The following is a 123,032-nucleotide window of genomic DNA, read 5'->3' on the forward strand; positions in this document are numbered from 1 at the left end:
TATATGTCAGCCGTTCATAGATTCACAACCGCCACAATATATATCATGTATTTTAATGTTTTAATGTTTTTTTTTATAATATATGTATATATGAACGTGAAATATAAATGTATACTATGCATATTTCAAATTCATATATAAATACACATTATAAATACAAAGTAGCTTTAGTTTTACATGTTGTGTTTGAGAACTTATCAACTGAACTGCATTATCTACAACAAACAACTCAAACTTTTTCTTTTTTGGATACACACACACACACACACACACCACACACACACACACAAAATAATATATAGTCCTTATTTGTGCCTTCTCCTGTGGTTTTGTCTTTGTCTGCATGGAGGGGATTGACACACTTCAAAGTAGAGCACAGTCATAGAAGGATGAGACTTAGAGTAAGAACAAAAGACACCTAAGGGGAAAGAGGACACACACACACACACACACACACACACGCACACACACACACACACACACACACTCACACACACACACTCACACACACACACGCACACGGCACATGCGCACAGACTTTTTCCAGAGTTCTGGAAGATCGTGTACGCTGATTTGTTCCGTCTGTTATGCTTCATGATGCATGGAGACAATACCTCATACACACACGCATGCACACACACGCACCGCACACACACACCACACACACACACACGTGCACCCTGTTTCATCTCACAGGCGCTCCGGAGCGGTACATTGGACACACTAAAGGGAGTTCTTGCCCTACACATCTTCAATAAGATTACACCAACTGAACCATGTTACAGTAACCTGCGTCTCTTCTCCAGCCTAAACAGATGACATAAACAGTCCTCAGCACATACATGAAAGCGTCTCATACAGTGTAAAGTAGGCCCGCAAATGCTTTAATGATGATATCTAGCTCTTTATTTTACTACATAGGGGAATACATTGATATTCAGGCATTTCTGCGTTTGCAGTCTGTAATGTATAATACAATACGGCTAAGTCTATAGAATAAACAAATGACACATTATCTAACTTTTTGTGGGTCTAATTCTGCCATTACAGTGCCATTTTTTCCCAGTAATGCCTTTAGAGCAAGGTAAAGATAGAATGTTGTCTAGCGTTAGAGGCTGAGAGTTCACACTGCAGGAGACTGTACTGTTGCTTCACTGTTAGGGGAGAAAACATAAAGTTGTATCCTTCTACCTAACAAGGCCATGCTGCGCGCTACATATGGCTGCCTGCTTAATATAGCTGTAATGATGCTGTTAACAACTTCTGCTTCCTTATCACATACTATCAACACTTTTTTATTGGCAAAGTTCACATTTCAGCACCTTCATGTTCCCTTAATGTGTGAATAAAATATGGGAATCAGATGGAAATGTGAGCATCTATATGTGTATGTGTTTTTTTCTGTGTGTGTGTGTGTGTGTGCGTGTGTGTGTGTGTGTGTGTGTGTGTGTGTGTGTGTGTGTATTTCACACACACACACACACGCACACACACACACACACCGCATTGCTCTAACGTCACTGTTGGAGCACCCTCCAGATGTCAGAGATCTGAGCCCATTAGAGAGTAAAGTGGACTGATGGATGATCTCATCCTGCTCCCCTATCCCAGCAAGCACAAACAAACCCAAACAACAGTGAGGACCAACCCAGGACTTCCACACGCAAAGCCCTCAATCTAATGACAGGGTTATTAGGTGAGCCGAGAGGCGGATCAAGACACCGCTCTGGCTCCTTAAGTCCTCCTTCAAGGTCTTCTGCTCTGGCTAAGACCATTTAAAATGTCTATAAATTCTCTGGAGCCATGCTAAAGTCTATCTTATCTTCCTTTAAGGAATAGCCCTATAGCCGCAGCGGATTTCCTCGCTTGATCCTGTAGAAAAGGTCTTATCCCTCGGTGCTGTCCTCCTAGAGCTGGAGGCAGTGTGGCAGGTTGGAGGGTTCAAAGAGGCTTAGATGTTCTGGTCCTGCCAAGTCATGCACAAGCCAAAGTAACCCTGCATGCTGTTGGTCTTTTTTTTTTTTTTTTTACCATAGGTCTGTGTAAAACAGTGCTTCTAATGGATTAAGGGATGGAAAAACAAAGAGAGAAAGATACATTGGCTACTACTGGGTTTGCATTCATTTCACGCCTATTCTGTACTTTTAACTGCATATGGGAAACATCCTGTTCATGAAATTTTGTGAGATTTAGAGGTCACAGGGCAAAAAAAACGAAAAGCAGGCATTGTTTCCGCTCCTCAAACCGCCGGTGACAATCCAGACGAGCCACATCAGTTCACTTTAGAAGCATTAATCCAGTAAGACAACTGAGACACTCTGCAGCTTTTCAAAGAGATGTTATTGTATGGGTTTAGGAAAACTAAACACATTATCTAATTTGGGCATTTACCTCATGTCCGGAAAGACATGGCCTGTTTCCTTTACTGTTCTTTTACCCAATAAGGAATATGTTGACGACAAGAGACTGAAAGTTAACGTTCAGATCATAACTTTAAGATCCTTCTTGTTGCACTGAAGGGTTTTTCTTCCCAGTCCTCATTGCACCAATTACACTAACAAAGAGATACTCACAAGCACTTACAAGGAGAACATATTGAGAGTATTTCAGTTATTTCATGGGATACCATTTAATCAAACTGCAGAAATGTGAATGTATGCCAAAAAAAAGTATCAAAAGAAGCTGTCTACTCCTGTAATTATAACCTTGTGACTCATTAGGGTCTTGCAGATTCCTTTTCAAAATATCCAGATGGTTCACAAGTTTATTAGAGAGGTTTGGGTATCTGATATGATACAACTTTATCACTGCATCTTCAGATCTAGTTTAGTTTGTTTATTTGCACATAAAAACAGATGTGAAGTGATTGTGGTGATAAAACACAGAGAGGAGCTGAGCACAGAGAGAAGATGCAGATAAAGAAAAATATCCACAGAGGTTTTTTTAAAAAAAATATTTCCCCTCAAAACAAGCAAAAGCAAAGGGTGCAACTGTTAAACTAACCAAAAGTTATGGTCTAAAGGATTGTTTTAGTGTTATTCACTTTTTGGCTCATTTTCGTTTTCGTACCTTGGTACCTAAACGGCACCACATTATGAGGTCATTTACCATTACACGGCTTTGTTTTTATCATTTGGAGCAAGGTGCTTTATTGAAAGATGTGATACTCGGTCAGATGAGCTCATATAGCTTAGGAAAACACAGCAAGTGCCATCCAGCCAACCTGATACTAGATATGAAGTCAGTTCCAGTGTGACTTCTGCCACACACTTTAGTTCAAATGTGACTTGTCTTGACTTGTCGCTGCCAGTGATTTCCAAGGAAGTCATATCCTGCAGAGGTTCAGCATGGCTTGACTCCCAATGGAGAATTACAACCTTGACATTATGGTCTTTCAGCAGGATATTTGGTGGAATGTCAATATGAATGGGATCCTGTGAATAGAATAGAATAGAATAGAATAGAATAGAATAGAATAGAATAGAATAGAATAGAATAGAATAGAATAGAATAGATGTTTATTGTCCTCAAACTGGAAATTTGTTTCTACAGCCAGTACAGGTGAAACACAGATACACTGAAAACACCAACACAAGAAACATACATTTACAGTATAACATACAACACATCAGGCATACAGTTAGAGGTAGTTGGAGGTGAGTCAGGAGTCTGAGTGTTTATTAAGGCATGTGATGGTAAGGGGCACAAAGTAGGGAGAGGTAATGTAGGCTGATTCATTCATTTTCTTTATCATCTTATTCCTATTCAGGACTGGAGCCTATCCCAGTGTGGGAAGCCAGTCCATCACAAGGCTAACACAGGTAGACAGGCAATCACTCACACTCACATTCACACCTATGGGCAATTTAGCTCAAATCAAGCGCAAACCACTGTGCTGTCACGCCACCCTAATGTGACTTTGAATTACATGTGTTAAGTAACAACATAAGCTATGAACTGAACAATGATCTAGTGCCAGGCACATAAAAATAACAGAGGTCAACACAACACTAAGTCACACTGTTTTATTATAAGGTATGCTAATAGCAACCTCAAAAGATATGGCAGAATGCTGTGTGACCATTCCCAAAAAAAGACATCCCACCAGCCGCCGAACACATGTTGACTAGGTGGTGTTCAAAAGGCTTTCAGTGAACATTCATCGGCAACAGTGGCAACTAGATACCCTGAAGTCCGAGGCTCGGAGACTGGGAGTCCCTCAGGGGGTATATCCTGGATGAAAACGTAGCCCATTATTCGAGCCGAGAACAGGTGCTTTCAACAAAGCAGCCTGCATCATTACGGCCCTGTGGGAGCTGAGGGAAAATATCAAGGTCCAGGAATTTACTATTTGGCCTTTTGAAAGCAGAGCAGATCAGATGCCTGGGTTGTGAGTCAAACTACTGAAGCCATTTATAGGATAAGATGGAAAAACAAGGGAAGGGTCCTCTAAATAAAAAAGGAATGGAAGAACATTTTCTTATCCAGCAGGCTGATTGGACACCACATGGAAAATTATGATTAGTTGGCTGCAATCAAAATGTTATTTTGATTCTGCCATGTATGACTGATTGCATTCATTAGTATAATTATCCCGTATCATTAGATTGCATAACTACTGTGCTGATTTTTTTTTTTTTACATCTTGTCAAAATGAAGCATTCTATAATCTAAACAAATAATATCTGTATAAAATATCGATGCAGTATTTTCACTTTCAATTGTAATGGACAAGCTTTCCAAATATCTAAATGTTCTCATCTGCGGTTTCTGACTTGGTTCTGCGGTTTCAGACGCGTAAAGCTGAAGAATGCTGCGCGTAGCTACACATTTCATAAACCGTTTACATCGGGTTCTGTCTCAATTATTTGATCTTCACACTCAGCCGGTATTTATTGTTCAGCGGAGAGACCATGCATGTCAGCAGCACTCTGAGGTCACAGGAAAGCAGCGCTGGGGCCAAGATAAATTTCTCACTGAAGCTCAGTCTGGGTGGAGGTCCTCTAAAGACACACAACGCTCCACACTTCTACCCGTTCTCCTGCCCCGTGCTTTTGTTTCAAACATTCCTGACGTGCTTCACCTCTCACACCTCTTTCATCCCGCTCGTCTCTCTGGATTAGAGGTCCTTACGAATCTCACTTTCCCCCGTCGGATATCTCGAGCATCTCTCTCTCTCTCTCTCTTTTGAACAAAATTTCCCTTGCGTATACTGTAAGAGCGGGGCGCAGGCCGTCGCTCCTCACCCATCCTCACCCTGGGTAACCTACAGACACTCCGCCTCCCACCTCCCATGGTGGCGATCTGGCCCTGCCCTCCGACGCCCCGCTCGCCTTTTAGCCTTCACCAAGGGCCTTGGCTCCTGTCAGACTCAAGCAGGGTTCCTTTGATCTGGGCTGAGATGACAAGGCTGTGTGGTCCCTCCGCCCCAGGCCTCCTCTGTCACCACAGGCACTGTATGACAAGGTCACCCAGGGGAGACCAGTGGGAACACACATGACCTCCAGTACTCCTACCTGTATGCGATATATAGAATATCTGAAGTACAGTAAACATGACTCCCATGTGTTGGAAGGCCATACTCACCAGAACGCCATGTCACTCACCATGACAGCTTTTTCCCTGTGGCTGTCCACCTCCTTAATGGAGGCTCCTGACATATTCTGTCTTTATATAGTCTGTTTTTCATCTTATTTCATGTTAACTTATGTTTTTAGCTCTGTTACAGTTCTTCTTCTCACACAATGCACTTTAAGTGACTTCTGTCTGTCTTGTTGTACAAATTCTAATGTGTTGTCATTTGTGAATAAAGTTTGATTCTGATTCTGATTCTGATGTATTCACCTTTATAATTGAAAAGTAACTAACTCAGGTCATGTTCCAGGCAAGACCCTGAAATAAATCAGAGACGGCTCAAACAAACATACGTAGTCCCACTAGAATGGTACAAAATCATTTATCACTTTCCCAGAAATATTTTTCATCATGTAGTTGTCAAATCTGTTGACTGTGTCCTCTTGCTGTGTCCTCTGTGGAAAGTCGGCTGAAGTGGAGTGAAGTTGCTCTCTAGGCAGGTTGTCTACCCCCCTGAGGAGGAGACAAGACAAACATGATAAGAGGCTGTGGTTAAAATTACAGACTGCAGGCAGCCCTTAATGGAGTTCAACTCAGGGTTGAGGGAAATAAGGTCAGTCAGTCAGCGAAGCTCCTGCACTGACGTTGATGCTGCCTGCATTCCTGAATGCCAATGTCAGCCGGAGTAGCGGCTGATTATTGCATGGAGTCAAAGCCCTTGAACAGAAAGCCTTTCATTTGACATGTTTGAAACATTGACAAACAGGCAAAGTGCACTGGTAGGATTTTATTGCATTTTAGGTTCAGGATAAACACTCGTTTTAAAGACTTACTGGTAAGGCACTGATCCCACATTAGCAAAGCATAAAGAAGTTGTATAAAGCCAACGCAAACAAGGTATTGATGATTATGAGCTCTCTCTGTAGGGCTAACCACGATCATTAGCATTGGATAAACACACCACTGCACTACAAAACTGTGTAGCGTATGCATATTTCACAAGGGCTGTGACAGTCCATTGCAATTTCAACCTCTTCCAGATTTACATAGCAGTAAGGGCGGGCAAAAAACACTACCATAAACCACACATTACCTTTGTTATACATAGTTTTCTAAGGTCATTATCAAGATTTTAAGTACTGTGCCAAATATGCACTGTACAAGTCTCAACTTAGGGATTCAGAGCTGTGTGAACATTTGATTTATGGATCTTTCAGTATGGCCAAGCCAGTCTTGACCTGAGTCTCTAAAGCTTAAGGTTAGAACAAGAGCTGTGGGATCCATCACTCTAATTCAGCATCCAGGCCTACTGCGAAGATATGGTATTTGTGTGCTCCATGTACATTTTCCTTTTCCCATGGTCTAAAAGCAATCAGCTGTAGTATCCTGCCTGTAAATCTCTCTATCGCCAATGGCTGCCAGCCCAGGGAGGAGTTGGCTTGTCACTCATGCTGCTCGCTTCACATCATAAATTCTGGACCATCTGAGCTTAATCTGTCTTTCGGAACCATGAAATGCCAAGGCTACCTCAAGGCCTCTGTTTCCACAAGTGTTTCTTGTGGTGCTCTCATATCTCATATGTGTGAGTGTGCGTGTGCGTGTGCGTGTGCGTGTGTGTGTGTGTGTGTGAGAGAGGGACTGAGTGAGTGATCTGCCGGGGCTGCCAGTGATGTTCCATCCACACCTGCAGCAATACTAAAATGAGACGTTAAGGAGTTAATAGCCCTGATCTGTCACATAACAATATCATTAACCTATGAGCAAAGAGCCATACCATGCAGAGAGCTAAAGATCTGGTTCATAGTGAATAATCAATGTTCCGTTAAATGTGGAGCAGATAACATGTTAAAATGAGACGTTAACATGTCAGATACGGTGCATTTACCAAAAGCTGCCCATCTATCATCATAATCCTATAATTTGCCGATATTGAATGGTGTCCTCTAACAAAACAAGCAACACAAAGGCACTGTAACATCTGCTGTGGTGCAAACCAAGACACAATGGCTGAGCATCTTCAGTAAAACATGTTGCTTTCTGCTAAAAACATCTGCTCTCTATCCATGCTCTCTCGCAAGCAAAACTCACTGTCTATATTGCATGTGTGCTTACAAACTTGCTTGCATGTGTATACACGTACTCTCAGAACACAAATATATGCGCACCAATACACAGCAGCTGCAGCTCACCACACCCTGGCAAGCAGTTAATGTGTTGGTATTCACGAAGAGGTGGCAGAGAGGAACAGCACATACAGTAGTTATGACTGACATTGGGGCAATGAGGAAACTCAATAGTTAACAAAAATGAGAAGCTATGACTGAATGTGTAGCCTACGTTGCAAGGACACCTTGAGGGTAATTCTGCTTCTTTTCCCTGTGCCCATGGAGATATTATATAATTTAAATGATAATTACCTCAGCAATTCAACAATGGCAGACCAGTTGTTCTGTAATTTGGAATTTCAGACTGTGGAATAGCCTTCCCCAAACTGTCAGATCGGCCGAATCAGTCGAAACTCGTCTTGAAACCTATTTTTATTCATTGACTTTTCACTGTGTCTGACAAGTTTTTTATGCTCCGTTGCTCTTATTTCATGCTTTTAACCATGCCCTTATTTCCCTTACATCTTAATATTGCTGTTGGCGCTCCATGCTCTGCCTCCTTTTCCTCCTGCTTTGTAATTCCCCTATTTTGTAAAGCACTTTGGTGCACACTGGCGTTGTGTTTTTAAAGTGCTAGATAAATAAAGTTGATGCAGGTACATCTCTTTTAATAGGGCACACCAAGAAGGACGAGGGTTTGATTCCTGGAGGCAGCCCTTTCTGTGTGGAGTTTGCACTAGTTTATTCACATGGGTTTCCTCCCATATTACATGCAAGTCAGGATGAGATGAGAGAGACTCTGAGGGTATGAATGTGATTGTTTATCTGTGTTAAGTCCTGTGATGAACTGGCAACCTGTCAAAGTGTTTCCCTGCTGTCTGGAATAGGCTTCAGCAACCTTCAAAATGATTGAGCGGTTAGAGAAAATGAGTGAAATAATCTTTTTCAATAATATTTTCAAAGCATTTTCAAAATAACAAAAAGGCCTGTTTTCACTTGTCTCTTCATCCCATCAACTTGTCCCCACCCATTATCATCTATTACGGCATGTCTGCAGCATGTAAAATTTAGGTGTTGAAAGGTGTCTTGTGAAAGATAACACCTTGATAACTAATATGAAAACACCATCTTTTCAAATTCTGTTAGACACCTGAAATGATGCTGTGGTGTTCAGCTTATAAATAGAATCCATGAGTTACTCCCTGAAGGCACAATATTCTACTCTTTGGCCCAGAGCATGGAGTATTTTTATTATAAATCTTTTATAAAATTGCTTAACTGTTTATTATATGTGATTTGTTGACATTAAATCATTGTAAATGTGACACTGAAGGTCTGACACACCAAGACTCTTTAGTGCTAAGCTTGTATCTCTCAACTGAAGGGCTACTCTGCTCTCCGCCAAACCTGCATTTAGTGTCTGAAAGGTGTTTGCGATAACCATCATTTTCTGTCACTGCATGCATGTTAAAACAGCCCCAGCAGTTCAGACCTGTAATATCTCTCCCTCTCAGATGTCACAGCGTTTTCATTAGGCCTGGCGCTGGGCTTGCTGGGGCTCATTATGGTCCCAGATAACCCTTCAAAGACACACCACAAAGTCTGGCCCCACCGCCCGGGCTTACCTGAAAGCCTGGAGTTAATGCCTACGGTGCGCTTTGGCTCTCCACACCCTGTCTTCAAGAGGCGAGAACTCCTTCAGCCACAGAAAATAAAACACCACAGTCAACTCTCTTCAAATAGCAACGTCAGAGATCAATAGTTTGGATCCAAAATGCTCTTTGGGTATGGAATATGACCTCCTCTGGACCTGGACCTGGCCAGAGGGCGTAGTATACTCATAGTCCTGCACACAGCTCCTTGATGAACATGTCACACTTTTCTTTAATGACAGACCAAAGGCTTGTGGCAGCCCACACCTCACACCCAGCCTGATTGATCTGGGTAATACGACGCTACGTGTCTGAAGATAAAACACCGGCACGGCGTACGGGGCGATCCCACCCGTCCTCCCTCTGCTGCGCATGCTGCTTTCAACCCGCGGTCATAACCTGCCATTAGATTCCACCTAACACCCTGCCCTTATTTGTTTTGCGCAAAGCTAACACTTCACACACTGGCGCTTTATTTCCAGCAAGACCTAACCCATCTAATGACAGAACGGACTGCATACAAAGGTCTTACAATTGCAACTGTTGCTGTGCGAGCGTGACTGTAACACCATGCCTCAGTGTAGGAGCTATGGGGCTTCTGTCTGAGCAGGTCACTGTCAAAGTCCAGCCCACATATCAGTAGCAGCAAGGGTCATCAGGCTGAGGGGTTGTGACCCCGAGAGAAGGCTTCATTAGGCTAACTGGGGATGTGCTGCTGGGAGCCAATTACTCCCCAGCTGCCCAGTAGAAGGGCATTATAATGAGAGGGAGACCACTCAGTCACTCCTCTCAGTGACAGGAACAGCAGGACACCAGATGAGGGATCATAGTCGTTCACTGTTCTTCTGTTTTATTGTTGTGCTGAGTACTGCTGTCATGAGGCGCCCACTGCAAACAGATTTCAAACTGAAACGAGGACAGGGAGCTCTTTAATGATGTTGGGGGGATTTAAATCCAGCTCAGTATCCCCTTGTAGGTTTGACTTTTTGTTTGCCCTTCCTGTTTCTCTACATGAGGGCATACTGTTCATTGTGGAGGGATTATGGGTGAGAGAGTTTCTGATGGGGCCGGCGGATGTGAAGACTCATCCAGGCTGATTTAACAGTGTCCAGAGACCCTCTAGAGCAGTACGTTTTGGGGGGCTGGGGTTGGGGTTGGAGTTGAGAAGACCCTTGGAGATGCTTTCACAAATGCTCTCTGCTGGAGAGGGGGCAGGGTGTCTGGACTGGGACCGGCCTGTTCGTCTGAGTGGGGACTAATGAAAACAAATGATCTGACAAGGTCAGGAGGTTGAGATCAAGGCTGAAGGATCCCCCGCCCCTCTCAATTTCTAACTTGGGAGATTAATGAGGCCGCAGTAGTACTGGGTCCAGAGAGCAGCCATTTCTCAGTATCATTTACTCCCTGAGGCCTGTGAACCCTATGGCAGTGGTGTGCAGCCCACCTGTTGGCCCATTAAAGTCTTATGATGCAGAGCCTGAGGGCATCACTCTTGACTGGGGTCTGTAACTGCACTGTCCTGTACTGCACAGTTAGGAACATACCATGCCATCAACTAGTGTATCCTAAAGCTTGTCTTGTGTCAGTTTTTTTTCCAACAGTCCATTATCGATCCACTAACTTCTTGCAATCTTGATTTTTAACAATGTTTCACCCAGACATGTGCGTGTAAATCTGAATAGGACATGTGTGACATCTTGCTAATTGCTGTAATGGAAACAGTGCAAAGATGCCGCTCTCATTAAGCTGATTTGGAAAAATTTTCGCACCAGATGTTTCTCCTTGTTAAAACTTGATTCAAGTAGTGCTCTCCATCTCATCACATGACCTAGCCACACGCATTTGGATTTCACATTTGCCTGAAATACTTGCATGAAATCAGCAGATGAGATACTCAGTGACAAAGTGAGATTTTTTTTATGTGACACGCCATCAACTGCGCGTCTGTACATTGACAGGAAAGTAGATGTCCCAAATGATCAACCCAGACCAGATGCTGAAGCTGAGGCTTCACTCAGTGGTGCTGAACAGTCAAGATGTTAAGCGGTACTTGAGGCAAGGGTGCTCCCTTCTGGACAGTTCACCTAACAGCAGCTCAGGCAGCAGGTTAATCACAATAAATTAAGAAATCTTTCACAACAGTAGAGAGCCCTTCATTTACTGTAAGTAAAGAAAAATTGTAAGAATTTAGCACTATCGTTAAAGCTGAAAAATGTATTTAAAAACTGTATTGTTCTGGTAAATTAACAATGAGCACAGCATCTTTAACCAAAGCATATTTATTTGTTTATATTGTTAACACGCTATCCTTTAATTTAAGAACATATAGGAATTAATACATGTCATGTATGCTCGTGCTCTTTAGCTGCATTGACACAGAGAGTTCACTAGATGGAGATGTAAGCTAAGCCGACTCTTTAACAATCAAGGCTGTCGTGGAGAGCCACTACCCACCTTTTTATTTACGGGATAGAGTACATCCACCTTTTCAGGCGGACATGATACAGGATAGGATATAAATGCATGGTAATAGTAAGTTGGATCAAATTGTTATTATTTATACAAAGACAGGGGCTTTTAGCGAAAATATGTTTTAAAAAATGCTTTTCTGAAAATATATATTTTTTTTTGTTTGTTTCTATTATTTAGGCTACATTATGATGGTCACTTAAACTGCTGGTCACACCTTTTTGTTTACCACAGCATCTGATGACAATGCAGCCGTGCCATGTTCTAGATCCAGACAATATGGGTTTTCCCCACACAGCAGGCTGTGTTTTGTCACGAGCAGGGGCTTTGACTTAAAGCAATATTAGTCTTATTTTACTGTCCGCCAGTCGCCCTGCCTGCCAAAGTCTACTAAAGTGTGCTCCATAAACCCTAATTAGAATGTAAACCAACCCTTACACGCCCGCCTGATCACGCGTAATAGCCATCTGGGAAAAGCCGGCTGGACTCTTTATTGTAGATCAGTTTTGATTTACTACATTTCCCACACTGCATTGCTGCGCAGCGGCTACTTGTCACTATGCTGTCGCTCTCTGCCCGAGTGCCCGTAGCGGTGAATTGGTCCAGCATCCCTGCGCAGGCTATGGGGCAAATGTAGATATAAAAAATACTTTGAAAATATGTAATCTGAGAACATGTTCTCGGTCTTGGCAAATCGCGATGAGGGAAGGAAAATATGACAGAGCGGATTTTTTGCTGCGCCTCTGTGGAGCACGGGCCGTTATTTTGAGAGAAATAATGCGGAATCTTCCCCCCACTAGGTGTTAACGCAGAAAATACAAGATGAAGAAGCAGTTCAATCGGATGCGACAGCTCGCCAACCAAACGGTGGGCAGGTAAGCGAACCTTTTCAGTGCGCTATTAACGCCGGGTTTTTCAAGTCAGAGGGAAGGAGAAAACCCCCTGGACTGGCCCCACTATAGGACTTGAATCATAGCCATGCAAATATGATTTCTGTTACATGTTATTAGGCTGTATGTACAAAATGGAAAATGATAAGTGCAATAAGGATAATGCAGATGAACAAAGAATAGCCTATATTCATAATGCATTGCCTTTAGGGCTGCTTTGCGTAATGTCCATTGGAATACCGCATAGGCAGCATGTAGGCGCATTGCCCTACAGTACAACCTGCCCACTGAAATACATAAAATATAGACCATCGCAGCACCACAGAGCATCACAAAGAGAGAAGCTTCAGCCAGATCTCACTGACGGCTTCTGAAATAAATGGGCACGATATTATGAAGTTATGTTCTGTTGAAATTTGCCTCCTGTCACCAAACCTGTCAAAGGTGCACATGATGCAGACGGATGCGGTGTGGGCTGCGACGTGAGGGAAAATGGAAAAAAAAAAAGGCGCAATGTTTTCATTACGCAGTACTGTCAGCTGTGAGGAGGGAAGCACCTCTTTAGGTGTGGGCTATCATATCTGTGCGTTCACGAAGCTCGTGTTCTGCATCTGGCACTTATCTAGCATGCACCTTTTTGTAATATGTAATTTGCTATTTAACCTCTTAAAGAGAGCAGTGAATAAGGTATGTTGTTGGCTTTTTCACATCCCTATCCTCACAGGTAACAAATATAAGCACCATGGTTTCTATGACTGTCCTGTACTTGTTCTGCACCACAGTGGCTCTGGAATCCCTTTGCACCTACAGGAATATATTGCTTTTGACCTTTTAACATTGGTGATATGTGTTTATCACTCTACCCCCACCCTGTTTGTTCACCTCACTGGGAGGCAGAGCAGCTTGTCAAGCGGCGCTGGACCAGAAGGCGCTCTTTGCTCAGCACCGGGGGATTAGGACAAGGTGGTGTGGGTCATTATTATTACAAGGCTGTGTGAGTGTCATGCACTCAGGAGGGGGGACACACCTTAGATTTGTTGCAGGCTTGGAGTCTGTCAGTTACCCCTGGCACAGGCAGCTTTTTCTAGCTTCAAGTCTTTTTATAGCCATTTCTGTGTGAATCATTTAGGGAGCGTGTGCGGGTGTGATTGTGGAAATGTGTGTGGGCGGGTTTGTGGGCATTTATATGAGCGGAGAGGGTAGGGCAGTTCTTCGGTTTGTGTGTGTGTGGGTGTGTGTATGTATAAATGCAGCATATACCGTATAAGCTTGTGTGTATACATTTCTACCGCCTAATTTGCATGCACTCCCCACATGTGGCAGATGCCGGTGCTGTGCGGTGCTATGTGAGTATAATATTCTCCTCACACTCTGCTGTTTACCAAGGCTGTCTATCCGGGAGCAGCAGCAGCAACCTGCTGAGGTGGTCTGTCTCTACCACGGTGCTATAATGAGCAACAACACGCTCCCTGGACAGTCCTGCCCCCCTGCTAATGACACCTACTGTGCAGGGCCAGGGCTGCCACTCTCAACCCCTTCCCTTTTATCAAAGTGGGGATTGAAGTTAACAGCCATGCAAGGTCCACTGCTATACAATTCTAGGGCTTTTGCTCAGGGGCAGGACACTGGAACAGAGGTTTGGGGCTCAGGTGTGACCCTCTGTTCTGGCCAGGTGACCTTGAGGAGTGTCACCTCTTGGCTGTGTCAAACTGGGAGAGATGGAGAAGAGGGCAAAGCCAAAGCCTTGCCACTCAACCTGCTAAACCACTCTTTTTTTTCCACAATTATTATTATTGTTATTGTTGTCTGGTAATAGGACAAACACATTGTGATCAGGTCGTCCGTAGCAACATTGCAAATAACACGAAATAGTTTGTAATAATAGATTCATTCATTGCTAATCATAGTCAAGCTTGCAATGTCTTGGAGGTGTTCCTTGCTTTTAAACAATTTCCGTTCTTCTTTTGAAATGTGAATGTAACACACACAGAGTATGACTATTATTTTCAATATTATTCACCTTTTGTTCAGTGTCCTAATTGGCACCTGCCTATGTTATGTTCATGGTACTAACACTGCCTGGGTCTGGAGTTCAATTCCCACTCGGGTCACCCATGCTAATATTACACCCAATCATGGTACTGTAAGGATAAAAGAGTCCATCACATGTGGGTTAGGATGTAACTAAGAAAATAAAAATCTGTATGCGTTTGTGCTCTCTAAAGGTCAGTATGCTACTTGTTGTTTTCTGTCATCTTGTTGTGCCTGTATTTGTAGACTCTGTCATCTTCTTCCCATTCATACTTTGGAGGAAGGGAAGAGGCGTCCTGCTGAGGCATGGGGGCCATGGGTGGGGCTCGGCTGGAACATGAAGGGTGACAGGAGGGGATGTGTCTGTGCCACAGAAGAGAAGAGTGTGTGTGTGTGTGTGTGTGTGTGTGTGCGTGGGTGTGTGTGTTTGCATGTGGCAGGATACTTTATGTGCATGCATGCTTAGATCCACATGTCTATGTTTGAGTGTTCACACGTGCGTTAGTGCAGGATCAGCAGGGGAGGCAGGACAAATGAGTGTGTGCACTGATTAATGAGCTAATTCAATGTAAGCATTCACACAACAAGGATTCCAGACACGTTACATTTCAACATGCTCTCTCATTTCTCAAAACACTGCAGCTCCCTCTCTGTGACAGCATCCCTATTTTAATAGATGTTGAACACATCCCATAGAGGATATTAGATCAACTGGCTTAGTGTGTTAAGGCAGGCTATGTGTCACTGTTCTAGTTGATTCTAATGGAGATGCCTTGGGTTTAAACTCCAGCTGCCTTTTCAGTTTCTCTCCACTGGTCGGACATGTGAAATGGATTTCAAGACAAGAACATCTTTGATTTGAATATACTCAATAAATCATCAAATCACAAATCAGTCAGAACATTGTCATTTCCGATTTCACTGTGATCATAGTTATGCTGCTTCTTGTTCTCATTGAACACCCTGTGTGAGGCTTTGGCTTTGTCATTCTGCTGGCTAGAGACTGGCCAGTCTTCAACGTGAAGCAGGGTTTGCTCTGTTGGTTGGAGCGTTTGACCTTTCTGAACCTCAGCAGTCTCTGAGGAGCCGTTAATCCTGCTGACTTCTGTCCGACTCCATGAATCCAGAACAAGTGGACTGCCATCTTGGAAACTGTCTGACTCCAATAATTGTGTGTGTGTGTGTTCAACCGTGCATGCACATTTGTGTGGGTTTATGTGGGTGGGTGGGTGATACATTTGTGCATGAGTGTGGGTGGGTGTGTGGGTGCATTTGTGTATTAGTGTGAGTGTAAGGCGATAACGAGTAAGGCATTATAATTGCCAGTGATTTGTCTATTTCTGTAATTGTTCTGGCTTGTGTTATCTTGTCTGTATGACCTGGTGTGTGTTTTTGGTGTGTGTGTGTGTGTGTGTCATAAGTGGGATGGGGATTGAAGGTCTTCCTTCAGTGGGGGTTGGTGATCAGGTGTGCTGTGTCAGCATCTCTCTGGCTCTATGAGGCTGCTGCTGCCTTGCTGAGTGGGATGCATGTCATGTGACCGCTGGCTCAACCAATCCCCTCTCTAGGCAAGACTTCATATTGGAGGATGTGAAGCCATGCATACTGTGCAGCTACAGAGGAACATGCTAAGGAACACTGAGTGAGACACAGTTGCAGCTCAGTGAATTAGGAGGAATTATACCTGATTACAATCTGTTTTACATTATACCCATAATTTTACAGGTTCAGAGTTAATGAAGGCTTCGGTCTTTAGTCTACCCTAATTTACAATGCACTTGAGTACTTCTGAGTATTTGACATACTGTATATATACAGTGAAGCCATGAGAAGATTAGTTTGGTTCAGCTAGCTCCCACCCTCCATCTCTCTTGACCTATTTCTCAATTCCCCACTCCCTGCCTGCCCTATCTAGGTCTAGGACAGCCTGGTAAAAGATTCCATGATACAAGCCCATAAAATTATGTCATGTCTTACGATAGGCAATATCATACATATGAAGGGAAGGAGGAAACAGAACTTAACTGAAGCATATTCCATTTTTATCTTGATTCATTTCTTCATACTTGTCAAGGGCATCACCCCGTCGATCCCTAACTCCCTGACAAACCCCCACCCACCACCCATCTCCACACACTGCACTAGTCACCAGAACTCTGCTCACCAATAATGCTAGTGTATGCTAACAGCTTTCTTCCTGCTTGTGCCTTTAGGACACGCTTCAGTTTGCTACTCCACAATGCAATTATCAGAGAATAGCAGCCATTTGCAGCCTGGCAGATGAGTAGTGGACTCTCTCTCTCTCTCTCTCTCTCTCTCTCTTCCTCCTGCCTCTGTGACGCACTCGATGAATGTGTTACAGCTGAGCTAGCATGCTGGCCCCTCATGGTTTTTCAGTCACAACAGGCAGGGATCCGCAGAGACAAATTCAACACAGACTGAGATGGGATGTTACAGAAGGAGAAAAAGGAACAAAGGGCCAACAACTATGACTGTTGTGTGTGTGTTTCTGATGTGAATTTGTGTGTATGTGTGTGTGAGAACTTTGTGCAAATATGTGTATGCATGTGTGTGTCTGTGCGTGTGTTTATGCACTGCAGTGTGTACAGTATCATGCACTATGAGTGAGTGTTGCCCTCTGCTATCATGCTGATAAAAGACTGGTCTGTATTTGGAGGAGTCACTCATAAAGTTTTGCCATAGCCTTCTTTCCTTCTCTTCTCTATCCCTCCGAGAGATTATGCATAAATCTATCCCCTAACACAGTAATCTTGTACAAACAAATGACTATAAACACAGTGAATCATTGTCCTTGCCAATGTTTTTACATTCAGCACAGCATTACACATGTAGACCTCTTGGCAAGGATGTGTGCCGCACTCTTGTGAACGGAGCATATGGCAGTCGACAGGTAACGTGAGATGTGGGAGGAAACACTGTTGCATCCCAATGCAGCATCTCCTCCCCTCCTCTCTAATCCTCCACCCCCTTGCTGCCTCCTCTGGCTTGGCAGGCAAGGACAGCACCATGGAGATCTCAGAGAGGGTGGCCTTCGCAACACCGATGATTCACTGCTCTTCTGGATTCACCTCTGTCCAGTTTCTTGCTCATCACATTGTTGAGCCGTGAGCGAAAGTGCACACTCTCTCCATCCTATTTATCAAGTCAATGCCCTTTCATGACGAGGGCTCCTAAAGGCCAATGTATACCTCTGTGTAAGGCACGCTGTAGGTCTTTGCCGTGCCAGCGTAGCCTGCAGAGACTACCAGCTGTTGCTTATGTGCACCTCTCCCAAATTGTAGCTGTGTATAGGATGCAAGAAGCAAGCAGCAAGAACTGTGATTGGCCCGCTTCATATTCCGTCCTACCTGTATCCAGTGGATGTCCGCCAATATTGAAGACAACATGGAGCAGATTGAAGGGAGACTAGCTGAGGAGGTTCGGAAATATGTTCATTTAACACCTCAACCCCGAATTATAAAGATTACCCGACGTCACTGAATTCGTGGTGAGAAATATTCCAGAACATGAGTTTCAGAGAACGTAAACACTACTACTTCTGTTGTTATTACTTCTGACAAAGCACAAAATCGGCTCTGACACAGCGTAGAATCGCCAACGCAGAACCATAAATGCTCACACACCTACACCAACGGCGTAGCAACGGCGGCACTTCGACACAGAAGTAGAAATTGGCCTTAATGTGTAGTTGTTAGCCAGTAGCCATCGGTAATCAATAACGAGTCACTACTTGTTATTGCTCAAATTGTGCGGTGCCATTCAGTGCTAGTATCTGTGTTGATAACCCTCCCATAACCCCATCAGTGCCTCTCAGAGACAACTTACTGCAGGGTAGAGTTTGTAATAAAGAGCCTTTGTCAAGAGGCCATTTTGGCCATCAAAAGAGGGATGATGTAATATCAGACAGAGGGGCTGTTGCTCCCTTTCCATGTCGCTGATTCCCCCAACAGAACAACCTCTTAAAGAGCCCCCGCTGTATTAGTGGTCCACTATGAACTCAGCACAAGTGTACTTGTGTACTTTTAAGATCACATACAAAAGAAACAAGATGGTCTGCTGTGACTGCCAGACATGGCTGGTTGTCAGTGAGGCTGCTCCATCTCAACTGACTCTCACTTTCATTTGCACTTTGATTTTCCCCTCGTCCCCATCGACCTATTGCATATTAAAGTAGGTTCGATCACAGCCACAGTATGCCATGGGTGTTGGTAAAGAGTTGACCCAGTCTGTTGCTCATGATCTCAGCTCCAATAGGAAGTGACCTCAGGGCCTGACGGAGCCACAGCTAATGAATCTGACGCAGTACAAGCTGCACACTCCGGGGCATGCAGGAACAATATATGGGGCTTAAAGAGAATAGCATTGTGAGAGGGTGGAAATAGCATATAGTTAATAAGCTACTAATAGATGCTATCACACACACAGAATAATAATTAGAGGAGGAGAGGTGTGGAGTTTTCCAAGTGCATTCCCTTCTTTGAATAACCCTACTAAAGTATTTCAGGTTACATAATATTATATATAATACATGCTCCTGTAAAATGTTATATGCAAAAAAAGGTGGTCATGGAAGTAATATGCGTCCTAAAGTGGTAGTAGTTACATACTTGATCTTCATATAAAGGAATTATTTACTCTAGAGTTTCGCTTAAGCAAAACATATTGGGAAACTAGTGTCACTGGTTTACTCACTGTACTGTACTGTGCGCTACTCAGTCTTCTCCATCCCAAGTGGTGTATGACCAAAGGCCTAAGCAATAAACAGGCTAGAGCAAGTGGCATTGTTGTTAGGAATAACTTTGTTCTCCGAAGGCGACATCCATGGGCGACTCCCTCTCAACTTGCCCACTTCCTTCCATTCAGGAATGGCAAAAGGCTCAAAACAGGAAGCACTAATCCACTACATAATAATTTCCTGTTTTGTTTACCTCTCTTCTCCTTTGCTTGCATATATACTGTATATATGTAAATAAAGTTTATTTTGCTATTTCATGGTAAAGGAAAGGATCCTCCATCTTGCTTTCTGTACAGCAGAGGCAGAATCCTTCATTTGGTTTGGTTGCCTAGAAACGCTCGTTTGGTATTGGCTGTTGTATCACACTTATTTGGGTTTGCCAGCCCACATGTTAGATATTGGAGCTTTTGGAAAATGGTGTAGACAAAGATTTTCGAGCTAACAAGAATTGATGAGTTGCGAACAATGATTTGGTTTTTCAGATTTGGTAGACAAAACTATTGTCTTCTATCTACTTGATGCTCCATACTAGATATGTCACATGCTTTAGCACAGAGGGCCTCTTGTGGAGATTATTCACCATAAATAAAGTTATTAGAGATAACTCACTGCTTGTGTTTCTAATGCAGTACTACTGAATGCTGCAGGCTCTCTCTCTCTCTCTCTCTCTCTCTCTCTCTCTCTCTCACACACACACACTCTCTCTCTCTCTCACTCTCTGGACGTGTGCATGTGTTTGTGTGTGCGTGCATGCTTCCGTGCGTGTGTGTGTACACTCCTCTCACAGTTATTCTTGCATACTTAACAAAGCTGTGACCTAGTTTGCTGGACAACTACAGTAAGTGGGTTTTTCTGTTTTAGTAACCTTGTATCGCTGCACTATGCCATCCCATCAGCCCTCAGCCTTGTCATTTGGGAGGAAACCATTTGGGCGTCTTGATATGTTTGCACTGCAAAGGTCTGGGGGGAAAAAAATGTGCTCGGTGGAGAAGTATTCAGAGAGCATCTCTAGCATGAAAACTGCTGTGTGTGTTTGTGTGTGTGACTGTGGCTCTCATGCCAGCGCTCCGGGCCCTTCAGTGGCCTGCTGAGGCCCAGAGCCACCATTCTGCTCCACTACCCTCCCCTATCAGCACAGGACCTAGCAGCTAGCACAGCTCTTCCAGGCCTCAGAGCGCCTTTGTTAGCCAGGCTAGCAGTGTGTGACTGGACCTGTGAGGAAACCAGAGCATGACCACTATCTTGTGGGTCAGACGAACCTCTGAGTTTGACGGCACAGACCTGTAGGCTGGAAGCGTCAGATCAGACAGTTGGCTGGGCACCAAGGCAATATGTTCAAGACTGGGGATGTTATTTTATTCACATTTGATTATGTCCGCATGCATTATTCATGCTTTCATAAACCATGCGCTGTGCTGGAGGGCTGAGCGCCCGGCTGTCCAGCATTAATATATCTTGAGATGGAAATATCTATTATATAAGACATACTAATATGGAATATACAGCTGAAATGGTCAGCTGGGTATTTGGTGAGTACGTTTCACTTGCACCTATATGGAATTACAATGACTTTGAATGTTCCCTGGGCAAATGTGCACAGTGAAATTGCATTTTTCTACGGCCAGCTGTAAAATACACAAGCCCAAATGTCCTCAGCAGAATCAGACCCTACTTCTTATCAGTGCTTTGTTAATGTTGCCACCAGAGGCAGCAAGGGACTTCTGGCAGTTGATCTGTCTGTGTAAATATTGCCTTAGCCAATTCATCTTCCTCCAATGTCTGCAGTCGTCCATGTTTGCATTGCACTGCTTTGTAGCTGCTGTTTTCACTGATGTATTACAGAAACAAGGACGTTTTTGAAATTAGTCTGCACGTGTTTGGCTAAAAGCTGATGATCAATTTGTTATTATTTTAAGCATTTTGACGGGTTTTGTGTGTGTATGTATGTGTGTGTGTGTGTGTGTGTGTGTGTGTGTGTGTCTAAGTGTATATTGAGTCATCAGCAGCCCCAGGTAAAGGAATGCCTGTGAAGTGGCAGATGGTTGGCATAAACCTGGCACAGTCTTGTTCCCCCACTGCGAGCACACCGCCCACATGGCTGCCAACTCTCCCACGTGTTTACTTTCCTCCCAGGACTGACTCTGCACACTGTTTGTTGAGAAGAATCTCACTCTTCACCTCCAAAACCTCTCCCAAACCAGCTCTACATCAGGACCTATAGGACGGAGCAGCTCCAGTGCTTCCTGTATTCCAGCCCATGCGATGCTATTTTGTTGCTCGCCTTGATAGGCCGACTATGCGTGATACTGATATCCTGAGAGGAAATACCGCTGTCTGAAAACAAACAAGCTCAAAGAGCAAGACGGCCTGCTGTCTTTGAACAGATCAAGGCAGATAGGCTGCAATCTCTTTGATGCTTATGTCAGACTGGCCTCATCAGTCGTGCTCAATGAGAGGGCTAGATTTCTATGTTTTAATCCGTCATTCCCATGTGTTAAAACATCACATGCAATTAGCAAAATGTGTTTATTTTACCCTTTGCGCCTGTTCTGGATTATGTACATTCTTATGTGAAAACAAGCCCTCCTTTGCAAGCCTGCAGGACACACACACACCCATGGACACAAAGAGAAAGAGAAAGAGAGATGGAGCAAGAGAGGAAGGTCCCCCTTAAATATAACATTCTAACATATGCAGCTGTCATCTTGTTGTGATGGTTTGATGGCTTAGCTTATCATCAGAGCCCTTGACACAGACAGCCAGGCCGGAGAGCCTGACAGCTCGTCTATCCGTCTCTGCCAAGCTTAGCTAACAGGCTCCCTTCTCCAAGTCCCTGTCACTGCTGGAGCTCCTGTCCCATCTGTGCTGCTGGGCCCCTGCTGGGGTCCCTCCGCTGCCAGGGTCTCCCAAGGGACCCTCAACCAGCCAATCAGAGGGCAGAGAGACAGTGACGAGCTCACAGCTGCATTGCAGACCTCCAGGCTACACACTCGGTGTGGAGTGCACAGTCCGGCCAACAAAGTCTTTTATATTACATACTGACAGAGTTTGCTTTTAGATGCTGCTGGAGCATTGAAGCAAAACTGTGCCAAACTTTACTGTGCTGTCTGCGTTATTTTTGTCCCCTTTTTGCCATGTGATCGGCAAACTGCAATCACACTTACAACATCATGCCAGAAATCTCTCTCGCTCTGGTATCACTCTCTCTTTGTCTCTCTTTCTCTCACATACACACACACAAATTTCCTGTCTTTTCTCTCCTAGCTCAGTCAGCAGAGCAGAGCAGTTTTCCAAAAGGCTGGCTGTGATTAGATCCATTGGTACATGGGTTGACCCAGTTCCCATGGCTCCATGCTCACATCTTGGCACTGAGACTGGAGATGCTAATAACTCTTTTCTGCCATTTTTGGAATGTTATTATCTTCAACACAGTGACATGGGAGACACTGGATAAAAAAGAGCCGCTATGCATTGTCTTGACAAAAGTGGTGTCGAGGTATCCTAAATGAAAATAGTGTTTTGGCCTTGTGCTGCTAATGTATTTTTGGTTGACTGATGAATAATAGAGCAGAATCTAGAGCAGGCCTATTCTAGCGCTACGATAAGCAAACCCATTCTCTTGGTCAACAGAGAGATGAAGTCCAATTTTGTTCTTAAATAAATGATACAAAATAGCTATTATGTTGATTGGCACGGGCCTGGTTTGAGCACAATTGCAGGAAGCGGCTGTGCAGACAGGGAGGGGAAGTGCGGAGAGAGAGTGTGTGTGTGTGTGTGTGTGTGTGTGTGTGTGTGTGTGGAGCTGCTGGGCAGTTGCTGGGGGTCCGCAGTTCTGGTTTTGACTCATTTTAAGAGGTCAGACTGTCTACCCAAGTGGTTCCTGCTCTGTCAGCCTGCAGGTCCTGGAATGCTGTTTTGAGAAGATGTGGGCGCTGTTCTCGTTTGTTGTAGGCCTCAGGAGCAGGTTTTCATTCAGCTGCACTATGCATTTTGGACGTCAACACAATTTGACAATCTAATATATGTGCTCTTAGGGGACACATTTTTTTTTCCTTGCAGCATTATAAATGGGATGCTAATCTGAACATGCTGTTTGACTGCTTGGTACTGTTCCTCTTTGAAAAAGGAGAGTCGTTAAGACTTTGCAAACCCTCTGAACTGAACTGAAAACGTATATTTATGATATCCATTGGTGTGCCCTTTTCCGAGCTTATGGCCCATTCACTATAATGGATGAGCGGTTTTATCTGCTTCATCACTGGTCGCCTGCTTGTGGCCTTTCCTCAGTCTTTCCTTCAGTCCCCCACCCTGCTGGACTCGGTGGGATGCGGTGCTTCTCTGTGGGAGCCGGTGCATTTCAGTCATGCCACTGGATTTTGTCAAGTGTTAGGGCAGTCCAGCTTGAAGCATCTGTGACTAGCTTGCAAACTGATTGATTTGTTTGTTTATTTATTGTCTTAGATCATGAGTCAGAGAAATGCATGCACAAGCACACAACACACACACACACACTCCAAAGGGACAGATGATTGGATGTTGCCCACCCATGATAGTTTGATGATATGCAAAAAATACAGTGAATGAGTCTTCTGCATTTAATGCAAAACAGCTGGGCCTTTATTTAACTATACAGCATGCAGCTGTTCAGTGGTATTGTGAAACTGTTTGGCAAAGACACGCCATTATGAAGTACTCTGAGATACATGTGAGACTTGAACAGAGAGAGCCTCAAATCACAGTGACAAAATGATAACATGAACATGTCATCATGTGCTCATAATCAAACAGCACAAATGTTTTGAGATGCTATTGCTCCAGATGTGTTCTCCAATGACCGTATTTCAGTTCCTTCCCATGGGTCTTTAAGGGAAAGGCCCTGAATACGAATACTTCTCATAACAAAAACAACCATATCATCAGAAAAATAGCAAAACCATTAGGATATGGATACTTGAGACCCCCTGGATTTTTCTGTCCATAGGGAGGAACATGTTTTCCAGTCTTGTGTGAGGATGAAAGCGATCTGTGTCGCTCATTGGCCAGTGTTCTTATCAGAACCAAGCAAGGCAGGGGGTGGAGGGACATGCTGCGTAGGCTAAGTGGCCTGAAAGAAGATATTTGACTTCAATCTCTGCCACTTAAGAAAAATGTTTTTCTTTTCTCGACCTTATCAGTGCTCAGAGCTGCACAAAGTGCCTCATAATTTGGCAGAACCATTACACCCAATTGAAACAGACATGTGCAATGTTGTCCATGTGCAGTTGTTTGTTTTAAATGCTAGCGTGAGCTCATTCATGTTGTCTATACCCTAAGTGTTTAATGTTTATCTTCACAGGGCAGAAAAAACAGAGGTGTTAAGCGAGGACCTTTTACAGGTGAGCTGTTTGTGTGTTTATGTGTGTGTGTGTGCACACGTGTGTTTGTGTGTGTGCATACAGAGGGGGCGATGGCACCACCTGTGAGCCAGGTGCTTGATTAAATCATACTCACTTAGCAGTTAGGGAGGTGCAACCCTGTCATTGTTCATGCTGTGTTATTTTAAGGGGTGTAAATAATGTGATTGCTGCATAATGTTTATAGCTACTCGTTGTGTACTAGAGTGTGTGTGTGTGTGTGTGTGTGTGCGTGTGCTGCACTAATGCATGTCATGTTTGTATCCTAGTAGAAGGTAAAATAAAAATCAATGGCCTCCTCTCATAGATAAAAAGTTTAAAAAAGCCTTTATTGTATTTGCTAATAATTTGAAAGCATCACACAGGATACATGATGCTGCAGGAGAGATGATGGTAGAATACAGTTTTGTGCATATGTGGGTCCTGCCGGTAAGCTTTCTGATGTGTGTGTGTGTGTGCGTGTGTGTGTGTGTGTTGTTCCAGGTGGAGAAGCGTCTGGATCTGGTCAAGCAGGTGACCCACAGCACTCACAAGAAGCTGACCGCCTGCCTGCAGGGTCAGCAGGGGGCTGACATGGAGAAGAGATCTGTCAAGTCTCCCTCTGTAAGACCTGCATCCGTCACACACTCCGACACTAACCGGCGATGTGGACTGATGTTATATGATTTGATGTGTGGAGCGGCAATACAATGTTATATGTGATGTTGTAATGCTGACGATGATGACATACAACACAGTCTGACACAGTAACGCTGCTCTACTAGATAGATATTGGACTAGATAGACTTTTATTGTCCCGGAAATTTGTCTTGGACACAATAGTGCCTGCTGTATAAAATACACTTAAAATACACATAAATACACATCATCCTTCCACAATTGCACTTGCCCATTTAAAATACACACACATACACACACTTCCCATCCATGAAACAAAAACATGCCTACTTCATACATACATACAATGCATACATACATGTCTATATACTGTATATACTATATACATTCACAGTACTAGTACTATTTCTAATTTCTAAAACTGTTTCTCTCTACTATCAGAAAAAACTACCACTCACTATCCTGGCCCAATGTATGGTAGAAGGGGCTGCAGTGTTAGGAGACGACTCCCTACTAGGGTAAGTCCCTATAGGTAAACACACACACACACACACACACACACACACACACAGTCATCTTTAATTATTGATTTGGTCATTGAATTCTTCTCTATCCTCATTACCCGTGCTGCATTTCAATTCTGTTTTATTGCCTGTGACTGTCTGTGGCCAAACAGGAAGATGCTGAAGCTGTGTGGGGAGACAGAGGAGAGGCTGGCCCAAGAGCTCATCCAGTTTGAGTTCCAGATAGAGAGAGATGTGGTGGAGCCTCTCTATGTGCTTGCTGAGGTGAGCCGGCGCTGTATTTAACGCACCAATTAAGACGTAACACCTTCCTGATATAGACAGAATTTTAGAGCCGCAGTCTGTCACTTTTCATCTCAAATGTTATCAACAGAAAATAATTGGCACAAATTAACGTCAGGTCATTCTGTGTCAGGGCTGCATTTTAATTCTCTGAGTTGGGTTTGTTTTCCATTACTTATAGGTGGACATTCCCAACATCCAGAAACAGAGGAAGCACCTAGCTAAGCTTGTGTTGGACATGGACTCGGCTCGGACAAGGTAGAGGACGCTCACATCTGAGACCCAGGCTACATCCTTCTCCTGCTCCTCATCCATTTTGAAACTCGAGATTCAGGTTTTAAATGTCTGGGGTGTTGAAAGCCTGAACCGTCCAATGCAGTGGCCTAATATTTTTTACTTCATGCCTGTAGATATCAGCAGTCGTCCAAGTCCTCCAGTCACCCAAGCACTCTGCAGCCCGGCGCCAAGTCCGAGTCCCTCAGAGAGGAGATGGAGGAGGCGGCCAATCGGATGGAGATCTGCAGGGTGAGTCACCAATCAGAGCCACTCATATCTTACGTCCTCTCCCAGCTCCTCTCCTGACCATATGATTTATAACTATCCCACAGGTAACAGACATAATGGGACCACAACTTCAGGATGATATTACAGTCATATGTAGGGCGTCAGTGAGATCATTTTGTAAAAGATGCCTGAGGAGGTCACGGTTGTTCTCTGCTTTCTTCTCCAGGATCAGCTGTCGGCAGATATGTACAATTTTGTGGCCAAAGAAATAGACTATGCAAACTACTTTCAGACGGTAAGTAGGCCATATTGTCTCATTTAAGTTTTGTTTAAAATGATTTCATGTGTATCATATTTATGTGTATATGTAAGTTAGATTTAGACTAACTCATCCTATTCCCTGAGGGGAAATTGGATAGATGGTACTTCAGTACACTGTGTGCAAATAGTATTAATTATTTTTCCAGTATTAGTACAGAATACAGTGAAATTTATGGATGATTTAATAACGTGATATATGATATGATATATGATATGATATGGGGTTGTTAGTAATAGTCTTTTTTTCTCCCGCTCTCCCCATCTCTAGCTGATAGAAATACAGGCGGAATATCATAGGAAGTCATTAGAGATTCTTCACAGTATCCTGCCCCAGATTAAAGCTCACCAAGGTGAGTCATGCACTGTGTGTGTGTGTGTGTGTGTGTGTGTGTTTGTGCTCCAGTTCTGTATGTTCCATCCACACTTGCAGCAATACCAAGATGAGAAGTTAATGAGTTAATAGCCCTGATATGGTCACATAATAATATCATTAACCTATCCACATCCATAATTAAACTATGCTTAGTTTACAAGTGCTATGAGGTGCAGGGCCTAAATGCTAACAATACTAGGCTAACATTAATAAAGAGGCCAGTGCCACCACATGGAGTTGTTGTTTCCTGCAGCTTTAGCAGCTCTCTGTAGCAGCTCCATCTCTCCACATGGAGAGATGCTGAACACATATAGATACATGCTGCAAGGCTAACAACTTATCCATATGCTAATTGCGCTAGTTAGATGCTAATGCAGGGCTAAAAATGTATCCATGCTAACAGCACTGGTTAGCTGCTAACGCTAGACTAGTAACTTATCCATATTGTAACTGCACTAATGAGGCAACAGCCAATATTCACTTTGCTACTAATGTTTGATAGTAATCAAAATTTCAGAATCAATAAATGTCTAATAATGTTTTTTTTACCTGCCCATTAAAAAAGAAGCCATCTCTGCTGTTGCATCAGTTCTGTTGCTTTACCGCTCCTTGAGGTCTTTGCATTGAAGGCAGTGCCGATATTCTTGTTTTATTACGCTGCTTATCACTCTCCTTTTTCGCTCGGAGACTTTCCAAGGATCTATTTCTTTTTTTTCTGGACAGTTGAAGGCAGAGACTAAGCCAATACAGTGGAGCATCTTCTGTCATGCTACACTGCAGCTGCTTCAATCCAAAATAGTCCACAGATCTTGTTTATGTAATATGTAAAACGCATCGCATAATGTGTGCCGAGAAGATTTCCCACTTGTACCCAACCAAATTAGAGGGGTGTCATACAGCCCTGACAGGTGAATTTTCTTATTGAATTTTTTTATTGAGCCCCACCATGTTACTTAGACTGGAAATAAGGCAATACTTTATAATGAAAAAGTTACATAATGTAGCTTTAAAGTAATGCATGTAGTGCAGGCGGAGGTTAGGGTTCAGGGAATGAATGTTGTCAGTGAAGGTAGTAATACAAACATGCGTGTCTGGATGTGTGTGTATGTCTGTGTGTGTGTGTTTCCAAGCATGTGTAGGCGCAAGTGCAGCTCAGGTAGGTTTGTGTGTGTCTATGTGTGATTCTAGCAGCTAGGTTTTGTGTTGCAGAGGCGTGGGTGGAGAAGCCGTCCTTTGGCAAGTCCCTGGAGGAACACCTGAACATTAGCGGGAGAGAGATCGCCTTCCCTATCGAAGCCTGTGTCACCATGCTGTTAGAGTGTGGCATGCAAGAGGAGGTAAAGGGCACACACGCACATACACACACCCACTCTAACTCTAAAGACAAATAAATTGACAACAACACTGACAATCACTGCAAATCAATCAAAACTATCCCAACATTGCACCAGTGACGAGCTGTGTCAGCCGTGTTTACAGACAAAAGTGATTAACATGTAGGGCTTAAAGGTGCCATGTGTTTAACATCAATAAATAATTTCCACATTGATTTTAGAGTCATTAGTATAATTAGTGTAAACAAATGAGACCATCTCCTAGAAGAGGGCCGCTGTTCTTCCAGTGCATAGTTTCAACTTTGCGCTAACTTACCTCAACAGAGTGAATATTCACTGTTCCCAAGAGCTGTTATCATCTCTTATCCTTCTCCTTGCTCTTCCAAACAAACACATGTGGAGTAACGCTAGGGAGGGAGAGGGGGGCCAAGTAGCAACATCCTTTCCCCGATAGGAAGCAATGTTGTTCATGTGGTCTTAATTTTGAGAAATACTAGCACTTACAATAATACTGGTGTGAGATGAGCGTTTCGACCATGGTCTTATTTGTTTACGGTAATTATTCCAAGGTGCTGACAATCAATATGACAGTGATATAGTGACAGGGTTAAAAATGCCTCACATAGCACCTTTAATATTTTGCATCTAGCAATGTCAAGCACACCAAGATGGAGACTGTTACTTTTGCACAGCACTCTGACATGGACAGTGTTGAGATGTGATAAGAGTGACTGTCTTGTGAGCCTGTATTCCCTGTGTGTGGGCTGCGTAGGGCCTGTTCAGAGTGGCACCCTCGGCCTCCAAGCTGAAGAAGCTGAAAGCCTCCCTGGACTGTGGAGTTCTGGATGTGCCGGAATACTCTGCCGACCCGCACGCCATCGCAGGTGAACTATGCGCCCACGCAAATACCTCGTTCAAAGCCCGTCTCCATAACAACCATAACTACCACTCTCCCAGTGGAAGTGTAGATAGAGCACTGGGCTATCTCTGTGTGAAAAGCGGAGATGTTTTCCGAACTTCCACAACAGCCCTCCCGCTTTGTGTGGAAATTTCATACTGTACAAAAGTTTGAAAAGATTCATTTTGGGCCTATTTTTGGAAAGTGTGGGCTCATTTGGAGTAGCATAACATTTGCCAAGCAGTCTGCACGAGCGCTGCCCTAGATACTCTTTTCCTCAAGTCTTTCTGTTCTGATGTTGCTGTCCACTTCGCACATTAGCGAAGAAGCTGATTTGAGCAATCTGAATCTGGCAGCTCCACTAGCTGCAAGGGTCTGGTGTGTGTGTGTGTGGAGGGGGGCGAGGGGGTGTGGGCACAGGGGGGATGGCCTAATCAGTACTCTGAAGAGGGAAAAGCATCTCCCCACCGCAGCACTAATGAGATTTCACTCTCTCTCCCTGCTCTTCCCTCCCTCAGGCGCTCTGAAATCATACCTCCGTGAGCTCCCCGAGCCGCTGATGACCACTGAACTTTACGAAGAATGGATTCAGGCTTCCAAGTGAGTGGCTGTTCCCTTAATAAAAACAGTATCTTGAATTACGCCATTGGCCATGATGAAAAACAGAAAATAGTCCATAGTCTTTATACAAGAGTCTCAAGTGCTAAAACGAAAAAAATAAAATAAAATGGTGACGTTCTTTTAGTAGCGGAGCACAAAGTAACCTGACATGTTTTTCATCTCTCCAGCATTCAGGATATGGACAAGAGACTACAAGCACTACTGGCAGCGTGCGAAAAACTCCCCACAGACAACTTGAACAATTTCAGGTCAGTCGTGCTGACTCCTTTGAATTTTCTATGAGTCCAGTCAACTGCCTTATACAATATAGAAAGAAAAGTCATATCAGATCCAAGGCAGGACAGATATTGATGATTTTGTTTATGCTTACTGCCCGAGTTAAATTCATCTAGTCAGCGCACTGAAAACCTTAGTAACATTTCAGTGGACTGTCTTTTATCCTGGTGACTAGAAGCTTGATGTCATGTTTGATATTTGAAGTTTTTTCTTTCTTTTATTTTGTTTTGTTTATTTATTTTTGACAAAACTGACATTGTCAGGTCGAACACCTTATTTCCAGAAGCTGTTTATCACGGGGACAAAGTGTGACCTTACTGCTGACACATTTACACTCACTCAGAGAGAATGACACAATTCATATAGAGTGAAGACGTCCTTTACCTCAATCACAAAATGTCAAAATTGATAAATGAATAGCTGTGCTTCATTGACAAAGCATGGAAAAGATAGAAATACCTGCGAAGCCCACGGTATGCTGAAGCTTTCATATCCCAAAATAGGATTGGCATAGCATATAGCATATTTATGTTGCAGATGACTGTGTACAAGTGACATAAGCGCTCTCTGGTGTGCGATATGTGTGTCAGCAGGGTGTGTGTGTGTGTGTGTGTGTGTGTGTGTGTGTGTGTGTTGGACCTTCTGCCCTATCTGGGATAAAAAACAATCTTTGGCAGTGCGCACTGAAATATTGATAACCATCAGTTCTGTAGCGATGGTGGATGTGTGTGGCTGAACAGCACGACTGATAAGAGGAATAAATCAGTTATAGTGCTCCGGCTATGGCTTTTAAGATGCTCTCTTTTATTTGAATCCTTCAGATATCTAATCAAATTCTTAGCCAAACTGACGGAGTACCAAGATGCGAACAAGATGACTCCCGGCAACATGGCGATTGTCCTCGGCCCTAACCTGCTCTGGACACACTCTGAAGCGTATGTATGCTTATATAACCTTACACACTGGAAATGATTTCACTTGTTGGGTGGTTTAAATAGTACCTGAATGCATCACGTATCGATTAAAGCTCGGTTCTTTTTCTTCTTTCCAGGAACATGACAGAGATGATGACCACCGTGTCCCTTCAGATCGTTGGTATCATTGAGCCCATCATCCAGCATGCTGACTGGTTCTTCCCTGGAGGTGAGGAGGCATATACTGTATACATGATACTATACTGTATACAGGAATATGATTTTTCAGGGGTTTTTTTTAGGATTTTATCTGTTTTTGATCCCATGTCCCATTTATTTCAAATGGAAGATTCAAGTTTTCCTCTTTTTTTTGTACCCTTTGTATTTCAGATTACATTCCTGTCCTGTGTATACATAATTTTCACATACTTGCACACATATGCATACGAATTTCGATCCAAAATGAAATGGTGACCATTTGATAAATGTGACACCTACAAAATTATTGTGGGCAAGTAAAACTCATTAAAAATATTGACGTTATTAGCTATGGTTTTGTCATTTGTTTGCAAAACCATTTTAGAGGGTGCAATCATCTCTGTAAAGTACTGAGCTCTCGTGTGCACTCAAACATACACATACACACACACACATGCACACACACGCACGCACACACTATGATATGTGCTGATCGTCTCTCTGTTCCCCCCTCAGAGATTGAGTTCAACCTGACAGGCAGCTATGGCAGCCCCATCCACACCAACCACAACTCCAACTACAGCTCCATGCCCTCGCCAGACATGGACCAATCAGAGCGCAAGCAGCAGCATGACCAGAGCCGACGCCCACTCAGCGTTGCCACTGACAACATGATGCTGGAGTTTTACAAGAAGGATGGGTAGGATGCTAAGTGCAACCTTCTGCCCACTTCTCTCTCTCTCTCTCCCTCTCTCTCTCTCTCTCTCTCTCTCTCTCTCTCTCTCAGCACATCAAATTGACTTTGCACCCACTCCTTCTCTCTCTGTCACTTGATACTGAAGTCTTACATTTGCGGAGGACAACGCTCGCTCATTAAAAATCCATCACCTCAGAGTATTTACGTATCCACTAATCTAATATCTGAACCCCTGTGAGACAGAGGTCTTCATGGGGGGTGGGGGGCAAAGATGATGAGTATTCATCTCACCTGTCATTCTCCCATCCAATTACTCTCGCCGTTATCAGGATTCATCTGGAGAAGAGGAGGCTGAAAATTGGCGTCGTTTGAATAGACAGGGCCGAATTGCGCTGAATAGCGTTGTCCCTATGGCAACCGGGCTCTGATGGAGGGCTGTTGGGTACCTCTTTTCTCAGGAAATATTTCTCCAGTCCTATCTTCCCATCCTCCCACACCCAGCTCATCCTTCACAGTCTGGCTGGTACGTCACCTGCCCTGAGTCACTGATCCAGCTGGTGGAAAATCACTGGCAGAATTGAAACTGATGCCTTCATCAAGCACTCCCATCAAATTAAGAAGAGAGGCTGTAATACTATAGAAAACAATCAGATTCTATGAATATTTCACACCTTGTAATCAGTCATTTTTTTCTGAGTTTTCAGTGTTTTCAGAGTGCAACTTTGTATGCGAGACGATGAAGGATTGCTTTCATCTGTTTGGGATAATGAGCAGCTTTCTAATGGTGGCATGTGAAAGACAGTCCTTTGTTCCTGGACTTAGGAAAAAAAGTGTCCACTGTGTCTTTGTGTGTGCTTTCCTAAGATCAAACAGGCTTAATTATAACAAACAAGGCTCTAATTGGCCCTCAGTAAAAGAAGTGCAGGCTGTTTATTTGACCTGGCATGTTCTCACCTCTGATACACCCCCTCTTCTCCTCCCTGTCACTGTGGATCTCATCTCTCATCACATATATATACAGTATATATATATATATATATATATAGACACACACACCCCATTTCTTTTCTTTTCAGCCCTCTAGTGTAGCATACTGGACATACACTCAAACTCACTTTTCCATATACTGCGTGGTTTTAATCTGATATTGTTAATCATGTCTGCATGACTTCTGACCTCATATGCCTTCTGCCTCTCTTCCCTACTAATGCAGCATTAGGAAGATACAAAGGTACTGTATCACGACTTTTATAGTCTCCTAGCTTCCCATTTCTTTCTTTACCCCTCCCCAATCTCTTTAATTCTCAAAGCAAACAATGTCCTTCCTGTCCACAGTCATTCTCCATCCTGTACATGACTCAGTATATGTGTTTTTCTCTAGTATGGGCGTGCGGGTGATGGATACCACCTGGGTGTCTCGCAAGGGTTCGTCCACGCTGGCACGCAAGGCCTCCTCCACCCCTCCGGGCATGCAAGGCCCCGGCTCTCCAGCGGACACGCTCATCCCCGAGCAGCCTGGAGAGCTGGCCACCTCCCCCTCCGCCACGCCTCCGCCTGGAGAAAGGGTCGGGTAAGTCCCCAACAGAGCCTCCGCCCCCCCTTCTTTCTCACCCTTCTGCTCCTCGTCATTTTTATTGTCATCGCCACCACCACCATCATCACCACCACCACCACCACTACCATCGTCAACTTTGTCTGCTCTGTGTGACTTAGATCCTTGGCTGTGTTCATCATTTTCTCTGTAACTTGTGATGTCCTTCTTTTTTCAGTTATGTCTTCTATTTTCTTTTTCTATTCGTCTGCCTCCCCATTCCTCTCTCATTCTGTTTGTTCTATTATGGTTCCTCACTCTCCACATGTTTCAGTTCTTCCTTTAGTTTGTCAGGTTGATTTTACTGTGGGTAAACTTTCCAAAAGGGGAATGACATTGTGTGACTTCAGTTCTGAGGGGTTTTATTGCCGAATATGGAAGTTTCGTTTCTTTACATGGCGCTAAGCTTCAATCCGCAAGTCCCTGCGAGCATGTTAATATTTCCAAATATCCCATTGATGTGGCTTGGCTTCCTCAGCTTTGGTCGTGAATTCTTTCCTTTTCTGTTTACACGGACTGATTTCACCATTTTTTCCCGTATGGATATGATTATCATAGTTACACACATGAATACTCACCTCATGGTGGCTGGCTCTGCCTGTGTTGCAGACAAACAATAATAAGGCTTCTGGCTTGGCTGGCTTCCCCCTCCTCTCCTGTGGCTCTTTCAGCCAATGAAAGGGTTTTGTGTCTGTTTCACACTGCCCTGGGCTGACTGCGGGACCTGCAATGCAAACAAGTCATAAGGTTATATATAGAGCATGTAGGGTTTTCATATACAGCAGAGGGGAGATATTCACTCAGCTTGGTAATATGGTAGGCTGCAGACCAGCACTTTGGCTCTGGACACAGATCCTCACAGCTCCTTGCAGTGTACAGACACAAGGTGATCACAGAAGGAGTCCTACACACTGTATTTTGTCCTTTTCCTTTGGCAATATGAACGGTTTTCCTTTGCTTTGCTGTTTCTTTGTGCTTGTCTTTGTATTTCCTCAAAGCTGACTGTGTGCTAAGCTTGGTGCCCACCGCCCGCCCTTTCTGCACCACAAAAATGCAAATTTTTTCCTTTTTTTTTTTTTTTTTTTTGGCTACGGACCAACTAACACACTAACACCCTAATCATCAAAAAAGCTAATCCTCTATCGCTCCAATTCGTCTCCCTGTTCAATCACTAGAGCTGTTTCTTTTGTGCTGTCTATTCTCTTAATATCTACAGCTCAGACGACGTGTCGCCCAATCGGCCGGACACCTCTCATGCCTACCCGCCCCCAGGGGAGGACCGGCCGCCCCCTCCTTACCCCACCTCCTCGTGCCACTCAGCCCCGCACCACTTCTATCCCAAACCCCCACCCTGCGCTCGCCCTGTGGCCCCGGGTCCGGAGTCCCAGCCGCCCGCCTCCCCCCCTCCCCCACTGCGCTGGTCTGGCTTCACTCCCCCCGCCCCGCCCCCTTCCTCCTCCTCCTCCTCCTCCTCCTCGTCACTTGACATCAATTCGAACCCCAAACCCAGCTGCCTGCACTTCCCCAAGCACGGCCCGCCTGGCGACGTGTCGCATGCCCCCCCACCCGACACTAATGCTTCGCCGCTCTACATCAAAACCCCCTTGGTACTAACCCGCCACGACCTGTCCCTTGGCAACCCCCCTAGCCTCCCTTCGTCCGCGCCCCCGCCCCCGCCGTGGGCTGCCTGTCCATGTGCCCGAGAGAGAGGACCCCCCAGGCTGACTAGGTAAATACAACACACCCATGGCCGCTGCGGATGCACCACAGATAGAGTGGCAGCCGTATCTCTCCTCTCCTCTAGCTCGCTGGCTCATATTTTCTTTTTGCTTTTTTTTTCCCTTCAAATGACATATCTCAGATTCTGTAACATTCAGGTTGTCCGGGGATGCCTCTCATAGGGGGTTGCCTAGCAACTAAGGATGTTACTGGCTTATATAGCACTCTGACGTCTGACGCTGGTGTTGAGTAGATGATAAATACATGGATAACGCTGCATATGGCTATCAACTAGCATATGAATGTATTTATTCTATAGTTTGCAGCAATGTTTTACTAACCGGCAAAAGGGAAACATGCAGTATCACTTTTTAAGGGCACTAAAGTGGTATCCCTTTCTCAATAATGCCCTGCTAAATCTCTTGGGCTTTTATTCACTGAAGTCTAACCTTCAATGTCAACATACCAGTCTATTATACTGCAACATAGAAGATCTGGTTTTTACAACTGAATGGCTATGCAACAATGCTTTTTGAAGCATCTGTCAGCTAGACCCAACTGCTGAGTTTGTCTGGAGTGATCCTGGCAGTTTCTTGACTCATAAGTGTTCAGCGTTACAACCACACAGGACAGCATGAATCATTAGAGCAATTCTATGTCAGCGTTCAGAACAAGCCTGCTTGATAACTCCCCTCCCTCTTGACTTGATAACTCCCTCCCTCTCCATGACTCTCCATTCAGATGGCCTTCCTTGGAGGTACGCAGGTCAAACTTACTTCACATAGGAGGTTGCAGTTCAGTAGATGTCACAGAAACTAAAAGCGACTACTATTACAATATGGGTGCTCTGTGTGGGTGCAGGTTCATATGAGTCAAGGCTTGATATTTGTCAGTATATTACTCCACTCCACATCTTCGCCAGTTGAACACAGACTAACACTAAAGAATAAAAAGATGTGCGGTACCTATTTCTTACACTGCTAGAAGAGAATGGATCAAAACATAATGTTTGTGTTTTGAAACCAATAAAATCAGTGCAAGGTGAGAACTGGATATTGAAGGTTGGTCCAGTTACAGGTGTCTTTTAAACATCATTTAAAACATCATTCATGTACCTTCAAACACCAACCAAGTTTGGTAAATGCAGAGCTTGGGAAATCCATCTTGAGATTTTGGTACCACAAGAAAACCACAAAACATTAAATAAAGGTATGTTAAATAATCATCATCTAATCAGTAACTATCAGCTATTCATAGACTTCTTTTACAAATGTGTAAGTACACAAATTAATAAAAAAATATATAAATATATTTTGGTAAGAAAGGTGTGTTCCTTGGACATGTGCACTCTCCTGTCTGTGTTTGTGCTTACATAGCTTTGTATTTAGCTGATGCTATCTTGTTACATATCTCTGGTCTATTTCCTGTGCGTCTTCACTGTACTATCTGGAAACTAAACCCAATGCTGACCGAGGTTGATTTCTGAGCTACTGTCCTAAGAAGTATCAGTTAATGCTACTTCTTTCTCTATTTGTTGCTGGGTATAAACACACTTTTGTCGGCTCTTCTTTAAAGAATCCACCCAGCTCAGTGGCCTTGTGGTCAGAGATCCATCCTGAGATTGGAAGCTTGTGAGTTCGGTTCCCAGTTGAGTTGTAGTTTGGCACTTAACATCATAAAATTGCCTTTCAGCAAATCACTAAGCTCCTTGAACAGATTAGTGCTCTCTATCGGGAGTGTATATGCACTGCAATTTGAGATTTAAATAAAAGCGTACTAAATGGAAACACTTTGGAAGGGAAATTTTGATTTTTAATTTCATAACTCAGACTTCCATGTTTCCAATCTATTACATTTATTGGTGTTTCAAAACACATCATGTTTTGAATCCTTTTTATTCTATCAAGTACTTCAGTGCACCATTTGTGTAAGTAGTAAAGGGTGTTTGGTCTGTAAACACCAACAAGGTAAGAGATTTGGTCGACATCACTTTTTGGGTTTCAGAAAACTTTGTGATAACAGCGTACCAAGAAGTAGTGAAACACTCATATCAGTGATGATGATGTTGATATTGTTGATGTTGATGATGATGATGATGATGATGATAATGGTGGTGGTGGTGGTGGTTGTTGTGGTGGTGAGGCGATGAAGATGAGGTATATTGACATTTCAGTACATTGACACACATACATTGTGTCCAATAGCATTCACACACTAATATCTGCCTGTCTTTTTCAGTACATTGAAGAGTAAAGAGCTCTCCCCTGTGATTGGACACAAAGCCATCCAGGTGACAGGTCCGACAGTTCCCCCCGGCAGCAGTCCGCAGAGCAGCAGCCAGTCCCCCCACTCCACAGAGCACAGTCCACACACCCTGCGCAAAGGTCAGCGCCTCCCTCATGCTGAGCTTACATCTCACTGTCGCTTCTGAGGATGTACAGTATGTATTTTCCCTTTTTGAAAGAGGAGACAGTAATGTGCCTGTGTTGTGTGTCCCCAGGTTCTAAGAAGTTGGCCCCTGTGCCTCCCAAGGTCCCCTACGGCCAGTCTGGCGGGATGTCCGACCAGTCCACAGGTCAGCCGTCGCCGGTCAGCCTGTCCCCCACCCCTCCTAGCACCCCCTCCCCCTATGGACTGGCCTGCCCTCCGGGGCAAGCGCTCGCGTCCTCCCCCGGGCAGACCCCCTTGGGGGCTCCCCACTCCCTTTCGTCCCCGCCCTCTCTGACCGGAACGCTCACCAAGTCCCGGCCTGCCCCTAAACCCAGGCAGAGACCCAGTCTGCCCCCTCCTCAGCCGCCCACAGCCCCCCCAGGGCTCTCTGGCCTGGCCACGGCCCCGGTTCCCCAGCCCCTGGAGCAGGGCCTCCTGGACGGACTGTCCCCCGGGGAGAGCATGTCCACAGGTAAACACCAGCCCATGGCAACAACACCCCCGCCACCACCACAGGTGGGGCTGCAGCGGCCCTCTCTCAGACTCGCTGTGGCTCTGTCCAATGGAGACGGCGGACGAGTGTAGGACTCTGTAGGACTCTCAGAATGTCGCTGTAGATATAAAAGATTCCTGTCCCCTTTATCGACTGCTCCCAAAAGAATGTTTGAATGAATAACAGTTGCCTTTTAGACACAGTTGCCTGAGAATGACATAATGTAAATATTAGCATTTTTGTGCAATTATTGTAGCAAGAAAAACTCCTGACCTATGTATTCATTGCTTGTGTTATGTGATGATGTTTCTGGGTAACGTGTGGAAACATCAGAGAAGCATAGCTCGTCCTGCTTGTATGGAAGTTGCCATTAGATTCATCATGTGCTCTCTGTTTATCTGTGTTACCCAGACCCTCACTCGGCAGAGGTAGGTCAGAGGCTTACACAGTTCACACCAGTCCAATCTCTCTCAGTACCTAGGGGCGTGGAGACCTAGCCAGATAAACCCAACATTATACCTATGATGTTCTGATGATGAGGTGTTCTGTCAATATATACCAATCATTCTGTCACTTTTGTTATATTTATCATTCTCTTGTTCCCCCTGCTACTATTGTGTACCTTGCAGCTGTGTGAGGCCAGGGATTCAGTGTGGGCTAAGTGTGAGGGGGACTTTTAGGGTAAGCCAGACCGCCCCCGCCCCGTGCGCTCCATCTCACCGCCTGGCCTAGTGCTGTGGCTGCCTCTGGGGTCTCCTGCAGCCTGCCTCAAACATTCGTACCTACCTCTAGCTCTCTGTCAATTGCAACACTTTATCCATTCCCCTGTTAGTGGGTTGACTCTATAGTCTCTTCGCATGGTGTTGTAGTTCCACCTGTAATGCATGGCTTAAGGACTTCCCAGAGTGCACCACACTGCGCTCACATTGCAGACGCCGTCGCTTACAAAGGTCCATCTTAAAGCCCCCGCCCTCTCCCCCCTCCTTTCTCTCCCCCATTCCCAGCCCTATGCCAACAGACATCCCCCTCTAATGCCCCTGCCACCGGTAATGGGGGGGCCACAGGTAACCCCCACTCCTCCTTTGGCAGGTTCATCGCTTTGTATAACCTCTGCTCCCTCTTACTACACTGCCACGCTCCATCTCATTCCTACACAGGAGTAGTCATCACTCTCTGCTTGGACTTGCTGCCTACAGTAAATGCAGCAATGCTTTGGAATACCGATATTTAGAGCCAATATCCAGTCCTCATGAGATTCCCATTGTTACTTCAAGCCCAGAGTTCCACACACATCTTGTTGCCTCTGTGTTGGTTTATCTGGCCGTTGTTGTAAACGTGTACAGTAATGTGTCCTTGTGCAGTCATTTTGACCTGTTATTGTTTTTTATCTGACAACGTAACTATGCATCGTCTCAAAAGACCCAAAGAGCTGTGTCACATACACTAGTCGCTCCAGAGTTTGTTCAATAGAGATGTGACTTGCAACACGCTGACAACATCCCTGTGTAGAATGTGAAAGACAAACACATGTAATCTGCTGCTTCCTTCCACACGAGGGCCGGCATCATATGCCACTTACCACAAGTTCAGACTCAAAACGACTAAATTTTTATTTCTGCTTTCTTCCGTTTTTTACACCTCATCATCATCGTCATCTTAATCATCGTCATACGCCCTCTTCTCCCGCTCTTCTTGCTCATAATCACCACCATCACCATTCTGCTCGTCATACTCACCTTTCCCACCATACTCACCATTAGATATCTTCAATTATGAAATCCCCTCCATCAATGTCAATCTGGACAGCCTCATCGATGAGTTCAGCGGCGCCCCCTGCAGGAGCTCCCTGGCAGTGACAGACTCTCCAGAGGGGGACGCTGTGCCTGAGGAGGAACCCCAGAGCACCACCCTATGACCTATGACCCTAAGGCATCACAGCTTACCGGCACCCCTACGGCTGTACATACTGTAACTGTCACAAGAAGCCGCCGCCGAGGCCTGATCCAAACACCACTTGGCCTCACCAATGCCCACCTGAAACCAGAACTCGAACCCTCCCTCACATCCGCTACAGGCTGCAAAGAAACTCATCTCTTAGAATTGCTAGCTAGTACGTAAATGTGACTACAAAAACACACCAAAATGCCATAGTGGAGGAACAGTTGCCTTTAGGAGGGAAGACTGGAAATATAGAGGAGTATTATGCTAAGGGTTTTTTTCTGATTGTTTCGTTTCTCTGCTTTGCTTTGTTCATCTTTGTTCTTTGAAGCAGTGGTCTGTATTTTTGTGACTTTTTTATTTGATTTCTTTTTGCCTTATTAGAAAATGCAATCAAATTGCAATATGAAACTCACAAGCTGTACAACTGACGCTTAGGGAACCTCAGAGCCTGACATGGTTAGGAGCAAAACCCATCCTCAGGGTGAGACAGAGAGAGAGAGTGTGTGTGAGAGAGTAGTCAAGGTATATTGCTTACAGGGTATCCGAATTTTGTGCACACTGGGAAACAATTGAGCCCTAGAGACAGTTTTGGCGCGCAGGATGAAACCAATTGTCATCGCTACAGTGTTCATGCTGTTTCATTCTTATTGTGGCCCTAGTCCTGACTTCCCCTCCTCCACCACATATGACATCACTAGATCTTTATCCATGATATCTACAACCAGGTAAAAAAAAAAATCAATAGTATTGCATTTTAGATCATTTTCGTCACTTTATTCAAATAACACACTCACACTTTTACCAGCACAGTATGAGAAGAATGTCAAATTGTAAAATTTATGAACATGCATCTTTTATTCAGTCATTACAGAGGCACTATACAATGTGTTTGCATGGCGAGCCTGTGACTTTGACAATATGATCAATTTTTTTAGTGTCAGTATTTACTGTCCTTAGAGTTAGGATATTAGCCTCATAGGAACTCTAGACAGTCCATGGGCTGTTACAGTTTGATTATAATGAATGGATGACATGCTTGAGGTTTCAACCTGACTACACTGCCTTTAGGTTCATATGATTCTCTCTCTTAACCTTGTTTCAAGTGCTTCAGGTTCAGTGACCTTTGACCCATAGTGTAAATACAAAGACTGTACATAATTTGATGTATATAAACCTGAGAGGAAAAGTATATGTAAAAGGCATATCTTGAATATACATAATATTAATATATGTGCTGATATTTATCATGTGTAGAAAATGTAATGATTAAAGAGTTGATGTTATTTTTGTCCCTGCACACAATTACCAGGTTTACTGTAGATTCATTAATGTTTCACGTATTACAACAGGTAACAATGATGCTGCAGCAGAAATGGAGGATGCTATTTCTGCTTGAAATCAATTGTGGTCTTTCTAATTCTGTCTCTGAGATTTTATTTCACAGGCCAGAGCGCTAATGAGTTGCTCACCAATGCCCTATCAGTTTGTTTTTTTAAATCAGTTACTTTTTGGATTCCTATGTAAATAATTAGATTGCTTAAGTCCCCTTGGAATTTTAAGTAAGTTATTCAGAATGAGGATAAATGCATTCCTAAGATTATGTAGGTAGACTCACTATAGCGAAGTTAAACGTTTGCTGAATCATCTAGAAACACCGATAGATAGTCAGATATGGCATGCCTATCGCTACAAGTTTAACGTCTAACCTGGCATTTTGAATTCCCCTGTGTCCTTTAGGCAAACATTTGGTTTCCCTTGAGAGAGCTTGAGAGCTTGGGCCGGCTAAAACAGCTGGTATCGTCAGGCAGGCTATTAATGAGATCTATTTCAGATTCATCAACGGACAGATGCTGCAGTGTCACTTTTCTAATTTCATACAAAATGTCTTAGGACAATAATTTTGTCAATTAAAGTGCAATTACAGTGTTTACTTATCCACCTCAGTCCAAAAAGTGATCAAAGTCACCCTTCCCCCATCCACAGAAAAAGCTATTATTTCTATTTCAAAGCAATTACTTTTTTTCTCCAATTTGTTTGTTTTGTGTTGGTTTATTTCTGACTAAATGAATTCTAGATTAACTTCTCTCCAAAAGTGATCTATGGTATGCCTCAGTGTGTGTTCTCAATGGACTATGTTTATGAAGATCTTGGTGATATTGATAATTATATTGATAGTTGTGGTGATTATATGACAACAATTGCAAGTGCCCTCACAATGGTTGTTATTTTGGAACTATAGGCATAATTAATGTGTACTAGAGGTTTTATTTTCTGTGCTGGATCCATACATTTTTATGAGGAGGCAGGGGTTTCTCTCTCTGTGTGCTGACTGAATGTGACTCACTCAGATTTCAAACGGTAGGATATTTGATTTTGTGATAACTAACTGGTCAACTGCTAGTAGAGCGAATGAGTGTTTGTATTTCGATGAAGGTCAATGAGGGCCTGTTGGCATGTATTATTAACAGTACAGGGCAGTATTACTGTAATGCATTTGTGCATCATAACTGGAACTTACAGTCACCTAAAAGCATGCATTCATATTCATCATAGATGTGATTATTACGCTGCTGAATAGAAAAACACATATACCCCCCCACCCCCCAAAAAAAATCATGGTTTAATTACATATCATAATTCATAATTTTCAGTAACTTTACTGCAATGTTCAAATAAATGATTCATAGGAGCCACATTTTGCACCACATGATACACTGTCACAGTTTTAAAGTCAAACATTTCAGCTACATTTCCCTTCCCGCCTCTCCACCAAGTCTGTGTCGGTCTAAAACAAAGCTCAATTTGTTTACATTTTGCGTTTGGGGGGATTTTCAGAGAGTAGAAAAGGAAATATCTGAAAATGTCATGCATGCACTTAGATAGTCTTTTGATAATCCATGTTTTGTGTCAATCACTGTCTTTTTAGGGATTGTAAAAGAGCAACTTGAGGGGTACTGGATAAAATGCCACGATGGACTCTAGAGAATGTGGATCACAATAAAATGGTCCTCAGGGGGTCATTGAGCAATACGGTAGAAGAGTGGATGTTGCCCGTGGATGTACTGCCTCCTTCTGCTTTCACAACTAGTGTACAAACAAAACCTGCTGCTTGTCAAGCCCACCATGCCCACCCCTTCCTCCTCTGCTTAGCATATCAAGTGGAACACAGTGTGTACTGTGAAGCCTACCTGCAATCCTTATCAGAATGTCAGAAATAAATATATATATTAAACTCTACATTTTTAATAATCTCACCTGGTTTGTGTGTTTTCTCAGTGTTTTCTCAGTGTTTCTGTATAAAAAAAACAACAACAAAATATCTCCTTAATTCAATGGACACTTAATGAGCCATGATATCAGTTTTCAGTTTTCTGCCTAGAGATTGTTATTGTTAAAGTGTACAAAACACTGGAGGTTGTATATTCCTAGAGAGGCATACGATATCATGATCACACTGGTTGAGAAACCTAAACAATAGTATAGGAGGTGGTCCATTAAGTCACTTTCTTACTCTGGGTACAATGCTATAATGCTGACCTGAAACAATTACTTTTACCTTAATCCACTATTATTAATTCCCTTAAAATCAGTGAGTTTTGACAATTCAATCTATTCCACATGTAAAAGGTAGCCACACCTTTACAGTTAAATCCTGCCCATCCTCTAGCATTCAGACCTGAATGACATGAATGTGACCCAATTAGTTTGATTCATCAAATGAAATAATCAAATCATTATTATCCTCCTCCCACACCCACTGGGAGACCAGGGAAGGCTTAACAGGTGAAGCTTCTTAAAGTCTGTAACCTGTATGACTGGAACAACCAGATGGTCGAAGGGCTTGCCACAGGAGGAAACTAGGAGTGTACGCATGTGTCAGGATGATGGAGATAGTGACAAAGCTCATTCTGAAAACCAGTCTACTTGGATTTATGGCATAACTCCACTCTATTCTGCATCATGTTATGCACCACAGTTCCCTCTGTTGTGTATATTGAAAGAAAGTGTTAGAAGTCTTTGCTCGAGAACAATCATTAGATCTACTTGTATGAAAGCAGTTGCCCTCTTATATTACATTCTTGGTTGTTACAAACTTGCACTGACATTCAAGATGAAGTCCAGTGTCCCTGCTCCGTCTCAATCTGGACCCCTGGAGTCAGTGGTAATCTAATGCTACAGTCCACCAGCGGATCTCCTTACAACAATGAAGCCGGGCATGGCTCTTCTCTACCTGCTAGTCTATCTCCTCCAGACTGCCAAAGGCACATCAATTATTTGTTACCGAAAGTTTTTAAGGTGACTCTGTTTACGCTGCCTTTATACACACTTCAGGTCAGTGCTGCCAGTGAGGGGATCTGGCCACCAAGGGTCTAATCCAATCAGTAACTCTCGCCAACTCCTCCATACATAATATTAAACATTCTTTCACTCGATCAGCCTGTGTGGAATGGAAGTGGACTGTGCAACTGGAAATATCTGCATCTGACATCTCTCCTTTTGATCATGAGATCCTGTGAAGAGAGAAGATCTATCTGCTGTCAACACATTACCCTAATGACTGTTGTGGTAACATGGTCACATTAACACACACACACACACACACCCTCCTCTCTCTAAGCTCAGACCTTGCTGCCAAAATTGGACACAGCCTTTTTCTCTTATAGGGACATACGCATACCCATGAAACAATCCCTGAAAGTGCGGGGAAGATGTTTTTTGCTCTGTAGTTTACTTTTCCTGTGACCGTGAAGTTACTGCCTGGTGCTTGGAAACTGGGTATCCAACAACAGAGTAACACAACAATGAACTGAGCTGTTTTAAAAGCTGTGGTGGGATTTGGTGGGGGCCTAATGATTTTTTTTACTGCATTTGTCCAGCAACCCATATTTTTTAAATTGCTGATGAAACTATATGGCTTCAGGAAAAAATACACTTGCATACTTTGGGACTTTGTGCATTGTTTGTGTCAGTGTCATTCTGCATGCATGTCTAGTTCTCATAAAACAGGTAGAACATCTCACAACCAGGAATGCACAACAAAAGACTTAGTTGTCAAAGCTGCCCTAACCTTTGCTTTATTTCAGACTGTTGCTTGGTAACGCACACAAGGGACAGAGGCATGCTTTAACTCCTTGACTTTTCCTTATAATCAGGGGGGGAAATCACAATACCTGCTGAGACATCACATCTTAAAACCATGTTGTATGTCAAAGTGCATCTTAAGAAGCCAACTGGATGGTAGAAGAGCTAACAAACTGGCAGATATATACTAATACATATAAATGCTCCAAAGTAGCATTTGATCAATGAGACAGCTTGCTCACACAATTCAGTGACTTTCCCATTTGACTCCAAGAAAACTTTGCGAAGACGTTATTGTCTTGTATCATAAATGTCAGTTTATCATTTTCTTTTGGCACCATGCCATAAAATCAGTCAGTGCACGTGCAGATAGAAATCCAGAAATCCACATCATTAGCCTATGCCAACAAAATCCAAGGTAAGGTAGCAGCCACTAATGCGAGTATAGTAAACGTTGAAAGCAATAAGAGCAAACAACGCGCCGTCGTGCAAACCCTGCGCCCTTGCCTGCGGCGAGGCTGGACCACAGTCATAACAACGCTGAGCGCATCTTCCTCAGCCATGGGTCGCCCTTGAGCGCTGATGATGAAGATCTGAGAGGCATTGTGGCTGGGGCTGACCAACCTCTGCCGGCGGACTCTCTCTGAAATTCCCCTAAAGCAGCGTCCGATCCAATTAAACCCCCTCGGCAAAGTGTTCCCGGAGGCGCGCCGTGCGCTCTGCAGCTGTCCCAGCGGCAGAGGCAGAGGGACCTCCAGGGTCTGCTCCTCCTCATCTGGGTCTTTTACCGCCGTGAATGTCACCACGGCTTCCTTTTGCTTCTTAATGAATGTCAGATGGCGGCAGATGGGGCAAATTATAGTGTCTCTGATGACTCCGTCTCTGTTGACGCTGACCAGGGTTTTGACCAGACAGTCGTGGCAGAATACATGTCCGCAGCTCAGGGTCCTTTCTGTGCCCGACAGACACTCATAGCACACGGGACACTCTGATTCCTGCGCGTCCTCCTGGCCCTCTTCTTTGTAAAATGCCATGGGAAACGTATTCACCACGGCAGTGCGCAATAAGGAGAATCAGTGATGACCAAAACGATGAAAAAGTCTCCCCCCTGATAAATACAGAGGCTGTGTTGAATCCTCGTCAAGTTCTTTCTCTTTACCGGAACACTTTCTTTACTTGTGTCTGTGGGTGGAGGCGAGAGCAGCGTCTTGTAAAACAGGGCCTGCCACCTGTGACTGTGGTGACTTGGCTGATTGGGTCGCTTGAACGCTTTATTTGGCAGAAGCTGCCAAGCAGGTTCACGTTTCATGTCCGATATTTCCCATGGGCCACTTCTTCCATTCGTCTTTAAGTTTTGGCAAAAACAGAACTGTAAAGATGACTAATCAGTATGCTAATTATTTTCAATGCTTCTAGCCTAGTGATGGGGAAATTAGGCCTGTAGGCTTCCTACATGATAGGCCGTTTCAAATTGTCAATGTCAATGTGTATGCAATGTGCAATGTCAATGTTAAGTTTTAGGCATCTACATGTAAGATTATATTGTTACATTTCAATGACAACATAGGCCTACGCCTACGAAAAGACCGATAGTAATAATACATTTTAGAAGGATCCAATTCATCACAGCAAATTTTTTAATGTAGCTACTCTAGGTCAAAAAACCAATAGGCTACCAGAGAAATACATGCATAGCCTATAGTAATACCATTGCATAGGAGATTAAGGGTTAAACACCAAATAACACCAAATAAGATAAGATAAGATAAGATAAGAACTTTATCGGTCACAGAGGGAAATTCAAATTGTTACAGCAGCAAGACACTTAAGACATAGACAAAACAAAGCACAAATCCAAATAAATAAGATAAATTAGAAGAATAACAAAGAAAGAAAGAAAGAAAGAAAGAAAGAAAGAAAGAAAGAAAGAAAACACAATACAAAAATAAACTATATGTACACCATATATGTGTAAATGCCTATATGTGCAAAGCTGCATGTTTCTGATGAGAGTACAGTATGTAAAAAAAAAACACTTGTGTAATATGTAACAACACAAACACACACACAGGCAACACACACACACACACACACACACACACACACACACACACTAGATACAAAGTCCCTATAGGAAAATTATAGGTTAAGGTCCCTCTCCCTTTGGTGATATTCTCTGGCAATCACATGCCACCTTGTGGTCACTGGCCAAAAATATATAGAAGTCCGTCACAAAACAAACGAGCAGCAGAGTCTACTCAATCTATTTCTATAGTAGCCCAGCCCAGTTCTGATGTAAATGTACCTGACGTCACTGCGTACGTCTGTATCGGAACTTACGTTGGTTCCGGGAGACGCGTTGGCAATTTCCTAAACACAGGCAGCTCAGTCAGATGCCTTAACAGTCTAGTCTAGTATTTACTACAGGAGGCCGGGGTAGATGTGTCGTTGGATATAACACTGTTTGGAAAGGCGACCTACTGAAACAGAAAACAGTTGGACGCGGATTTGACATGCTCAGGTACCAAATTCAACGTTAGTAGTATTATATTTTGACGTGTTTTACCTGTTTTGTGTAATTATCATAGCACCGACCTCGGCTCGCGTGAACCAAGCCGATGACAGCTCCGTTGGGCGTCGAGCTGACCGTTTTGATTTTTGCTAGCGTTACATATGTCAGTAGCTACTGTTGGCGTTTTCACTGTTTGTATTTGGTACTTTATGTCTTGCCTTAACAGGATAAAGTGTACACAATATACATTTAGATATTACCTAAGCCAGTAGGCTGTAGTCTATATGTCAAACCACCGGCTCACATAATATCGGCCATTGACACATTGACAGTAACGTTAACGTTTAACTGACAACCTGCTGCTGTTCGGTTCCATGTGGAATAAAGCTACTGATATTTTGGGGTGCTTTAATTTGTGTTTTTTGTGTATGTTGGCTGTAAATGTTCAACCAATTATGATAAATGACAGTTGGATTTTTTTAATGTTTTGTTCGATGTTCAGTTGGATGACTGAAATTCAGCATTTTGACATTGAACCAAGCTATAGAAATAACTGCCTAGGTCTACAGTGTCCCATTGCGGACCATTCCTAAAAAAAAAAGCCAATATGTGGACCCAGGCCAGGGGTACACCACCACCACCACACCCTGCGTTTTGCTGTAGGTCTGATTCTACCAAGAGGAGTTTGAAAGGGGATTTTTGGAGTCCTCCTCACCCCTCTCCTAGGCCCCAGTATATATCAAAGAAGTAAAAATGACTTGCACTCTCTGAGTAAGCCCCTAGTCATCTGCAGTGAAAGAGGATGTGCGAATAAGAATGAGGGACAGGAAACTCTCTCATCACTGCCTTCCCCTATTAGTTGTTCCGTGTTTTAAATATTTCCAGATGGCTCTATGGTTTAGTAGAGTCTCATCATGTCAGCTCACCATGGGACCTGCCTGTCCTGGTATTGTCACAAAAGACACACAAAACTAGGAGACAAGCTGAAATCTTTCCAAAGGATTTTGAGATGAGAGATAACAGGAAAAGACATGTTCTAGCAAAGTCTAAGTACTTGCCCTGTTATGTGATATCTTAACCTTTTCATCTTATTTTATCTGTGTGTTTTTGTGTTACCAGCATAGTGCCAGTCTGTCCTAAATATGTGAAATAGCCTAGGCAGGCAAGTAGGCATAGAAAAAGCTTCTCGTTTACATCTCTCCGACGCAGCTGATTGTTGTATCTTGTCATTGATGGGTCGGCTAATAAATGGCTTTGCCTTTTTGTGAAGGATCTTTATCCTATGTAGGCCTTTGATCTGAATCACCATGGAAACAACAGCCTCCTATTTCCTCTCACACCTTTTGTAGACCTACAGGGATCAATAGAAAGCACCAGAGCTCATTCAAACCATTCAGAATCACAACAATTATAGATCCGCTATGTCTATATTGTGTATGTGTATATTTGTGGTTTGTATCCTGGAGAGTTTAGAAGGCTCTCCTTGGTTGTATGATTACAGCTTAAACTAATATTGCATGTCATTAGCAACTTGGAAACATTTCCCTTTCTCCACCCTGACATGTTTATGCTCTCCAGTTCCCTGTGTGTCTGGTGATTTCCAGAGTAGTAGTGTATCGACACGTGAGCAGGGCTGTGGGGAGTCAGTTGTTAGTAACGCCATCTGAGAGGAATGTCAAAGGGAAGAAGAAGAGGCGGTCCCGCCTCTGACCCCGCATCTCTCCTCTGAGTCCCTCCTTTTTGGCAGTTTGGCTCATCTCAAGGAAAATAACACATCCTCAAGGCAAGCCTAAATCCAAATTGGGCTAGTCAAGTCAAACAAGGCTACAATATAGGCCAATGCTTTGTTTTGTTTGTTTGTTTTTTGTGCAGATATTTGACTTGACCCTATTAAACAGACTTCTTTCTGCAACCTATTTTTTTTACACATAGCAACAACTCAAATCTTGCCATAGCTTAGATGTTGGAACATTATGTTTGGCTTGCTGTCAAAGAGTATAGGCCTAATTCTAAGGAAAGGAAGAAATGGAGAAGAAATGCCTGTAACTGGTGAGTGTAGTTTGTTTGACTTTCAGTCCAGCCAAGAGGTATTCAGTGACATGTCCACTGGTTGCCTGACCTGTGTGATGGAAATCCCTCTAAGCTGTGGGTGGATTATGAATATTCCTGGAGCTGCAGGGATGGGAGTGGTGGGACAGCTGCTGTATGCCCCATACAGAACACACACAGCGGCTCCATCCAGATGTGTTAAATTATTTCCCAGAATCTGCCTTGCATGTTCACATGGAGCACAGATTAAGGCAGTGTTTTATAGCTAGCCGGAATAGAGGGACAACCACCCCCTCAAACAGGACGGAAGATGAAAAACCTACGGTCGGAACTTCAGAACTACATCAGACTGCTTTGATCTATTTGACTGGCATTAGCCACACTAAATGAACATGAATGGCAGTTGATGAGGGTGGTGGGTTATGCTGACATCACAAGAGTTAGGCTGTAAGGAGGTTAGAAATTTAATTAGGAGGAGGCCCTCTTCTAATGGTTAGCAGGACACTGGGCCCATATCATTGAGGCTGTTCACAATGACAGAAAGGCTTGTCATGTGGGCCGCTCAGTCAGTGTGTCAAGTCCTGATTGGAGGGTGATTTTCTCATCAGAGGTTGTGGCTGAAGTCAGCGATTCATGAGTAACTGAGGATGACACAGCCTCTGAGCTGCAGGATGACCTGACCAGTCCGTTCTGGCTTCGTTTTTCACTCTTGGGTCAAGGGAGATCTGTACTATAAGGCCATCCAGTGAGCAATGACGGAACTTTAGGGTCGCCCCAGTGGCTCACCGAGTAGAGCGCGTACCATAAGGCTCAGTCTTTCCCGCAGTGACCCGGGTGCGTATCCGGCCCGTGATCATTTGCTGCATGTCCTCCCCTCTCTCTCTCCCATACCTTCCTGTCTCTCTCTCACACTGTCTCTATCAATAAAGCATAAATGCCTAAAATAAATCTTTAAAAAAAAAATGACGGGACTTTAGAGCCCAGCCTAGACATCTAGTCACCACAGTGGCCGTTTTTTATCTTGATTTGTCGGGATGTTCTGACCTGGGACAAGAGGGTAACGCTCAGGACCTGATTCCACAAATGTACACAAATGTGAAGTGAAAATGTTTCACAACAGTTTGACACTTAACTCACTAACTGGTTGAACCTACTTTTTACTCTTACGTTTTATGACAATTTCTCCTGTTGTTGATTTTATCTTGTTTTGTAAAGCACTTTGTAACCTTGTTTTGAAAAGTGCTATATAAATACAGTTTATATTATCTTGAGTTTGACATTTAAATACTTGGCCTACTTTTTGAATGTGTCTTTTCATCCTCAGGCTGCCCTGCCATGGACACAGAGATGATTCCCAAATTTTCTTCAAAGGATGAGGAAATTGATTACTGGAAGTCTTTAGCCCTTGAATATAAGAAAAGGTAAGCTATGTGATTTAATTCACATGTGACAAGATATCTTGTCTGATCAATTTCATTGCTATGAGGTATACAGTATAACCTCTTTATCCAAGGCCAGATGTTTAACATCTTTGTTGAGCTCAGTCATGACATACATATTGCTATAGGGGGTTTGCTCATTAAGCTCATTCTTGCAATTGATACTTTTTCTGCTCAGGGAGCAAAAGAATCATTGACCTAGATTTGTTGTTAAATATGGTGGCACTTTTGCAGATATCATATCCAAAAAGGTGTTACAGATAGACCTGCTTTGTCTAGTATGTCAAAGCCAAAGCCACACCTCTTCCTGCCCCCACAGACTTCACAGGTTATCCCAAGTCAGAACCTTAAGCCCCATACAAAAAAAAAACCCTTTCAAAAATCCTTTGAGCAGCAGTAACCCAGCTTCACTTAAAAAGGTGTAGACCGTCACTCTTATGTAATAGCCAGACACAAAGGCAAGTTGCTGAAACTGTGGTTTTGAGTGTGGTTATGAAAGATGTGAATACGCAATAACTTCCTCATTCTTTTGAACCAAATGCTATGGACATTTTTGGGGTGAGTCTCAGTTTAAAGTTTCAGTACAAAAATCTTGTCTCAGCATAATCTTGTTTGAGAGTTTGTCTGCATTTGGCCATATGAGGCAAAGGACCAGACTAGCTTTTTGAAATCTGTCCCCACAAACAGCTGTGGATTGCTCAGGAGGAAATGAGTATGCCTTTGATATCTAAAAGAGCCAACACAGCTGGTTTTGGGACTGGTAGCAACACTACTAGTGAGTGTCCTGTTAATCTTTATGTGTTGAACTAGGCCTATGTCTTCTGTTGGTGGAGTTAGTGTCCGTAAGTCACTCAGAGGCAGTGAAAAACAGCACAGAGGGGGTTAAATTCCTGGAGGTTTTGAAGAATTTCCTGCTGTGGGTATACAGGGGAAAAAACATCAACCCATGGAAAAAATAACTCCAGGGCTCTAGTTAGCAGTGGTTTACCTCACACATGTTTTGGTGCTTACGTTTTCTCAGGATCACTTTTACAGTGAGCCATTCACAGTGTAAGCATGCAGTGTGTTTCTTGGTTACCTACTGAAAGCTATCTCCCTACACTATGGATATAGATATTTTGAGTTTATTTTGTTCATAGTGTAATGTGATTAGGATACAGTTTGTGATCATTGCTTAAAGACCTAATCATGTGAGACACATTTACTACTTTAAAACACGGTTTCACGCATTTCTCATTTTCACACATTTAATGCATTTCACAAATATGTGGCATTGTTAGTTATTTTACACAGTCAAGAGCTGTTGTGGCGAGGAAGGACAAGTGTGTACCGTCGAACAGGGGAGCTGTGTGGCCCAGCGTGCTGATGAAGCAGCCTCTGTGGTGCTGGTATGTGTGGAATGACCAGACGCAACAACTGATTCATGGATTCCACTACTCACTAGAGCTACTGCGAGGCCATTGAGGTCAGCATAAGACCGGTCAGCTGATCTCAGAGCAGTGTGAACCATCATGTCATCCTGTGTGCACTCCACCACACCAGGCAATAAACCAGGCACTTTTTGAATTGGCTAAATTCACTGATAAGCTCCTCAGTCAGTTTCCTCCCCTCCCTATTCCATTGAGAGACCGTTTCCTCAAATAGACCTAAATGTTATCATGTGTGTTTTTCACTGGAAGGTTCCCTGTGCAGGGGTCAGCCCTGACCAGTGTGTAAACACTTCCTCTTTCTGTCTTAACTCATATCCCCATCCTGGTCCCGGGCCCCCTCGTATTCTGTTCACCCCTGACCTGTAACCCCACCCACAGCCGAAGACACATGACAGAAGGCCAAGCTGCTGCTGAGCTACCTACCCTGCTGCTCTCGGTTCAGCTGTCTCTCTAGAGCTATATTCAGACTGCTTAACTCGACATGCTGAGCCACACACTATTTTCTGTTTGAAAAAGACAGGATTGAAGGCTAAATGTCTACAAATATCTGACAGGGCTGATTCTGGCTAATGTATTTTTGTCAGTGGGTTTATTTCTGACCAGGGAGATAAAGCTACCAGAACATGCATGAGCCTGATTCATCTTACAGGACAAAAGCCAGCCAATGTTCTAGAGCTCAGCATAGTTTGGCTGAGGTCATTCAGCCGGTCAGCTCCACAGAAATGAATGGTGGACGGTGAGCAGGGTAGCTGGTGTGTGTGACCATGATTGTTTATGTCTCTCCCCACTCTGTGTGTGTGTTCGTTTGTGCGCTGTCCAGCTACCATGATGCCCAGGAGGAGCTGCAGGAGTTCCAGGAAGGGAGCCGGGAGCTGGAGGCTGAGTTGGAGGCGCAGCTCGGCCAGGCCGAACACCGCCTCCGAGACCTGCAAGCTGAGAACCACAGACTGAAGAGCGAGGTGGACAACCTCAAGGTAACCAGGCCTGGTGACTTGCACTGTAGGTTATTCAGGGCTTTGGCTTGCTCTTTAGGTTTATGGGCTAGGCTACTTATAGGGTAATTTGTGATTACGTAATTACCTCACATCATCTCTGTTAGAGCCAGGGGACAAGGTCCAATGTCCTTTTTATATGTTAGGTGTTAATAAGGCATGCCCGCCTCAGGTAATCCTGAGGCGGGCATCCAGCACTCCATAATTGGATGTCAGGATCAACAGAGAGAAAATAGAAAACTGCAATGACATTTCTTTCCTGGTACAAGCCAGGCCCTAAATCACTATAGGCCTAAACAATAGTATGAATTTTTCAGTGAGCTCTGGTGGTGATTTTATTCACTTTTGAACCAGGCATTCAGGCGTTCACTGTAGCCTGCAGTGGACAGAAAAGCATTGCTGTAAACGGAGTGTGTAAATGGCACTGGAGAGATCATGAGTCATGCTCCCCTATCTTTGTGCTGCAGTGGCCACATTTTAGGCGTGCAGCCCTGCCACTGACCCCACTCTGATCTACTCCAGACCAAATGAGCCACAGGGCCTGTCCAGGGAACAAAGGAGGCCAGTGATGGAGGAGGCAGTTTGAAAAGGAAATGATGTGGAAGAACAGTGTCTTATGATTCACAAGGCTTCCCCTACTGTCGCTAATGACTGTTGTATAGTACATAAAGTAGCAAATTGCATTTAACACAGCATGTCTTTGCAAAAGGATAAATTTGGGTGACGTGTTTTCTAGAACAATAGGTCTCTTCATAGTCCTTGTATCCCTACATGCACTCACTCCCCTGCCCTTCCCTCTCCTTCACACTACCCATTTCTATCAGGAGAAGCTGGAGCAGCAGTATGCCCAGAGTTATAAGCAGATCTCCATGCTAGAGGATGACCTGGGCCAGACACGCAGCATCAAGGAGCAGCTCCACAAATACGTACGGGAGCTTGAGCAGGCCAACGATGACCTGGAGAGAGCCAAAAGGTCAGACTGACAGGGGAAACCCTTACATTTGGCTCACTACCTGTCTCACAGCACACAGTACAGTCAGGAGCACAACCGCTTTCATTGAGACATTTGGAAAGATAAGCAACTTTTATTGTCAGGATATTTCACAGTATCTCAACCCCCATCTTAGGATCATGGGGTTCAAATGCTTTAAATTTTATGCCTACACATGTACATGATGCAGTGATTCTTGTAGTATTTTGTGTAGGATGAGTAGGATATTGACAGTTGTGCTCCTCACCCTCTACATTCAGGGCAACAATAGTGTCTCTGGAGGACTTTGAGGGCCGTTTGAACCAGGCGATTGAGAGAAATGCCTTCTTGGAGAGTGAGCTGGATGAGAAGGAGTCTCTTCTGGTATCTGTGCAGCGGCTGAAGGACGAAGCACGAGGTATGGATATAGAGACACAAGGCACACAAGCCCGCCTCTGCCATTGTACAGTCTATATTTAATCGGCAAAGGCTTGGTGGAGGAGTATCTCATGTTTTTGACTGTCTTCTGCAGACTTGAGGCAGGAGCTGGCAGTACGGGAGAGGACTACAGACAGGATGTCAGCGCCCAGCTCCCCCACCTTAGACATTGACAAGATGGACTCCGCAGTACAGGCCTCTTTATCCCTCCCAGCCACACCTGTAGGGAAGAGCATTGAGCACCCGTTCATCAGCCCAAAAGGTCAGGATCGATCTCTCTTTTAATTTCACATTGGAGACAGACCTCTTTCTGATATGTATATTAATATTTGCTTGTCTTCCTGCTTCTGCCTGCTGTAGCATTGACCAATGGCTGTGGCAGCACGTCCCTCACTCCCTCTGCTAGAATCTCTGCTCTTAACATTGTCGGTGACCTCCTGAGGAAAGTTGGGGTAGGTATTAGACCTTTTTAACTGAATATATTTACCTTTTTCATAAGGTGGTGTTTATGTATATGCATTTGAAGTCTTACAAAGTAAGACTTATGAGCAGGCTGCGTTCACTGAGCAACTAGGACAAATAGAAATATGTCTTATGACGAGGCTAAATGCAGGCTGTGTTTCCTGCTTTGTCACCAGGCTTTGGAGTCCAAACTAGCTGCTTGCAGGAACTTTGCCAAAGACCAGGCAGCAAGAAAAAATTACTCCACAGCCAACGGCACACTAATCAACAGCAACGCCACCAAGTTCTCCCACTCGCTACATACCACTTACTTCGACAAAACGTGAGTCTCTAACAATTTTGCTCTCCCCTTGCTTCTTGTCTTCCAGTGAGCCTCCGTTAAACAAACACAGAAGTTGTGCGTAACATGGCACACCTACAACAAGATATTCAACTTAATTTCAAAGAACTTGACTTATGTGTGTTTCTATGTTTGTGTGTGGATCCTGCAGGACTGTTAACGGACTGGACCCCAGCTCCCTGACCTCCATGGCAGCGTCCAGAGCAGTGTCACCACCAGGCATGCTGCCTCTCAGTGTGTGAGGCGTCCCTACCCTGCACAAACCTCTGCAGAATCTCCCATCCACCCAACAGAATTAGGGAACAGAGAGGACACTTGAAAGACCATTACATTGTGTGTGTGTGTACATGCGTGTGTGTACATGCGTGTGTGTGCGTGCGTGCGTTTGAGAGGGAGGGTAATGTGTGTGCTTGCCTGTTTTGAGAGTGCGTTTTTGAATTTGGTGTGTGGGAGAGAGACTTGACTAAACAATTAACATGCCTCATTTTTTTGCAGCTCTAAGTGCATCTATGAGTAGGTGCACAGTTATCGTGTGCATATGGACCTACCGCATACAGGCATGTGCCTAAGCTGTACTGTACTGTGCTTGTGTGGATGTCAATGCAAACGTGTTGCTCTCTAGACCTCTACTCTGAAGTGGTACAATTATATTCTTAAGTTCCACTGTTCAACTGAAAACTACTATACCTGACAAAAGGTCCTAAACTGACCACAGCTTCCTCTTCACCTTTCTTCTCTTATACTTCCACTTTAATTGCACAGTTAAACTAATTTCTATTTAGAATGTATTGTATTTAAAAAGGGATATGTTCAAAGTAACTAACTTATCTCACTGTATGCTTTAAGATGCAATATTTCTTGTTTGCTTGTTCTCTTGCACGTGTGCATATGTAACGTGGGGTTTGAGAGGAATGGATGTGCCCCACCTCCACAAGAATGACTGAAGTGAATGTTGACCGTTCAAAGCCATGTAGCGATAGTACAGTCGTTCCTCTTGTTACTGGCTCCTATCTGTAATTAAGTTGGAAGGAGTCTCCGTGTTGAAGCTTTGAAATATCAGCTGGTTCTGTCTTCTCATGAATTTATGATGGGGTTAAACCTGCACTTAAGCAAACTGGTCCTCACAGGTTTGGCTTCAGTCGAGTGTTCTCCCCTATGGATGTCCATTGACGTTTCGGGGAACAGTTTTGCCTTTTTAAATGTTAAATGTATAGATTTTTTTTTTCTTGTGACAGGCTCACTTACCTCATTCTGATATTTAAAACTATTGACTGTTGATTAGTAAAAAGAATAGGTGAATTTGGCTCTATTTGGCTCCAACCCACACAAAATAATACTTAGTAAACCAAGCAGTGGAAACTGTTACAGAGATCCCTTTTTTTGAGAGACTGTCCATCAGCTTTGGCTACTGTATGTGAGTCTATGGTGCATCATGGCGTTGTGTCATGCAGCACATTTTGCTGATTAACTGTTTATCGTTTGAACCTCATCTTGGTTTGATGTGCCTCCTGGATTTTTAGTGGAGTTGATATTGGCATTTCATTCATTTTATATCCCAGAATTGTGTCTGAATCCATTTGGCTCTCACATTGCTCCCCGTCATGGATCTTTAATTCCTCAGTGTCACCCTCTTGACATTTTTGGAAGTGTCATTTGGATCTTTTAGTCCAATACTCAGCGTTACTTCATAATATGGGATGTCGTTTTGGGCACTACATGAGCCTGTTGCTAAAGTATGTTCTACAGTCAGTGTAAATAGGTTTGTAAGGATTGTAACTTTGCCTACCACATTTGTAGATACCGACATTTGGCATTAAGGTCCTATTTATTTCAGATTCTATATGGCATGTGAGTTTTACTATTGTACAATGGTTAAATCCGTTGTATTATGATGTAAAATTGTTTGTCACATTTGTTTAAGTAAATAAAGATTGAGAGGACATACATTAATACATTGTGTATTTTGTGTTTCACATAATTCAGAATAATTTCACTGTACACCGAGTAGTTCCAATTTTTAAATAAAACCTGACGTAAATACTTTGAAGTAAAGTAATGAAGAGTGAGAAAATTGGCGTAGTCATTCATTCTGAAGTTATAGACAGGCAGTGGAGAATTCATTGTCTGTGCAAGTCATGCAGTCAAACTGTAATATATTCCCTGTTCAGCTCTTGGTACTCTGTGTATCACTCTCCCCATCTGGACTCAGGACTTTGCCAGCTCACACACTCAAAGCTCATCAGCATCCACAAATTAAAGCCCCAGTTTCTTCTCCATTGCCTCCCGCAATTTGTTCTTCTGGATCTAGAAGAGTAAATGACAGAGATCTAAGTTTCAGTTTGGATCATTCAAACACGTTATCCGTCATCCAGGTCGCCATGATAGTTTGTTTAGATACACTGGTGTTGGAGCAGCGGTATCTTACCTTTCCAGAAGCAGTCAGGGGATAGCCATCCACGAATATCACATAGTGCGGGATCTTGAAGTGAGAAATCTAGAGAAAGGGGAAAAAAAAAAGTTCACATGCAGCAATGCTCTGAGTTTGGCTGTGTAAGCATATAGCATTATAATCTATCACCCCCTCTCACCTGGCCTTTGCAGAAAGCTCTAATCTCCTCCACACTGGAGGTTTGGCCCTCCTTCAGCTTGATACAGGCACACACCTGCTCTCCCAGCCTCTCATCTTTCACTCCAATCACCTGGGACACACAGGTAGAGAAACGGAACACCTAGAATGGAAATCTACCACCACAGCTGATTAACGTAAAATCTTCAGGATGGTTTATATGAAATATATCTTTATGAATTGGAGATTGTATACAGTGTTGCCACATTGGAATAGAAACAACCATGGTTTCAAGGCGGATCTTTTCCATTAACTGTATGAGATGCTTCAGAGTCTTTGCTGCCCTCTAGTGGCGCTGAGTCTCACCTGTGCCTCCTGCACTTTGGGATGGGTATGGAGAAACTGCTCTATCTCAGCAGGGTAGATGTTCTCCCCTCCTCGGATGATCATGTCCTTTATGCGTCCTTCGATGCGGCAGTACCCCACACTGTCCAGACTTGCAATGTCACTGTGTAGAGGAAAATGACGCACACATTTCCCACCTGAAATGAACTTATACATCCATGTTCCAGCACCATGGCTCTGTATTACATATACTGTACATGCAACATTTTTCTGTTTTCATCCACGAAAACAGAAAACCATGCATCTTACCCGGTCCGGTACCAGCGGTCTTTGGAGATGACCTCACTAGTTTTCTCAGGATTGTCCCAGTACTCCAGCATCACACAATAGCCTCTGATCAGCAGCTCACCTGAGACCCCCAGAGGGACAGTCTCCCCGGTAGAGGGGTCCACCACTTTAGCCTATAGGCAGGACATATAGGGATGAGTCGCAGCATTGACATGAAGGTGACGTGTCGATAAAGGTTGGCGCGTAAAGAAGTGATACCTCAGTGTGGTTCATGATGCATCCAACAGTGTTCATCTTCTGCTCCTCGTTGTCTTGTGGGAAACCCAGGAATGTGACAGGACTGTTCTCTGTGGTTCCGTATCCTATCTGTAATACAGCAGGTGTGTGCATGATGTACGCATTCTACACAGTTGAAGAATGAATGGAAAAGGTATAGGACAGACAAATGCTCACCATTATCTCTTTCACATTCATGTCTGTTCTCAGTTTCCTCATGATCTCAGGAGGGCATGGAGATCCTGCCATGATTCCTAAAACACAGATTAGAAGGATCCCCTAAATATTGGCATTTATACCATCATTCAATGGTTTGTTTGTACCATTCAATGGTATTTAAGCTTCATTGTTCTTTTTTTCATGTCACCCTGGTGAAGGCATGTTGCCGAAATGCGTGGGTTTTTAATGCATCAATAAAAGTTTTTTTGAAGAGCATCCATCCGCCTCCAACAGTAGCTGAATTTTTTCCCCTTCTATTTATTTCCAGTTCATGCACCTTGGTTTAAAGACAAAGTTGCGACAGTTCTGCTTTCTTTTTTTTTCTCTTGTACCAGCATTCAATAAAACAGCATACTAATCATGTCTCAGGGGTCAAATCTCTTACCAGCTTCAGCTGATGACAAGTCATACTTGTGTATATCTTGGCTGAGCATGTCGATGAACATTGTGGGAGTGCCATAGAGGAAATTGCACCTTTGAGAAAAAGATATGGATGGTAATCAGTGAAAATGCATAATGCTGTATATTCAAATAGCCTGAAAGACATCTGCGTGGTGACAAAACACGGTGTACTTTTCATTCTGAATGGCCTGCAGGTTGGCACGGCCATCATAGCCTGTGGAGGGGAAGACCAGTGTGATGCCATGCATTGCCATAGACATTCCTCCAAGCACGGAGCCAAAGCAGTGGTACATGGGTACAGGGATACACACTCGCACCCGAGGCTGACAGGGATACGGAAAATACGATTACTTAAATGTCATTGTGTTTGCGTGTTCTTCAAATAAACAGACAATAATACACTTACTCTCCATCCATAACCCATTCGGAGACCCAGGAAGTAGGCATTATTGACGATGTTGTGGTGGGAAAGAGTGGCTCCCTTCGGACTCCCTGTGGTCCCCTGAAACAAGTGACAGACCAATAAAAACAAGGAACATGACCTCATCCGGATATCCGTCTGATATGAACTCGCATTACAATGTCAGTCTATGTAATACTATATATGTGTGCCAGTGCGACGGGATATTGAAGGTTACCGATGTGAACTGAATGTTGATGGGCTCATCAAAGTAGAGCTTGCTCTGCAGATCCATCAGCTCTTTGTGGTGCTGACTTTCCCCCGCTCGCATCACATCCTCCACATGGAGCATCCCTGGCTGTCTGCTGTCTGTCACAATGACCATGCGCAGGTCTGGCAGCCTGGCAGACCCAAGATAGGATCTTTATATTGCATCCAACAATCCATCAATCATGCATTGTGTCTTTTGTGCAGGGGTTATCTCTCCAATCCCATTATAATGTTCAACAAAGAGCATGTAATGTCAAAACACATTTCAGGAATATGATTTTTGTAAATGGTGCTGTCATACCTGGAGCTCTTGATCATGCCTAATGCTGCCACGTCTATTTCTGGGCAGATCTCCCTGAGCATCTCACAGAACTTCTGGGTTTTAAAGCTGGTAGGGCAGACCACTGCTTTACACTGGACCTGTACACAACACATCGATAATTCTGAATTTACGGTACGTAGGTCAAAGGTTAAGCCTACATTCTTACATGCCTGCGTATAATAATTATGATTATTCTCTGTGAGTGAGTTGTGAGTCAGCTGTCAGTTGTCCAGACACAGCAGGTGTTAGTTTTCACATTGGAAACGATGATATATGCTTATGTAACTAGACTAACGCTCGCTGACACAACTGTAGTCACACATACCTTCCTCAGAGTAAACTCCAATTCCCTCAGCTGATAGGCTGGGTTCAGTGACACCTGCAGGGATAACAACAGCTGAAATGGAATATCTATCAACAGATAATAATGTCCTGGTAAAAATATTACATTACAGCTACGGAGCAGCACCCCTGGAGCTGCTAGGGACTCAGTGTCTTGCTCAAGGACACTTCAGCAGGATGTTTGCATGGGGGCCCCGAGTCAAAACCAGCTGAAGGACAGTATCTCTAACCACAAGGCCACCCTGCTGCCCCATTTTTATATGTATTTTCAAACTTCTACTCCAAACCAAAAGGTAAAAGCTCCTGAACTGACCAGTATAATGCCAGCCTTGGCTGTAGCAAACTGGAAAAGGATCCATTCATATGTGTTGGGTCCCCAAACTCCCAGTCGGTCGCCTCTCTTCAGGCCCAGAGCCAGGAGACCCGCAGCTGCCTTGTCAACCTGCGAGAATATGAATGTCACCAAAGATATTACACCATCTTCCATCACCTGTCGAGTGTAAATCACAGTTAATAGCATGCCACATTCAAGCTCATCACTGTCCTTGGGAATGCGCCTCCTCTTATCTTTCTAGCTCTTCAATCTTACTGTGTCATCATTACGAGAGCAAGGTCACACCCATTCACCTATCTTTCTCAGTCTAATATATAACTGGCAAAAACCTGCAGGCTCTAAAGTCCATAGAGACGACCACCATGCTCGTTATGTTATACTGCAAGCTTGTAAACAGCTGGAATTTCAGTAGTTATCAGTAATGTAATTTGGTTCATATCATTTAAAAAAAAAAACAACAACAAAAAAAACATAACCAAGCAACACTGTGGTAGATGGGATATCAACAAAAACACATCCCAAAAACATAATTTGCATACATTATTCCTATGATCTTGGACAGTTTGGTTTCTTATCTCTCCCAAAGGTAGAAACCAGAGAGACATAAGTGATATCATCAAACAACACTTTGCAACTATTGAAGAACCAGACTGACGGTACCCAGGGTGATTTTCAAGGGCCACATTTTCTGTCTCGGAGATGTCAGCACTTCCATGAAATCAAACTCATTCGGGTGTCAAAGGGTCAAAAAAATATTCTATTAACCTGCAAAGTTAGCACTTTTGAAGAAGCAGCTCCAACAAGTGGCACTTGGCAGTGACTAATCTGTTATATAACTGCTATACAGTATCACAAATTACAGTCTTATGTTTCTATAAATCTCAGAAATATTTACTAAATAGTCCAACATCATAGGAGTAACGTGAATTCTGTTACAGGGTTGATTTATCCTTTAAGGGTCCTAAATGTGGCAGAGCAGAGAATGAAGGCAGAAAATCTGAGACGCACATCTTGCTGAAACTGGGCAAAGGTTTTCCGAATGCCGTCCTGCAGGAAGACCACAGCCTCACGGTCAGGCCAGCGCTCAGCAGCGATCTGCAGGCTCTGGCCCACGGTCAAGGGAAGCAGAGAGATGGAGGAGGTGCCGTGGACGTAGCTGCTGGTCAGTGTGGGGATGTGAGGAGCACTGTCCACATGGAGCGACCTGGGGTAGAGAGAGAGAGAGAGAGAGTCACCAAAATACACAGGGGCAGTTAAGTGAGAGGAGATGGGGAATGATTTGGTGTAAAGCAACAGGACATTTTGATGAGTTTGTTGAGTTCAGCATTCTCATTTACTGCAGGCTGTGAGGATCAAGAGGGAAATGCTTAGATCTCAAGCCCATGCTAATTCATGTGGTGTTACATGTCTGTGTTTCAGGTGGACATGTTTTTTTTCTTTTTCTTTGGGAGGGGTGGGGGAGGGGGTATAGTAATAAAGGGATTTGTAACAGGGATTTGTTATTAAACCTGGGTCACAGCAAACCCGGGTTAATGGATATGAGATAAAAACATAAACCATGCCAAGACAATCAGGCTCAGTCCCAGTCTTGGTGGCCAAGAGAAATCAAAACATGGATTGAATAATGCAAGCACAAACATATTTTTGAAGTGCCAATCATGCAAGCATTGTTTCAATGTGCCGATAGGAGCAGGCAAGCAGAGACAAGTCGTTTGCAATAATACTGAGCTCATGTTAAGCTTATTGGCAGTGGTGGAAAGAGTAAAATGTCCTACTCACGTAGAAGTATTGGGGATTTTTTTAAATTACTTTTTATTAAATACATTTCATCCATGCCGGTACTTTGATCAAATCAGGCTGGTTTACCATGCGTATAATAAAACAAAGACAAAAAATACATAACATAACGAAAGCGATTGCGAAACAGTAATGGAAAAAGGGACTATATGTCGTAGTAATAATTCCCCTTACTCAGCATAATACTTAGGAATCATACTTCCTGTAAAGACAATAAAAAAAGACAACTGCAAACACATGGTCAGTACTTGATCCATATTTGAAATTATATATAAATCACCTTTCATGTATGTTCTTGTATATATATAATACGTATTCTTTTATATATGTATATCATAATGTTAGAAATATTGTACTGTAAAATGTAGGCAAGTACTTCAGGACAAATGTAGCCTAGTAAAGGTAACACCTACTGACTTTAAAAAAATACTCAAAAAAGTGCAAGTACACAAAAAAGCTACTCAAATTACAGTAACGTGAGTAGGCTCAGTCACCTTTGCTTATTGGCCGAACTCAACGAATGCTCAGGGTAAAACAGGAAGCACCATGTTGGACAGAAACCAGCACATCATCGTTTCTCATCCCATTTGTAGCCTATTCTATTTATTTTAAGAGGGTAAACTTACCGACACCACAGGAGCCAGCTTGTGTTGCAGGGTCTCCATGTCTTGCTCAGTTTGAGGGAGTCCACAGACCTGAGACTGTGAGCACAGGACCTCAGCAGGGAGGACGAAATCAGGGCCGACATGGGTCTGAGGTATCGTGCAGTCAGAGTGAAATGCTGCTTGAACTCAAACCTGCCCAAACCTGCCCAACGTCGGCCATTTCATCACCGAGTGTGTAATCTTTAACTCCCACACGCTCTTGGTTGAAAGAAAAGGATATCTCCGGTAAATTATTCCAGATTAGATTTTAGCATGTTATTTGAAACTCCAATATATTTCAAGTTGAAGATAAGTAAAATGTAAAAGTACCCCATGATAATGTAAAAAAAAAAAAAAAAAAAAAAAAGTCTGATGTGTGTCTCCCAGTTGGTTGCATAACAGTGTTTGTTTATGTTTATGAAACTGTGTTTTAATAATTTCTTTATTTTAACTCATGGCTTAACCAACTGTAGTCAAAGTACACTCCCTTGGTGTAAAGTTTGGCTCCATCATAATATCCGCAGGGTGGCATTAAATTATTTTCCGACCACTAGAGGGTGACAGCAGGGCGGTAGCAAGTTTACTAGTTGAACAAGTTTGTCGCTCGCTTCATCGATTCCGCCATGACGAGTATTTTTCAAATAGCGAGATAGGAGACGAGCTAGTTAAAAAAACAAACAAACAAAAAAAAAACATGACAACAAGCTTTAGGTAAGTGGTGAAAACAGCAACACAGCTGGGCCGCGTGCGTGGCTATTTGTTTACATCATTACGTCTCACGGAAATCTCCACATAGCACATAGGTCTGAAATCGCGTAATTTAGTAACACCACATATAAAGTAGCCTCAAAACCCCATATAGTATACTTATTACTGACAAAGACAGACCATATTCTTTGATAGAAAAAAAGGGTTTTAATGTTTCATTAACCAAATGTTCCAAATATAAAATATTGAATAGGTTCAGAAATAAATTAGGCTTTAATACAAAAATCTGTAACATTCATACATAAGGCTACACTTCATTTGGAATTACACAACCTATCCCAAATGCCTCACAGTGAGTGAGTAAATTCATCAAAAAGGGGAAATACATTCATGGCACAAAGTAATATTACAGTTATTTGACTGTATTGATATACTATCATAACATCGTTCTGGTAGTTGTGATTTGATTAATTGCACAACTACTGGGCTCTACTTAATCATTTACCATTAAAATATGTATTATAAAAATAAACTAAAATTACTACTGATTACTTCATTACAAATTGGTGAATATAAATACTCTTGTGTGTTGTCTATTGACTTCAATACATTCAGGAGACACACAAAGGCCTCAATTAAATCCAAATGAGTCGGACAATGAAAGGATCAGACAAAGCCGTTCATCTGGACTTCAAGCTTCTGTTGTTGTGTGCCAACATTCAACACTCTTTGAATTTGGAACAACTAAAATAACCTAACCTACCTTACACAACTGCTGTGTAGTCTTATACAGAACTTTTCTATTGTATGTGCCTAAAGGGAAAAATAAATGATATATTGTTCCAATACAAGTGTCAGAGGATTAGATTTATTGGCTACAGATTGAAAAAGAAACAGCTTGTTTTTTAAAGACAGTGTTCAGACCAGAGGTTTTCCATATGTGCTGTTGTAATACCCTAAATACAGTTGATATTGTATGCAAATATATGCATGTCTGATAATGTATCACACATTGGTGACATAAACCGTGTCTTTTGCTGTTCCTCCTTGAGAGGGGCTCTGCTCACAGTCAGGGTCCAGGATTACGGCAGCCTTCTGATACAGACCTGATGACTCCACCTTCTTCTTCTTCTTCTTCTTCTTCTTCTCCCTGTCTCTCTTTCTGTCCAGGAAGTAGAAGGACGCCATGAGGAAGAGGCTGGAGGAGGACACAGTCACGCTGCAGGCGTGGAAGACATAGGAATACTGGCCTGTGCTGTCCACCAACATGCCTGAGAGATGGGAGAGGAGAGCGCTGTGGTGACCAGAGCGGCATCGATCAGCTGTGTCAGTGACCTATATACCTATATCTTCCACACATGCGGGGGGAAAGACTTGCCGCTACACCACTGCACAACTACACCCAATCTTAACAGCTGCGGCAGGGATCACATGCGAGTTGCCATGGTAGTGGAAACCCAAGCCAAATCACACATTTAATGCACGCATTTAACACGCTGTTCCCTCCGAGCTTCTCAGTAACTCTCGGCCAGGCTTTGAGCTGATAAAGCTGACTCACTGAGCTGACAAACAAGCACTGAGCAGTTGACATTTCCCCTACAGTCCCAAGCCAAGCCTTTCCTTACCATGACCCGTAGACAGCACATGATGACCTGCACTACTGCTCCGTTAACCGAGGCACAGGAAGTACAGAATACTTACAGTGCCGCTGGAGCACGGAGCGAGACACGCTGCTAAGGAACTAATAGGCTTGGCACGCCATGAACAGACTACATACAATAGAGCCTCTGTGCCTTTAAATGGTGTTTTATTCTCACTGACAGGCCACAGCAGGATAAAATGAAGTATTAAAAGCATGCTGATATGAGTTGTTCCCTCCCATTTTACAACAAATCAAATCAAATCATTAGTTAACTAGTCCATACCCGGGGATGCGACAACTCCGCGCAGACTTGCCAAATATGCGCATAAACGGCGTCAATTTGGGAAAATGGAAAAATCAACTTCGTCAGTCCCTGCCTATGCCAATGCTCAGTGCCCATGTGCAGTTTCAGATTGATTGGCCAACCCATTAAGGAGCAAAATGGATGCAGACAGACAGACAGACGGACAGAGTTTTCCTCATTTTATAGTAGGATGATGGGAAAACAAGTAGTTCAACACTCAATAGCATTAGTCAAATAGCATCTACAGTTATTCTGTGATTTTATTTCATCTTTGTCCTTTAGCATGAATTGGACTTCTCCGTCAACAACGCTGGGGGGCACGCCTTGTGGGGGGTACAGCAGTGCAAGCATTTATGGTTTCACGTTGGTGATCGTGCAATACGTGATTCGCCCGATGCATAGTTACATTTTTGGTGCATGTAAGCCACGGCGGCCCCCTCTGCGGGCGACACCGGCCCTACCCCCACCTGCCCGGCGTGCCCCCTGCTGTCGTTGACGGAGAAGTCTAATTTGCCCTTTTTTACTGACCCAGCTGATAATTTGAACACATAACTTTTGTAGTAGAAGATGGAAGAGAAATCAAAGGCCTCCTCTCATAAAAAAAAGTTTAAAAGCCTTACTTGAACTGAAAAAAAATGTAATTCCAACCAAACACTACACAACTTCAACCAGAGAGGAGGACCTAATCAGTGAAATCAGCTGGTGTTTAGTGTTTAGTCGGAATGAATACTTGCAGAATACAGTTGTGTGTGTGTGTGTGTGTGTGTGTGTGTACCTGCGAGGGGTGGCCCAATAAGCAGCGTCCCGCTCTCCAGCATGCTGATGAGCCCCAGCGCCGAGGGGAAGCGGCTCATCTCCACCGTCTCCATCAGCACGGTGAAGAGCAGCGAGCCGATCACGCTCATAGACAGACCGAAGATCACCACGTACAGCAGCAGCACTTCGAAGGAGGCCGACGCCCCGCAGATGGAGTTGCTCAGGCCGTTCACCAGCAGGGCGGTGGCGAACACGTACACAAAGCAGCCGCTGCCTCTGAAACGCGGCAGGCCGAAGAGCAGGGCCGCCACGGGCCGCACGGCGATGTTCACCAGGCCCAGGATGGACATGAGCAAGGCGGCGCGGTCCAGCTCCATGTCATGGGCAGTAGCGTAAGGCACCAGGTAGACCAGCGGCACCACGAAGCCCAGCATCATCCAGGTCACCCCCACGGCGTAGGCACAGTAGCGAGCGTTGCTGACCAGCAGGTCGAAGGCCATGTGTCTGCGCAGGAAGGCGGCGAAGCCAAAGAGAACCGTCCTGACGCGGCCTTTCAGCCCCTCTCTCTCCTGCTGCTGATGCAGGTTGTTTGGTTTACCGGAGGCCCGGGGCTGCTTGGCGCTGTTCGGTCCTGATGCGGGGCCCAGCGGCCTCATCACCGCGCCGCACACACAGCAGTTGAGCAGCATCCCTCCCAGCACCAGGAAGCTGCCGCGCCAGCCAAACTGTCTGAGCAGGAAGCTGGCAATCAGGGGCAGAGTGCTCAGGCCCAGAGCCGTGCCAGTGGACGACAAGGCATTAGCAAAGGCACGGCGGCGTACAAAGTAGTGGCCCATCATGGTCACTGATGGCTGGAAAGAAAAGCAGAATCCCAGTCCTGAGGGAGAGAGGACAGAGTTTCTGATGACGCTTCAGAATACATGAACGACAGGATGTATGGGTTTGTGCAGCCGCTGACCTGTGATGACGGCAGTGATGTAAAGGTCAGTGATGGTCCTGGCCAAGGCGCTGACTGCCATGCCCAGTCCGCTCAGGACCCCGCCCACCATCACCGTTACCCGGCAACCAAAGCGCTCCACTAACACACTGCATAACGGACCTAGGGAGAGAAACGGAAACAAAAGTTTCAAACGTACTATTCACAGATACGAATCCTCGGACCACATTCACACACAGAAAGCAACACAGTGGAGACAATGCACTTATTAGCACAACAAATCAACCTTATTTGCATTTGTGCATTATTTCGAACGCTGAAATTAGGCAACACAAAACAGGACTAAAAACAGGGCTAAATTAATTTCCACTTCGCTCTAATGGATTCTCCAAAACACAAAACCACTGATAAATATCTGTGGGCATGCTTTCTACTCTTGCCAAAATGGAAAATAAGCTGTGAAAGTGAATTAGAAAAATCGATTTCCCGACTCTCCAAACCTGACCAACGCCAAATAGATTACTTCTCAGTCTTATCAAATAAAATGGATGTAGAAATCTGCTTAGTGGGCCTCTTAGTTCCTTGATGTGCATATAATGAGGGCGTTCTTTGGGCTATTATGGCTTGTTTTGATATATATTTCTAAATGCTTTTTAGTGTAAGACAGGCATGAAACATTTATAATCATGCATAAAGTATACATGGCATACAATGATACTGAAATCCACAGTTCAACAAGTTCAGAGAAAGCAGAGACACAAGCACAAAGAACAGAGAAAAATAAATACATGTGTGTATAAATACAAAAGGACGGGGGGAAATGGGGGTAATCACAGACAGATAGTTCAAGTCCAAGTTACTGCATGCTACAAAAAATATGTCTTGCGCTGTCATAACTCTTTGCTCCGATTAAGTCATGTGGCCGGGACTCAGCCGGACCAGCAAGTCCTCTAAGTCTGAACTTGTTGAACTGCAACCAGCTTCACATTCAGTGAACATCTCCTGGATAAACCCAATTATTCTCTCTATCTCATGAGAGCCATCCGCCAAGAGCCGCAGCCTGTCCTGCCAAAAACACGCCTCTCAATCCAGTCCAATATCAGTCAAAAGTTTGGACACACCTGTTTGAATGTACTATGTTTTTCATTATCCTAAAGCGATTCTGATCTAAAGGCTTAAAATGCTTGCAGTTTCTTGTTTAGACAAATATAAATAATGAAGTTGATGCCTATGTATGAATTTCTTTCCGAAGCCTTTGCCTTTCCATCAAGGTAAAGGGCGGCTACTTTAAAGAATCTAAAATATAAGATAGTTTTGTTTAGTAGTTGTTTGTTTAACACTTTTTTGGTCACTGCATAATTCCATTTGTGTTATTTCATAGTTTTGATGTCTTTACTATTATTCTAAAATGTGGAAAATAGTAAAAATAAAGAAAAATGTGGTGTGTCCAAACTTTTGACTGGTAGTGAACATCATATCATCTATCATCTAAATGTTTTTTTTTTCCCCCCAATTGTTCCAGTTTGACATTATGATACCTGGTCTCCTTAAGCGAATTCTGTTTTTGTCCAAAACAAATATTTGACCTCTTGGGTAGAGTGCTATACCAATGCGGCATTTGTATGATATTCACTCACTCCATAACACCATAAACAACGATGATGTTTTGCAGACGATCAATCTCTGTGGTTCAAGTGTTGCCCTTGGTTTGAGTTTCCTCAATAGAGAGGGAGGCGAACGCGGCAGGCACACGAAAGACAAACAAACTCCCCTGCACAAGAACAATGGACTGCTGGCTGAGTCTGAGCAATGAACTCTAGATCACTGACAACCGAAGCCTGACTCACTGGTGCCTGTCTCTGTAAGAGACTATTCTCACAGGACTGGGGAAGTACAGTATGAGTTTCCACCGGACTCGTCTCACTCCCATAATTTCTGTAAATGATCAAGACTTACCAGAAACACTCTCTTCTGTGTGTGTGTGTGTGTGTGTGTGTGTGTGTGTGCGCGCGTGTGTTAAAAGGGAGTAATGAGCAGCGCAGGAAGGATGCAGGGTCATAAGAGTGAATGAAAAAGGTGACAGAAATGTTCTGAACCCTTCATCTCCTTCATGCTCTTATGTGCACACACATCTACGCACACATTCACACGACGCTTACACACACACACACACACACACATGCTGGTTCAGCGTGGGATCCGGCCGCGCAGATTCTCTGGACAAGCAGCTTTGACTGTAAGCAGTGAAGTGTAATGGCGGCGGGTCAGCGGTATGTCCCTACCCCCAGCATGCAGCACGGCGGTCATGATGGCCGGCACCCAGGAGGTTTCTGTGTTGCTGGTGTTGAACTCTGTCTGCAGGTCTGTGTAGAAAATGCCAATGCATGAAGGGAAGGCCAGTGTTAGAGCCAGAACCAAGATGGTGGCTACCAGCACCACCCAGCCCCAGCCTCCGTCGGGTGCCGCCTGTTGCCTGTGCCCAGCGAGGCCACCCACCTGCCCAGCATCGGCGCCTGGGGTGGCGGGGCGGGAGGCTGGCTCCTGCTCCTGCTCCTCTTCCTCGTTTTGCTCCTCTGAGTCGCTGCGGTCGACTCCTGACTCTGGAGCGCACTCCGCTTCCTCGGGACCTTGAGTAGCATCTCTGCTGTCCCTCCGGAGAAGAGCGTGGTCCCCGTGGCTGTGCCTGTTCCTCGGGGCCGCCGTCTCGCCCTGGCCCTCCACTCCCTCAGTCATTCTTCCCGGTGCTTCTGTTAGTGCTGCTTCCTCTGGATAAGAGAGCGGGATAAGTGAGGGATGTTAAAAAAAAACAGCTGTCGTTGCCTCTGACTGAACAGGACAGGTATCTGCCCATTTGGATCTATCAATCATCCAGCCACACAGGATGTATGAGAAGACAGGGGCACATAACAGGAAATGTGTACAATTATTAAGCATTCAGAGAGCATGAATAGATCTTTTATAAATCATCCATCCCTGAGGCATGAAAGGCAGCATCTGTATTGCGATTCAAAATGTTAATTCCTTAAGATGAGCTTTAGTCTATTTCTAACCTACACACAGTTATTAAAGCACAAAAGAATAAAGAATATAACGAGATGAGGGCGGCATCTATTTACCTATTTATCCTCGAGTTGTACCATCAACAGGAGCATGAACTTAATTACCTTGGGTCGCCTGCTCTCCCCAAACTGCACAGCTGCACCACACAGTGAGAACATCGTGTTGCATCAGCCGACTAAAATCGCTGTCCCATCAAATTGGGAATATTGGAGCGGATTCAAATCGCTTCTCTTGTCCTCAACTTTCACTGCCGTCAAACTGGCAGACTGACACGATGCTGTCGGGATGTTGCCAAGAATCATAATGATAAGAAATGAAGATGGAAATCGCATTTGAGAGCCCCGTGCCATTTCAGCCCACACTTTGGTTGTAAACCTTTCCACCCCCCAATTTCATGCAAGTGCATTTATCTCCATGGGAACGGCGTAGGTTCGCCCCCCTACTCCGACCGCAATAAAATCCAGAGAAAATTAGGCAAAACAAATATTAGGAATTAGCCTACAAATGCATGCCTGAAATGCCACGCCATAATCTCATCAGTAATTTGCTGCCGTAGTATATTCACTTGTAGCAAAAAAGTACATTCCACATATACTTAGGAATATGTCTGAAGATAAACAACTGGCCTAAACTAAAATGTTGCATGTAGAACACATGTATTCGAAATATAGCCTACTTTGGACACTAACTTTGTAAATATACACTTTCTTCCTATGCGCTGTTGACAATACAGTATCCAACAAGAAAATCCAAAATAAAATTTGGACACTCAAAATATCAAATGAATAGCCTATCATCTATCCTGACGTTACATGAACAAATAAATTGCCCAATTTTGTATATTTTGAATACTGCCTCATCAAGTATTTTATGCTCTCTGGGGTTACCTTACCTTTTGGCTCTCCTGTTCTCAGCCTTTTCTTTTAATCTTCGTGTTAAGACACATCTCTGCGGGGTAAACAGCTTTCTTTGACAGTTAGCCTGTGGTCTGCCCTCTCACAGCGCTGACCTCTCGACCGGCTGGAACAGTCAGCTGCGTCAAGCTAGCCACAAATAGGCAGAGTCATACCGGATGTTTGGCTATTTCGCCTTCAAAATAAAAGCTTCGCGGTTACTCAAAAACCGAGTTGCAACAGATGTTCGCCAATCAGTGTTTTTATTTTGGAAAATGCTTACCGGGAGTTATATTTGTGTATTCCCGCTAGCTTGACATTAGGTGGTGCAGTCACTGCTTATATCGGGTTGCATCTCTTACACGAGTGTTGAAGGGGTTTAGTGGGAACTCGTGACCAAGGGGGTCGTGGACTAAAGTCAGCCACCACATCATGTGAAACTGTATCAGCTCAATTAAATTCTATTCAAATCTTCTTTGTTGGCACCTACAAAAGTGCCTCTTGCCAATGCAAAATAAATAAATAAATAAATAAATAACAGATACTAATAAAAGAAACTAATAAACTGCCAGCTGCTGTCAGCAACCACTACAACTTTTATACCTGTTATACCTGACATTAAATGTCCAGTAATATGGGTTAAGCGTGATGCTCAAACAGTAAGTAGGCTACTGCAACTCCCTTTTTCCTCGTAGTATGAGAGGGAAGAAAGCCATCTCATGAAGCCAAAGACGAAAGAGACAGAGAGACTTTAATGTTCTTGGGAAGAAATTGTTTTGTTGCAGCAACATAATCAAATCAATCAAGAAGTCCAGACTAAAGACAGATATAGCAAAAAGTAGAGACAATAATGTACAGTACAACGGATCAAAGTAATACAACAGGCCTAAATAAAGGTATGAGGGTGATCGTTTAAACTGAAACGTTGCAACACAGTTTCTGAGGAACAGTATTTCACAGTATCAGCAACTTGATACTGTAAAAGTTTGTCATATGCCGTCACTGATCTTCATTATAATTCATGAGTCATCAGTACATCGAATTACAGTATTACTTTAAGTTACTGCAAAATATAAAAAATGAAAAAGCCAGAAAAACTTTAAATGTATGTGAAGCCTTGTGTTTTATTTATTTAATGTCACATGTACCCAATGGTTAATATTATGTTGGTCATTGTTGTTTTCTTTTCTTTTTTTTTTGTTATTTTGTATTCATTGACAATACATACAAGAAAGGCAGACTTTACTGTGTATGTACTCTGCTGTATGTTTAGATGTTGAATATTTTGCTATGATTATTTGAAAATGTAACCAATCTATATGTTTTTTTATTAAGCTGCTGGACTGATTACTATGTATGACGACTTCTTAAAACAACATATTGCCATTTTTGCTGTAAATGTGACTGTCTGTGCTTTCTTTAAATAAAGATTGAGCCAAAGATTGATTTTGTCGCCCTCTGCTGGATCCTGTTGTGAAGAGCGTCTTGCTACATCCTGCATTTTAGGGAAATGATTCATTCATATTTAGATGATAACAAGAGAAGCGGTGGTCATGGTTTTGCTCTGATGGGACATTTGTGCGTCATTGTGTCATTTGTTAAATACAGTTGTGATGAATCGCCCCAGGCTGGCCAATGGCAAACCACCCAGCAGGCGGCAGCAGTGTCTCACACGCGCCGTTAATGTCCCAGCCCATTTCCGTTTCCGGTCAGACGTCAACACACCGGAGTCCGCGGCCGCTACACGGTATGACATGTCGCCCAAATGTTCAACGTTAGCATAAACTAACAACTTTAAGTAACTCGTTTTGATCCTGTTAGGTGCAAACGCAGTGTATTCACGATCAGATGTTTACAAATGACAGTAAAATGTAACTTCTGTTTTGTATTCCTGCCTCTCTGTAGTCGTGTCCTGACCTTGCTAGCTACGGTTGCTATGCGAACTGACTTTAGCCAGCAGTGGAAGTAGTTAGCTGGATGGCTCGAGGTCTCTGGGTAAGCTAGTGTTAGCTAGCTGGCTGTTGAGTTAACTGTGCAAAAAAGAAAGAAAGAAAGAAAGAAAGAATAAAACACTTTCTAGCGTTAGTGAGGGAGCAGGCTGGCCTCAGTACATCCTCTTCTCTCTCTCTCTCTCTCTCTCTCTCTCTCTCTCTCTCTCTCTCTCTCTCTCTCTCCTACAATCTGCATTCATCCCGTTGTCAGTGACAGTTTGTTTGAACACTTTAGGCATGTGGCTGCTGGCGCTTTTATCCAGAAAGAATAAACTTGAATTCCCAGATCACCAAAAATACACAAGCTACCTGATTTTATTTCAGCTTTGGCTAGGGGACGGACTCCTGATCAAATCCTAGACATGCTATGGGTATAGTCGTTGCCTAAATGCTGCAATGTTTTACCTCCCTAACAAAAGATACAGCTTTATATGAGAAACGTATACAGGTATTAGAAATAGGAGAATTATTGGTCATTGTGAAATACAGTGAGACACTGCTTAACTCCTAATCTGAAGGGCAGACAGTAAAAATATGAAACATGGCTACTAATATCTACTAATATTTTCTCCCCTTCCTGTTATCCTACAATGATCATATAACAGGCGCATGGAGATAGAAGTTATTTTTTTTAGAACAAATGGAGTGAGTAGAGGAGATGGGACGTGCACCAGCAAAGTGTCAATCTTCAGTGTCTCTGTCATCCTTAGTAAACACAAACTGAAACATGGCTGGGCGACGTGCTGCTTTGAAGGCCATTGACTGGGTGGCGTTTGCAGAGAGGGTGCCACCCAATCAGAGGACCATGTTCAACAACTTGAAGACACGCAGTGACGCTATCGCTGCCAAGTCAGTATTTGTGCTCGCACAGCATCTTCATCACATATCTGGGCCTTGTAATTGTTTGGCATTAAAGACCATATTAGTTAATTGTAACCAGCTGAATCTGTGTATACAGGCTTGCATCTTTGCCGGAGAAGCCCGTCGCCATTGACTGGAGCTACTACAGGTCTGTTGTGGCTAAAGCAGGCATGGTCGATGAGTTTGAAAAGAAGGTAAGTGCATTGACTATTAAGTCTGGCTCTTGTGATATTGAAATGCGATTTGAATCTTTTGACAGACGTTTGATAATGGAAAATGAAATACGATATTGTGAATCCTCTGCCTTCTTTATTGGAACAGCCTACAAGCCTATTCCTTGCGTGATCTGTATGTTAACATAGACACACAAGTGACCCAAATAACTATGAATAAATCCAAAACATAGCCAATACAAATGTTTGCATCCAGTCAACAACTGTGAATCAGGCCAATCACACTCAGGATTTTCTACATAATTTTTTAACTGCAGGTGAAATTCAAACAAATATCTCCTGTTACTGATTTAGCTCACTTAATTGATGGATTTAAAAAAATATATATATATGTTTTTTTGTGTAGTCATCTTTATGCTGGCTCAACATTTTTTTTTAATCCCAGATGATTTTCTGATAACCATTAGCCTCAATAATGCCCGAGAGACTACGTTAACCATAGAGATAAAACTGTTTTATCTCATGACAGTCACAGCATATTAAGTATTTTATCATCTAATGAATTCTTTTTTCCCCTCAGTTCAGCGCCCTGAGTATTCCTGAGCCTGCAGACACTCAGACTTCCCTCATTAATGCCCAGGAAGCCGAAGCGGTGAGTGCCAACTGTGCCCAGACTAATGATGCTGTGGCTGTGGAGCTGTTTTGTAATTGCACTCATAGCCCCTTTTAGAGCTCCCATCACAAACCATAGGACACAAGCATGTGAGAGAAGAACGCTCTTGGAAATCAGGTTGCAGAAAATTCATTTTGACACCATTTTACTCACAACATAGACAGCTGCCATACTTTGAATGGTTTTAGTATAGGCAAAACAAAGTCTGAAGAAATATCTAATTAACAACACCGATACGGATGATCTATCTCTACCTGCAAGACTTGGCATTAATGATGAATGGGTTATTTCATAGCAAGTGGCTGTTTATCTAACAGCAGGAATTGAGATATTGTTTGTAGGTCATGCTAGCTCATTCTGCCTCCCATCAGCATTTACATTTAAATAATATCAGTGTTGACAAGTTTAAATGTTGCGAATATGTGGCTCAAAGGTACAATCACTTGTAATCACAACAAATGAATCAAGGGGCTTACTGACTGCTTTCGTTTTATTTACAAAACTTCATACATTTAAAGTTGCATAGAATTCTGTGAAACTACATTAGAGCATGTTCTATTCTGATCCATTTCTTGCAATAAAACATGATCATTGCCATTTGAAATATTAAGTCCCATGACCTGGTTAGTGCTTTCGTATTGGAGGTTTTAGGTCAGATTTTCTTTCCAAGGATCTTAAAAATTTCTTTCCAATGTGCTGGAAATGACATTTAACTGCTCGGTCCCTTAATGTTCGGTTGATGTTAAGCTGCAGACAGGAGAAATACACTCCTCATTGGAAAGTAACTTATGAATTGAGAGGAAACTGGGAAAGCGTATGGGACTACTGTAGTGGTAATGGTTTTTGTAATGAGCACAAGTTACAATCCAGTATTTGAAAATCCTACAAATTATACCCTTTTTCCATGCAGCAATGTTGCTTTTGTCTTTTTGTTTTCCAGAACACATCAGCAGCCGCCTACATCGAGGGATCCAAAGCTCGTATTGCCCAGTATGAAAAAAAGGTGGGAACGGTTTCATACTTTTTTATGGGCTAGTGGGCTTAAATAAAAGGGAAAAAGAGAGGATCCTGTTGATTAATTAGCACTCTTTCAATTATGTATCTTGAATACACACTACAGAAACAACATCAACTTGTCTCACAGGAAATCTCTGATTTAAATTAAGTAACACAGAAAATTAATGACATCGCCTCTAGACTTAGACCACTGATTGTAGCTACTGCTGCTTAGAGGCTATTAGTTAAAATGGGATAGGTTTGTATTAAATTTTAGCCCATGGCTTATACTCTTTCTTACATATACTGTAGCATATTCTTACAGTTTTATTGTTTGCCTCAGATAATGCACCAAATCAGTCATCCTTTTAGCTACGGTGGGCCCTCACAGCTGTAAAATTGCCCACAGCTAGAAAAATGTGAATACAATGAAAATGTATCATCTGGCCTCATCGCTATTTAAGAGCCATTCTTCAACTACAACACACCTACTGGAGGAGAACTGGTCCCAGGAGCGAACCTGGGTCTCGCAACCAAATTTCTCCCCATCCCGTACATTTACACGATTCTGCTGGAAGCACTGCATCAAATACCTCTTAACCTACTCTTTACCTTTTTTTGGTCCTGATCCGCTTGTTCTTCCATCCCCAGCTGGACACATTCAAGAACATGATTCCCTTCGACCAGATGACCATCGACGACCTGAACGAAACCTTCCCAGAGACGAAGCTGGACAAGGAGAAACACCCATACTGGCCACACAAGCCCATTGCTGATTTATAAATGCACTATAGCACTCTGACCAAAAGGCATCCAATATAATGTATTTCCCCCTAATGAAAAGCTGTATAGTGTGTGTATAGAAGTCCTGTTTCATCCACTCAAGAGTTTATGAAATGGCTGAGAATAATGTTGTTTTGACAACTGTAAGGTCTACGAACGGAGGAAAAAAATGGAAATTAAACATTACTTGTTTAGTTGTGTGTTTTATTTTCTTCTCATTAAGGTTATTCTTAAAAATCAGTTATAACTTGCATTGCTTTTTGGGGGTTTTCAGTGTTCAAAGGCCCTTTTCATAGATCCCTCCCAGGCAAACAACTGCTATTCAATTACTGGATTCTTTCCCAGGCATCATGAGCAGAACTTGATCTGTTGGACAGTGTTTTCCTTCTAAATTTGGTATGGAATATCCTCCAACACTCACTGAAAGTCTAACCCTTGTGGATACACTGATGAGTTTTTAAGTACACGCTCCGCCAAATCTCTCTCACCAGAGAGCAGCGTACGGTTTCCTTCCCTCGTGGCTTCAAGTGTTTGTCTTGGGGAATTGTAAATGTCTTGTCATTGTCAGTTCTCTGGATTACCAGGGGAGAAGCTCTCTGCTCTTCCCGTTGTATATTTTCTCATGTCTGCAGGTAGCCGCGGCTTCGCGTTGCGCTTTAATTGATGCCTTATTGTATTGGATAGATCCACTGTTTCATTAGACCTCTTCAAGTCATCCATCAACGAGCGGACAGCATGTCTGCAGTACAAACGATCGCGGCCCCGGCCCTTTTATTATGCTGTGTCAGTCTGTTGTTCATGCTTTGTTATGACTACAGCGTAAATCTCCATTTCACCATGGTTGGAAATATGAGCGGTCTCGTGGGGGGCTGGGGGGGAGCTTTAAACATAAAGCCTGTGTTCTGTGCTCTTTTCCCTCTACTGTTATTATGGCTTTGGTTTGTGGGCTAATGCAGAACTGGGTCCATCAGTGCAGACGTGATGGAGATAAGTAGAGGAATGTACGCCGGTCCGACCGATGAATCTAAACTATTGCCACTTTCTAAGGATTCAGCATACATTGGAACCTAAATAATGTCATTCACATTATTGTAATGAGAGACTTTCTACCTGTGGGGGGCAGCATCTCTCTGATTAAGAAGGAGCCGTGTCCCTATACTGTGTCTCTGGCTTGCAGGGGAATAAAAACTAGACTTCTACAGTTACAATAGTAAACCCCTAGAGTTATTTACACATTGCACTGTGCAATCAAATCATTTCAAAATCCATTATCTGGTCCTTTTTTGCTTGAGATATATGCAAAGTACTGTGATGTTTAAAAGTGGAAACTATAAAACTTTATGGTGCAAGATATTCATAGAGACAAAATTAATTTCTAAGCATTCACTTTTTTCCATTTGGGTTAAAATGGCTTGAGAAGCCAAATTTTGCTTGGCACTGAATATATTTCACTGCTATATAACATCTGTTTTAAGGGTGAAGTAGAAAAGTAGGAGAGTTACAAAAATATTTGTCTTTGAAAACTTTTCTTTCTCACTAGCAAAACTGATAACAGGTTCCTTCCATACATCTCAAGGGGATTTTAGGTTGCACAGAAAATGTCATCTGTATTCTAAAGCAGTCTGCCCTATACCTAAAAATCACAAAATATTGAAGGAAAATGATTGCCTGAAACTCCTACAATACAACAAAAGATGATACAGGCAATTCAAACTATTTGAAACAAAGAGGATAACTGAATTCCTCTAATTTCATTTATTTAGGTTTTAGACTAATAATTGCAAATCATTGTATTTTTAATGATTGTAACTCAGGTGAGGTAGATACTAAATGTCTTTATCTCTTTTTTAGCTATTTACAGACTTGGCTAGGACCATTCCAGCAGAACTTTAGTTCAAGCACGTTGGTTTATTAGCTTTTCGGCCCACATATTTAAGAGAGAATAATGTGGAACTTCGAGTAACAAGAGTTGAGAACGTTTGTTGTATTTGTCATTCAAGAGTTGCTGCAATTACCGAAGCAGGAGTGGAGGCAGAAGAAAGATTTAAGAGTTGAGACAGTCTTTCAGTGGCCTCACATTTTTGACATAGCATGGTGAGAGGGAATTTCACTGTCAGCGCATTGTGTTGCTCTCATGCCCCTATTGCCATTCTCTCTATCATTTCCCCACTCAGACATGCTATGCATTCCACAGTAGAGCAGTGATAATCCTCCCAAAATCTATACATTATGTCATCCCAACGGGTGCTCACTTACCCTGTCAGTCTGCAACTGGGTAAACTTGACGTGACTGTGGTGCGATATGAGTATACAGCACCGTAACAGCTTTCTGAAGATGCAACTGGAGACCCAGATAGAAAATACTGCAAGTGGATCAAAGAGTTGGAACCGTCTGTGAGTCGAAGGGGATGAAATAAATATTCAGAGGCCTGTCAGTGTATACTGTTTTATGTATTTCCCATGTTTTTGGTCGCATTTACTGAAAATGTTCTCTTTTTACATGTTTTCTGTCTTGTCAGCTGCAAGTGTGTTTATTCTCACGGACTCATTAACAAGGTTGTAATTTGTTTTTTTAGCTGTTTGCATTGGTTGATTACATCCTCTGTCTTAATCATCAGGTCAAAGGTGACGACTGTTTTTGACCTCTCAGAGCACCGGCAAGGCCCTGGCAACATAGCAGCATCCTGAGCTCTCATCGAGGGTCACTTGCTGTCAACTGTGCCAAGCTACTTGTAAAATGCGGCATGTCTGCGCGTGTGCGTATGTGTGTGTGTGTGTGTGTATGTGTGTGTGTGTGAGTGACCGACCCCCTGCAGCTCCACTTTCCCTGGGCTCAGCCATTCTTTCCCCAGCTGACCATTCAGCTGTTACCAACACTTGTCCGCTTGAAAACTGTTGTCATAGCACAGAACTCCGCACACTAGTCTACAGCCCGTAATGATTTTAAGGAAACCCTCATGGCCCTGTGTGAGATGTTACCCAGGATCTATAAATCAGTATGTAATCTCATTTTTTAAGGGCTGCACAGAGAGAAATTAAACAAGGGGTTTGGAATCGACCCATGCCTCGGCACGAGTAGAAAGTCTGTGTTTGTATTGCATGACATCGGGGTGTGTGCTGCGCTATGCATGAGATGGTGTGTGAGAGGCCCTGAATTCCTCTAATGCTATCCTGAATTAGACCGCGCTGTTGTTGGGTTGGGTTTCCATTTAACATGTGCTCACAATGTTGAAGAAGCATGCTCAAGTGCCGTTACAGCCTCTACTGGGACTCTCTAGCAAAGGTCACCAAAAAAAAAAAAAAAAAAAATGACACTTGCAAACAATTCCACATTATTCTTGAATTCTGTATTTTAGACCTATTTTGAATTTCAAAATATCATCTAAAAAATGTCAGATCACATATTAAACCATAATAAAGGTTTTACATGCTTGTGAGTGTGGGTATCCTTTAAAGTTTAGATGACACATTCTAACTGCAATATGAGTCAGATTATGAATAGTCATATGACTGGATATTACAATCAGTACCATATGCTGTCCTCCAAGATCTAAAATGGATGCATTGTCGAACTGTTTCTTGAATTTAATGATGCAACATTTTAGAAGGTCTGTTTGGATCAAGATGGTTGTTGGCATATGGCTTTGAATGAGGATAGACAGACAAATGCACTTTGTCCATGACAGCCTGATACCCTGTAGAATATGTGAATTGAGGGTAGAAACAAAAATGTTATCTGAAAAACAAACAGCAGTAAGATGTGCATCTTTTCCCACTTTTGCCCCATCCTCCTCCCCCACGAATCGATCCATCATTCTTTGACCCAAAAGCAAACAGCTCACATCCGCTCCTGTGTGAAAATCTAAGTGTTCGCTTCCTACCTATCCATCACACCATCCATTATGCTCCTCATTTAGACATCCATCAAACGTCGCACATTCAATTACGCAATCCATCACGCTCTGCACTTGTCCCGCCGTGGCTCATGATCTTTGTCGCCCTACAATGCCCAAAGATGTGTGTTTCCCTTAGAGGCTAGAGGGCACGAACCCGTCTCCCCCAGATTCTAATGACTGAATTTAGATAGGAACCATTTTTCCTCTCCTCTCTTCCTAAGGCCTCGACCCAGGTCAGGGGTCAGGGGGGTTGGCCTGGTTGCCAAGGAGGGTTCCCCCAGTGAGGCAAAGCCACTGGTGCTCATTGGACTGTGCAAACAGCGGATCTCCAGGCCTGACCGTGAGTCTGACAAGCCTGAGAGCAGAGGAGCCTGGGGCAGATCGCAATCACAATCACAATCGGACAACAAGCATGTGTTGATGAATGACAGGTTGTATAGAGCATGCAACAACGCGTTCATTCAAAGCCAAGATTAAGTCAAGAGAGCTATAGTGACAGGCCCATCTTTTGTTATTGTCACTTCCATGATGGTCATTCATCCACAGTGCGTTGTATCGTTCACTGTGATGATACGAGAAAAGAAGAGGAAAGAAAAAGATGGAAAAAAGAGGTTAGAGATGAGAGGTAAAGTGAGGGAATTGCCAAACAGGACTGTGGCATTACGACATACAAAACCTGATCCTGCCAAACACACTTAAAGGAATAGTTCACCCAAAAACAAAATGTTGTTATTATCTTCTCACCCTCATGTCAGTTGAATCACTCCAAAACAACTTGTGTGAATGAGGACTGTTTCTTTCAAGCTCCAAAAATGGCAAAAAACAAAACAAAACAAAAAAACAATTGCTATAAAATTACTCCAAACAGCATAATCCAAGTGTTCTGAAGCCAAACAATTGCACTGTGGGTCCAACAGTCCAATATTTATCTCATTATCTTGTTCTGGTCACCCTACAGAGATCAAATTGAGGAGTTTTGCTGCCTTCATGTGCTTCTGGTCAGCTTGTACTTCCAAGTTTTATAGTCATACATACAACTCTTTGGACACACAGCGCAATCGTTTGGCTTCAGAACACTTGGATTATGCTGTTTAGAGTAATTGCATGGTCATTTTTGCCCTTTTTGGGATTGAAATAGACAGTCTCCAGTTGTTTTGGAGAAGGCTGAAATTAAGCTGTGCCAGCTAGCTTACTGTGTATTATAGTGACATATGAACTTCATCACTGTTTCAACTGACATGAGGGTGAGATAATGACAAATTTTTCATTTTTAGGTGAGCTATTCGTTTAAAGCCCACACCACCTTGACTTTACTATCCCAAGGCCATCTCAAGGCCAGGCGTCATGCCGAAATCCAAAGTGTGTGTTCGCACGCGTGTTCGTAACAGAATATCACAGAGCAGTTCCACCGGGACCCAGATATCTCAGAAAGAGCTTCATCTCCTTGCAACAGACCACCAATCACCAAGGCATGATGACATCATGAGAAAGTTGTCCCCCTGTTGACAAGGCCTACTGTTGCCATGGGGCCGCTGAAAATGGCACTGCCGATCCCAGTAAATGAAGGTTGTTGGGGGAGGGGATGTGAGGGCAAGTAAATAAAAGTGCCATTTGCTGTGTGTTTGCTTGACGTCCTTCACTAGTCAGAGCCAAATTCTGCTCTATTATTGGGCTGCTGAGCATTGGGAGCCCCGGTAGCTCGGCTGCAGTGGGACCCCCCACTATGGAGGACATTGCTGTATTGGCATGTTTGCTGGGGTCCCCTCATGTGGCCTTTGGGAGACATGTGAGCTGACAGCAGCCACACTCATTCTCTGAAAGTTAATTGAGAAAAGAGAATGATGTAGAACAAAAGAAAGAAGGGGACAGTCTTGTAGGACCAGACCACAGGACCCAATAGGACCAAATCACCATTCACAAATGGAGGTGATTATTCATAATGTAGATGTCAGCCAAGACAGTGAAATCTACATGAAAAATACCCTAGCACAGCAGTGTGAACCTTTCTATCAAGGCAGATGTGTATATCAGCTCTTCAAGATTATGCTCAACAGACTTTGGCTATCAAACAGGAAAAGTAGATAGTGCTACATTTGGGTCAAGATCAAGATCTATAATGTCAAGATCTTCGGTAGAAGGTGCTCTTTGTTGTGGAGGTAGCTGCATCAAAGAAGAAAAACAAAATCCAAGGCACTCTTCATAGAAAAAGGTTTAACAAAAAGCCTTTATTCCATTGGCCTGCTCAAAGAACAGGTTAAAAACAAGGTTAACTCCAGCATGTTTCGGTATTGGCCTTTCTCAGGGAAAGCAAAGCTTCAAACAAATCCATGTTCAAGATTTTGGTTATTACTACTGAACATTTGTCTAGATGTGATCCCAATGGTCTCTATCAACTTTAAGCGAGAGCTGTCCTGAGAGACTACCATCAGCCAAAACTAAGTAACCCTGATCTTCAAACCATCTGATATTGAGAGATGAAGAAAGTGCCTGGTCTACCTCATGCACACCGCCCTATTCCTCAGTCGAAGCGCATAATTCCCCGATCCCTTTGATACCCGATATTCAGACATGCAGGCCCATGCCGTGACCCCACCATCACTTTTTTGCTAGAGACACCCAACACCCCTCGCCCTTAATCCTGCCATATACCCCCGCGGAGGGCGAGGCGGGGCGAAGGAGGCGGGCTGCGGGGTGCTTCACGACTGGAAAACTCACGACCCACTGGGGGATTAGAGGGCATTCTGGGAGGCGCCTTATTGGCTTGTCGACTCTCTCTGTCCCACCTCATCCCGCTGATGTGTTCATCCTTATCTGATGCCTGCTGGCTTGAACTTGGAAACAAATCACATACTTGGAATTGCAACTTTACATCTGCATTCAATGTAGTTAAACCAAAACAGAGTTCATCTATATCGCTACAATGATTTTGAATGGCTCAAACACACAAATGTTAATTATAGGCACAGTAGACTAAAATGGATTTTTGGTTGTGCTGGTTATTTGATTGATAAGGTATGTCTTTGTTCCTTATGCATGTAATTGGAATGATTTAACCAGTGAAAATAATTTGGAGCAGAATTTACAGTCGTGGGCCTCATGGTCCCCACAGTTGTGGGACTGGAATAACAAATGTAAAACTGAAATATAGATGGAACCCTATAATCTTAAAATCAAGTGGGTTATTAAAGCATTTTTAACGCTTGAATAAACAGTTAATCTCACTTTTATGTTTGTAGTTTCATATTGTGTTGACATTAAGGACGGAGTCTGACCAGATACGTCCAATTACAATCCGTTACATTTTAATAGATTTCAAGTCTTGCAATAAAAAGAATACATAATATTCCACAGGGTCCTGGAAAAAAATCGAACTTTCTCTTACTAATCTTTGATTGTATATGAATCTGAAAATTGGAAAAACTATCTTGTGAGTGTGAAGGCCGCATCACAGAAGTGTCAGAGCAGCATTGTGTCAGACTGGAGGTGTTAGGACTGCAGCTGCAGAGTGAGTTGTGGCTTCAGTGTGGGTGGCGGCTATCTCGCTGCTGGGGCGGTGTGTTTATGTGCGCTGGGGGTAGGGCCACGTGCACAGTGCAGGCATACACACATACACACACACACACACACGCACACACACGCACAAAAACCACAGAGGCCCTATTGATTCCAGCTAATCAAGGCGGTGGGGTTGGGGGAAGCTGTGCACGCGTGTGTGTGAAGTCAACACATTCCCCACATTCCAGCACTTCCCAAAGAGGCATAAAATATTAGCCACCGCTCTGAGCTCACTGGCTGCTCTGTTCTGGCCTCTCCTCTCTCCGGGGGTCCGGTCCTCTTGCTCTTTCACTCCGTTGCCCTTCTTTCTGCCAAGTGACTGTGCAGTTTGCTGCGACTGCAGTTTTAAACACTGCTTGTCTTTTTTTTTTTCTTTTTTTCTTTTCTCTCTCTTTTTTAATTCCACCCACGAGATGACCACGCCGTGACTCCTGACTGAATCACACTGACAGCACAGAGACGGCACACACATTCAAGTCTGGTTTAGACCAGTCCTGCTCAACTGGTATCACAACGGGACCCAAATTTGACCTTGCCCACATGAAGACCCATTGTATTTAGTAGTCAGACATTATGTGAATTGCATCCAATGAGAAAAAAAATGCCCCAGCCAAATCATTCTGGAGGAAGTCTGCTTAAACATAACATGAGAGTCCATGCCCACCATATACTGTACATGATGTGACATGTTGGGGATCTGAAAAGTAAACGTCAGACTGGAGTTTTTTGTCTGTGACATGCTTATCATGCAATTAGTTGGAATCAAAGAGAATAGGTGAGAATAGCCAGTAGGCAAAATAGACTAGATCATGGTGACAGAGTTACTTCCAAGAGCTACAAACACCTTTCAATTCATCAGACTCAAATCAAAGTGTCATAGATGAAAGATAATGAATTTATCTTTCCAATGGAAGTGCATAATGGTGCTGAAATTGCAGATAAAAATGATTAAAGTCTTGAAACCTATATCTAATAATAGATATGGGCTCATTCATAGTCCTGCCTTAATTATCTTGTGACTAACTTTAGGGTCACCACCCACTAGCTGAGAAGCACTGGTTTACATTATGATTAGTAGCAAGATCTGTGTGGATCGCTCACTGAGGTGTGACAACAGCACCCTAATTTTTTGCCCTCAAGTTCTACTTCATTATTGCACTGTGGCATGACGGGCGCATGCTTGACATTTCGGCCAATCTGTATGACAATGCAGCCTTTTGAGAGCTTAGAGGATGAATGCTGCTGCTGCTGCTGATGAATGTTGTTATAAGAATCCTCACAAAACATGAAGTGTGCAGAACTAGAGGGGGAAAAAAGTTTTAATCAACTGGAATTTACTTAGATCTACAGGTCACACACAATCAACAGTTTGCAGAGTGATTAGGGCGATGCTTATGTGAAGTGCAACCACCTGAAGACTGTGGGCATCTGTTACCGGCAGCTGCTGTTGGCCCCACAGTGCGAGCGGAGCAAGGTGGGCTGGCAAGGAAGGAGGGAGGGAGGGAGGGAGGGAGGGAGGGAGGACTGACAACCGGGACAGCTGGACCGATGAAGACACTGTCAACGGCCAAGCAAGTGCCCACCAACCCTCCTCCTCCTCCTCCTCCTCCTCCAAGGCTCCTGCTCTGAGAGCCAGAGTGAGAAGGTTCGCAGCAAGGCACCGTTACCATAGAAACTCTGTTTGCATTTCCCAGTGAGCAATTCCGGGACCGCTGGCTTTCAGCTGGAATTCAGACATTCAATTCAACGCACAGGGCTGTCTGGAAAAGCGATTGTCTATTCGGGCCAACTTATTGAAAGACATTCTAGGTGCATTTCCGTTTTAAGTGAAAAGGCAGACAAAAAGAGCCTCGGCCGTGCGCTGGACGTTATCTGAACGGGCCGGGCTCACACGCTGCATCATCTGCCGCGGCAGCACAGCGAGGAGCTCCGATACCCCGACTGTGTTTTATTTGAGGTGAAGAAAATGAAAAGCCTTAATTTTCATAAAAGGGAGCTCCAGCAGAATTCAACATGCCAATCAAAATTTGGACTGTGGTGGGAGAGTACCGCTTTCTGCTGCGTGCCCAATTACATTGCTGTATTCAGGTCTGTCTTCAGTCTCTCTCTCCCTGTCTCTCTCTCTCATACCAGGCTGCTGCACTGGAACAAAGAGCCCTTTCACATTGACCTTGACACACGGCCACCCCCATCACCACAGGAACCAATGTAGAGGAATCCACCCCAACTCTATGATATCAATCTCTTTCTGCCCCTGGCAGACGGTCTGAGCTCAAGGCTGAGGTGAACCTTGGAGAGAAGGATAATGCAAATCATATGAGAGTGTTTCCATTCCAGCAGGGAATATGGAAAAAAAATCACCAGTTAACACCACTGTGAATATTGTATCTGATCTGAAATTGCCCACTATGGCCATCTGAGGTATTTCGGAAAAATATTATGTGATAGTGTGTCAAAATAATTTAAAATCATTACTAGTAACAATCAATCCATAATTCACAATGCATAGTCTGCAAAACTAAGCCAATGACCTGCTACAGTTAGAATCTGCCCATTAGGGATTTAGTCAATTATTTATTCACATGTAAACACCACATGACTTCAACACCTTGAAAACCTTTTATTCTCAGGAGGAAAAAAGTTTTTTCTTATTTTTTTTTTTTTACAATTACACCTGAAAAGCACATGAATTCAGGCATTAAATTGCATATCTTTTTTTTTTAAACAAAATAAAATAACAACAGATTTTCACTTTATACATTTCTGTCATAAGAAATAACTTCAGAACTGTACATCAAGCTTTTTACAAAGCACTTGGAGCTTCCAAATATACAATGTTCATTCACATTTTATACACATTAAAAACCAAACAGGGTCTGCTACATTTAAAACCTGGGAGTTCCTCCTCTGCGAGAACGGCAGTTCGGATACGATCCACATTGGGTTGGCTTTGAGAACAGAGTCCAACCAGCGTGCTGCTTGGCAACATTCAGGATCTCCATTTTCTGTCTCAAACGAGTCCTGAGACAGCGGGAGAGGCTCTGGGCCCGGGCCAGTCTGTCAGTCTAGCTGATTGCAGCCATTTCTCTCCTCAGTATCAACACTTTGTCCAGCTCTCCACCCAATCCAGCGAGGACTTGTCCCATTTCCAGGCAGGGTCAGGTCAGTCAGTCAGTGTCCATGTGACAGGGGTTGGTACCCTGCTGCTGCGCCTCACGGTACAGCCGGAGGAAGTCTTTGTAGCGTGGAGCGCAGCCCATCCAGGCCTCCCCGAACCTCACAGTCCCAGTGAAGAGGAAGTCCCCGCCGCCGGGCTTCACGCCGCACTGGAGGGGCATCTTGACCCGGCCAGTCCAGCTCCGCACCCTCACACCCCCAGACACAAACACCTGGGTCTTCTGTCTGTACAGGCGGCTGATCTCCACAGTGACGGATGACTGCTCCTCCTCCTGCTCCACCTTCTTAATGCTGCCCCGCGCCACTGGAAACACCGGGCAGGAAGACAGAATTAACATACTGGTACTATATTTCATGCTATAATGAGTGGTGTTTTCATTGGACTTTTCTTCTAACCATACAGCAGAAGGAAGCCTATGATTCTCCCAAACGGAGGTAGTAACTTACCAAAGTCGCTGGTGCAGACTGCTAGAAGCATCTCGGCGTCTGTGCAGGGCTGGCAGGGGGCTGAGTAAAAATAAAAAGAGAAGGCGGATGAGCTTTGGGATAAATTACAGTACTATACCGCTACATACAGCAACAGGAAAAGGCCTTGATTTCTTTAGCACTCCCTGTCTTGCAGTGTGACAAGAATCTCACTGTTGGGTCCACAACTTTCCAGTTAAGTACCGCAATACACAAACACACAGCTGTGGTTGAGCCAGCCATGTAGGTCATGTGCTCCTCACACACACACACACACACACACAAACACACACGAGCGTGCGTGACCCGGGTCACGGTGATTCATTTTCATCCCCACAGTGGATTATTTATTTACAAAGACGGCAGAACGGGAGTCGGCTGTCATGAGCTCTGGGTTTTACACCAAACAGAGCCGGGCATGGTGCTGGAGGTAAAACAGTTAATCACCGCTCATTAAAAATGCTGATGAGTGTGCGTGCGTGCCTGTGTGTGTGCAATGCCCTAAGGGGGTGTTCGGTCAGCCGCCGCCGCCACCAGAACAGGAACCCCTTGACACTTCACAACAAACAAGAACCAGATGAATAGGATAAGGAGAGCAAAGAGACGGGCAAGGCTGAGCTGCTGCTTCTCTGACCTGAGCGCTGTTAGCACTCCAGCAGGCCTACTGGGACTAGCGGCACAAAAAACACTGACTGAAGCAGCCAGAACACAATCTACAACATCAAGTCGAGTTTTTTGACTACCTTACAAGTGAGAATAACATCAGAAAGGAGGCAGGAAAAAAGGACAAAAAAAGGCCCACATTACTACCGCTCCTCTTCAACAAATGAGGCACTTTGAACCATGAAAACGCATGCTCTCATAACTAGAGGGCAAATAATTGAGTTTAAAAAAAAGGGAATTAACTGAAATGGCCTCTACCCTGTCCAGACCTTTGAAAGTTTGCCCCAGGCTAGATTTCACCTTTGACTGGTCGCAGTAGAGCCTGGCCCGTCCTCCAAAATGTTTTACAGCAGGAGAAAGGGCCCTAAATGAGAGCAGTCAACTCAATGATTAGTTGACTCAGGTGGTCCTGCGGCCTGGCTCGACCAGAGTGCCTTTATTAGTCCTGGACCTGCTGTGGTTTTCTTTAGCGGCAGAGTGGCCCGCAGGGGCAGGTGGGGAGGGGAGCGGTGGGGAGCAAGGGAAGGGTGCCCAGTCAGCAGTGGGCTGAGGGTGGGGCGGCAGTGGATGCTAATCCACAGCATGTGAGGGAGAGTGATTAAGACTGTTAGTCCGGGTGGATTTAGTACTTTAGTACACTTAGTTAACACAGTCTGGTCGCAAATCTGTGCATAAAGATAAATCTAATTCAGAAATGCTGATATCTGGAGAAAAATATGCAGACTGTTCTTGACGGGGCCTTGACAGAAAATTAAAAACACTTTTTGCGAGAGAAGAGAATGTGACGTCATCTTTGGGGGCAGAGCAGGGGCTTATTTTTAGCTGGCTTGGCTGGAGTTGGGTGTATGGGGGTGAGGGGTGAGCATGTCTTCGGTCAACTTGTGTTGCAACACAAGGCGCTGCTGCATCACTAGTGAGGTCAGAGGTCACACAGCCACAAGCTCAGAAGGCTTCAGAACAGCTGGAGAGTTGGGAGACTTCAGAGTGACCGACCTCGCCCAGAGCAGAGTGCAGAGGCCCTTTGATGTGAGCCTGCCTGCCGCCGTAGCAGCGAGCGGAGGCCCAAACCCAAACCCGGGTGTTTTTTTTTCCTCAAAGCAGAGCAGAGCAGAGCAGAGCAGAGCAGAGCAGGGCTCACATGTCAGACATGAAACAGAACCACAGGAATGGGCTGAGAGCCGAGTCAGCATCTCTGCCTGGCCCATGCACATGCTGCACCACTCTGATCAGAACCACTTCACAGGAGCAGAGAGGGGTGAGGGATGGGAGGAGTGGTAGAGGAGGGGCGGGGGTGTGTGTGTGGGGGGGGACGATATAGTGTCCCTGCAACATCTGGGCCCAGATGCATTCCACTCTAATGGAGCACAACTCGCTAATACTGCTCGGCACAGACGAAAACCACTTCAAACGACCGGGACGAGAGGAGGAAGATAGATGAAGGGCAGATGAATGAAAAGGAAAATACTAGAATGACAAATAGAAGAGAGAAATGGAGAGGTAGGAAAGAGTGAGACAGAGGGGAAGAAAAAGGAGGCTGATTAAAGTGAGCAGAAAGGCAGGCCGAGGGAGTGATAGTAAGAAGAGAAGGAGAAGGGGAAAAATAGGCCCTATATGCCCGAGAAGAAGAGGTCCTCCCAACATCTGGTCGGAGATACATTCCAACTTGATGGCGAGCAACTCAATCCCAGCACAGCGGGTCGGAGAGAAGAGGACGGGAAAAGGAAAGATAGAAGAAACAGAAAGAGAAAATGAGAAGAAAGGAGGGAGGGAGGGAGCGAGAGCAATGGATCCACCAGCTCAGAGACCCTGCTCCAGTCTCCAGATGACACGAGACCACTGTCTTTATGAATCATCCCAGTACTATCTCAGGCCTGGCCAGCCACATCACATCACAACACCAGCTCATACTACAGAGACACTGAGCAGAGTGAACTAATGTGGTCAAAACAACTCCTCACTCCACTGCATTAAACGCTCTCTCTCTCTCTCTCTCTCTCTCTCTCTCTCTGTGTCTCTGTTGTGCCAGATAATGATGCAGGATGTGGACATGTGAACCCAGAGAGCCGTAAAAACAGATGTGGGACTGATAGTACTCATATTTTGCTTTTGAGTGGAAAAAAAACACAGTTGCTGCACATTTGCTCAGCTTGAAACTGTGCAGGTTTGGCAGGTACGCAGCGTGAAAATAGAAGGCTGTTTTTAAAGGGAGGCCCTCTGTTTGGCCGTGCCCCTCCACACACAAGCCAGCACAGAAACCTCACCGCTCACAGCCGTAGGATTCTCAAGTCAAGTCAGGCTAGTTGTGTAACTATCTGCGAGAGATGTGTGAAATTAACTGAAATATCAATATTTGATCCTAAGAAACAAAAGTTTCATAAAGGCTGCAATCTGGGGGGAGATAATGTTTTGATACCCACAGTGAGACTTCAATATTGGGAAGGCACATGTTCTTCCAAAACCAATATGTACAGAGAAACAATACTGGGAGAGAAATAAACTTTGGCTTTGGTATTAGCAGTGAGTTGGAGCGAGCCTAGAGTTTCCTACTATTAGAGTCCAACTTAATAAAAGTTTCCACCAGTAGATGGCTGCATTTAGTGCATGGCAGAGGACACAGAGACAAAGGACAAAGGAAGTCAGTTCTAGAGGGAATCAATCAAAACAAAGTCTGCAGACCTCTTCAATGGTTAATTAAATAAAACACAGGGAAAAAAATTCTATAGGCCCACTACCACCATAGTGTAAAATCACATCTGTATCTTACCTGCCAGTGAGCGCACGTCCGCCCCCAGCCTGTCATTGACCAGCTCGTACTGGAAGGCTGTGATCCTGCGGCTGATGTCCATGTGCGGGACGGCCTCGATGAAGAGCGCCCCCTCCTGGATGCTGAAGCAGTGCACCTTGCCCTGAGCCTGGTCCCGGTCGCGCAGCAGCAGCCGCAGCTTGCCGGTGCGGTCCAGGTAGATGTTGGTGCCGCTGGAGTCCCTGGAGGGCTTGATGCAGACAGAGAGTCGGGCTGCGGCGGGGGAGGCCGTGTTGGGCCGCAGGTTGACGATGATGGCCCCCGTCGGGTAGAGCCACTCCAGGGAGCCTTGGGAGCAGCGGAGGTACACCTGCTCCACGTCCCTGGCATGGCCCTCATGGGTCAGGCCGCTGGAGGAGGGGAGGGAGAGAGGTCAGCCGAGATCAACCATGGATTGAGGTCCACAAGTTTGAGGCATGATCAAAAAGTTACTAAAATGTGTACAACTATTTAAACCCCTTAATGTTTTGTGGAAAGCTTTGTGGAAATGTATTATGTTAGTCGGTTTTTGAGGTGACAAGGAGAGTCAAGCTCCTGCTGAACCTAATTTTCTTTAATGCAGCATCAAGGGACTGTTCAGCGATCTAAAAATTATTGTTCTGGTCAGTTTTAGCCTCAGTTAACTGACCAAGGTGAAACCCTCTGGCTGACTGCAAGGACATTAGACCGCATTCCTCCCGAAGCGTTAAGGCCCGGCTGTGCGCAAGACTGGCTGCATGACCAGTCACGAGCCGGCGCAGCCAAAATGACCTCAGCTCCAACACACACTCCCTATACCACATTGTTCCCCTCAGAGCTTTGGCAAAATGCAGCACTGGCAGTCTGCCTTTGGGAAGACTTTGGAAGCAGAAATGGATGAATGGAGGGACACAGGGGCTTCTGGGCAGACAACGGCAGCAACAGTAGCCGGGCCTGCTGCATGCAAGTGCAAATGCAGGTCACGCACCGAACCTCCCCTTGCTTTCAAGCCACCAAAGAGACTGGAAGAGACTTGTCCGGGCAGCACTCCGGACTCTGGCGCCAGCATGACCAAATGACTCCCTCCAGAACTTAATGCCTGGTCAGGGTTCGAAAACTCCAGTCTGTCAGTCATTCTGTGGCAAAGCCAGAGTCAGGAAACCATCAGCATTCTACCAGCATGTGGATGCCAAGCCAGTGGTTTGACTCTAGGGGAGAAACGCCCAGTTTCTTGAAAATGAGATGCTGAAATTCAAATGTGCCATAGATCTAAAGCAACCCAGCGCACATGCTGAGCATATGCAGCTAAAGCCCCGTAACCAGTCTCTCCTCAGCGCGCCTCTAATTAAGTCTTTTTTAACTCCATCATCTCTGCATGCAATTAAAGGAGATTAGTCAAGAGTCTAACTAATGAACAACAGATTATTGGTTATGAGCTCAAAGTGCTGCATATTGCCTATCCCTCCTGACTGGAGGATGAAAAACAAAACCGCACTATTTGAGGCACATCCACTCAAGTGCAAAACAGATTTCAGCAGATGTTTGATGGGAGGTGAAACTTTCCAGTGTATTCTGACTAAGCGTCTAAGGATTGTCTCAGGATTTTAACATTTATATAAAAACAGAAACTAAATCTCATGAAAGCTCTGGAGCAATGTGTACATGCACTTTGAGTATACTTCTGTTTTTTTTCTAGTGATTTGGAATTTCACCCTGTTAATGACTATATGAAACATTAACCATAAACCATTATCATTATAAAATATATCTATTAACAGAATAATGAAGTTGACTCCGGCTAGTTTTACTCAACATTTGAGCATAAGATGTGATTTACTAATTAATTTCGGTATCTAATTCAAATTTGTGCAACTATTTTGGTGACCATAGAAAAAAAAAAGCTTATTTTCTAAAGTGCCAAACCCATTTCGCAGGGGTCTTAACAGAAGAAAGTAGGTGAAAAATGAATAAGAGGGAAGGAAGTGGAGCTCACAAGAGCCTTTGCCATGAATTTTGGCAAAGTGCAACATATTTTATCCATTAAAATCATTGTCAATAAGTCATTCATAAATCCAGTACGGCCTACAGCACAATCCTGACGAGTAATCACTATAGTAGCACTTGAGGTATAGTGTGTTTGTGACAGTACTCAGTGAGTTTATGATGACCTTGTCGTACTTTCTTTTTTTGACATGATATCACAACAATATTATATAATATTCCGATAGTGTATTTGTATAGTATAGTATTATTATGGCTCTGATTCATGGCTTTCCATCACCCCAGTGTCTGAGTTTCAGTCCCAGTCATTTCAGGCCGCAGCCCGCTTAAATTTAATACTTTATTATCCTTATTCTCATTATCATTATTTCCATTTGACCTGAAATAAATAGTATAGTCAGTCTCACCTGCCCTTCCAACTGCACTGGTCGCTTGAGTATTGGCAGAATGCAATCCGACTCAGAAGAAGAGACAGCAAGGCAGCCAGTATCGGGGTGAGCATGTTTATCTCGCAGCTCACTTTTCCCTCTTCTCAAGCAAAACAACGATAAAGTCCACCGCCGTAATTCCAGCTACATAGCGCCTCCATGTGCGCCCGGTTTGCCCGATGCTTATCTCCTTTTCTCCTCCGCGGTGCAGATAAATAAAAGCGCCTACAGAAAGTCGGCCGTGTTGCCCGCTGACAGCCCTCCGTGTAATGTGTTGTGAGTTCCTTCACTTGCGGCTCCGGGACTGATTCTGCAGCCCTGATTGCTCTCCACGTCACACCCCATCCGCAGCAGTTCATCACGCGTGCTGCCTTCACGTGCTCATCAAAAACTCCGAGGAACGACGTCCTGAATACAACTTTAGTAGTTTTAGAAGTATTTTTGTTTGGTATCTGTTGTGCCACAGAGCTAGAATGAAGATGACAAAATGCACGTTACTGATGCTTTTTTGATTAATTTAAGATACTAAACAAAACTAACAGTTACACAGTGAAAGTTGAAAGATACAACATACAAGAGTGCTAATCATTTACATATAATGTCAAACAATGAAGTAATAACTAACTGTTATATTCTAACTAATAATACTAACTATTATTATTATTATTATTAATAACAGGCTTAACTGCTATCAGGCCTCCATGCTCTCAACCCCCCTAAACGTTATATCTGGGAAACTCTACTATCATAGAAAAATTCACACTTCCCCAATCGTATTTACCATTTTATTGGTCCATTCCTAAACTCATAGTTGAGATAATTCCTACAGCATTTGAAGGCACCATAAGACTCAAGAAATTGGTTTTGACAGGAGAATGGCTGCCCTGACATCTCTATTCACGCTCACCTTTTTGATTGTAAATATTGTTTAGCATTTCCCATTCACTGTCAAGCTACACAACACAAGTCTTGCATTGTTAAAAGTTAAAGCTGCACTAAGCAACTTCGCTCTCTGGCAGCCCCAAGTGGCAGCTGTATCATTTATGAAAGTTTTAAGGACTTCATTAACCAGAAAACATGAAACGTGACATCAGTAAACTGCACGCTCAGACATAAGTATCTTCTTAGTGGCTGGTAGGGGCAGAAATGGTGAAAAGAAATCCTTTTGCAGCAGGTTGAACCATCGTTGGTGAGTCGCTTTCTTGCTAGCTGCTGTCAAGGAGGAAGTTTTCTATTTGTGTATGTCTATAAGTTTTGATTGGTCACCGTATGCTGAGAAGATTTCCAACCAGTGACCATACTTGACATAAAAAATTTGGGCAAACTAAAGTTACTGGAGATGGGACGTTGTTATCCAGTTTCTTCTCGGTTGCAGTCACAATTTGTGATTTAGACTGATAAGAGGGGTGAACATTTACATAAAAATCTGTATGTAATTACATACAGATTTTTAGCATTAAGCATTAAGCTTTGAAAGTGCTGTTATCTTGAAGGATATCTTCTCGCTCTCGTTGCATTTGGAAACAGAACCGCATTGTAAACTATAAGGGTCTGGAGGGTACCTTCAAACCATGGTATGGGCTTGCATGTCATAAAATTACAGTAGGTCAATTGTAAAGTAAACTACTACTACTACTACTACTACTACTACTACTGAAATTAGCTACTTAAATATTTCATGTAATGTTCAGATGTGTCTTTGGCCAGAAAGAACCTGGTGAAACTGGAAATCATGGTTTGATTCTCTGGTTGGAGCCCCACAAACATCCACAAAAGTTTGCCATATTAATAACTTAATGAATGAGAGTCTTAGGGGAAACTGCAACATCTTATGTAAGTCTTGGGCAAATAACCTCAAGTCAAAAACAACATGTTTTATCTGAAATGATGACAGTTATGCCAAACATTTGAAACATGTTGCAGAGGCTATTTTTTGTTGATGTTTGTGTGGAAATTACCAGAGAGCCAAACCTGTATTCCAGTTTCACCAGATTTTTAGTCAGCACTCAGGTCAAAGAGCCATTCTAATATCTCATGAAAATAATTTATTTCAGTCCGTAGTTACTTTGACGATTGACCTACTGTAGTGTTATGACATGCAAGCCCATTTGAAGATACCCTCCAGACCCTTCTAGTTTACAATGCAGTTCTGTCTCGCCGAGTGCAGCGAGAGCTGCAGGGGCGCGCAGAGCAATGGGTCCGTTACTACTGTGTGCATCTGTAAACATAAACTAGTCATCGGTTAAGTAATGGCTCCTGGGCAACGTTTTCTTCAGAAACAAGATGTTTTGCGTGTGGATTGTGCTTGGCATGGGAAGGAAACCCGTTCGACAAGGAAAACCAGAGCTGTTTGTAACTGCTACTTTTCCTCTCTGGTTTCTTCGGACATGGAATCGGTTGAAGTTGGTCCATGTGAGACACGCAGGGCAAATGTCCTGGGGCCCACGCCAACAAAGGCCCCCAAAGGCCCCTAAAAGCCCCGGTTTTACGTCCAGATAAATGTGGAATATGACTCTAAATTGGCCCTCACATACAAACTTTCATACAATCTTGTCCATCTTCCATTCTGGTACATTGGGCAATTTTTTAGTATCGTTTGCCTAATCTATGTACAGGATTAAAGGCTTGACTGGCTGACGTGTGCTTGAGTGTACACTCTGGTTTCTGTTGTGTCCTTGCCATCCTGCACACATGCTGTCTGAGACTTGCTTCTTGATGTGGTAAGAGAGTCGCGAGACGTGTCTGGACATGGTGTCTGAGGATCCATCACTGACACCTGCACTGTTACACCGAGGCTACACCTGTAAGTGTTCCTCAACCGTGTCTGTGAGCCCGACAGAGACAATGAAACGCTGTGTAAAAATCTCCATCGCCCTTCCTCTACCACCTCAAAAAACACAGTCCGCACGATGACTTCCCAGAGAGATGACTCCCTCCCTTCTCTTTTCCAGCATTTGTCCTCGTCTTGTTATTCCAGTTGCTTGATCACTGGCTGCCAGTGTTTGTTATTTTCCCTCTCACTGCGGCTTAAAGGAGAGCAGGTTTTCCTCTCACCCTCCACCTGTCATACATTTCAGGAGCAGAGAGAGCGGGGCACAGGGGGAAAAAAACAAATCGATGACAGATAGTAGGAAACTGGAACAGGACAGTTAATCATATGGTGTGTACCTGTTGGGTTTTGGACTGAAACTTGGCAGAGCAACCCTGGCCTAGTGGAGGAGGAGTAGTCAGAATCAGAGGATTAGATGTATTTGGTAAACATGCGGCATGTAGCCTGGGACAGTGACGCAAGAACAAGAATGGGAGTAGAATGGAGTTTAGGCTCGTAGTAGGGAGTGGGAGGGTGTGTGTGTCTGTGTGTCTGGGGGGGGGGGGGGGGGAGAGTTTTGGGGGGAGGGTGGAGTGTTTTCGTCGGGCCTGTTGTTCTGATTTCTTGCTGAGTGTGACTCACTATGCCCACAACCAGCCCCCAGGTGAAAAAGCAGCCATAAAATAGATTGCGCTGCTGGCAGGATGTGACATTTATTCTCTCGCGTGCTTGTGTGTGTGTGTGTGTGTGTGTGCGAGCGCGCGCGTGCATTCACCTAATCTTGTCATTGCCTCTCCGCACATCCCTTCATCATAGCTCTTCTGTTTGTGCCCTAATTGTTCCACTGTGGTAAAACAAGAAACCATATTCGTAAAAACAGAATTAACCCATTGTTCTCTGTGCCATCTTCTCTTCTGGGTTCAAAAGATTATAGAATGTATCGATCCATAAGGCTGAGATCCGTACTGTTTGTGAACGAGGGCTTGTCTGGAGTTAATTTTCAACACCCCCTCCCCTCCCTTAATGTCAAACCTCCCACTCTGAGAACCAGTTTCATGAATACCAAAACTGCTGTTCTCTCCTCGGAGCTAGTCTCAACCTGTTTCATTAAGCTTAATATCTTGGACAGATAAACTGTAAACTGCAGTCACACAAGCATGTCTGATATCTGGCGGTATGCGCTGGCAGATTGGAAGGTGCTGATACCATCGAGAGGCCGTCTGCCTGTCAACATCCCTCTCTGGCTCCTGTCCAGACTCTCAGACATGCAGCTGAGCTCAAAACAGCATCCATCACTGTCCACATTCCTCTCGGTAAACAGGAATCCTGTCATTTTCAAGTGCCAGCCACATCTGAAGACAGGCACGCTGTTTGTATCCATTCTAACACCTTGTTTGGCTTAGTTGAGTCGATAAAACAGCCTTGGCCTTCAGCTTTTTTTCTATCGCTTAAACAGGATGGTAACAAACACGGTGTACATTCCAGCAGTGCTGACCCTCTGTCTCAATCATCAGCCCCTGGTCGTTGGTCGTTATCGCTGGTAGTAAAGAGTCCATACATCCAGTCAGTGTGAAAATATGTGGGAGGAAAGTGACATATTTGAAGAATGCAGCAACTGTTGCGTCTCCCTCAAAATTCTCTGAAGTTTTTGCAAGCCAGCGAAGACAAAGCTAGTCTTTTGTTTCAACCGTGATGATGATGATGTGTTTGCGCTTGCAAGAGAGAGAGAGAGAAAGAGAGAGAGAGAGAGAGAAAGAAAACAAGAGAAAAAGTGGAATGGCTGTGTTTGTGCCATGTGAGGGAGGCAGGAGAGATTAGAGGTTGCCAAGGCCTCAACGCAGCGACTTGCACAAGTCCATGCTGCATTAGGCCTTGATGCCTTCAAGCTGTCCCCACCACAGTGTTGGCCCCTTCGCTCTCAGCGGCCCGCATGAATCCGAGGATCTACAGCTCCGAGGGCTCACAAGAGGAATTTGGGTCAGAGCTCATTCTGACGGGGCGCTCACCCTAGCAGGTGGGCGACTCTTACGCAAAGCAGCACAATAAAAGTGAATTCAACTGCGCTCGGCCTTCAGATTTCACAGGGATCAGAAATGGCTTAGGCCTGCAGATCCAGGTGGTGCTGAGGCCGGCAGATTAGCCGACCAGCCGCCCCACATGAAGACCAGAACTTGGGTATGGCTGTGCCTGGAGGAGGAACTGAGACAAGAATGGAGACAGGATATAAAGCAACACGGAAGATAAAACCGGTCCAATTAGCTGGCTGTAACTCCCTGAGGGAAGCAGTACTGTACGTTTAAAGCACCCCCTCCTCCCTAGCGGTGCAGGCAGGACGACTTCCGCTCCCCAGATTAGCCTCGGTGATCTGATTCTCATGGCTTCCTGCGGAGACAGTGCTCTGGCCCGCGTCCCTCCCTCTTCACGGCCCTGTGGGATGAGAGCTTCCTTGATGGGTACACTCATTCTCCGATGCGCTCGATCAGTCCAGGATGCTGGACACAAAAAGCGTCAGCCATTAGGCCCGCTGATGCTGGGTGACAGCCATGATAGACCCAGAGACTGAGGGGGGCGGGAGGGAAGAGGCAAGAGCGCCTTCCTTTGTTAAACCCCAAGTTCTCTGGCTCGCATCGGGAGATCAGCTCCTTCTATCTACCCACAGACTCTGGCATCCTTCCTGCGCAACGCTGAGGCTCAAACTCTCTTGAACCCTTTTGCATTGCATTAAACTGCAGGAGCCAGGAGAACATTTAAATGTTTGACTGCCCAAAAAAAAAAAAAAAATCTCGATTTCACACAGGCCATGCCAGTCCCCTGCGTTCAGTTTTTTTTTTCATGAGTTTGGAATTCTCTGAAAAAAGCGAAACAGATTTTTATGGAGTTTTAGCATCGCAGGGGACGTTGTCTGCATTCAATCAGAGATGCAGTTATCTGCCAGTCCAGAGGAGTTAGTCAGACTCCCTGGGCATGTTATGAAGAGAGCCCTCCCATCGGTCATCGAGGGTATGTTTTTGATTTTGGCTTCGAGGAGGAGATCTTCGAGGAGATACCTGCTCACTTTCTCCATGTGCTTTAGAGTGTTGAAAGTGAAAAAAGAACCAAGCACTTACCTATACACACACCTACTGCCTTTTGAGGCCATGCATAGACAAAAGAAAGACTGACAAACACATTCACACCGGACACACGCAAGTGAAACTCCCAGCCAACAGGCAAAGCTCTTTCGGCGCAACTGACATTAACAAGCTCATGTGTTTACACAGGGAGAGCGAGGGGACGAGGGAGAGAGAGAGAGAGAAAGGGAAAGGCAGGAGAGGAGAACAGTCGGTCTATTGTGTCCATCCGCATTTTGCAAAGTTTTATATAAGCACATGGTTTGCCTGGAGAAACAACCAACAAATTATTTAGAACACAACAAGCGGTCAGGGCTTGGTGTGTAGACCGTAGCATGGGTGGCTCTCTATGGAAATTCTGCCATGAGTGTTGTGGTTCTCGGAGCGCAGATACAGAGGGGTCTTTAAGATCCTCTGGCACCCCTCTGAATGGATCTCATTCTGCCCGTAACGCGAGCTGGATTTCGGAAACCCAGAGTTCCGTTGGTGGCGCGGTCCGCTCTGAAGGCGATACTCTTCCCCGTCTGCTGATTCACAAGCCGGTGACAGTCCCGGTCACCGCGGTGACGGGTAGCGGCAGGTTCAAGAGGGGGGGGGCGGGAAGATAGGGGCCAATGGGAAAGGTAAGGGTCAGTGGGGGAGAGACAGAGCCTATGTCACGAAATGTCGGTTCAGTGGTTACACATACACACAAACACAAACACACTGACACCTGATTTTCTGACTCTCTGACTCATACATACACAGCCAGTTAGTCACAGTAGTAGCATCCAGCAAGCTAGTGGTCTACACTACCAGTCAAAATTTTGGATGCACACATTTTTCTTTATTTTTACTATTTTCCACATTTTAGAACAATAGAAAAGACATCAAAACTGTGAAATAATACAAATGGAATTACGCATTGACCAAAAAAGTGTTAAACAAATCAAAACTATCTTATATTTTAGATTTTTTAAAGTAGCCGCCCTTTGCCTTGATTGAAAGACAAAGGCTTTGCAAAGAAATTCATACATAGGCATCAACTTCACTATTTATATTTGTCTAAGAAACAAATTCCAAGCATTTAAGCATAAGCCTTTAGATCAAAAATGGCTTTACGAGAATGAAAAACATAGTACATTCAATCCGGTGTGTCCAAACGTTTGACTGGAAGTGTATGTTGAAATCACAGCAGCGGGGTCATCATGGTTCACTGAGCTTGATGCCTCTCATCTTCTGTTTTACATGTTCTGCTCCACTGCTCTGCTGTTGCCAGGTCTTTTATGGGCCTATCAAGGTGCTACAGGTGGCTGGCCACCTGTTTCATTCACTCAACTCAGAGTAAGGCCTCGATGACAGGGAAATATAATAGAATTAATTATATAAAATAATTTTTAGTGTAATTCAGTAACGTAGATGAAATATATTAATGTGTGTGATGAACTGGAAATGAGAAGAGACTCTTGCACAATCATGGTTTCATGGTGTTTCTAGATTTACTTAATCTCACATGATGAATTTATACTTAGATGTCCCCTATAATATGTCAGGGTGTGAAAACTGTTTCCTCTTTTCATATCCTCATATACAGTATTTCCTCTGTTACCTTAAAATACTCATTAGTGTGTTTCCTGTTCATACTGCACAGAATATCAAATTATGATCCAGTACTTTATTTAATTTGTTGTCCTTGAATACTGGATTCCTGCTCCAGATGTTTCAACACTACCTCACCACGGCTGCGAAACCGAAACCGTCAGCCACGTTTTTTAAGGAAATGCCACTTACTAAAATAAACGGAGTGGAGAGGAAATTTTGTAAGACATACTGAGCAGTCGTACTGAGGGGGGAACATTCCTCCCAGCTTTAGAGGCTTTACTGCAGTTCTAGCAGGGAGCAAGCTGGTTGTCCTGGTGTGTAAAATGGCCACATTTCATCATCATTTTGTTCCTTGGCGTGCTGTAAAGGGATTGTCTTTCTGATGAGGAACGTAGAAGAAAAAAAAAGCACTGCAGAGCTTAGCTGCGCTCGGTGCCAAGGCCTTGCTAAATACTCAATTCTCCCTTTTGTTTTGTGATCCCCTATCTGAAGAAAAACAACAGGGACGTGCCAAGACCTGAAGCAGGAGCATAGAGTGACAAATAAATAACCTGTTGGGTCTGTGTCTTCCTGGATTCATCCTGAGGTCATGATGGGCGGCCTGCCAACAGGGCCTGTGGTGAAACGGAGAGCCATTTTGAGTTCAACAGGTATCCAGGGAGCACAGGGGAAAATGGCCTCCCTGTAGACTACTCAACTCTGATTCAGTACGTACAGAAAGGCCTGACACCCAATCGCTGTTTAGTTTCAATTACCCTCTTCTAAACAGACACACCTAGTGCATGAAGCCCATTTACTGTACTCCCACTGAGTAAGTCAAGACTGAAAATGAGCCTCTGGAGGAAATGAAAGGGTCATGCGGTTAAGATACTCAGATACGCCTCAGATGAAATCACCTACTGGGGCACTGAGCAATACTACACTCATCCTGAATAGGCCTAGACTACACTGGAAATCCATATCCACCTTAATAGATTCTTCTAGCATTTCAGCGTCTGGCACTGAATTTACAGAGACGGTATTACTATTTAGCAGTCTGGATGGAGTTGAAAGTGTCTGATGTGCTGACTGCGTGGAACATGGAGGCTGTTGCTGGCAGATCAGCTGCGGGATCAGCTGAGGGATCATGGGAGCTGAGTATGGAGGCTGTGCTCTGTGATCTTATTATTGTGCTTTGTGCGAGCCGACGCTCCACTCCACTCCTCGCCCGCCCAGCTTAGCCCGGCTAAGCAGCTCAGGCTCTGACACACACACACACAAACACACACCTTCAGCACCGCAGGGTTGAATCAGCAAGTTGTCTGGCCGGTTTGTGTATGTCACACACATACACACATACACACACACACACACACACACACACACGCATCGAGGCAGTGAGATCCTAGTGCCTGCACCAGCCCATGAACTCAAGGCTGGCACACTCCACACACACTCCCAGGGCCATACGCTGTCGTGTGCAGACACACACAGACACACACACACACACGCTTCAGTGAGTCGAACAGTCATATGGAGCCTTAAGTGAAAACATGACATAACAGAACACAGAAAGCTCATGTTGTCAGTACAAATGTACATTAATGGAATTTCACTGGTAAATATATCCTTGTCTGTATCTGTGTGTCTGTGTAAGCCTAATATCCTTTGAGATCTTCAGTTAAACACCTAGTCATAGAGACATAAAGTCCCAATGCAAGGTTTAGGGAACTACCTCATACTGTATGTTGAAGTTACAGCCAACCTATTCAGAATGCTGAAACTGTAAGAAGAGCTGCAGCATCATCATTTTTAAGATGCACTGAAAATGTGTCTACACAGTCAGTAGGCACACACTATCATACTGTATGCGTATACCTTTCCTGAATATGCCCTCATGTGAAGGAGTTCATGTTATTATGACTTTATGCTGGCTGACACCTGTTGAACAACATTAATCAGAAAAGACTCTGTCATGATGAGACATGTGTCTGCACAGGTGAATCATGACCAGCAGAAGGAGCGGTGGCAGGTGGCTCCACCACAAGCACAACACACACCCTCAGGATGGAGGCACGAGCAGGGCTGTGAGTGCAGTGTATTTCTCAGTATTCATACTAACTAACTAGTGCACTTGTGTGTTTATTGTTTATTTATAAGGATCCCCATTAGCTGTACTCTTCCTGGGGTCCCACTAAAACACAATATACATCTAAAACAAATGCACAAAGTTTAAAACCAGGATAGAATAAAATAAAAAAATTAGGACCACTTTGTCACTTTGTCATGGGCCACAGCATGAAAGACAAGCAGAAATATTAAGTCACATTTGTACAGTAAACAATGATTCTTACATATCAAAAGGCTAAGGACAAGCTCAAACAAACAGTGTGAAATACATATGCATGGATACAACAGTATAAAACAAGTATAATTAAAATTAAGCATTTGACCTTAACTCGTAATCAAATGTCTTCTAAGAAGTCTTTTTTTTTTTTAAATAAATTTGCTATTGGCCTTAGCAACAATATAAGTGGGTAAGGAATTCCATAGTGAAATGGCTCAATATATAGCCGTTGATTTGAGCTGATTAGTTCTTGGTCTGACTGAATAAAAAGGGTTGTGGACGCTACAAAGATATCCACAATATTCATAGGAAGATTAAACTTGCTTTCACTTGTGTCTGAGATTGTGTGTGCAGCCCAGGCTACAAGCAAAGCTAAGCAGCTTTGAGCCCCAGCCATTTCAACCGTATGATCAAAATCCCAGGATATGTCTGCAAACAAAGCCAGCAATTCAGCGGTGGGCTCGCTCTGCACCTCAACCCTGTCGCGCTCTCTTCGCGCCAAGCCTCAGATCCACCACCGGCCTGGGGAGATGCATGCACACAATGGGACCATTGTACATACTGAGGTAATGCCATAATTGTTACAATCTTCTCTTTCAGGTGAAAAACACTCCCACTTTTGACTCTCAATGACACTTTGAGAGTTTTGTGGCTTTGAGTGATGTTGGATTAATCTGATATAATGAAGGAAAACACGAGTGGCTAGCGCACCTGAGGCCGCGGCTGCAACCTAAACAAGCAGCTGTGCGTGTGTGTGTGTGTGTGTGTGTGTGTGTATGTGTGTGTATGTGTGTGTGTGTGTATGTGTCTGTGTGAGCCTAGGTCCAGACCACAAGTCCCATAGAACTGGAGTGGCAGATTTAATAACATCCTGATATTTCCTCTAGGTGAATCAGTGATCTGTGACGAAAGAGCGGTACGTTGGGGAGGTCTAATAATTCCTCGCTGCCAATCTGAAAGCCAACTTTTCTACTTGGATACCGCTGTAGAAAAGCAGGCCAATCTACCAATACATAAATAATTGTGTTGAGAAGAGCACATCCATACTGTCTGAGGCTGAGAATGAGCTTCTCTTTCTTGGTTTTATTTATTTCTTTTCTTCTCTCCCTCGTTCGTCTCTTATCGTGGGGCTTTGTGTTTAACGATAGGGGATGTCAGCCCCCTCGTCCTCCCCGTGCTGCTGACACATCCTGGGGAGATAAATCACAAATATGAGCCTGTGGCTGGGAGGGACCAGTGAGGAGGAAATGGTATGGAGGCCTGGATGGTTCCTGGTTGGCTTCCAGCTCTTAGTTGAGTCTAATGCAGGTCTGCGAGGAGCTTCCCTGTCTTTCATCCGTTTAGGAAACATCTGGAATCATCTGCCGGTTGAATGAAAGTGTGCGCGTGTTTGCATGTGTGTGTGTGTGTGTGTGTGTCTACTAGGAGGTTTGCCAGGAATGTTATCATTGTGTGTAGATGAACCTCGCTGTCCAGAAAATAAATTAAGGAAACTCACTGGTTGATTGCCAATAAATGTTTGGGCTGTGACATCATCTCCAGTGAACAAATTCTTGCTGAACATCAACAAGCGGTTTACAATCAGTCTCCTCCTCATTACTCACTGAAGGGTGGTCCGCTGCATAACTGTGCCATATCTGGTGTGTCCGCTTTGAGAAGGATCACTAAATCTCACTGAAGAAAACAGAATACCTCTTTCAGAGACTATGACACTCCATGTACAATCACCCCATTTGTACGGCATTTAACTTGACACAGAACAGGCTTCAAAACGCTCACGGAATCCGAATAGTCAAGAACGGTTACGTTAGAGAGTCTGTGCTTTTGTTGTTCAACAGACTGGATATTGTATCCATGTGAGCAGGTGAGCAGACAAAGCCGGTGGTGGCGTGGCGTGTCTCTCCATGCCCGGGCCCAGGCATCAGGCCTGGTGTGTTGACAGAGGCAGACAGAGGCAGGGTCAGGGGTCACACCTGTCGCTAAAACACCTCTTTCTCTGAGCACGAGGCACCGTCACCTCAAACACAAACACACACACACACACACACACAGCGGCCTCTACCTGACAGGCAGTACCTGCAGGCTGTATAGGAGGCCTCAAAACCTTCTTGTCAACACTTATAGAATAACAACCGCAAAGTATCTGCACTGTGGTCTGCATACAGCTACAAGAAACAACAACGGCAACTATTTACCTCCTGATTAAAACAGGTTTATGAGCAGCTGAGAGTATTTGGTGAGTCACAGTCTGTCTAAAATGTCACGCAAAATGTCTCCTCCTTCTTTTTTCTTGTTGCATGTGTAATTACATGTGTAAATACACAAATATATTATGATGATCTTGCAGCCACACACACACCAAAAACAAATTCATTTTCTCTCTATGGTAATAACTTCCCTCCTTTTCATTATATATATTTTCACATTCGTATTATGACTCAAAGGTTTTCATTGCTGCATTTTCCCTGCTGCGTTGTTAGCTGCAGTATCAGGGTGTGTAGGGAAGAGAGTTGCTGTGTTTGGACTGCAGAGAGGATGTTCAGGTCTGGCTGCGACGGCACTAGGGATGTGATTTTTGGGAGTAGGGGGGAGGATGTTTTGCCTCCTGTGTGGTGACTCCTGACCCCCACCATCCTCTCCCAACCTGCATTACCTCTGTCCCATTGTATCGCTTATCAAATAGTTACATATTGCACATACATTCGGACCACTGGTCCGCACAGGAGATAACATTGGCTCCCTCTCACTTCAGAGCAGTCGGCCTCTGTTCTCATAATTGTTCTCATTTGACTCCCAAATCTGACTCATCTACATTATCTATCCCATCTCTGTCTATTACACAGCTTCCCCCTGTATTTCCCTCACTGCTACCTCATCCCTGCCCCTTCCCACTCCTCGTCTATCCCTTTCTCCTTTCATGTTGTCACCTGTACCTTCCCTATTTTTTTCTCATCCTGTACACCTCCTTTGGCGGGCTCCTGATGCCTCTGTGTGTGTGTGTGTGTGTGTGTGTGTTGTCTCAGTGCTGCGTGACTGCCTCGCCTGCTAAGACAACACGGTGCCGTCCTGAGGGCGCACCGTGGCCCCTGCTGATCACACTCCGCTGAGTCGCACTCGCGCCGCCTCTCATCTCCCCTAACGCACGCTGACATGGCCCTTTGAAGTCATGAGGAGCGGCGCGGACCTGGGACCGGCCCAACAAAAGCAATCTGATCCTCGGCTGACGCATGCAAGCAAGCTTACGGCCCCCGACAATGGGTCGGGACAGCGGGGGCCCCCTTTGCTACCTCTGTGTTTACCTAAGAAAAGGACCCGCTCACTGTTTGTGGAGATTCGGACATGTGAAAGATCTGGAGAGAGAAGAGGCTCACTGACTAGAGAATGACAGAGGTTCAGCATGTTCCATCTGCTTCTGCTATATCTAGACCCCGATATGTCCAGGATATAATCAAAAATTATTCCATCCGTTTTGACTTTGCTATGGATCGTTGAGGGACCTCTTCTGGGCCTCTCTCCCCTGTCTCTCACCTCACAGTGACTGGTTTGACCACAGGCCTCTTGCAATCTGTGGCTTCTCAATTTCCTCTTGTAACACTAAAACAACTCTGGTTCTAATCAGCAGAGCCCAGGGTGAGCAAGGATGCGGTTGGCACAGAGGTGGATGAGGAAGGGGAAGGAGACTCCAAGTAAAAAACAAAAAAAAACAAAAAAAAACACTGTTGACATCTGTGTCACCTGAGTCAGAGGGAGAGGTAGAGAGAGAGAGAGAGAGAGAGGGAGGGAGGAACGGGGGACAGGGAACAGATGATGACCGTAGTGAAGCGGGGATGTGTGGATGAACGACTGGAGATGAATCAGTGGTGACTGGAACCAAATGGGGCTTTCAATGCCTGCTTCATTCTGAAATGGCCGCTGTTTTCTGGGAGAGGCTTGAAAGTGTGACCAAGTCTTCAACCAACTCATCAAGGGTTTCCTGCACAACACCAGGACTTGGATCAGGTGCTGAGGAAATCACACACACATACACATACACACACACATACACACACACACACACACACACACAATCGTTCAACCAAAAACCACACAGCCTACAAGTGCCTCTGATTTTCATTCTCACCCAATGATTTTTTTGCAGATTAACTTCAAGAACAGAATCTGACCACTGGTGATTATTTTGGTAATGGCTATATGTTTGTAATCACAAATTATTTATTTATTTATTTTGGGGTGGGAGACTCAGGCACTTGGAAGCGTTAGAATATGCAAAGCTTAGCCCCTCTTATATTTGCATATGGAGAGGGGGAGACCTGGAGATTGAAGGCAGATGTATCCTTTGTGTCTTTGGCATGCCACTGTGTGTGTGTGTGTTGTGTGTTTGCATGTGCTGATGTGTATGCATGAGGCAAGTTCCAACAGCTCAAACCCTGCTGGATGTCTCAGGCTGATCTTGTTCTGAACTCTGGTTGAAGTCATACACTGTTATTACAAGGAAAAGCCTTGTCTGTCTCTCCTCTCTCCTAGGGGGAGTGTGAAGGAGCCAGGTCCGGGCTTCTAGGTACAGAGGGTCCCATCTGTGTTTAGGACCCCTGGGGCAAAGGGGACCAACAAGGTCCGCACAAGTTAAAGACCTGACCAGAGGAGAGACAGGGATTTGCTGCTGATCTGGCCTTCAAAGCCTGCAGCTCAACTCATTGGCCAAGAAAAGCTCCAAGTCAGTCGGGAAAACTCCAGAATATTAGAAGTTTGATATTGCTGCATTTTGCCAAATGGTAAAAAGGCCACTGGATAGGAAAAGGAAATTCTATAAGGCCAAGGAAGGGAAAGAAAGAAAGAAAGAAAGAAGAAAGAAAGAAAGAAAGAAAGAAAGAAAGAAAGAAAGAAAGAAAGAAAGAAAGAAAGAAAGAAAGAAAGAAAGAAAGAAAGAAAAGAAAAAAAAGGAATTGAGGAAGCTCTCAACACTAATAGCATCAATCATGCCCTTGTGCCAAAGGATATCAAAATCTCACTCTACAGGCCAAAGCATGATATCAGTAAGCAATCCATCATTCATTACCCTATTACTATCTCTCACATGAGTGGCATTACATACTTCAAATCTAAACATGTAATTTGCAAATAAGCTATTTATATCCCCCTTCAGATTTAGCAGTAAAGCAGTGTTGTGCGTGGGACTGGCAGGTTTAGGAGCGAGTAGCACTGTACTCACCATTATACCTTATGAATTATTCTTCAGGATATGGAACACTAACCTGCTTTTTAAATTTCCTCCTCAAATGTGCCACTGACATTTGCCAAGAGACGTTGAGGCGTAGAGGAACTCTTCCCATGTCAAATTTTTGCATGTGTGTGTGTGCGTTTCTACGTCACCCAACATAAATTTGTTGTCTCACCTCACCTGTGTTCTTCTCCTGTGGGACCCCTCGCCACATTAGCGGGGGGGGGGGGGGGGGGGGGGGCACCCTCTTTCACGCCCGCACAATATACTTCTTCCGTTTGTCTTAAAGGTCTACACACCAATGTGAGTGTGCAGATTATATACCGTCGCAAAAAAAACAGACCCCAAGAATTACCTCAGCGCAGAGCAACGCAGCATGTCCCATCCACTACATCTGGTTCACTTTAGCTTCAGCATCACGGCCTGCCTCCACCTCCAGATTACTGCTGCATTCTCTCTCTCTCTCTCTCTCTCTCTCTCTCTCTTACACACACACTCACACACACACACAAGATATGAATCATGGAGGCCGGTGTGTCGCAAGTCTTCGCAGATTATTCCGAAAGCATAGCACCTAATGTATATTTCATGAGGCATTAGACTCTGTATTATTCATGCTTCTCTACTCTATTTTACTCTGTTTTGTTTGGGAGACAGGGAGCTGTACAATACATTCACAGCACAGCAATGCAGGATTACAATACCTAGAGCCCACAAAGCCCACAAGCACTCTATTCACCGAAGGGGTCCATCTATAATTGTATTAGGTCATTCTCTATGGAGGAATTCATGTTAATCATTCTGAGAAATGTCTTTCCATAAAAAAATGACTCATGTGTTTTAGAGTGAGGGGGGTGGAAACAGAGTGGGTGTAGTTGTGGACTCTGGAAGATACTGTAGTGTGATAAACTTTTTTTTTTGTGGCAGCGCACCATGAAGAAGGGGGAAGAGAAAATTCAAACTTCCTCCAGAGGCCGAGTGATGTGTTTGGGCTGGATAACCATCATTCAACATCAAAAATGGGTCTGGAACTCACTAGCGCCTAACCTAACCCAGGCTTTGTGTATGTACAGAAAAAAAAACACACATTCACTGAATCACCTTTACAGTGACCTAACCCCACCTATAAACCTGGTTCTACTACCGTCTCCTTGTCCCGAACAGAGCTCTCTTTGTTCCCCGGGTGAAGAGTGGAAAAAGCAGGAGAGCGTGGCCCTGTGCTGTAAATCATTTGAAACAGACGGGTCACAGTTTTGGTTGTAGTTTATAACTGCTAAGCTTACCGAGTATCGGCCCCCTGAGCAATCCCTGTAAGGCCCGCTGCTGCTTTCCACAGAGCGGAGTGCAGGTAGCTTGGCAGGGAGCGGGCAGGCGCTCTTGTGACTTGTCAGAGGTATTTATAGGAACACACAGAATAGCTCTCTATTGAGGATTTACAGCAAATCATCTAGCTGTTCATCTCTCACATTCCAGAAAACAAACGTTGTTGTGCTTAGGGCAGATTCTTTTTGGAGTGTTTACACCATCATGCGCAAATACATTGCTTTCACATGAAAACTTAAATGTCTTTTTTTACTTCTACCAAATGCACTACTTTATTTCTTGTATGTGTTTTAAACCTTTCTAAAACATGGCAGGTGTTTATAGCCACTTTAAAAAGGTATAAACCTGGGAGGTGAACATGTAGAGTAGAAAAGAGGAAAAGACAGATTCACGGTAGGACGGAGTGGAAAAAGCAACATTCAGGAGAGCAAGAGGCAGGCAGAGGCAGAGGCAGAGAGAGAGAAATAATAAAAAGGGAGCAGGGGGGGAGACAAAGACAGCAAATCCAATTTAGCCATATGTGATCCTATCTCCACAGCAACTCCTTGTGTTTGCAGCGAGCAGTTTGTGAGCTTTGGCACCGGCCGACTCCTCTCCCCGTGCTAGCCCCTTCCTAACTGCCATCCTTGAGACAGATAGAGAGAGGGGCGAGAGGGGAGAGAGAGAGAGAGAGAGAGAAAGAGAGAGAGAGAGAGAGAGAGAGAGAGAGAGAGAGAGAGAGAGAGACAGAGATAAAAACCAGGGGCAAGGTTGCTGGAGCGATGCTGGGAGAGAAGGAGAATGAAGAGAAAGTAAATGGGGGAAAAGAAAGAGAGAAGGGGGGAAAATAAAGAAAGAGTGCGGGATAGGGAGGTGATGAAGTGAGCGGAGACTTGAGAGGGGAGTAGCAGGACATTCCTGAGCCAGCTGTGGGTTGGAGGGGGAATTCTCACTGAATGCCTGACAAATAAAACAAGACACAGGCTATTTCAGTATTCCAGGCAAAAAACCCACTGGCACATCGCAACGGAATGAAGGGGGGAAAGGAGAGATTTTGGGAAGGGAAGGGAGGCTGGCTAATGAGAGAACCAGCAGGCTGCACCGTCCGGTAAGGCAGGCCCAAAACCGCAGCAGTCCAGCGGTTAACCTTTAACTGCCTCTCCCTCGCCTGTCCTCGCTCCGCCATGGAGTCAGAGGCTTGCAGCAGCAGCAGCAGTTCAGCACACACATTCCTCCTCTTCGGCCGGACAGACAGGTGGTGGGGCTGTTTAATAAATACAGGATTTGATGGAGGGAGTCAGAGAGGGAGGGGGGAGTCAAAGGCCATCGCTGACTGTAAACAGCAGAGAGGCGAGCAGCCATAACATGGCTACTGCTCTTCAGGGGATACAAAACCCCCGACTCCACTCATAACTCCTCGTTAATGACTCAGCCATTCAGCCGAGCCGCTGCCGAATATCTCTGACACTGTTGTTCCTGGTACAGTGATGGACTGCAGATGGCTCACCGTATGAAGTGGTGCTTAGCTATTACAGCTATAGAGGTCAAGAGTCAGCACAGGTCAAAGGGTAAAGTTCAGTGTGTCCGGGTGATTCTACTGAAACGGTTCAAATTGGGGGGTTGGATAAAAGTTTACATTTTTATTCAACTTGCTCCAAACTTTGACCATACCTATGTTACACCATAGGTAACGTACACATATCTACTGAAATTTCTTATTATATAATTCATTTCTGGATTTACTCTCCTCTCCCAGAATGTGTCACTATACCGAAACATGGTGGAAAATGTGAAATAAAGAAAGAATATTGTACACTCATCCCTTTCAAGAATATCTTTGAAATTTTTTTTTTGTGATTTTTAAAACTGATTTCATTATCTGGTAAATAAGATTGATCAAAATCTAAATGCATTTTGCAAATTTGAATATAGATTTCCTAGTTGCTGATTGATGAAATTACATGTAGGCTACAGTTAATCAATTAATATGATAATTTCCACTGATAACTCAAAACATTCTAATTCTGACAAAACAACAAGTGTCTTGGTAGTGGCAACAACGTTTTGGTTGCAAGATGGTGTCATATTCTCTTTACTTGTTTGCTTATCCCTAACTGATAACATGCCTTAATGTCAATATAATCAACAAATGCATTTTATATATATTTTTAAATGTTTATTGTCCTCAACCTATGATACCTTTTTTGTATTTTGCTACTCTCTTCATTTGTTAGGGTTAGATATCAGCATTATCGATATGTTTGCAGTACATAATTTCATCACATTTATAAACATGTTGGAGAGGATCATTTAATTATGTTTATATTCTTGAAATCAATTAAAGAATGTTCCATTCTGTGTTTACCAAAGCCATCATGTCACTGCCACTAAACCTTACCATTTGTTTTGGTAGTAACTGTTTCAGTAGTGACAATCTTAGCTACTTGTGAACATAAATCAAAAACAGCTTGCATGCACATGGCTAGCAAACACAGCTATGGACAGTTGTACACTCATAAAAATATTATACTTTGCTTTAAAAACAAAACATTTAGGAGCACATTTACTTCAAAATGTTGGGACATAACTAGTCACCATGTGGCAACTGGACAGGGACACAGTCGAGAAAAGCCTTGTCATGTAATAACCCCATCTTAGCTTTTCACTGGGTGGAGTTACTCTTGAGACAATCTCATGTAATGGAGGCCAGAATGGCGATAAAATGTTTCCTCCTTTATTACATATTAACAGTTAGTCCCGCCTGTGCATTGTGATTGGCTGAGAGACATTCCAAGGAGTGCCTGCTTTAACACTGTTTCACTAAAGAAAAACACATATTATAATGAATTCATGAAAATACATAAGCAGTGAGCTTATGTCCATGTACTGTGGTTAGACAGTGGTCAGTCTCTCTCTCTCTCTCTCTCTCACACACACACTCACACACACACACACACACAGGTTGAACCAACAGAGTTATAGCAAGCCTTTGGGAGGAGCAGTGTGTTTATAATACTGTTGGGCCATTGTGTAAGTGCTTGCCTTCATGGATTTCTGCCACAACACAACACACAAACACACACTATTGTCCCGTCCCACACACACACTAATGCCTTTTCACCACAACGGCTAACAGGGAGTGTGCCGGTGTGTGTCCAGGTAGGAGGGGCTGAGCTGGCAGCCACTGAAAAGACAAGAGACACTGATTCACTTGGATGAATTCCAGAACAGTGTGTGATTGACTGATTGCAGACGTAGGTATGACAGTGATGACTTAATTGACCTTCAGTAAATGGACAATGGAACCGGATGTGTAATCTGTCTTCATGGTGCAACCTACTGCAATGTCACAAAGCTGGAACATGCATGAATCCTGCATTTCCTGGTCTTGCTAAAGGACAATATTAATAACAAGCTGATTTAGGCCAATCGGTGTACTTTTTATACCCCAAACATGCTGTGTCATCTCCGGCTGTCGGGGCCGTGCTGGCTCATACCGGATTCAGGTCGGGGCCCTGTGGGGCAGCGGCGGCTCTGAGGGGGAGAGTAGGCAGATCCACCGCAGCCTTCAAAGTCCTCTTTGTGGCATGTGGCAGAAGGCCGGGGGTTTCCGGCGAGCAGCTCTCCGCTGTTGCCACCCAGGGACAGAAGATGGTGGCCATGTGTGTCAGCGGGCCGCCACATCACAGCCAACCTCCAGCTTCCGCCAAAGCCTTTTGTGATTTGCTCGCAACAGCCTGCAAGCTCACCAGGACCCCTGCACACCCCTTTTCCTTCCTCTAAACCTCCTCTCCCCCAAACCACACAGACGAGAGGAAGGGGGGGAGAGAGATGATCATTTGACAAGGGGAATCCCACATCCTGCAATTTTATCTATTTGTCTGTGATACCTCACTAAAATACAGTAACATTACTGAGGGGAGGGTACAGAAGAGAACAGCGACAGTTATTGCTGCTGTGACACCAGGGTCATTCTTTAATGTGTAATGCAAAAGGGAACAAGCTGATAAACAGTTAACCGGTTTAGCGCAGTGTGCACAGAAAGGGGAGGCTTCCTTTGCTCTAGACTGTATGTCAAAAGCCACTTCCCAGAGTTGAGTCACTCATCTAGGATGACAGCTGCTGGTAGACCGCCGCGACCGCATCCACTGTCCTCTCTTCCTCAGTCGACTCATCTCTACTCCCTTCTCTCTCTCTCTCACTCTGCAATAGAATTAGTCTGCACACATTGCCCCGATGTTGCCGGGTCAAAGCATGAGTGACGCAAATCATTTTCAATTTCAAAGGACTTTCTTCAGATGGTAGTTGTGCGGTGATCTCCGCTAAACCGTTTCGGAACATTATGTGGATATTGAACGTGCCTCATGGAAACAGCCTCTGAGCGGCAAAAGAGTTCAGTCCCTTCTCCATATCCCACATCACTGATGGAAATGATTAAGTATATTGGAGTGTAATTCCACCCCCCTCGGTCTGACTCTTAAAATAGAGAAATGGAGAGGAGGCCGGCTGGCCCGGGCGGATGTCTGAATTCCTCTGATTGGAACAGAACAGCAACTTGTTATTAGGCTGATGTCGGCCTGTGACCGCACCAGCAGGCCTGCCATGTGGGGGAGAGGAGCATGGCATCACTCACACAGAGGCCCCTCTCCCTCTCCGAGGCTCCGCTTCCCTCTCTCCAGAGCATTGCCAGGCTGTGGGTTTAGCATAATATTGATTTCAAAGGCATTCCATACATTTGAATGTAAACACAAACATGCACATATGCCCTTTGCATACTCACACACACACACATTTACACACAGTCTTCCAAGATCACGACTAGATTCCTACAACAGAAGAGGCACTGGCTTTTAGAGTTATGTTGTTTTTTTTAACTTCAGTATCTCGCAACATCCATTTAATAGCTCTGGTTTATATGAAACATGTGTGCAGCGCTCTATCCACCACTGTGAGTGACTGGCAGCGCTGTAGCTAGTGTGATATTTATCATGTTAATAACCCACACACGTCTGGCACAGTACAAATGCTCTGGTCATTGTGCTCACTGGAGGCTGGTAGGAAATGAGGCATGAACAGCTGTAAGATTTCAAAGGAAGCAGAGGTTAAGCTGAGTATGTATAATTCAACCACCTGAAAGTCATAGCTTCCAGCCCTGTAATTTGGACCTCTGCTAAGAGACAAGGCAATCGCCACAATAACAGCAGAAAATGGCCAAAAAAAAATCAAAAATCAAAAAAGGAACTGGTGCTCTGGCTTTTTTGAAGGCTGAGGCAGAGAAACAAGCAGCGTTCGAACACAAGACACTGATCTGTCTCGCTGAGGTTAACCAGACAAGACTAAACATTGGCCACAACCACAATTCAGACGTTAAAACTCTTGTTACACAGACAAACAAATGGGATTATTGAACTGAGTGAAAGTGTTGAAAACTTCCCAAAAATTTCAAGTAGGACCAAACGGGAGCAGACTAGAGCATTTCACAGAGAGGTCAGCTGTTGAGTCAAATCAGACTTTTGATGCCACCTCAAATACTATGGTACAGCAGATGCGCCCTAACCATAAAAAGCACTTCATTTTTGAAGTGGCTTGGAGCCTTAGATGTCCTTGAGGTCCATAAAGATGAGTAACACCAACCCTCTGCAGCGCTGTCCTGACCAACAATATATCACTGATTCTGAAAGACTCCTGACTTGACCTCTGATGAACGGGGCGACTCTGAAGCCCTAAGAACAAACAAACACATCATACCGTGACTTCTCTTGGTGCAGCTGAGGATTAAAAAAAAAGGAAATATGGAAAAGGCTATATGGATGTATGAGGGCAGCCTCTTGCATCATATGACAGGAGAACATAACTGTGGAGAAGCTGTCAACACAAGACAAAAAGACTTTAACAGCCATATCATCTGATTTGAGAGTCCTGTGATATCTGAGGCCCTGAGGCTGGGTAGTGTCCCTCTCGATGCACGTCAGAAGTTCAAGGCCAGCCGTGGCAATACACTGCCCCCCGGAGAGGCCAACTTAGGCTACACTGTCATCTAACAGAGATGCGCTCAGTGCTGCGGACTGATCACACGCTCAAACCACACACTAGTGATTATTTATGACCCACTTCAAACTGCAAATTGGTATCTTTTAAGTTTGGCCAGGGACTATTCTTACCAAGTCTGCCTCACCTCACGCAATGAAAAAGCACCGAGGCCACATAGCTGACTCTAGCAGATGTGCACATATATATGGAGAATGTAGAGATGGAAAATGACTCATATCACCTGAAACATATGATTGGTTAACAAGCAGTTCTAATGAACTTATCAGATTGATGCTATTTGATGTGATTCATCTCTTTTTCCAGCTAATAAAATATCAGCATCCCTGTTTTAGCACTGCCTGGCAGATATGTCTGAGGTTAGCACACACTGATTCCACTCCAGCAGAACCTTTCCATTTAGACTTCATTTGTCATTATTTATGAATACATTTAACTGAATAAATGTATTTGGACAGAGGTTTCATGTTAATTCTGGCTGCCATTAAAACTGTTGATTTTTATTCTCATGTAACAGGGATGATGTTGGAATACCGGGTAATGAAAATGTTAACCCAACAACTGGGAAAAGAGAAATGGAACGCAAATACCCGTTTTAGCCAAGAACTAATAATAAAAAAGTCAACACTGTCAAAAGTAATTTCAGAGACGAGGAGTGAACTTGATCTGACCAAGTGCACTTCTGGTGGAATGTTTTGATGATATTGTAGCAGTGATGTCCAATCACAGTGCGCATCTGACCTCCGTGTTAAGCAGCCAAGTCCCCCCTGCCAAACTCTGCGAGCAGATCCAAGTGGGTCCAGAGTTGACCCACAGGCCCAGAATAGGCCTTACAGTATGTGGCAGCTGCTTTCGATAGCTTTCCCAAACCACAGCGCTGGCCCACTCCTAGGCCGTACCCCAGGAGACTACCCCTCCTCCAGACCCTTAAAGACCCTGCCCAAAGCCCAACTTCCAATTCCAAACAGCTATGGAACATCTACCTCAGGACACCTTGTCCAACTCATGGACTTGGCTCAGCACCACATGCCTATCTCCAGCCCAAACCCCGGGTCCTCTGATCCCAGCCGTGCAAACCTCCAGAAACACCCACCTCCCTGGTGAGTTTGGCTTCTCCCGCTGCCTGATCCCAGGGAACAGCCGTTAATCTGAGGGGGGAACATTGGAGAACGTCTCCTTTTAATTATCAGAGAACTCTGACTGACGGGTTGTATAATGGATTCCAAATGGTGAGCTGGGGTGGGAGCGGGTGCAGGGGTGGAGGAGGTGGAGGAGGTGGCCGCAGAGGGAGCAGGAGGAGAGGAGGGGGAGTCAGGAGATATGGCTCCTTCTCAGGTTCTGACCCTTGGCTGCCCCCCACGCACGTGTGCCTGCCGCAGATTGAGACCAGATTGACTGTGTTAGCCGAGGAGACTGAGTGACAGAATAATCTGACTAACAGAATCACACAAAGTCCAGTGGAGCGATCTTCTCCCCAGGGTCTGTCTCTCTGCTGATACCTTATATGCGCCAGAGATCTTCGACTCATGCTGATATTATTGATAGTGTGGCACCTCTCCACTCAGAATGTAGCATGGATCCACGGACGGGGGTGTGCTGGGGCTTGTGAGTTTCTCAACACAAACACACACACCCCCCTCCGACCTCCCTCAGCACCAGAAGCCTCTCAGCATTTATCTTCATAGAAATAGTTGGTGTGAGTTAGAATCGTGATCTTTTATGTGCTGTCCCCCTCTCTATTCCCAGGACACACAGGGGGCTCGACAGAGACAGAGATCTTACAGCAGAAGGCTTAGCACGAAAGCAAAAATAATAGAATCACACAAAAACAAAACACCAGCTAATCATGATGGCTCCAAACAGATCACACACACACACAGACAGACACACATACAAGGAGTCCAGGACCACCCCAGAGAGCTGACCTGGCCCTGCCCCCTACCGCTCAGTGCTGGCGTGTGTCCAGAACAAACTGGGCCTCTCCATAGGGAACGGCGGAGGCCCGAGGCCGCGCTGCTTCACAGGCGCCGAGGGGGCGGCGGGCTGCCAGTGGTCAGCGCCCAGTGGGGCTTCTGGGAAGGGTGTCACACTGACCCCGTCCTCACAGCAGCCAGCTCCCGGGTTCAGGGCTGGGGCCAGAGGTCGGGTTGAACAGCACTCCCTACGAGCGAGCAGCTGGCTGCGCTGTCATGGATGAGCTCATTTTGGCCACCGTCCAAACAAGAAGCGAGCCAGGACCCTGAAGTCTGAGCTGTCCCCATGAAGTCACTCTCCAAGCACAGATCACCACAGAGCCGGCCGGCAGCAGCAGCAGCAACAACAGCGGCACACAGACTCCACAGACAGACCTACAAAGCCCTCTTTAAATGGCAGCCCAGACAAAAGAGGGCTCAGACTTTCTGAGGTCCACCCAAGGCCAGAGTGATGATAGGAAGAGCAAAGAAAAAAAATACACACCAGTAACTATATTACAACATAGTGAGGTCATCAGACCTTTCACTGAACTGGCACTGGGTGAGACTGGCTGCCTGCTCCAAGAATTCCTGTTACAGACACAGATGCTACCATATACCCGCAAGTCCAAGGAAGTACCAGGAAGGCACCATGCGAGTTGGCAAAACAGGACTAAAACTGGGCAAAAAGACATTTGATTAAAAGAAATGACAGGGGGGGATTGAGGGAGGCATGCAAGAAAAATGTCTTCAAGGCTAATTTTAGTCTTATCATATTCCTAACTAGGTTACTGTGAAAAAAAAGAATCTTATCTTATAGCAAGAACCTTGACAAGCCCAAGTGATGCTAAGTAGTGTCTCATTCTAAGCAGCCCTCTACTATTTTCATCAGACAGATACAGTACAAAGGAAGACATTTCCCAGAAGGCCACGGCTCTCAGCAGGCCTCATGATATCGTTTTAACCCAAACAGACCAGCTGGCCGACAACCCCCCTCTCCTGCTCCCCGACGCAAAGATAACACACAAGCATCTGTCCTTCAGTGTTCACAGGTTAGACAGATACACACACACACACACACACACACACACACACACACACACACACACACACACACACCCAGGACATACCAGTGCATTGTGAGCGTATACACACACAAATACTAACACACATAGGCTCACAAAGCCACGGTGAAAGTGAGACCCTCCATGTGAGAGGAATCTGGGAGGTGGAGGAGCTGATACTGGTGGTCAGACTCCTCCAGGACAGCAGCGATAAGGAAGGAAAGCTAATTGGAGGCTGTCTCCTCTCTAACAAGGCCAGTCAGTCTTCAGACAACACAAGCCAAGGAAACCGTTTCATAGATCTCAACCCATTCAGAATCACGCATTGTTTTTCAGGTCAAAAATCACATTTCCTAGACGGAGACAACTTGACTATTGAGCTAAGATCCTCAGACCCAAAACAAAACAAAATGGAAACAAACACTAAGGCTTGACAGAGGTCAGCACCAGAATATGACCTCTTCATTCAATTAACCAAATAATCTATAAGCGTCTGCAAGCGCTCCTGATATAAAAACACACTGCCCATTAACTTGTGGTCTGTAAAAAGCACACAGCTTAGCAATTAACCCACATTCCCAAAGTTAGCCAGCTGCCTCCATTTCCAAATTACTATAATTCCAAACAACAACGTGGTAATTTCCTAGGCAGAGAGCGCATGCCTGGTATACTGCTGATTATGGCTTGTTGGAAACTTATAAAGGCTGTGGTTTCCTGGAGGGAGACCGCATCAGCTGTCATATTCATAATTATAGCATTTCTGCTATTTCTATCAATCATGTAATTATCGTATCTCTGCTATTTCTATCAGTCATATAATTATCATATTCAGTCACTTCTACCTAAACCTTTGCTTTTGCAATTTCCTAGTCTTATTCAGGATCCATAATGTTCAGGCCATACAGGATATGCTGTTTTTCCTTTCCACTTTATTTTCAGCACAAGACTTGCTTTGAGTGCCTGACTTGATGTTCGTATGAAGTCACTACAGACTGATGATCCTTTGATTGTGAAGCACGGCATGTCTGAGCACATACAGTGAGTGCTGCTGTCTTAACAAACATTACATACAGGGATGGCAGAGCCTCAACTGCACACACACACACACACGCCAACATTCAAAGATGAGTGAAGTCAAATTAGCCAATACAAGGCAGCAATCAACGAGAGTTCATGCACTGACTTTTTACTGAACATCTGTCAACAGTTCCTTCCTTTTTCTTCATCTTTAACCTACATGTGTAGAAACTGCTGGCACTGTGTTTATGTTGATGTCAGCTTTTCTGTATAGGTGTGTGTCATGTTCTGTGGATAACTCCCTTTCAATTCACAGGCTAGAACTGAGAAAGTGAAAAGTGCTATCACACAAAATGACAAGTCAAGTCAACCTTGAAAGGGGGCATTATAGTGAAATGTTTAGGCTCTATTTGGAGGGCACGGAGGAGTGTTGAACTCAAGGCCAATGCACTCTTAATTGCTACCCCACAGCCCCTCCACTCCATAAATTCAGGGCAATTAAAGCCTGAGCTCCACTAATGAGCTGGAGGAGGTTGTTTCTCCTGCACCAGGTGTTGGAGGGCATACACAGGAAGGCCCAGCAGGAATAACACCTGGGAATAATAAACTCTTTTGGCGGACAACAGCTCCAGTTTAGGACCGGGCCACACTGAAAACAGAGTAAAAGCATCGGCACTTACACATAGTCAAGCTCAATGGCATGACTAGTTTAGTTTATCCAGGATCAGGAGCAGTTTTGCGATGGCTCTTAACTGTCATTGGGCAATCTGTGCCCAATGGCACTTTGATAGTACAGTTTAACCTAAGTTATACAACGGGCAGTTTCAGCCAAGGAATCCGATTGGTCAAATACACATCCTAACTCCACTGATAATTATTGGTAATAATTCCCAGATTTGTTGGTTGCTATATCAGCTCTTGTAGTAACCAGGGAGGTTCTGTGATAACCCCTGAAATGTATTAAAGCTAGAAAAAAATGAATGAATAAACAAAGGTTATCTTGAGGGCAAAACAAGGGTAACATTTGCCTCTGTGTCCACCACAGTTGAGCCATTGATCGTGAGGGGGAAATGACTTTGATTATGTATGCTTCTGTGATGCTGATAACAATCAGTGGATCATGAGGGGAATTAGAAACACAAGCTTTCTCTGAATAATTATAGCAACAAGTCTTCCAACAGAGCCTGACCCCGTTTACGTTAGAGCCACACAAGCACTCGTATTGTCCTCCTACACGCCCGATGAGATGATGCACGAGGGAAATAAAAATGAACTATAATCAAAATCATAAGCTCTGGAAGTTCCCAAACATACGTTAAGGAAATGCTGCAATGCGTATGTATTTATTGTATTTGGGGA

General features: G+C 44.1%; 7 protein-coding genes across 9 annotated transcripts; 3 read left to right on the forward strand and 4 right to left on the reverse strand.

The window, feature by feature from the left end:
• Positions 1-12,553: 12,553 nt before the first annotated feature.
• Positions 12,554-40,844, forward strand: arhgap44a (Rho GTPase activating protein 44a). The gene is made up of 21 exons (XM_071529745.1): positions 12,554-12,675; positions 24,813-24,852; positions 25,354-25,473; positions 25,930-26,006; positions 26,165-26,276; positions 26,476-26,552; positions 26,705-26,819; positions 27,025-27,093; positions 27,388-27,469; positions 28,702-28,829; positions 29,599-29,710; positions 30,243-30,324; positions 30,513-30,593; positions 31,443-31,556; positions 31,673-31,764; positions 32,250-32,433; positions 33,644-33,661; positions 33,812-34,000; positions 37,979-38,124; positions 38,241-38,642; positions 40,424-40,844. The coding sequence occupies exons 1-21, from the start codon at positions 12,623-12,625 to the stop codon at positions 40,576-40,578; spliced, it is 2,448 nt and encodes an 815-aa protein (XP_071385846.1). The 5' UTR covers positions 12,554-12,622; the 3' UTR covers positions 40,579-40,844.
• Positions 40,845-45,669: 4,825 nt separating this feature from the next.
• LOC139652657 (RING finger protein 222) lies at positions 45,670-46,886 on the reverse strand. The gene has a single exon (XM_071529810.1). The coding sequence runs from the start codon at positions 46,718-46,720 to the stop codon at positions 46,085-46,087; it is 636 nt and encodes a 211-aa protein (XP_071385911.1). The 5' UTR covers positions 46,721-46,886; the 3' UTR covers positions 45,670-46,084.
• A 1,192-nt stretch (positions 46,887-48,078) lies between these two features.
• Positions 48,079-56,609, forward strand: ndel1b (nudE neurodevelopment protein 1-like 1b). Its single transcript, XM_071529764.1, has 9 exons — positions 48,079-48,207; positions 51,572-51,668; positions 53,937-54,090; positions 54,933-55,081; positions 55,360-55,496; positions 55,611-55,778; positions 55,877-55,968; positions 56,155-56,300; positions 56,470-56,609. Exons 2-9 carry the CDS (start codon positions 51,583-51,585, stop codon positions 56,558-56,560), a joined length of 1,023 nt encoding a protein of 340 aa, XP_071385865.1. The 5' UTR covers positions 48,079-48,207; positions 51,572-51,582; the 3' UTR covers positions 56,561-56,609.
• A 1,874-nt stretch (positions 56,610-58,483) lies between these two features.
• On the reverse strand, positions 58,484-64,637 carry LOC139652627 (medium-chain acyl-CoA ligase ACSF2, mitochondrial-like). 2 transcript variants are annotated; one of them, XM_071529762.1, is made up of 16 exons: positions 64,506-64,637; positions 63,091-63,286; positions 62,062-62,190; positions 61,732-61,785; positions 61,386-61,504; positions 61,053-61,215; positions 60,821-60,916; positions 60,586-60,737; positions 60,398-60,486; positions 59,971-60,047; positions 59,776-59,883; positions 59,539-59,690; positions 59,251-59,392; positions 58,907-59,017; positions 58,744-58,812; positions 58,484-58,622 (listed from the first exon to the last, which is right to left on the reverse strand). In XM_071529762.1, the coding sequence occupies exons 1-16, from the start codon at positions 64,625-64,627 to the stop codon at positions 58,572-58,574; spliced, it is 1,830 nt and encodes a 609-aa protein (XP_071385863.1). In that variant the 5' UTR covers positions 64,628-64,637; the 3' UTR covers positions 58,484-58,571. The 2 variants fall into 2 exon arrangements, 1 of the variants encoding a protein (XP_071385863.1); XR_011695749.1 differs by lacking the exon at positions 58,484-58,622 and having other exon boundaries at positions 58,907-59,060.
• A 1,411-nt stretch (positions 64,638-66,048) lies between these two features.
• slc16a5b (solute carrier family 16 member 5b) lies at positions 66,049-71,603 on the reverse strand. Its single transcript, XM_071529744.1, has 4 exons — positions 71,153-71,603; positions 68,892-69,032; positions 67,953-68,810; positions 66,049-66,502 (listed from the first exon to the last, which is right to left on the reverse strand). Exons 1-4 carry the CDS (start codon positions 71,601-71,603, stop codon positions 66,237-66,239), a joined length of 1,716 nt encoding a protein of 571 aa, XP_071385845.1. The 3' UTR covers positions 66,049-66,236.
• Positions 71,604-74,533: 2,930 nt separating this feature from the next.
• On the forward strand, positions 74,534-78,481 carry atp5pd (ATP synthase peripheral stalk subunit d). 2 transcript variants are annotated; one of them, XM_071529792.1, is made up of 6 exons: positions 74,534-74,570; positions 75,525-75,663; positions 75,773-75,869; positions 76,429-76,500; positions 77,462-77,524; positions 78,169-78,481. In XM_071529792.1, exons 2-6 carry the CDS (start codon positions 75,542-75,544, stop codon positions 78,298-78,300), a joined length of 486 nt encoding a protein of 161 aa, XP_071385893.1. In that variant the 5' UTR covers positions 74,534-74,570; positions 75,525-75,541; the 3' UTR covers positions 78,301-78,481. The 2 variants fall into 2 exon arrangements, with proteins under 2 accessions (XP_071385893.1, XP_071385894.1); XM_071529793.1 differs by lacking the exon at positions 74,534-74,570 and adding an exon at positions 74,738-74,818.
• A 9,901-nt stretch (positions 78,482-88,382) lies between these two features.
• On the reverse strand, positions 88,383-95,535 carry metrnla (meteorin like, glial cell differentiation regulator a). Its single transcript, XM_071529796.1, has 4 exons — positions 95,226-95,535; positions 92,821-93,209; positions 89,376-89,435; positions 88,383-89,232 (listed from the first exon to the last, which is right to left on the reverse strand). Exons 1-4 carry the CDS (start codon positions 95,318-95,320, stop codon positions 88,919-88,921), a joined length of 858 nt encoding a protein of 285 aa, XP_071385897.1. The 5' UTR covers positions 95,321-95,535; the 3' UTR covers positions 88,383-88,918.
• Positions 95,536-123,032: the final 27,497 nt, after the last annotated feature.

The sequence above is a fragment of the Centroberyx affinis genome, unplaced genomic scaffold (genome assembly GCF_046629955.1).
Source record: "Centroberyx affinis isolate AG114_WGS23_722 - 3 ecotype Tasmania unplaced genomic scaffold, CSIRO-AGI_Caff_v1 ptg001839l_1, whole genome shotgun sequence".
Classification (NCBI taxonomy): domain Eukaryota; kingdom Metazoa; phylum Chordata; class Actinopteri; order Beryciformes; family Berycidae; genus Centroberyx; species Centroberyx affinis.

Bases quoted from the DNA above. Each gene is read 5' to 3' on its own strand.
- arhgap44a (XM_071529745.1), top strand. From the start codon at position 12,623: ATGAAGAAGCAGTTCAATCGGATGCGACAGCTCGCCAACCAAACGGTG. The intron at 26,277-26,475 runs GTGAGCCGGCGC...CATTACTTATAG, and splicing joins CTCTCTATGTGCTTGCTGAG to GTGGACATTCCCAACATCCA. The intron at 30,594-31,442 runs GTCAGTCGTGCT...TGAATCCTTCAG, and splicing joins GACAACTTGAACAATTTCAG to ATATCTAATCAAATTCTTAG.
- LOC139652657 (XM_071529810.1), bottom strand. From the start codon at position 46,720: ATGGCATTTTACAAAGAAGAGGGCCAGGAGGACGCGCAGGAATCAGAG.
- ndel1b (XM_071529764.1), top strand. From the start codon at position 51,583: ATGGACACAGAGATGATTCCCAAATTTTCTTCAAAGGATGAGGAAATT. The intron at 55,082-55,359 runs GTCAGACTGACA...CTCTACATTCAG, and splicing joins GACCTGGAGAGAGCCAAAAG to GGCAACAATAGTGTCTCTGG. The intron at 55,497-55,610 runs GTATGGATATAG...TGTCTTCTGCAG, and splicing joins GCTGAAGGACGAAGCACGAG to ACTTGAGGCAGGAGCTGGCA.
- LOC139652627 (XM_071529762.1), bottom strand. From the start codon at position 64,627: ATGTCGGCCCTGATTTCGTCCTCCCTGCTGAGGTCCTGTGCTCACAGT. The intron at 61,216-61,385 runs GTATGACAGCAC...TGGGTCTGCCAG, and splicing joins GGCATGATCAAGAGCTCCAG to GCTGCCAGACCTGCGCATGG. The intron at 58,813-58,906 runs GTGAGAGGGGGT...CCCTTTCTCTAG, and splicing joins GAGCTTTCTGCAAAGGCCAG to ATTTCTCACTTCAAGATCCC.
- slc16a5b (XM_071529744.1), bottom strand. From the start codon at position 71,603: ATGACTGAGGGAGTGGAGGGCCAGGGCGAGACGGCGGCCCCGAGGAAC. The intron at 68,811-68,891 runs GTCAGCGGCTGC...TCTCTCCCTCAG, and splicing joins CATCACTGCCGTCATCACAG to GACTGGGATTCTGCTTTTCT. The intron at 66,503-67,952 runs GTACACACACAC...CCCATCTCTCAG, and splicing joins TATTGGGCCACCCCTCGCAG to GCATGTTGGTGGACAGCACA.
- atp5pd (XM_071529792.1), top strand. From the start codon at position 75,542: ATGGCTGGGCGACGTGCTGCTTTGAAGGCCATTGACTGGGTGGCGTTT. The intron at 75,664-75,772 runs GTCAGTATTTGT...CTGTGTATACAG, and splicing joins AGTGACGCTATCGCTGCCAA to GCTTGCATCTTTGCCGGAGA. The intron at 75,870-76,428 runs GTAAGTGCATTG...TTTTCCCCTCAG, and splicing joins TCGATGAGTTTGAAAAGAAG to TTCAGCGCCCTGAGTATTCC.
- metrnla (XM_071529796.1), bottom strand. From the start codon at position 95,320: ATGCTCACCCCGATACTGGCTGCCTTGCTGTCTCTTCTTCTGAGTCGG. The intron at 93,210-95,225 runs GTGAGACTGACT...CCCCTCCTCCAG, and splicing joins CAGTGCAGTTGGAAGGGCAG to CGGCCTGACCCATGAGGGCC. The intron at 89,436-92,820 runs GTAAGATACAGA...ATTTTTACTCAG, and splicing joins GGACGTGCGCTCACTGGCAG to CCCCCTGCCAGCCCTGCACA.